Here is a 102,742-nt window from a genome sequence, read left to right as displayed (position 1 = left end):
GATACATAGCCTATCACCTTCCTCGATAAATGGGCTATCTAACAGCGAAAGAATTTTTCAAATCGGATCAGTAGTTCCCGATATTAGCGCGTTCAAACAAACAAACAAACTCTTCAGCTTTATAATATTAGTAAAGATTTATTTTATTTAAACGTACAAAAATATTAAATAATTTTTGTTTTGTAAGTTTTCGCTTATCTTATAAGATCTATAAATAGACCATCTAACAAATGAATGAAATAATTTTTCAAATCCGACCCGTGGTTCCTGAATCCTGATATTAGCGCGTTCAACATAGCAAACAAACAAGCAAATTCTTCAGTTTTATTATATTACCTAGTATAGCTAGTAGTGTCACTACTATAATATAGACTATGTATAATAACATCACATAGCGTGGCGACGCGGCCACGATTTAAAAAAAAAAAGCTTCGTTACAACTTTTGGCCTTTATTTTTTCTGTCTAGCCCATGTCTAGCCCCCTTTCGCAACGCGCGATATGGAACATACTTGTTCCAAAAATATTACAAAATAAATATTAGGTGGTGTAGGTAGTACTTTAAGAAGACATTGATTGCTCACATATTTATTTATCATAATCATCATAAAGAAAGTTATTTGAAGTACGGTCTACCTATGCATTTTAAAATATTAAAAAAATGAAATAATGTATTTTATTGTGATTTTAATACATTTAAAATGCTTTTTTGATTTGAATTATAAAACACAATAAAATACATTGCATTTACTGTATGCGTTCATGTAAAATTTCTTATTTGCACGCCGCCCTTAGCAACTGTCCCCTCGCCTGTCATGGTCTTATGCTGTTCAAAACCGCCTGGCATTGTACATACTTACTCTGAGACGTTTATTTGAAGACATATAAAAATTTCGAGTATACAGGATAAAGTTTATTTTACCCCATCAACTGTGCGTTTTCTAATTGATCTGTCATATACTTCTGCTTATTGTAATCGCCTGTCAATTTTTTTTTAAGATGTACAATAAATAAACTTTGTCCTATTAAATTTTCAAATTTACAGAAACAAGTTTAGAAAACCAATTCTTTTAACAGTTTAAAAAATAAAGGGGCTGATGACGTGCAGGGCTGACGCCTGCCAGGTCATGGCTATTGCTCTTAGAATGCCATAAATCGTAAGTATACAAATTTCTAGCCTTACAGGGAGACCGTTACTCCCAGGGTTCACTGGCTCTTGGACCATAAACAGTGTCTTAGTCTAAACATTTTTTATGTATATACCTATAATCTATATGTTTTTACATCTCACTTTTTTATAATTTTATTATGTTCCTTGCGTCGTTTAAATAGTGAACGATTAAGTTCTTAAAATATATAAACTGAAAAAGAACTAATCGTTATAAATGCAGGAAAATGACGCAATGAATAGTAAGAAATAGCTTTTATTTATTGTAAGTACGTTGTCAGCAATTTATAAAAAGTTCACCTTACGATAATTTTATAATTGTCACGTTAATCCATATTGATGTAAGATCCTAACATATAACAAACGGACTTGGCGGTTTTTGTAGGTTCCATTTCTTATAATGGTTTAGTTTTGTTTCAAATGACTTTTCCTGTTTAGTGTTCTCTAAAATCTCTACAAGTATGAGTTTTACAATGATGTAATGAATTAATAAAACATATTTTTGTATTAATTTGTTTTATTTTAAAGCCTAGTGTGAAATTTATTTCTTTACATATAAAATTAATTAATTTATATCAGGTTAACTTAAAAAAAATCCTAAGTAAGTATTTAAAATTCAATACATTGAACCTGCAAAGCATTGCACTTGTTGGTAATGAGGGTCCCCTCAGAGTGAGAAGCCTCGCGAAGCAATTGCTTGTGAAATTGAAAATCAACGTGCGTTGTCATTTGCAACGGCTGAGCCAAGCCACGTATACAAAGACAGAATTGCTTCGCAGCGTTTGCTTCGCGAGGCTGCTCGCTTTGTGGCCCCCCATCCCGTCTGTCATCGATTATAACAATGACGTCTAATCTATACTAAAATCGTCATTGAATATATTTCGTAAATAATACATACTAGGGGCGTAATCTACAATCGAAATAGAAGCCAAAAATATAGTCACGCCGGTGCAGGTCGACCTATATTCGGATCTTAGACCATTATGTTTAGAATGGTTTATCAGTAAAATAAAACCTTAAAATTACTTGTATCGTTCATTATTATTATAAAAATGTAATCGTAATTGAAAAAGTTAAACAAATGTGCAGTTCTAACAAAACGAAATATCATGTTATTCTATATCGTCGTTACTAAGTTACGTTGTTGAATTTTGTTGAACTGTCAAATGTTGCCTATTAAAATGGCTCTATTATAATTATTAACATATTTATTTTAGTGTTCTAACGTTTAATGCTCTAAGGTTCTAGCAGACGAACGGCAAGTTGCGAACGGCAGAGGCTACTTCAGCCGTCGCCACATGTAGTCCGGGATACATCGCCCATTTTTGCAAGTGATTACTATCAAGCTAATTTTTCGTGGGTAGCTTTATTTTGATGAGATGCCCAATAATTTCATGTTCAAAACTCTCGATTGTGGTAGCTACCAGAGGAAACAAGGATAAAATATTTTGATTTGATGGTTCTCAAATATTAATTACTAACTGAATCTTTTTTTTTTGTTCAATCTCAAGATAATTATCTAAATTATTCGAAAAAATATTTGTCCTACAAAATCTATGGTTTGATCAAAGAGTCCCCCTTTCCAATGTGTATCGATAACGAAGTCATCATAAATGATTACTAACCAGCTGATTTTTTTATTTTCACTTATTTAATACTTATATAATTCAACTGACATATTGTCCTACAAATTGCGTAGTAAATATTTGAGAACCGTCAAATCAAAAATTTTCATCCTTGTTACCTCTGTAAGCTACCACAATCGAGAGTTTCGTACATGAAATTATTGGGCATCTCATCAAAATAAAGCTACTCACGAAAAATTAGCTTGATAGTAATCACTTGCAAAAATGGGCGATGTATCCCGGACTAATGGAAGAACGAATGTCGAAAGTCGAAACTAACCATTAAACTAACGGATAAGTATTAATAATGTACCTACCTATGTTAGTTTTACTGAACTGCTAAAACAGATTAGCTGGTATTTGCTTCTTTAAAATATTAGCAAATTAGGAAATAGGATTGAAAATGGGATATATTTAAACAATTATTACATAACTGATCGAAATTAAGAAGAAAATTTCAAAATACAAATCTTACAAAGATAACAATAGAAAATTCTTTATCCCAAAAATAGCCTTTTCACTATTGTAAAGTAACTAATTGTTTAATAACCTGGCTTGACAACGTGACCTTAACCAATGTGACTTATTGTGAAAACAATTTTATAGAGCTTCCTTGATTTGTTGAAGAAAAGCTCTGTATTTTTCCCCTCTGATTTAATTGCCAGGAAGTTTATCGAATTTTGGGAACGTAATTCGTATTAATTTGTGAGAACAACAGGAAATTGTCCTACTACCTATTTATAAATTTATCTTTTACCTGTCGCTAATTAAAGTAAATACCTAGACATAATATTATATTTGTTATGTTACGACCTGTGGTTACGACTTATGACTCATGGTAGCTTAGAGCATTAAACCAACTTTAATGCTCTAAGCATAGGGTAGAGGTAGGGTTGAAATAATTAAGTAATAATCATAATCATAATCATTTATTCACTAGAAAAAAAAAACTAAATAAAATACATAACTAGTATCAATAGATTAATTAATTAAACATTCAAAATACAAGGACATTATATAATATACATTGACCCCACAGGATAATATGAACTGCAGGCCTACACTAAGGTAGCTTGTATCGTAGGCCTGCAACCCTTCCTGAATCCTGATATCATAATATAAGGTAAGTACTCATTATATAATATTAAATATTGTATGGTCTTAATTCTATTCTCATTACGGATCTTATGGATTATCGTCAGTTGTTATTACGATTCCACAGTTAATGCCATTCGAAGTGTATAATTTTGGGAATAGTTATGGTATCATCGAGATAAATTCTTTGAGTCGTGCATGAACAATAGCGGGTCCGTTAAGAGAGCGCTCGCCGTCACGAAGAGGCATCACAGCATCGCTCTAGAACGGTCGACAAGTCGTGAACCGACGGCACGGATTGGAGCACGCGGGCCGCGGCGCATCGCGTAGTACGTATCGATCGGCGCGGTCGCCGCCGACGGTGGCGCCTCGGAGCGGCTACCGATCCAAGCTGCCCTCGTGTCTCAGCTCGCAACTGTCAAAACTGCGTGACGTAACGGCTAGGGCGGCGCACACACGGCCGCCGCCGTTCGCTCAGTACGTTCGTGTTGCAGACTGCGCACTATATTGCATTCATTGCTTTCGTCCGCGCTTCAGTTCACCGTATACTCACGTCGTCGTTTATTCATTATTGTAGTGAAGCTGGGGCCTACTATGCGGTACCCGGTGGTTCAGAGCGCGCTCTACACGGTATTGATCGCATCCCGTCCTGTATGACTGTTTCAATGTTTATAAACAGCCGGTCGCATCTATTTCAACTCCCTCGTTTTTGATACGTTTGTTCGACTGAGAACGATCTGGATGGTTGATCCTGACTGTGACACCTGTACCGGCTTGCTGATAGGATAGAACTCAGTGCACGTACGTATGCACTTAAAGTTTACATCACTTTTATTTCGTTTACGCAGCGCTATAGTGACGACAGTAGCACGTTTACGTAGGTGCGATGTTATCTAAAAATAAAATAAATGTCATTTGTTTTATTTATATTAAGGTGAACTTTAATTTGTTTGTTTATAAATTATGAGGTGTAAAATAAGCGAAGATTTTCTTGTAACGCGTACCTACATAGTTCTGTGACTGCACCACTATACCGCGTGCAACAGAGCAAGGCAGTTACGTAGGCGTAATTTTGCACCGGCGAAGCCTGCGACAAATGACAATTACGCAATTGCCTTCGATTATATTTATTATTTTATTGATTTTATATTATTTATCTTATAAAACTCCTATATATCTGCTTTTGCACTGTTTTTCTCACATAATTTACCCATTACCTTAGCCCATTACTATTAGTATTGCTGTAGGTCGTGAAAAAAAATTTAAAATATGTACTTATTTATTCGTAGGTAAATGAAGTATGTATTTCAATTCAACACAACATATGGATTATTAATTATTAATTGCCTATTTATTGTGTATTCCAACTAAATAAAAAAATGTTATATTACCAAATAACAATATGTAAGCCTAAAATGTAAGCTTTATAATAATTCATCTCATTTATAAGTCTATTTAATTACTTCAAAATTGTATTAAAAATACTAGCAACTTATAAGATAGGAAGTGCTTGTTATTAAAAAAAACAACTGTCTGCGTAGTTTCCTCGACTAGACCGTAGAGCACAATTAGCGGCAGTGCGCACGTAGCGAGGCTTCATCCCTTTATTTTGGGGTGATATTCTTTTGTACCCCACGATCGCAACTCAGGTGACTGAGGGGTGCAGGCGGGGAACGTCTGAGAATTTATAGTGAACTCTCAAGTGTGGATAGGTCATAGTTAGGTAAAATATGGTTAAAATCATAGAAGTATAACGCGGAATAGGGGAAATGCAGTTCCTAGATTTATTGTAGTAACGAGGAGTATGGCGGATGCTTTTATACAATAAGTTGTGCGCAGTAGATATTTTTTAATTAAATAATAATAGGTAACTACTTTTGGTGATAATTTTGCTTGAGATATTTTTTGACCTTTATGAGTTTAATTACTTACCTATAGCTTAGATTTCAAAATTATAGGTAATAATAATTTCGGTTTATATAACGGGTTTATTTCCGCTGCGTAAGTTTAAATACCTTTACAGAAGAAATAAAAAAAATCATTTTAGGCGAGGTCACGGCTAGCTCCGCCGCGGCCGGCGCGGCTCCAAACAGGAAGCCTGCATTTTCTTACGTTACCGTTTGAAATACTAGACTAGTTTAAACGTAATCATCCTGTTTGTGAAAGATCTATTGCGGAAGCGTACAGATGAAAGTACAGCGACAAGGCCTTCTATTTAGAGTAACAAATCTTTTCGATTGGTCACGCTATAAAAAGGCGCATCAATAAATGTAAGCTTTCGTACATGAGTTCAAGGTTGTCATGCTCTTTATTCGAGGCTATCTTTAAATAACATATTCTATTTAATATAAGATATTCAAATATTTACTGTTACAATTATTCATATTATGTAGGTATTTGGTTGGGTAGGAGAGAAATAATACTTGTTCAAAAAAATAAATGATATCATAAAATTATACATTTCAACATTTTTATTAGTCATGCACATAAGTGGGTTACACCAATTTTGTCGCGTAAACAAAATGTAGAAGAATGATACCAACACTAAATGAAATTAAATATGTAGGTATGCATGCTGTAATAGCTATTTATTATTGGTACTCAAATTTCTATAATATATCTACCAATTCAAGAGTTTCGTTTTGGTTATGACTCATAGAAAACACCTCTGTTCCTACTTAAATTGGCATAATATTATTCGTGATTTTGCCCACGGTTTTTTGTGTCGATAGGTAAGTATAAATTCACGAATTTTGTAAAATCGATGTCATGAACTCTATCGGAACAAAGAATATTTTTTCCACTAATGCTATAAGTTTTAACTCACTGGATCTGGTTTTTACTTTTTATCAATTACCAATCGGTTAAAATCTAGTTAGACCTGATGATAAAATAGAAAATATTATATAAAACACATTGCTTATAATATATTGTAAACTTGATTTATATAAAGATCCGGAGTCCGGACTATATAAGTTCAACTTTCAGCGGAAATAAACTTAAAGAAAACTTTTATGCCTCTAGTTTTAACAAGAAAGCTTTTTAATTTTTTATAGTTAAAACTAGGTAATTTTACTCTTATTATAAAATAGAATGATTTTTGTAACCATTAATTCATCTTTACTATATACATACTTCACTACATAGTATAAAACAAAGTCGCTTTCTCATGTCCCTATGTCCCAGCTATGTCCCTTTGTATGCTTAAATCTTTAAAACTACGCAACTGATTTGGATGCGGTTTTTTTTAATAGAGAGAGTGATTCCAGAGGAAGGTTTTAGTATATAATTTATTAGGTTTTAGACAAAGCGGGCGAAGCCGCGGGTGGTAAGCTAGTACTCTATAAATTTGACACAATAGAAAATACAAAATAGGAAAATGAGTCTAAAAGTGAACTCCTACCGGACAATATGTCGCAGGTAATTCCAAAGCAATTTCATTGTAAGTTGATAGCACATTAGTTTGTACTTTCTTTTATTTAATTATCGCTCGCGACAATATAATACTTCCTTAGAACATGATACATTCTAGTTAGTAGTTTCTATAAAGGGTTGTAAGATTCCTTACAGGAAATTTTTACTTTGATCAATTTCTTTACGTTGCATTTTAAAATCCATACTAATATATTATTATGGATTTTAAAATGCAACGTATATAATATATTAATGCGAAAGTAACTCTGTCTGTCTGTTACTCAATCACGCCTAAACTACTGAACCAATTTGCATGAAATTTGGTATGGAGATATTTTGATACCCGAGAAAGGACATAGGCTACCTTTTATTGCGAAATATGTATTACGGGCGAAGCCGGGGCGGACCTCTAGTATCTTATAAGTCAATCTTGGTTTTAGCTATGTTCGAAGTGTTTAGTGTTAATAGGTATGCACCTTGATAAGATTGGTATAACATATCGAGAAAAGCGTATTGCATCGGCAAATACGTTTCAATCTTTTTTACGTAACATTTTAAATTCACTACATAGTATAAAACAAAGTCGCTTTCTCTGTCCCTATGTCCCTTTGTATGCTTAAATCTATCAAACTACGTAACGGATTTTGATGCGGTTATTTTTAATAAATAAAGTGATTTAAGAGGAAGGTTTTAGTAGGTACCTAAGTATATAATTTATTAGGATTTAGACAAAGCTGGCGAAGCCGCGGGCGGAAAGCTAGTATCTTATATTAGTCAATGTTGTTTTTAGCAACAGTTCAGTTCGAAGTGAAGTATGCACCTGGATCTGATTGCAATTGGCGTAACATATCGAGAAAAGTGTATTGCATCGGCAAATGCGTAACAAAGCAATTTAAAAGAGAATGACAATGTTTTTATGGAGCCCCGCTCCAATATTGCTCGATCATTGTGAGAAAGTATTAATAGTAGTTGCTCCGAGTGCATTGCGTTCTGTCCTTGTAGGTGATGTCATACGGGTGAATACAACAAACGATGGAAGTCCGACAATAGACCCTGCCCACCACGTCACCTGGGTGCGCCCGATCCACTTACATTTTATACTGTGATGAACTTGATGACCAACATAGGTGAGGTAGCAGTTTTATGCATTGTTCATGTCATAATGCTAACTGGGCGCACCGACAGTGATGCATTTCTGAAATAAATATTTTATCGGAGGTGATAGGCAATAATTAAATTAACCCTTTTAGGGTTTATGATAATTGGCGAATGCACTTTAACAAGGTGATTGGAAGTTTGAAAAAAACTATATGAGAATTGAGAACTCCCTTTATTAATTTACCGTGATAAAAAGCTCTTCTATTGAACTTAATTCAACCCAATATATTTTAATGCCTACGTTGTTTATGTGCAATTTTATATGTAGGTATGTAGTTTGAAAATAATATCAAAATTTATGTTATACTTTGTCAAAATATTTTCGATAATTTTTCATATGAATCAAGTAAAATATTAGTTATATTAATGTATAAAATCTAAACAACCTAAATCTGGGGCGAGATATATCAAGGAGAAGAAAACATAAATATGAATACCCTGAAATACAAAGGTGATCTTTTCAGTGAGTCACGGGGTCGGTCCTCGGCGGTAAATCGAGTTTCGAATGTAAACTTTGTTACCGTACAAATGTGAAGGACAGAATCTTGTCGCATTTGCATATTATGTTTTGATCATTTGGATGTAGCAAACTTATTTTATTTTCTGTTATTTAAATAAGTCATAATATATAATTTTATAGAAGCTTAGAAGTAACAATATCATATGTAGGTATCTGTATATTTGACTTTTAACAAAAAAAGAATTCTTTGCATCTTTTGATTTTAATAAATTATGCGGTGTAGGACTGGTAACGGTAAGCTATTAGCTATAATTATTGTTATCATTTAATATTGTTCTTTAAATACCATGTCGTACAACCTCATTACGGAATTATGATGCTACGCTATTACTATTAGATGTAATTAGGTAATTGTAGTTACATTTTTCCTTGGACGTTTTGTATAGATGACACGGTCTAGAAAATATGCAGAAGAACTCAATTATAATTCGTAATGTATTAATAATAAATACAGAGTTGGCGGCAATCCATCCATCTTATTATGACTACTTCTATGTGCATATATTAACAATATCAACAACAGAATTAGATCGTCTAAATATCTATCTATATCTATACGTAATTCAAATAGGTACAATGTACATATTAAATTGTATATAAAACATTTCAACTTTCATGCTTATGTGGAATGTTCACGGAAATAAAAAGAAATACAAACACATGAACCCTCCGGAAACAAAGAAAAATGAAGCCATCAACGTCTTTTTCCGTCATAATATTGATGTAATGGGACCGCGATACATCAATAATCACCGTTCCGCCTCTTCACTCTTGGCTTGAAAGTTGAAGGTCTCATAATATGGAACGAATTTTCTAATTACTTTGTTAAAAAATAAAATTATTATATACTTACTAGCGGCCCGCCCCGGCTTCGCCCGTGGTACATATGAAAAATAGATGTTGGCCGATTCTCAGACTTACCCGATATGCACAGAAAATTTCATGAGAATCGGTCCACCCGTTTCGGAGGAGTAAGTATGCAGACTAACATTGTGACACGAGAATTTTATATATAAGAAGATATACCGCATAATAAGGAAAATTATATTTCAGAGATAATCATAACTTCAATTTCATTGTAAAATTAAATTGTGTAACTGTGTGAACTATTAAACAGAAGCTTCAAAGAACTAGGATATAAATCACTAAAACTTTTTTATTTCTTTGGTTTGCTCCAATTTTCGCTCTGTTGTTAGGTAATTATTGTTGTCCAATAGCCAATTCAAATGGTCCATGCGTACGTCACCACTCACTTATACGTACATCACCTACGTGTAATTTAATTAACATAACGTCTCATTCAAATAACATATAATTTTTTCTATATTCCTTTCAAATGCTGACCCTTCATGGCTCTCACGGACGTCTCAATATAGGTCATGGATAATAGCATTTAGAATGGTTTCTGGGCTATAGCCGGTATCAACTAAAATGTTTTTACAGTGCACAAAGGCGTCCATTTTTGGCTATTCGAAGATTAACTTTGTGCTAAGAACTATTTAAGAAAGCCTCTATCTTCGCTTTTTAAATGAGAATTATAAAATGCGAATAATGCGATACTCAGTATAAAATTTAAATAAAAGTTTTGAATATCCATACTAATATTATTATCTATAAATGCGAAAGTCTCTGTCTGTCTGTCTGTTACTCAATGACGCCTAAACTACTGAACCAATTTTCATGAAATTTGGTATGGAGATATTTTGATACCCGAGAAAGGACATAGGCTACTTTTTATCCCGGGAAAATGACGCAATCCCGGAAATCCAACGGGATCGGGAACTATGCGGGTTTTTCTTTGACTGCGCGGGCGAAGCCGCGGGCGGAAACCTAGTTAATTAATAAATCGAGAGGAGTCATATTTTGTACAATAATTAATATTTAATTTAAATTTAGCATCTTCCTTCTAACGTGATCAAAACAATACCTGTCACATATAACTATGGAAGCTTACCTCATAAACAATTAACATTGCCAGACTATAATTCCATGCATGTATTTAGAACATCTTTCAAAGTGGGACCTAAATGGATGTTGCAGTTGTACTAAGCGTTATAATTTTACGGAGCTATTAACATTTTTATGTTCTATGAAAAATTACGTACATGTTAGGAATAATTTAAAACATCGTGCGTTTCGAGAATTTAATCATGTTCAATCTATTCCTTTTGTTGTATAGATAATTGAATACTATATCTAATTGCATTTATTTAAACTATGTATCAACTTTCTCAAAAGCAATCAAGATTTATCTTAACTGTGTTTGTAGAGTTAACGATGCCGTTTTAAATACCTAGAGAGATATTTGAGGAAGGTATTAAAATAAATAAACAGACCAAACATTTCCTTTAATATTAGCATTGATTAGTTGACAAAATTATCTCTTATTAATTAAAAGTTTAAGATTAAGATTGGAAACCTAGTTACTCAAATCCAACGATCTTAATTCGGAATATTCCAAACAACTTCTTTCTTTTATTAGACTTTTTATATACCTAAGTTTTCACTATTTTACAGTTTTTATCGTTATTTGTCTCCGCTTATACAACATACCCAAAAATCATTGAAATCTGCTAAGCCGTTAATTAGCCGTTTATAATAATTTGTATATAAATAACTTGACTTTCTGTTATACAAATGTTTATGTAAATCTTTACAAAAGAGTTTTTAAAGTTTTTTAAACGGCCGGTAGGATGTCTTTTATCGGAAAATTTATTTTCAACTCTGCGTAAAAAGTTTCAACATTGTACTAATAATAATTATCTTTGAAATTATCACTCCTATTGAAGCAAGATCTATTTATAAAGACGAAATCTAGAAGGACCTCTACACAAGTGAAGAGAATCTGTCGCAGTCTAGATGTCCTTTATAGTTTGCACAGTTTCATGTTTTTCTCTTAGTATTTATTGAGGGAGGATTTTCATTTTTGAAGCATCATATCGACGCATCTGAATGATGCGTAACATAAATTAAAGCAAGTGCACTGCACTCGCAATTCTATGGCGCGAACAGAATACTTCCATCTGACGTTCAGACTTGAGTGCTTGTTTAAAGAGAGTACATTATGCGACTAATTACACAGTTCAGGTAGTTCGTTAGGTTCACTGCAGGCGAGTGACCTTTCCGCTAAGAAATGCTATTATATTGTCATTCCCACACGATGCTGTCTATATCGAACACTTTCCATGCAATGCCTTGTAACGGTTCCACATGTATACCATGAGAGTGATAACATTCAACTGCGCTGCATTCAATGCAATTCTATTTTATAACTAGCCAATACGCATAAAACTAACGAGCATGTAGACCTTTGTTGATAAGAAATTAATTGATTATAAAAATAAAATGGATTTTGCACCTTTATTTTGCGTGGGTATGTTTCTTGAAAATCGATAGATGAATTTAGAATATTATACTTTTCTAGCCCGATGCAAGTGGAATGCAACGGGTCGTAACTCGTATGTTTACCTCAACGTCTCACTGTAATTCCATTGATATACCTACATATTTTGCTTTTAGATATTTTTTATTTCTTTAAAAATAAATATTGAGCCTAAGCAGGAACGATTTAGATTTTTAAATATGATTAGGAAAAATACTAGTTCACCTTTAGTCCACCATGTAATCAATCGCCTCGTGACAGGGTTAATTATACAGGAGAATTAGTTCACTGGTAAGGGGACCGTATATAATTATATCTATCAGATAACTTCGCCAGTAGGACTGCTAATTTACCCCTCGTGGCCGTGTTACATATTATGTCCCGAGAGCCAGTTATATAACTCATATAAAAGTGTTCTCTACCTCATTGAACTTATATATAAACTAGGTCGTTATTAAACTTTGCTCTAGTCTTTTGTAGAAAATTTAATTACTGCATCAAAGGCAGAGGGAACTTTGCAATTTTCTTTTTTTAAAACACGGAGAGATTTTTTGTTGTTTTTTTTGTGAGCGTGTGTCTGCGGGCTACAGATAAGCTCCGCTTATAACGGCAGTATAAGGATCATATTTATTTCTTAGGTAATGTAAACAATAAACACATAGTACGCTTATACTGAACATAGGTGTATATATATACCTGATTATATAATGTTTAACCTTGAGGTTGCTACGGAACTATATTTATGAACACGAATAGTGCATGTCCGCTGCATGTACAATAATTTGTTGGGATTCCTGAAGTGAACATAACTTACGAAGATATGTTTTTTCTCTTGAACTTAATATTTCTAATAATGTTTTTAAATAAAAAAAAAAATTAAATAGAGGTTGCTATGTCATAATTTTCATGGTCACAAAAAGTAGTTACGTCTAGTAAATGTAATTTCTCATAATTCTTTCAATGCAAAGGTTGCATGTAATGCGAAACCTTTGAAAACCACTACGTAGGTACTTTCTTCATCTTCTCAGCGTTGCGGCGCCAGTGACTGAGAGTTAAATAGCCTATGTCTAAGCCGTCTTTCTCAAAATTATAATTGACTTTACAGTCTCGCTTTGATATTACGAAGTTAAAACCCGCTGCATGTAATAATTATTCGAGATTAATTTTGTGATAAGATCGTGAAATTAGGTATGCAATTAATGAATTAAAGAATACATTTTGTGCTAATATATTGCTTATGAATAGAGGGTAGACAGGTAAGTAATTGTAGATTCTAAATAAAAAAAATTTGACAATATAGGTAGGTACGTTCTATTTTCGTAAAAATGTTATGATTACACGGGGATAATACCATGTATGGTTTTAAATTAAATGAGTACCTATAGGTCAACCGCGTGTATCGAATGTTTGATCGTGGGCGGCGATGAGGTATTCACTATTTAAGACATCGTAACGAAGCTAAGCAACGGAGATAAACAATAATTTTAGATGTCGGTGACTCGATTTTCCCATCCGAATATTTATCTAGATATTTATATACCTACTTACATACAATATCAAATTTAGTTAGCACCACGCTATACTGTTATTCAATATTTGGTAAACATTCTTATATGTTTATCATACATCATACGAGGTAATAGTAAAATAAATCCATATTTACATGAACTTAACATTCTAATGGACACGCCACGGACCTTGACCTAAAGCAATGTTAATAAGTAGTGGGCAATAAAGATAATACATGACAGATTTAATTCTATTTACAAACGCGAAAATCATTTTGATACTGATAATCAAAGTATAAACACGCTTATTATCTTTCATACTTTCAGATTTCGATAGTGTGCGTCAAGATATCATCGATCCTGGCCCATAATTGACGTTGTGTAGTGACTGAAACTAATATGGACAATACGAAGCGAGAGTATTTTGTACATATTTACGCTCAAACCTAGTTTGAGAGGATAAATGTTGTAAAGGAAAGGCGATAGTGAGCAGGCATGTTATCGTATATGGTGCCTGTGGAGGAGAAGCCGCCGCCGGTCCCCGGTAAGGGTCGACTGGCACTGGAGCTGGCCGCCAGCCCGGGCAGTCCAGAGTCTACAGCGAGACGAGCGCGAACGAACATTTCGAAGGAGTCCTCTTCCAGTTCTTTTGCGAGCGACCTCACTATATCGTCCTCTACTCCCTCGGGGATGTTGGACAAACCGAAACATAAACTGCTCAGCAATGGCAGTAAGCACACATCTTTGAAAAGGTCAGTATTTTATGTAACATAAAACAAAGAAACCATTTTCATTAAATATACATATTATTATTGATTTGATAAATTTACATTTATATAATATAAGATACTTTATATGGTCCTGTAGCACCTAGCAGTAGCACTCTTGACTCTATTTTTCTCCATAGTCCAGAATAATTTAAAAAAATAATTAAAATTTTCATTTTTTTAAATATTGATGTAAATATTTCGTTAACTGATAATTTTCAGTTAACTCGTTACTAATTTGATACCTATAGAAATATTACCAAGCGTTATTTGAAATTAATAGCCATTCAAAGACATTGTTTAAAAGAATAAAAGAGAACTCGTGCTAGATACAATGTATAACAACTGAATCGACACATTGGTGTTACAAGAAACAATAAACATTTGTGTTTGCTAGTAGAACACGTCATTAACTTGTAATGTGAACGCACATCAACGATCTATTTACATTCAGGATGAAAAAAGAGGTTTAAATTAGTACAACACATAAATCACATTACAATTTAATTGCATATCATCTAGGAATTCAAAGTAGTGTTTATTAAAATTACCTTAAAGAATTTAATAATTATAATGCATATAATAATACGATAATTTCATAAAATAAATTTCAATCAAAACCTTGTAAATTGACATTATAGAGCGGGCGCTAATAGAGATATATTTATTAGTAAAAAGGAAACAGTAAATTAAGATATTATAATGTCAATGTCGTAATATGAAACGGTTTAATAATTCTAGCCGAGGTAGTTCTTGTCATCCCACGTGTCTGGGAGTCGAATCGGTATCTTGGCGATCCAGGAAGTGTAAATTTCTAATTGACAATCTGGTCTGCGGATATAATTAAATGTATTTAAAACAATAGAAATATATAAAATATAACTATATTATGCATACTGTATAAAGGAAATAATATTGTAAATTGTAATACTGTGGTATAAACGAGTATAAGTGTTTATAAACAAGGAATATGATATGAAAATGCGCTCCCAGACGGTAGTTATTCGTTTATTAATATTATTTTATAACCACTTTCTGAAGTGAGTTTTTAATGAGATGCTTTCTCCATTGCTATCTAGATAATATATGATGCTACCCTTCAAACGAGAGATAGACGATGGATGAGATACGTAACGTACATTTTATATCATGATTAAAGTACTATATGAAGTATTCTTGAATAGTGATGTATTGATAACTTGGATAATTAGAACCTATTTAAATCCAGTCTTTTAGAATGATGATGACATGAAAGTAGGTATACCTACTTTCAAGCAAATGTTACTGGAATTGTTTCCCTGAAGTAAGTAATATGAAGCAATGACGCATTTAGTAATTTACTCCCAGATACGATTATAATTTTTATTCATTACGACCAATCAAGTAAATTTTAGTAGAAGTCATAACCTAATTAAAACATTGCACGCAGATAAATTTAAAGCTATGGAATTTGAATTTAATTCAGAGCGATATTTGATTAAGCAAAAAGTGATTACAAACTTGGCAGCGAGCCATCCGATAACGCCAGTTGATGTGATAGGTACAGGTTTTAATGACTTTGTAGTTTCAGCTTTGGCCATCACATGTGGTAGAGCGTCGGCGGCCTCCTGCCGAATGGCATCCGATTCCTGTAATGCTTGTCTGAAATTATAAATACATGCGAATATGAAGCGTATATGATTCCATATAAACACCAAGACACATTGTTGTTTAAATATAGTGATTCATGACTTCAAAATTATAGCTTCCATTTGTCCCCTTATTTTCTCCGAGTTCCGACGTTTCCCAGTAGAGATGCATCGTTATTCCGATTACACGTAAAATCTATAATCCGATTCAAATAGACTTTCGAACTGTTTATGTATATTTATAGCAATGTTCGTATTTCGTGGTCAAAACGTTATGCAAACTACAACACAGGTCGTGGGTACATTAAATTCGTTGTTGGTGATTAATTTAATATCCGTGGTGAATGTTTCTACTTTGATGGAGCTCCGGCAATGCGATAAACCGCTGCAACTCAATGTAAAGAAGACTTATTCAACAACTAGTAATGTAATTTACTAGGATTAAACGGTACAAAATGGTTAGAAGTACGTGACAAGGCTATACAATAATGCCTACATAATATTACATATATGAAAGAAGAGCCGGAGAGATTTAATAATATTAATTATAATTTGTTATATCATTACATTTAATATGGAACAATTGATAGGAAATATAAAATATAATAAACTTTCAGAAAAAATCTTAGTGCTTTTAATTTTATAAAAGTCCTAGCTGCTCCGCGCGGACCCCGTGGCTCCACTCCACTCCTGTTGTTCGTAGCATGATGATATTAATTAAATATAGCCTATAGCCTTCCTCAATAAATGAGCTATCTAACACCGAAAGAATTATTCAAATCGGACCAGTAGTTCCCGAGACTAGGGCGTTCAAACAAACAAACAAACTCTTCAGCTTTATAATATTAGTATCTAGATAGCATGTTAGGTAGGTAACTGGACTTGTTTTTACTTTTTGTTACGAAACGAATAGGTACGCTATTTGCTTTTTAAGTTCTTAACACAGTATTACAATATTATTTCCTACAGTAAGGAATCGCCTTTGATGTCGCGCGATGCCGCCGCCAGCGTAGGTACTTACGCTGCCACACGAAAATACGCTAGGGTTGCAACAAATGGGAAATAAAACAATTGTGATTATTAATATTATGATGAAATCATTTATTCATATGTACATTAAAAATAATTGCGATTATTAAATCTGATGTAATTATTTGTTCATAAATATATAATTACAGATATTACACTGCTAAATATTTACGTGGTCACTATTTTTGGATGTTCTTAATTGTATATTATAACATTTAACTAAGTAATGCGTTCGCATTGGGATGTACAATCTGATTAGAAAATAATGAGGACAACATATACATAGCTTTGATTTTAATTCAACAGATACAATTAATACAATCTTTCTGAAATATTATTTCCTTCTGGGATTTCAATGTAGATTTACATCCGTAAACGGAACAGTTTTTGCGCGCCATAATAGAATATGTAAGTACCTATGTATAATAAAATTATTACACAAAAAATACGACTGTGTCGTCCTTTCGCGATAGTTAATGCAAACTCAGCGTGATTGCATTAAGCGGCCCGCGTCGCCCGACCCCCCGCCAGTTCCCCTCCGTTTCTCTGCACAAGTACATTCGTCGCCATACTGTAGGAAATATGGTAATACTGTGGTTCTTAAGTTTTATAACGTCTATAAAACCTGCATGACCTATAGATGTGTTGCATAACGTTTCTGGAAGCTGTATTATGTGTAAATACAATGAATAGTAAATATTAACGGGAGTAAATTTATTAGGTTAATTCTATCAAGGTAATGTATGTTATATAATGCTACTTCCAAATATGTTCTATCAATCATCGTACACGCCATTATTGCTTTAAAATCGGTTGCTTAGGCAATGAAAGTGAAACAAACAAAGCGAGATTGCATTGGCCAATAGTAGGTAAGTTTGTGATAATAAAGAGGATACTTATGGCCTAGTACTGGTAGGTATAGCAATATTGCACAAACTTTCGCTCGTCTAGGAGCCAGCTCCATCGGTCGAACCACTGCTTGCGACATATATCAACCTTTTTCCATTGGGCTCGCATCTGGAACGCCTCCGTGTTGGGATCATATTTCACTTCGCCTAGCTCTTTCGCCATTTTCTAAATTTAAAGAAATTTAGTAAAATAATCGAGCGATGCAAATATTTACTTTCAACTAATATAAAACTTATATTAATTAACATAACATATGCCTTCGTTACTTTATACATTTTCATGGAATTTGTAAAATTAATTTAAGATGGCTGACTAAGTAGCACTTACTTACTAGTAGTAAAAACCTACCACCTGTGGTAGTAAATACCTAATTTTTAGCGCGCTGAGAAAATAAATGATGTAGTACAATTTTGATGCAAAACCTTAAACACTGACCACAGACTACTGTGAAAAAATTTCATAGAGCAGTTTTGAGAATACAGTGTAGAGATTCTTAAAAGTATCATTTGTCTTACTAATAGGACTAGCGTTGGAAGTGGAGTGTGCCAAGCCCAACTAAGAACATTAAGCAGATTCTTACCGAATCGGAAATACAATAAGAGCACGAGTTTAGGAGCATGCTCTACCTTAAAAAGCTACAAGTGGGTCGATTAGAAAGTCCATTCAACTGCGATTCAACAAATAAGAATGATGCATTTGTTACTTAGTTTACGTTGTTATTGACGAGAATAGATTATTACTTTTGATAATGATTTTGTGGCACAAGAATTTTATTAAATTAAAGGTAACAGTATCTCTATTTGCACCATTGCACCACTCTACCACATGAACGTGGTCGTTTTACTTTCAAGATTGATTTTTACTTTTTAGTTTATACAAAGGTAAAAAAGGTAAAATTGATCTAATTCCTAAAATAATAATATATTCCCACGAATAAAATATAAATAAAACGATACCTTATTATTTTACTTCAAATTAAAACACTTATGGACGCGACATTGACAGTGAATTGTAATAATTGTCCTTTAACCTACAGATATAGAAACGCATCGATCGACTTTGTTGCAAAAAGTACACATGCAATCACGCTATACAGCCATCATGACGCTTATCATTATGAAATGTTTTAACGGTAGTTGATGGACTAGAACCACACTAGAACCATACAGTCGGCTTCAATAATCATCAGTATGGATAACAGGATAGGATTAAATTTAAAAGTAAGGTAGGCAAATAATTCGGAATAATCCGCGTACTTTGTTTGATAATGATATGACAAAGGTTAAAACTTAAAACTATCGATTTATTTCGATGTGAATGTCTGCAGTTTTAACTTTTAATCATTAATATTGAATTACAACAATCCTAGTGAAATCCGAAACTTTTTAAACCAACGCAACGGTCCTAAAATGACAGATGGTTTTCAATACTTGGCGTACCTACCTATTTTTGTGCTTATTGCACGCCTCATAAGCGAAGCGTTGAGGTGGGTACTACTGTCACTTCGCGCAAAACATCTGATTTTTCAAACTTAAAATGTCTTTATGTATCATACATTGCACTTGTAAGATAATACATACACACACATATTAAGAAAAAACACTATTTTTAACGTTCATGATATTTTTGATGTCATTTTTGTTATTTAAACTAGTTAAAAAACAGTTTAAAAAAGTTCTGTCTTGGACGTCCGTGTGTCTGTATGTGCGGATCCTTTTTCTTGTTAACACGATAGCAACCGAAATACTTTACTAATCGAGTCTTTTTTTTTCTCTTACGCTTGAGTATGCTCAGGAATAGAACCCTTTCATTTTTCAGGGTCTGATTCGATGTGGTTTAATTGTTATTAAATAAACAAAAATAATAATTAATAAATATTTATTAAAAAAAAATTATGAGGCGTGCACTTTTGGATTTTCCAAATTATTTTTATATACTGTGATTTTTATTTTAGACTTGTTCGCAGGGTATCTTTTGGCAGTTCTAAAGGATCAATGGTGGAGACTCTAATCTACGAAAGTCCTCTGCAAGAGGAGCCGGAGAGCAGTCCCCCGCCTAAAGTACAAGAGACTGCGTTCCTCTATACGCCCGTTGAAGACGAGTACGTTTTATTATTTTAATGAGTATGTTTTATTCATCTGTTTATCGCATGGGCGATTGTATGGGTGATAAAAATGTTACAGATACATATTTTTAGATTTTTAGTTTAGCTTTTTTGCTTTTAATTATTTTTATGGATTTATTAGTTACTAGCGGTCCGCCCCGGCTTCGCCCGTGGTACATATTTACGTTTTCTCTACATAAAAACCATCCTCGTACTTCAAGGAATATAATAAAAAAAGAATTATCGAAATCGGTTCAGCCGTTCTCGAGTTATGCGCTTACCAACACATTTTGCGATTCATTTTTATATATAAGACTAGCGGTCCGCCCCGGCTTCGCCCGTGGTCATGTTTACGTTTTCTCTACATAAAAACCATCCTCGTACTTCAAGGAATATAATAAAAAAAGAATTATCGAAATCGGTTCAGCCGTTCTCGAGTTATGCGCTTACCAACACATTTTGCGATTCATTTTTATATATAAGATTTATGCGAGAGGCCCCCTGTAATATTTTGGTTATCCCATTGATTTATACAAAAGTAGAAATATTTATTTAAAATAATTAAGTATAAACTACAGAGGATAGATTGGTCCAAGCACGGAATACATAATAAATGCAAAGAGACATCGAATATAATTTGCACGTTTATTAGAGAAGACATGAAAGTATGTAGTTGAACTCAGTAGCACAGAGCAAGTAATATAGGTACTCAGTAGTTTTACAAGTGAACTCTCGGTGAACTAGTGAGCGGTGAACACAAAACTTACGAAAAAACCCTACTATACAGTATTGTCCCGTGAACGTGTGACCGGTATATATAATATACCTACCAGATTTGTAGTTTATGGATATAATTTATTTATATGCAAAATTTTGTCTTTCCCCACATTGTTATTCATTTAAAAAGAATATAAATAGTATCTTTATATGAACACATATAAACTCAAAACAAAAACACATATAAATATAAACACAGACCTATGATTGTTACAAATTGGTCGTTCTTAACAAGGCTATACCTACTACTCCAATAGGTACAGTCACACAGTGCCTACCTTTAGACTTATTGCAACTATTAAATTAATTGAGATAACTGACTATTTTAATGTCAGCCATTACGTAAGTAAAATGTTAGATTGATTCTCATTAAAAAGCATTTTGCATACTGAGTTTTTTAAAGTATGAACTACACTAAAGAACTAGTTACATAACATAATAATTATTAAGCCGTAGTACAGTTTTGTTTGTCATACAACTTTAAATATATAGGTATATATATCTATAATATAAAAATGAATCCCAAAATGTGTTGGTAAGCGCATAACTTGAGAACGGCTGAACCGATTTCGATAATTATTTTTTTATTATATTCCTTGAAGTACGAGGATGGTTCTTATGTAGAGAAAACGTAAATATGTACCACGGGCGAAGCCGGGGCGGACCGCTAGTATATAATATATATTATAATGCACATAAGTCATAATGTCTCTAAAACACGGTTAAATCGTTTGCTTAAAACATAGCAGATTTCGCGATACCGTAATTCACGAGAAACTAACATTTTTTCCGTGTTATTTATAAACCAACACGTGACGAGTTCAAGATTTCTGGCAGCTATCAAGATCAAGTTCACGGTTATTACTAAGCCTTCGTCTCTACTATTCTAGTAGGTACAGTTAGTTTTTAGACCAAAAACAAACTTATTTGTATCTAAATACGATTATCTATTTTTTACAGTAAACAATAATTAACTTGTTGTACCTAATTCCTTGGATAGATTTCTAGGAATTTTGTGTTGAAGCGTGTAACTTTTGGATCGTTATTATTTAAGTAGACTTTACGATATTTTAAAAAATAATTTAATTCCATAATATCATTCCCTAGAAATTTTAATGATAGAAATTATAGTTATATATTAGTTTACTTCCCTTGAAGGAAAGTTTTTAATTATGTTTATGTTAAATCTGCATATAAACTAGCCTATATGTGTAACTTCATCAAAATCGCTTCAGCCGTTCTTGCGTGATTGTGCAGCACACATTCAATCATGACAATACATATTATCATTAAGCACGTAGGTATAGATACCTAGGTATTGTCCTGTCAGACTTGAGTGCGTTTACATGCCATTCTCTTTAAATTCATCTTTGTTTCAGGCTCCAAGTTGTAGGTAAATGTTGCATTGAAAGGTATTTGGTTTCGTCCTAGTACCTAGTCTTTAAGATAAGGTTTTTTTAGGAACATGAAATTATTAGGTACCTACTTAGGTAGGTACCTTTACACTATACAGTCTTTAATGAATATAATGAAATTATTTTGTATCATTTTCAATCACCTAAGCAAGTAAGTGCAAGTGTTTTAATGCTTTCTTCTATAAATGGAAAGGTTTGATAGCTATGATGAAACTTAATAATAATTATGGAAATTAAAAATAATCTTCCTCTATGGGCGGCCGTACAAAGTAACTATGGAGAACCTGGAGTGTAGCTAATGTGTAGAATACAGATAACTTTTTTCTTTCTTTCTTTCTTGATGGCAAGATATTATAACTATTTACCAGTGTCGAGTACGTTACAGATACCTAGGTTATATATTTTGTCTATGCAGATACTTATCTACCGAGTATGAATTTCATTCAGGAACAGGGAAAGAACCTATCTGTAATAACCCTGATGACGCAATATGATACTTCCATAGACATCCTATAAATCGTAAATATTAAAAACAAAAAAATAAAAAAAGACATTTAATTATATTTTTTTAATTTCAATGTTTCATTGATTCCTGTGATTCCATCGTTATAATTACAAATTTACAATGATTACCTACCTGACTCGTGTTCTTTAGGCCTACGTAAATAAATAAAAAATTGCAAATTCAAATACCAATTATTAAAAATACGTGTTATTATCGAGTCTACTTTGCGGATTAGGAATATAACTATTTTATTAAAGTTTAAATTTAACATAAGTTTAAAATTCGTGATCGTGAACAGTTCCTAGCGATGGAAATATCACGATTCACGAACGTCGAACATGAAGTAAAAACGAAATGACAAGCGCACAGTGCTGCGCATTTTCGTTCAGCAGCGAGATTCGTTTTGGTTCATTCGCCACGGACCGCGCGCGACCGCTTCTAGCATCCGAGATCGATGTTTTGAACAAAGTGAAACACTGTCGAGTGCCGAGTCGAGAGTCGAGACGCGCCAACGGCTAAACGATTCCAGCTCTATAGGTCTGAAGTCGCAGTAGCGCTGATGTGTTCGATTTGTTTAAGTTTCTATAAAATATAGTGAAATAGTGAAAAAGATTACGCGCACTTTTACGTAAAGTGACTACCGGTTGTAATTAGCAAGTGTTTTTACTATAAAGGTACGTAGATTTTTGACATGGTTCACGTCATTTATGTGCTGCGCAATGGGTATTCACTAACAAAACTAATCTGGAAACTTAAAATGAATTAAGAACAAGTTAGTACTATAAAGGTACTATAATTATATTTTGATTTGTAATTATTGTTGTCATAAACCGGGCGTGTTCAATTTATTCATGTTTCGCCTTGTGACTTTTGTGTTGGGAGCTCGAACATGACGTCATGATAACTGATTTATAAACATAAAACAGCATTCAGTTCCATCTTGATGTCTGTATTACAAGGTCATTAGTAGCCATGTACACCAAATAAATATATAATGGCGAATGATTAAGCGCTATTTATAAATTCACTATCACCGATCGTAACCCTAAAAATGAGGACCCGCCCTGCGCGGTAGCCCGGTGCAAGGCCGCGGCGCTTAACGTCATTTCCATTTTTATGCCAAATCTTGCATGCATATAAAAGGCTATAGCGATAAACAATGACAATCAAGAAAACTAAGCAAGAAATTATCCAAAAACAATTATGAATTTATGGCAAAAATATATTTGGTTGATTTACTTTAGTATCTAACATGTATTTTTAAGAAATATAAATAATAATTACAGCTTTGCTTTTCTGTTTTGGTAATCGGCAGTAAAAGTTTTACTTTAAAATCATTATTAGAGTACTTGCAGTTAGAGAAAGAACTCAAAGAGAGTAAAGCATGCATCGTTCAGGCATCTACGATGCTCATAATCATAAGAAGAAGGACAAGAACATGAATGTTGTTTTCACATCATAATTAGGTATTCCTTTCCAAAAATAATAAGACTATTTTAAATAGGTAAATAATAATATTATAAATTGTCTTTGAATCATTTAAAGAAAAATATAGAAACTTTTCAAATATAGCTAAAAGAAGTGATTATCGCAATACCTAGTTAACAAAGATATATAGAAATAATAATATGAGAGCCAAATTAAATGTTGGTAAAACTTATGATTTGAAAGTATAATTAGCTTTTCTTGAATGTGAACATTTTATTGGATGCAATTTACTATGATTTAATTTTTTATTTTTGGCCCTATTGAATACAAGCACACTTCAATGAAAATTAATTGTGTGATTCTAGAATTATGTCTGATAAAATACTATCAAATAATCAATGACACCAACAATTTATTTTCAAAATTGGAAAAGAAACAGTATTTTATTTTAATCTTAATTTATAAATTGATCTGTTTTGTCTCAGTTCCTTTAAAATTACACTAAGAAAGAGAGAAAAAGATGAAACTCAAAGATCATTTAGTAATATTAGCGTGCTTCAGGTCTCCGTCGCAGACTACTCTGTGCATATAAAAATTATGTCAGAAGCACATTAGGTTAAGAGATGTTTTATATTGAAGTTAATAAACATGTGGGTGGTAACGTGGTCATCAGCTAATAAAAGAACTGGGGCTGTCATTGAATTACCTTCAATGTTAATATGCATGTGAGTTTGTGCGGACGATGCTAATGTATGATTGCTAAGCGAATGTTACATAACTGTTTTATACTGATTTACAATCTGGAAGGCATTAAAGAATGCATTGTACAAAATCCTTTTCATATATTTTCCATTTTATAGATACTTTGCCTATAACTATTGCAGTTTACAGTAAATTATTTTGTATCTTAATTATAATTAATTTAATTATCATGTTATGATCATGTTATGATTGGCATCGGCAATAAATTCAAGTTTTAAGTTCTGTGAAATAAACTTACTGTTTTATCTATATTATAATCTGCATGAGTATTCCAGTATATTATTTGAAGAGCCCTGACACAATGGTATTTAACTTTATGTGAAGAGCTAGTAGAAGGGTTCTTGAAGTACCTATCTCTTTATTCAAAATATCTATCACAATCATGTCAATTGAATGTAATAATGCCTAATGAGACTAGATAGAGTTTAATAGAATATAAACTTAATTGCAACTATATTATGTAATGATTGATGAAAGATATATAGCTAATATCGCGATCTGTATATATTTCCATTTTCTCAACATTGTTTTAATTTTATGAGAGTATATAATGTGTACGCAGGTTAGTCATTCTCCCGTGTGGAGTTTCTGGTCTCCCATCGGGCGCGTCCCCAGGTGGCGGATAGGGGCAGGCCCCCCAGATATGGGGGGTACCGGCTGATCAGCCGGCGCGGACCAAAACCAGCTGGCCGGAGGGCTGCTAAATAATACTCCTAGGTGATGGTATGTGCGCAGCATCACCTAGTACTGGGGTTGGGGCCGATGAGGCCGCTGTGGAGCTGAAAGGGCCCAGCCCTAGGTAGCGGCTGGCGGGTTTAACCCGGCAGGCGTACTGCAAACTAGAGGAAAGAGGAGGAGATGATGGAGGTAAGTTTTAAAAATAAACTACCCCAGGAGGGTACCACCAAAAGTGGAGAATCCCTCCCTGAGTCCAACTCAGGCTGCCCCACGTATTCTGGGGGGGGCAAAAACTTACGCAAAGACACTGAGGAGGTGGGTTCCCAGGCCTCTTCGGTGCCAAAAGTTACTGGACCGACCGACGACTCTGGCAAACGGATAAAGGACAATAACGATATTATGCAAAGTGATACGGATATTGGGGAAGGGACGCGCGCTCAAATGGAGCGTATGAGAACTAGGGGGAGGAAAGCTGGACCCAGTGGACTGTCTGCGGCAACGTCTGTAGACAGCCTCATGACGGTCCAGTCATACGAGGAGGACCGACTGTGGGCGAAACGGAAGCGGTCTTCTGGAGCGAGCTGCTCGGGCTCCTCCACAGAGGGACGAACGCGCACGGCCAAGAAGAGTGCCAAGAGGGGCAAGGGACGCTCGTCAACATCGCGCACACCTACGGCTGCAAGGAAGACTCTGGCGGAAATGATTGCCGCAAGGAAAGCTCTTGAGCTTGTAGGCGGCAAGCCCGAGTCTGAGATTGAGCGAGAGACCCAGGTCTCGGGAAGCTCTCTGGTCGCGGACGCAGAAGCCGGCGGCGGGCGAACCGACGTCAACGAATCAACCGCAGCCCTACGGCGCCGCATTGAGGAGAATCTTGCGGTCATAGAGGCTAAATCCTCAAACCTGAAGGGGACGTCGAAACGGACCCTAAAGGATGCGTCGGAGGCGATCCAAGAGGCGGTAGCACTACTTGTGCAGCGCACCGCCTCCGAAGACACACGGCGGCTCCAGGCCGACAACACTCGGCTGCATGGGGAGATTGCAGCCCTCCGCAAGGAGATGGCGGAGATGAAAGCCGCGCTTGGGGGCGCACAACATGCGCAGCAGCAGCAGACGGACTCTGAACTGACCGCGAACATCATGCGGCAGGTCGGAGAAATGGTTAACGCCCGGCTGGAGGTGCTGGAGGAACGCCTACCTCTAGAAAGGCGCGTGAGGCCGCCACTGGCGGCGGATAATAGGACTGGGGGGATGGCGGTTAGCCAAGTGCTAACCGAGGACTTCCCTCAACTCCCGCCTTCAAAGGCTACTAAGAGGGCCAAGGCTGCGAATAAAAACCAGGGTGAAACGCGGGCTGTTGCACAGCCTGTGGGTACCGGTCTGCCCCCAAAGGCCAATCCAGGAAAAGAAGGAAAGAAGGCGGAGCGGCGTCCCGAAAGGGTTGCCCCGTCTACGTCATCCGCTCCCCAGCAGCAACCGCCTAAGCAAGGGTGGACTCTGGTGGAGAGGAAGAAGAAGAGGAAGAAAAGCAAGGCGGAGGCTAAAGCACGAAAAAGGGCTCCTAAACTCCGCTCTCCCTCGTCCTCGGCTGTAGTCATAACCCTGCAGCCGGGTGCGGAGGCGCGCGGGGTCACGTACGCCTCTGTAATGGCTGGGTCCCGGCAAAAGATCAACCTCACGGAGATCGGTGTCAGCGCCCTACGCTTTAAGCGTGCCGCGACTGGGGCCCGAATTTTGGAAATTCCGGGCACTACAAGTGCGAAGGAGGCGGACGCCCTTGCTAGTAGACTTCGTGAGGTGTGGGACGAGGATACCATAAAGGTATCCAGACCGGTAAAGTGCGCGGAGGTGCGGGTCACTGGTCTGGATGATTCGGTGGCTGCCGAGGAAGTTGCAGCTGCGGTCTCCCGGGTGGGTGAGTGGGGCACTCACCCACCCGGGAGACCGCAGCTGCAACCAAAGCGGACCAGGTTAAGTGCAGTGGTCTGCGCGTGGGATTGAGAGGTTCCACCACGGCGTGGGTGAGCTGCCCAGTTGCTGCTGCAAAAAAGGTGGCGCAGGTTGGGCGCATCCTTGTTGGATGGATCTCCGCGGGGGTCTCACTCGGTGCAGTGAAGCCGCAACGCTGCTTCCGGTGCCTGGAGGTGGGACACGTTAGGGCCATGTGCTCGTCGCCCACAGACCGAAGCAACGTCTGTTACCGATGTGGCGAAAATGGGCACAAGGCTGCAGGGTGTACGGCAGCTGCTCATTGTGTTCTTTGCGCCGATGCAAAACTGCCCGCGGGACACCGGCTCGGGGGCCCGGCCTGCAAAGCCCCGAAGCGGAAAAGAGGAAATCGGGGACGCGATGGTCCAGGTACCGCGCCGTGTCCTTGTCCCGCGCCCGTCGAGGCGAATGTGACGGTTAGCGAAATGGAAACGCAGTAATGGCTCTCCTCCATTTCCTCCAAGGCAATATCAACCACTGCGCCGGAGCTCAGGATCTTTTGCTCCAGAGTCTGGCGGAGTGGCGGATAGATGTGGCGGTGGTGGCTGAGCCCTATTTCGTGCCGTCCCGGGACAACTGGGCGGCCGACTTGGATGGACTGGTGACGCTAGTAACGCAGGGCGGCACAGTAATGGAAAGGGTAGTCCGGCGGCAGGGTTGTGTCTCGGCCTCGATCAATGGTAACACAGTGATCGGGGTCTACTTCTCTCCCAACCATAGCCTGGATGAATTCGAGCGGTTCCTGGCAGATCTTGGGGAACAGATTGACCTCGCTCCTTCGCAGCCCGTGCTTCTAGCCGGAGATTTCAATGCCAAATCAATGGCATGGGGATCATCGGTGAGAAATGCGCGGGGTGCGGTGCTGCAGGACTGGGCGGTCGCAGCTGATCTCTCGGTCGTAAATCGCGGGAGTGAGCTGACATGCGTGCGGCAAAGAGGGGGCTCCATCGTCGACATCACCTTCGCTAGCCCCCCCCTTGCAAGGCGAATTAGCGACTGGAGGGTTGTAACTGATGTGGAAACGCTATCGGACCACAGATACATCCGCTTCAGCGTCTCTGCGCCATCCGCGTTTCGCGGTGAGCCTTCCCTAAATGGTGGACGTCCACGTTGGTCGATTCGTAGTCTCGATAGGGAACTCCTAATTGAGGCTGCCATAGTTCAGGCATGGATCCCTGCACCGCAGATCGCAACAGTAGAGGACGATGCAGCATGGATGGCTGATGCCATGGCGCAGGTGTGTGATGCGGCCATGAGTAGAGTTCGCTCTAATCCGCGCAGAAGACCGATGTATTGGTGGTCCACCGAAATTGCCCAGCTGCGCGCATCCTGCGTGGCTGCGAGGCGGGCGTACACCAGGCACCGGCGCCGGAGTGCACGGGACGAAGTGGAGGAAGCGCAACTGTATGCCTCCTACAGGGAGTGCGTTACCTCTCTGAAGGAGGCAATCAGCAGCGCCAAGGATAGAGCATGGGAAGAGATGCTCGAGGGTCTGAACCGAGTGCCGTGGGGTCGGCCGTATAAACGGGTGAGGCAGAAGCTCCGCCCGTGGGCTCCGCCCCTGTCTCAGTCTCTCGAGCCCCGTCTGTTAGAACAGGTTGTGGTATCTCTGTTCCCGGACCGGGGAAGATATTCTCCTCCGCCGATGGCGGCGACACCTGCGTCACAGGAGGAGCCCGCAGAAGAAATCCCTGCCGTTACCCATGAGGAGTTGGAGTCGGCAGTTACGCGGCTTAAAGGGAAAAACACTGCTCCTGGACCTGACGGGGTTCCTGGCCGAGCGTGGGTGCTAGCGTTGGAAGCCCTCGGGCCCCGGGTGGAGCGGTTGTTTTCGGCTTGCCTTGAGCGGGGCCAATTTCCCCGTAGGTGGAAGACAGGGAATTTGGTCCTGTTAAGAAAGGAGGGGCGCCCGCGCGATTCGCCCTCAGCGTACAGGCCCATTGTATTGCTTGACGAGGTGAGCAAGCTTTTTGAGCGCGTTTTCGCAGCTCGCCTCGTCAACCATTTGGAGGGAGTGGGACCAGACCTCAGCGGGAACCAGTTCGGCTTTCGCCGTGGTCGGTCCACACTCGACGCAATATCTCGCGTGAGAGCCACCGCAGAAGATGCGGCCGCTAGTGGAGAAGTCCTCCTGGCGGTGTCTTTGGACATCGCAAACGCGTTTAACACCCTACCGTGGGGCAGTATCCTGCAAGCTCTCCACTATCATCGCGTGCCGGGCTACATGGTGCGACTGCTGCGGTCATACCTTTCAGATAGGACTGTTGCCTATCCAACCCGCGATGGATGGAGTGAGAGGGAAGTGTCGTGCGGTGTCCCACAGGGGTCGGTCCTCGGGCCTCTTCTGTGGAACATCGGGTACGACTGGGTCCTGCGCGCCACTAACCTCCCAGGTGTTGGCGTAACTTGTTACGCCGACGATACTCTGGTGACTGCGCGTGGGGCCACATACGAGGAGGCAGCTTTATTAGCTACCACGGGAGTTGAGCAGGTGGTGTGCCGCATCCGGCGGTTGGGACTACGGGTGGCGCTGGAGAAATCCGAAGCCATCTTCTTTCCCGGTCGCCGGAGGCTACATAGCGCAGGCGCAGAGATCCGGGTGGATGGGGTAGCAATCAGGGTCACCACCACCATGAGATACCTAGGCATCGTGTTGGATAGCCGATGGAGGTTCACGGAGCACTTCCGTCGCCTCGCCCCCCGTCTTGTAGGGGCGGCCGGAGCACTGGGAAGTTTGCTGCCAAACCTTAGAGGTGCTGGGGGTGGGTGTCGCCGGCTATACACTGGCGTAATCCGCTCCATGGCCCTCTACGGGGCCCCCATCTGGGCAGACACCCTGAGCGCCCGTACCAGACCCCTCTTGCGGAGGCCGCAGCGGGTCATGGCGCTCAGGGTAGTTAGGGCATACCGCACGGTGTCTTTTGAGGCTGCCTGCGTAATGGCCGGAACGCCGCCATGGGATCTGGACGCCGAGATGCTAGCGGACGTGTATCGCCGCGTCTCGGCGTCTAGGTCACATGGGGTGAATCCTTCCTACGAGGAAGTAGAGGAGTGGAGGGCCGAGGCTGTCGAGCGGCGGTTCCGAGAGTGGGAACGCCGGCTCGAGGAGCCCAGCGCGGGTGAGAGGACGGTTGCGGCCATACGTCCAGTCCTCCAAGAGTGGTGCGACAGGCGGCACGGGGCCATAACCTTCCGCCTTACGCAGATACTGTCCGGGCACGGCTGCTTCGGACGGTACCTGTGTAAAGTCGCGAGGAGGGAGCCCAGCATGGTCTGCCACTGGTGTGCCTGCCCGGAGGACACGGCAGATCACACTCTTGCCGTGTGCCCCGCGTGGGCCGAGCCCCGTGCTCGCCTAGTCGCGATAATCGGGCCGGATCTCTCTCTACCCTCCGTTGTTCGTGCAATGGTGGATGGCGACAGATCCTGGCGTGCGGTGATCGCATTCTCGGAGAGCGTGATCTCGCAGAAAGAGGAGGCAGAGCGGGTGCGCGAGAGGGATCCTCACGCGGACCCGATCCGGCGCAGACGTCTTATTGGGCGTCGTCGCCGTGTTGCGGCCGCTTTACACGGTCGCAACGTGCCTCCTTGACGAAGGGCACCGGGCGGTGGAACGGGGAATGTAATCCATCGTCCGGCGCGGTGAGGCGACTTGAGACGTGTTCCGCTCATGCCGCCAACGGGAGGGAAGAGCAGGCACCTTTCCTGTTCTTGGCTTGCGCCTGGCCTGGAGATGGGCTGCCGCCGAGGGGGTCGCGGAAGAATTCTAACAAATACCCGCGGCCCCATCATTAAAGCGGCTCGACGGAACACAGTGGGGTTTTAGTCGGTAAGAATCCGACATAACCCACGGCTCCTTCCCCGGGGGCCGTGGGTATCTTTGGAAGATTTCCCCACTATAAAAAAAAAAAAAAAAAAAAAAAAAAAAAAAAAGGTTAGTCATTCTGATGCTCAGCGACCGTAATTTCTGATGTGGCGATTGTGTTTACTTTGAAATATATAAATGTGCAAAATATCTCGTATTATATAAAAGCTGTCAGTGAGCTCAGTGTCACGAAAGTGCTTTTAAAGTTTCCAAATAGAATGACACATCCGACATTGGAGTAAGAAGTGCTAAAAGTTGTTTTTATTTTGGAAATTACGCATTAAATTTATGTACAGCTGAAGGGTGAGAGTGTCGTTGATTTATTAGAGTGATGGTATTTCAGATCGGAGCGTTCGAAGGTTCGCGTGTCTTTCTACCAAGGAGCGCGACCGCAGTGCCTGTCCCCACCGCCCGCGCAAGAGTCGCACGTTTTGTACGCGACACTGCTATCCGCCGCAGCGAACGCTGACATGGCAGAACACGCTATGTATAATAGACAGATAAGGTGAGTTCACCATTGTTATGCAGGTCATTGAAATTGATCTTGCAGCTATGCGCCGGCACACATAGTGTGACTGAGGTCTGAGGTTGTGGGAAAAGTACCGTAATTTGGTTTTATCACTTAGGAATTGAGATTGAAGACCGATAATGTCTAAACCCTGAATGCCTTGTTACACGTTTTTTAAGAATAAAATATTTAAACACAATGAAAATAAATGTACATATTCTGTTGCTGAACACAGAACGATCTTCTTATCGATACATTTGCTATAAGAATAATCTCTTTCACTCGATAATGTTATCTTTCGAAGGAATATTTGCGAATACCAGGTTAATCGATTTGAAATTACAAATCCGATAAGTCCCTCTTTGTGTGCGGTAATCCGTGATGTGTGTTATATGTATGTCATTTGTGGTCGATTAGTAAATTACATACATGGCGATTTATAACTAATTCGTGATAATTTTTAGTATAAAATCTCACTCTATTACTTTATCTAAAATGATATTTTTTAAATCTTTCATTGTATGTACAACATTTAAATGAAAACAGTCGTTAAATCTCGGTTATAACTACTTCCTATTGTTAATGATATCCCATATGTATTATATTTTACAATGACCGTGTATATAGGTACTCTCGTGTGTAAACTAATTTGATTGCATTGTGTGCACATGGTTGAGTTTTATATAGTCTTTACTAACGACCTGCCCTTTGTTTGTTTTCTATTTGTACTTGCAAAGAAAATGCAAGGTCTAAGGGAGAAGACAAGTGAATGCGATTAAGAGTTTTTCTATTTTAATACCTTCTTATTTATATTTCTTTTAATTTAAATACCTGCAAAAAATACACATCATTAGACTTCTGTAAAACAACCACAACAATTTTTGCGCTGGCTAGGTTCAATCTTAGTAGGTAATGTTAATTCTTAATAGGCAAATTTGGTTAAATAAGGTAATTGTCAATTCTTCTCAGTTTCCGGAATTTTTTTATTCAACGAGTCCCCAATTGATATAACGCATGACGGCATCGCCAGATTCATCATTTTACAAATGAAATCATTTACAATAGTATCCCACCCAACATTGTGTTATTTAATTTATTTTGTATTTTTGTAACAGGCAATGTGATTTAATCTAACAATACTATAGAATTAGTGCATGTATGTCATAATGGGAACTAATACATATATAAAACGGCTTTGAAATTTCACATTTTATGTACTTATTTCCCCTTTGATTTTTATTTCTTCGATTTACCGACTTATTATCAAATACTAGCTTTCCGCCTGCGGCTTCGCCCGCGTTTTCAAAAAAAAAACCCGCATAGTTCCCGTTCCCGTGGGATTTCCGGGATAAAACCTAGCCTATGTCACTCAGAAATGATGTAGCTTTCCAACAGTGAAAGAATTTTTCAAATCTGCCAAGTAGTTTCGGAGCCTATTCAATTCATACAAACAAACAAACAAACAAAAAATCAAACTTTTCCTCTTTATAATATTTGTATAGATGAAACATTCCGTAGTTTTTTTTTTATAATTTGTATCTAGTAAAACATTTAGGCTATAGCCAGGTATCTCGCGGCTTCATAAATGCTTTTGAGACTGCGATTAGTTCCACATTCATGATACACGTATTTCTTTCGTTTTAAGTATACCAAGCCATAATTTAAAGAAACCGTATTTATTTATAACATAAATTATACCTAGTACCTATTAAATAATTTTGAGAATCACAAGAAAGGAATTTTTATACTTTTCGTTAAAGTCCTAATAGTTTATTTGGATTTGGCTGTGTATCCGGCATCAGAGCAGTGTACCAGCTTTATTCAAAGTTCCCATCACCCATGTCAAAAATTTAACATACCTACAGAGTACAGACAAAGGTTATATCATTATATGTATAGAAGTTCCATGAAATGTAAATTTTTCCTCTTAACCTTGAAAACCTATTTGTATTTGAATAATTGTACTATTCTATCTGGTGAGACAGAAACATGAGATAACAAAGCCCAAATAATATAGGTACCTACGTTTATTGATCTATTAAAACGACAATCATAGTTTTCCAAATTATGTAATTCATTACATCAATGCTACATCGATGAATTGTTTTTATTAAGAGGTCAATTCCTAACATGTATCTGACCTTGTATGATTGAGTCATATGTTGCGGATGACAAGGACAACTAGAGAAATATATTTGGGCTCGTTTAACTGTTCCGCGAGTTTTCGTAATGACGTCCGTGTGATGCATTTAATAGATTTTTATCGCGAGACACGACTGCTTGTTTATTCCGAGAAAAAAAAAGTAATGCGAAAGATAAAATCTTTCGAAAGATACCAGAGTACATTTGTGAACATTATATAAAACATTGTAGTTACGGGAACCGCATGATTGTGTCACTAATTGGTGGCAGAATCTAATTAATGGTATAGTTATTACGAAAGTAGACGGAGCACGCGCTCGTACCTTAAAAGTGTTAATTAAAACGGTCCGTATCATGTGAGATGTGAACCGATTGTTACAATTTCATTTGAATATTAAATCATGAAACATTACAACTGTTAACGCTTAATTGATTCCTATTTTAATTTTTATACATCTAAGTGTAGTTTGAAATAGCGTAGGTAATTTTATTAAATCGACTATAGCTAAAAAATTAAAAACAATTTTATCAAGATTTTGTTTTTAACTATCAGCTTGATCTATTTCTATTTAGAAAATAAATGATAAATGGGAAGCAGGGAATCAAGGCTGTTGGACTCGTTATAAATTAGCCTATATTTTTGTCGCTCGCTGCATCGTAAATTGTTTTCATAGAATTACTATTATTACGTAAGGCGACATCATCCCAATAATTTATTATGGTCAAGGTCTACCACTTTGTTTAAAAAGTTGCGACTGGCAATTCGATGGACAATCGTAAAATATTAACAACTCTTGACTTCTGGTCGGATTACGTAATTCTGTCCAAGGTTTATTATACAATGGTCCTTACCTACATGTGTTCTCATTTTTAATAAAATTTTAAAAAGCAATAACCAGTATATTGAAGTCAACTGAGAAAGTCAATTGAGTTTATGTATAATAAATACGTACTTACGTGCAACAGTTTCCGAAAAAATATTATTTTTTCTCGATATTTAAACCTCATGGTCTATCTATAAACGTGGTTACAACTCTGTAAAGATTAAGCAGTTTTTTAGTAAGAATTTGCAGTTAAGATTCTGTATGAAATTAGCACACAGGACAGTAAAATGGAATTTACATTATTAATTTTCACAAATAGACAACTATTTTGCCCTGGCCGGATTTGTCCACTTCCAGATCGTTATTCGCAGTGTTTTATTGTAATCAATCACAATATTTCAGCACGGAGAGTGGGTGGGACAATCCGTTCAGGCCGGACGGTGACCTGAGTCGGGAGGCGGACGAGATCGTCTCCCTGATCAAAGGCGGCAAGCCGATCACTCCAACACCCCCCGCGGGCGCCCCTCTGCTCTCTAATGAAGACGAGAAAGAAGAGAAGACGGTCGCTAATAATGTGCACGTAAGTATTTTAATGTTAATACGACTGAAGTTCGTAACACAACTGCTAGATCGTAAACTTTACCGAATGGCGATCAACCCGAGGATGAAGTTTTAAACTAACTTGAAATACAGTTCTAGTTAATGATGATTTATGTTAGTATCCTTTAAAAAAATAGTCATACCAATAAATATAGTATAATCCCAGAATTTCATTACCATATCCATAGATTGATTGTCTATTTTTCATACTATGTCCTTATGCAATTCCATTTTTATTTAATAAAAGTACACAGTAATTAAGCAACACAGAGTATTTTAATGAAAATAAATTATCAGTTAATTTGAAACGTTATTAAATACAAATTAATTGCATATTAATTGGATGTCGAAATAACGATTCGTCCCCACAGTTGTTGCATAATCAATTCAAATACAAATTACCTTCCCAGAAACGGCTAATCTATCGTTTGTCAATTGAAGTAATTGGCTTTATGGGTCAAACATTATAATAGTTAATTAAACACACAGAATTTGCCGATTATCGTTAGTGGAGGTTGACGTATGGATTTGGAGTGTTTAAATTGCGTCATATTTGTTCAATCGTTGATCAGTAAAATTCCGCGTTATGATGTTCTTTGCTGTTCTAAGCACCTACTCATAAACCACTTAACTTGTTAAATACATGCGTTGTTAGTAGATTTTTGAAATAATAAGGCAAACCAAATTAAACATTTTAAACGTCACGATAAAATACAATGAAAGCATACTGAACGAGGCTGTTGTTTATTAAATTTAACACCGGATACAGCAAGACGGTCGCTTACTTTCTATTCGGGAACCTTACTCTATATGGTCCTCATAAGGGCCGGTGCCTAGAATATAAAATGCGATAGCATCGCGTCGCGAATCGATGGACAGTTAAATGTTAAATATAGAGTATAGACTATAAGCATTTAACTATTTCCGCTATATGAATTCATTGTCGTCTACAAAGTAAAAACATGGGTTGCTAGGTATTAAAATTACATTGTAGTTGATTTATTTGTTTGCGTAACGCTCATGATTTATATAGTATTTGCATTAATATAAACACACAATGACAAATGCAATATAAGATGCTAGAAATAAATATTGAAAATGTCCAAAAACTTGCTGAATTTATTTTAAAATAATTGCGTTATCAAGTCAACTTGTTTTCCGCGATGCTATTATTCTTTTTCACAATAAAATATTTGAAATTTGTCATATTTGGATTAAATGTAAAATGGTATATTTAGTTGCCGGCACGTAACTCGGCTACTTTTAAGCGTAGTGGGGCAAGCTCGCGCATATAAAAAAAAGACGGTTGCACTCCGGGAGTGCCGGCAGAAGTGAAAACTTGATTATTAACGTTTCATATTTTGGAATGGTATCCGTCTTACGCTTTTTCGATCAGGTCACGTGTCCTGACGCGAGTTTAAGATTTTATACCCATTACAGAAAAAGTGCTCAACGCCGCTAAAGTAGTTTTCACTTCAAAAATTACTGAAACTTGATGCGAAAACTTCCTCCACTATGCCATTTTTCACGCACTATACTAATGCAGCAGTACAATTTGCAGGCTAGTCCACCGGCCTCCCCGCAGACGAAAGCGGCGAGCCCCGTGCAGAGCACGCCCAAGGCCATGAACGGCACCAAGAACGGGTCGGCGGTGGGCGAGGCGCGGCCCGGCCCCGTGGAGGTGCAGCGCTCGCCGCCGCAGGAGCCACTGCAGCCCGAGCACGTCACGCTCAAGAAAAAGCCCAAGTGCAAGTGCTGCGTCGTCCAGTAGGCGCCCGCCGGTAACACTCCGCTTACGATCTACCGCCACCCTCCGGTGTTTACTCGGTGCTATCACCCCCGCCCCCGCCCCCCGCCCCGCGTGTCTATGTGTTCATCCACTCGGAACTGGCGCCAGCCGCTCGCCCGCTCCCCGCTTCACTTCTTCGTCAGTGCTCGTGAGCGTACAAACTTATTATTACGACTAGTCTCGCCGGTAACACGATTTATACTTTAGATTATGGCTGTCTATTTAATACTAAATTATCGAACATATTTTAGAGCGTGTAATCGTAAACTATATTTATATTTATGTTATGTGAATCTCAACAAAATTTTCAGATATCGAACCGGAGTTAGTGAAATAAATGAAAGTATTAAAAGAGAAAATAACCTATATTTAAATAAATTTACAATATAATAAAGAAAATTTTAAAATCCCGATCGTTTGGAATATAATGTGAGATGTTTAAATATCGTGATTTGAATACACATTTATTTATTTTTAAACTGTTAATAAGTTAAATCTGTGTTGAATAATATTTAAATACATAATTTAAATGTATATTTTTATATGTTTATTTATAAAAAAAGTATTAACAGGAAAAATAGTATGATTACATAGTGATTGGACGGTATCAGTGACTGTACTAGATTATTGAAACTTAAAATTATGTGTCATTTTAATAGCTGTTTTGTATCCATGGCTATAAAGGTCGTACAGGAGATGACGCGTTGCAAGAGCGATGAGATATGAGCGATGTAAGGAGTACATTGGTCAATTTTTATAGAAAGTACAGATAAAAGACTGTTTATGATTATTTACGAAGACTTACCGCCTTTATAGCGTGTGGAAGTCGCTTATGAGAATTAATCTTACGCTATGATCGTTAGACATCACATTACCGTAGACCCGTTTAAGTGGAATCACGCTTGCGTCCAGTAGTACCTACATTCAGCTAATATTCGACGTGCGAACACCGTCACTGATCAGTTTACTGTATGTGTACATTATTAGCATTCTATATACTTACTTATAACTGTTTTTTATTCATTTCTTTTGTTGTAATCGAAGTGGCAAAGTAATGGTGCTTGAATTACTTGGTGGTGACATTGTCTAAATAACAAGGTGTGTTTGCATTTCACGGAAATATTGCATATTTTTTGACATACAATATCGATAACGTAATACTTTTCTAGAAAATAATAAATAGCTCATAAAAAATACAATCTATTTTTAACGTATTTCACTGTATCTATACACATACATGGTGTGCATACTAGACAATGAAACCAGCACTTTGCTACGAGTGACTGCGAGCTACTTTCGTTATTTTCTATCATCAGTTATTATTAATGTAATCACGATATATTATTCTTTCAAAGCAAATATCCAATAGTGCTATAGTAGTGTTTATTTGATATCTTGATAGATGTGATCGAAACAGAGGTGAAATGCGAAAATTGAGATTAGACATGTCCCTCGAACGGATTAGTTCCCTTAAGTAGATAGGTAAATAGAATGGTAAATTAAGATATAATTATCCAGGTTATTTGTTATTGATGGTTATTTAAAAATAAATTATTTTGATTTTTATCAATAGGTTTTGTTTTTAGGTATAAGCGCAATGAAAGCAGAGCATATTTCTTTTTAGATTCGGTACTGATTAGATTGTTTGTATTCGGATAGACCTATACTTGAATGAGTAAAAGTGATACGAATAGGAGTATTCATTTAAAGAGTATTAGTTCTTGACTGCAATGCTGCTTGATGTTTCCATGTAGCATTTACATAAAATATTAAACATTTTCAATGGTACTAAAGTTAATATTTACATAAAAACCTGTTCAATCATAGGTCTTCACTTGTAATATCTCTGTGTTAGGTTTAAGGAAAATATTTAACAGATTGGCTACATAATAAGATTCATATCACATTCTAAGATCATGACTTCAGGGATCAAGCAAGCTTACCGCTACTTCATCCTGATTAAATAATAAATACTTCGGCTTTATTTAAATTGAAATATTATTTAATTTTTATAAATATTATTTGCTTGTCAAATTCTTTTCAGTAACTGAACAACTGTTGTAACCATGTTTTGGGTGCATCTACTTTGGCACAAACTTTGATTGTAACACTTATTGTAGTTTCTTGATATGGTTAATGGGAGTTTTAATTTTTTATATATTCTGCCTTAAATCAAGATTTTTAATTTGTAAAAAGTATTTACGAACATAATAATTATGTGATATTTTTTATCCCTCATATTTTAAGATGTTTGACTCCCATTGATTTAAATGTTATTTTAATTTATGCTAATCAAAAAATGTTGAACATTATCAAACAATGGGTTCTCTTAGTTCAATAAATAAATTTAGTTTTCGAAAAGAAACTGTCATACAAAAAAATACTTTTCTAAAAGATCAGATTGTACCTATTCGGCTTGAAAGAATATTTTTTTAATACATTTAAGGCGAACCCAACGTTAATATGTTCCTTAATAAAGTTTTTTATTTGCAGGTAAAATACTGTCATTAAGGTTCTATATTATATTCAGATACGTTCTTCATTTGCTACAGTAGTTTACTTTGAATGAGTAATTAATTTTTCACTTTAGTAATAAGAGCAAGTATATTCTTGTTTCCAATTTAAAATAGTTGTATGTATGTATGGAAAATATAAAATGACATTATATTTGTATAAAATATTTACTTTCTATTATGATTGTCTATCAATGAATATGTACAAATCGATTAATTGTAATTTTTATTTATATTAAATCTTTAAAGCCGTAGTACATTTGTTTTATTACTTATTTGACCCTTTTAAATTTTACTTGTATATTTCAGGTGAACTGAATATATATTTGTGGAATAAAAAAACATATTTTAACAAGATTTTATTAAATTCAAGTATTATTACAAAATCTTATTCTATTATTCACAATATAAATTCGTTATTAAGTAAAATGTAAATAGTAGATAAAGTATACAATAGACATTCCTGAAAAATGTTATTGTCGAAATTTACGAATTAATTATTATTATATAAGTAGTTCCTATCTCTATTACTCAGTACAAATCATGTTTCATTATGTATACTAAAATGGGAAAATAATATTGCTTTGGAGTGTTTCCTCAATACTTCTAAATTATACTACAAAATAATCATACATCTATAAATCTATTCACCTTCAAAACTGTCAATTTCAGCAGTTATTAGTAGCTGAAGACCTTCTAACAAAATATAATTATACCACAGTTATCTTAAAAATTATTTTAAATATTTACTTGTCAATAAACAAACCTAAATTTAAATCATATACAAAATTGAAAGGCCTGTGCTAAGAATGATCAATTATAATCGTAAAAAAATAATCGTAAATGCCTTGTTGTTGTTGGCTACACTTAATTGACATTTTTAACGCTAACTACTCTAAAATTATAAGGTAATTTATAGAAAGTATGTATAAAATTAATAGATTTTTCGTTATTACATCATCACATCGTTTTCTTTTTTAGGCTCTGTAAAGTTGTTGAATAAATATAATACATTATACGGAGTGAGTAATGCATGGTGTGACATTTTTGGTACAAATTTACAAATTGTTAGCTATTTATGGCACAAAAATATTTGAATTGCATCTCTGGTGTGAGAATTAGAATTAGAGTTACTTTAAACCTAGGTGGATTGTTATCAACAAACAAATCATAAGGAATATTAATTCTAATTGATTCTAAGAACTCATAATTCTTGCGTGAAACATGAATATTCCGAGATTCAGTGGCTTATGGTACATATAGAAAAATAACATCCTCTGACGTAAATTATACAAAAAATAAACAACATAATAAAATATAAATCAAATATAACACTCAAATTTTTAAAAATGTAATATCAAAATATAAACTTCAAATAAAAATAAGGCTTTAACATATTTTAGGTAACTTTGAATAGATAAATATAATTTTAATAAATGTTTGTTTTTCAATAATACAATGGCACGTAACTATAATTTGTATATAAAATATAAATCCAATGTTGTACACCTATTAGGGCAGTATAATAATAATAAAATTCGTTCAATAAATTATGTACAAGCAATTGAATATATATTAAGAAATGCATAATTTGTTAAACAAAGCTACTCAAAATATGTTAAAATAGTTATCTAAGTATTATATTAAGCTGACCTTAGTTTAATGAACAATGATTCAGTCATTTAAGAATAGTGTCGAGTTTTATAAAAGCTCTATGAGTAAAATGTATCTAAAAATAATCCTACAACAACTAATATCAATATTGGATATGCAGACATTCACAAATATAATAAAAAAATAAATTTTAATAATAAATATGTTTTTGATACTGGAAATTTAAATTCATGTAATGTCTGAGATCAATTTTTTATTTTTGTGACATCGAATTTAATTTGAAATGCAGCTTGGTTTTGAACATAAAATTGTAAGTATTTAAAATCGTAGCTATATCTGTTAGAAATAATTTTCTTTTATATATGCTTGGAATACTTTACTTAATAATACAAGAACACGAAAATATCTACTGTACAATAATCTAACTTACTCTGTCTTTAACCTGAACAATTATAAAAATTAATCATTAGCAATTTGGACGGCCTTGTTCAATATGAGACTGACGTCCATTGGCGGGAAATTTTGTAGTAGTTGGACGTTTGAACCAAAATCGCCGGTAAGTAGATCATCTCTAATTAATCTGGAAAAAAGAAAAAAAAAGCTTTAGTTACAACTAACACTATTTCATTGTTAAATAACTGCTTATATAGAATATGTAAAACTTTATGATTGTCTTAATTTAAAAATATAAAAAGACCTGTGGCACTCGGGTACTGCCGCGGTAATCGCATAGCATTCCTTCAAGCCACGTCTCCGTGTCTGTCGGAGTGGGGAGCGTGAGGTTTTTTCGTTACGGAATTTCTCGATTCGGTCCCCACGCTCAAGGCCCGCGATAGAAGCTATGCAATAGCTTAAAAAACTTACATAATCATGGCACAGGCAACGTTAATGAGGAAATCAAATCGATTTGTGTCGGCAAAGAGTGAGTCCCAAATGCGTTCCACATCGGGTAGAGAGAACTCGCGACACAGGAGAAGAGAAAGCCATCTGTGGAATGAATAAAGTGATTTAAAAATAAGTAATAATAATAGCGAATGTTTAAAACGCTTTAATATATAAGTTATAGTAATTGTGTTACGTGGGAAATAACGAAATTGTAAAAATCAATTGCCGTTCGTTTGTTCTGCTAAAACTAGTGTGGCTGAACCGATTTGGCTAATTTGGTCAATAATTTGGTACATATTATAATATGTGTTGTTATGAGATGTTGGGTTTTTAACGTTGATAAATATAAAATATAATAAGTATCTACCTAACGGAAAATATTCTTCACAAATACAATTTGTAGGTCTTTTAACTGAATAACATTTTATAAGCAATCTAAAGACACTTAAGTACGTACGTATACACACACAACAGACATGAAAAAATTATGAGACTTCAAAATTCATTAATTTTGGACAAGAATACTTATTACCTACCTCCTCCAAATTAATCTATAATGATACATCACCAACCGCTGGTTGGAATTGCCACGACTACATTTCAATAATACCAAGAAGCTTAGATCTAATACACTGGAGATTTCAGTATGAACATTAATTAACTTGTAACAAGAAAATATGACGTTGAATGACGCCTGTATGTTTTTTATCCCTTTCACACCTAACTTGGCAAGTGGGTGTGAAAGGGTTAAAAAAACATACAGGCGTCATTCAAGGTCATATTTTCTTGTTACAAATTAATGGTCATACTGAAATCTCCAGTGTATTAGATATAAGCTTCTTGGTATTATTGAAATTTCATTTTTGTGTAAAACAGAGATAAATGATTCTTTCAGATGACCTAACAGTGTGCACTTTCAAAAAGAAATTATCATTATTGTAATAATAAAAATAAAAAAAAACAAATCCTCTTAATTATCCGTATTAGTTCATTCACAGATTAAATAAGGATTTGTGAAAAATTTATTTGTCAATAGTAAGTCGTGACCGTGGCTAGTAAATTACGATACATTATACAATTTTCTCTATAATTATGACCATTTTCTGGCCGTTCACCTGTTGCGAAAAATGTAGTTTCCAGTTTTTTTTAGCCATGGAGATAAATTTGTAAACAATATTATATGGTTAGTTACACTCTAGTACATATATCTTTTCATTAATATTTAATAATTATTTTTATGATGAATAATATATAAAATTTTTTTTATATAAATTAGTGAAAGAAAAACAATGAATACTAAATTACCGTCTATCACTTGAGTACATACATCTTATACCTACTACGTAGAAAATTTTGCATAAAAATATGGGGCTAAGTCAAAGGGTTTCTTAGTTGCATTATGTGTATTCTCACCTAAAGCTATAGTATTGCGGGCGTAATTCCTGTTTCTCGAGACGGTCCCAAACTGCTCTGTCGTTGCGTTTCAAGCAATCGTTTAATTTCGCCATCATATAGTTAATACCGCTCTCTGTCTCATCAAGTGCTCGTATGAAAAAGTCCCGAATTTCCGCCATTAAATTCGTGAAACAGAAGAAACAGTCTGCCTCCGCGTGCTCTGGAATATATATTTAATTAAATCTATCAAAATTCATATTTGACGTTGAATTTCTATAATATTTTAAACAAATACGTAATTCTTGTACGTAGGTAATCATTTAAAATTATCTATAGGAAATGAAAAGCATTAATGAATTAAAATTAAATTTAAAAATAACAACCGAACCCTATTTTGTGTTGTCGGCCATCTTGGATTTGTTTAACTCATTCACTTGAAAAGTTGTGAAAAAAAAAGTCTGTATCGTAAAAAAACATCCTATTGTACGTACTTCGAAATTCCTCATCCGGGTCCATAGCGAACGTGTGATATATGGGTCCGATGATTTCGTTCATGCCCTGCACGTACCCTTGTCCCGGGTTCAGTTTAGCGTACAGGAACATCATCCGCTCCACCACCTCCCAATGCGCTTCGCAGCCCTCGTTCAGCGGCGCGTAATCCCCGCTCGTTAAACTTTCCGATCTACGGATCTCATTGCTCAACTGAAATTAATGTGATCGAATTTCGCTGACGAAAAGTATTCGGCGCTTTTCGAGCAAAATGTATGATCGAATTTCGCTGACGAAAAGTATTCGGCGCTTTTCTAGCAAAATGTACATGTGCGTTTAGCAAAAAAGCAGGGCGCGGATGACTGATAAATAATAAATATCAGTGAAGTATTGAGATGTTGCAGGAAACTAAGACAAAGCGTTTTTACACGCAAGCAGTAAATGAAAGTGGGATGGTTCAATTTTTTGTGCAAGGATGGGTATTTAAAACAACATGGTATTAAATAGCATATTATATAATATATTGTTATTGTCAAATCTCGAAGCTCCGGCTCTTAAATTTGACTAGTCAATACTCGGGTCTGGCTTAAGGTTTTATTCAAAGCTAAAATAAAAAATATTTTTAAGCCTTTGACTTTCATAAAACCTTAAAGGGGCTAGTTCGTTCAGCCAAACGTCGAAAATCAATTGAATGAATTCCAATATGTCATGATCTTCCATGACCATCAAAAATATCATAAATAATTGACTATAACATAATATTATATAATAATATAACTCAACAATAAAACAAGCTTCCGATAAACATTTAGTAAGCACTTTAATTTCATGTCACCATCAACCTGTTACCTTCGCTACTCCAAGACCTCTTCGTTCCACAGTAGAATAGTTCAATACAGACTGTTGAACTCTTTTATGTAATCGCTTCACTCCGTTACTGTTAACTATCTATAAGTAAAGTAAAAATCGATACACATAGCTAATTATCCTATGATATTATATCTATACTAAAGCTGAAGAGTTTGTTTGTTTGAACGCGATAATCTCAGGAAGTACTGGTCCGATTTGAAAAATTATTTCGGTGTTAGGTAGCCCGTTTATAGAGGAAGGCTATATATCATCAAGCTAAGACCAACAGGAGCGGAGCACTGCGGGTAAAACCGCGAGGGACAGCTAGTTTATTATTAAAGTAGCTGTTGTTTAAAGTTTTTTTATTAACTCTGGTTTAAAAAAGCAAAATTCGTTGCACTTACTACTAAACAAGGGAATTCGGTGGCTGTTTGGAAGAAGGATATATCTGGACATAGTCTTCTCACATCTTTATCAATCTGCAGCAAAACATCATTGTCTTTGAAGTATTCGCTCCAAGAGCTTCCAGGGCTTATGCTTAGCGGATGATCTGTAGGGCCTCCGGGAGACACAATGATCTCATCTAAAATATTGTTTCTACATTAAAATACATTTAATAATCAACTCCCAGTAATGTCACACAACATAAAAAAATTGGGATCTCTAGTTACACATACACATACTTTGTTATGCTTTATTTTTACTTTCTTAGCTTGTTTCAACGTTTTTTAGAACATGTTATATACTCAATGGATATTGAAGGTATTAAGGATCTCCCGATACCTTCAATATCTATTGTCTTGCTAACGTTGAGTTTATCCCATATATAAAGAATAGTGCTGACAATGTGAGTTTATATTTCATTTAGGTGTAAGATTGCAATAACATCATCAGTTTACTAGTTTATAGGAAAATAAGTTATTTTTTTCATTGCAGTTACTGGACTACTTGAATATGTATTATGTATAGATGAAAATACACATATTATGTGCCAATGTTTATGTTATGCCTATAAATAACTTTTATACTGATATTATAATGGTGAAATATTTGTGTTTTTGTATAAATTATGTTTTCACAAATAAACTTATGCACTACATTTTTTCTGCATGACAAAGACTAACTATATTTTATTCGATTTTTATAAAGTTAAGTGGGTAGCCTCGTACAAATTGTATACGCGAAAGTTTGTAAGAAAGAATAGATGATTGCTTGCTCTAACCTAACATAAAAAAAAAAAATCAGATATGTGTGAAAAGCAAATGACAGAAAAGCACCTTTTTATTTTCAGGCGGCCATTGATCAAACCTAGTTTTTTTTTATACAAAATAATGCAATTAACCAAGCTTACTGTTACATGCGTACCCCTAAACTCAGTTATAGTCCTTTGGTAGATTTGGTAGATTTTTAAGAAGAAATAACTTACCAATTAATTGTTTATATAGCTGTCGCTTTTTTTGCAGGTATGACTCCCAAGAGTTCTTCTCAGGTGGAATGTAGTGCAGCAAAATTTTCCATACTAAAGAGCGGAGGCCCTTTTTGTCTGGCACCCCTAAATAAATTAATTCAAACAAAAATTTATATTCTGTGTTTTCAACATAAGATAATCATTTGTTCACTACATTTGAATTATTGAAATTACATTCCATAAGAACACTTTTTGTTACAATTAAACGGAAAAAAATCTAGACCAATTTAAATTTTCATACATATTACATATTATACATTATTCCTGCATTACATATTGTGATCATTTTATTTGAATCTCGGGTATACCCAGGTGGAGCCAGGACAAGCAGTGAGTATAATAGAAATTAAAATGACTATTACCCTTAAATGCTAATTTTTGAAGAGCTTTAATATCCACTTCATCTTTATCAAGAAGATCTTTAAATGCTTGAATTCTGTAATAGAAAAACAATTACACTATTTAATACAATTAAATTACTTCTGATCTTAAATTTACTGCAAAATCAATGTATATTTTTATGTATTGTATAATTTTTACTGACTTCAAAAAAAGGAAGAAGTTATCAATTTGGCACGTATGTCTTTTTATGTATGTATACCAATAACTCTCAGGATTCTGAACCGATTTACGTGATTCTTTTTTTGTTTGATGTGGAATGGTGTCAAATGGGTCCCATAAAAATTTAATTTGGGTAGGCCCGTTAGTTTTTGTTTTATGAGAATTTTTGTCTGATCTCGATGACTTAATTGATGAGTTTGGGCTTGTTTGATTTGTGTTGAAAAATACACTAAAAAGTATTAAATAAAAATAACTATGTTAAAATAATATGTTTTTTACTTTTCTGTTTTTGAAGTCGGTTGTTTTTTACATACCTAGTTATTTTTTATCTTATTATGTGTTCATAAGTAAGTAACCTATAAATGTTTCTTGGTATAATTACAATTTTATAAGCTAAATGTAGATTTGCAGACTGTCTAGAAAATAGACAGAGAAAGAATACAGCAAATACTTTTTGTTATTCAGACAATGTTAAACATTGGGTTCAAGGATATTATCAGCAGTTAACCAGTTTAAACCATATTTTAAATTTAAAATATTTTTTAACTACCTACTATTTTGAATATTGATTTAACGGAAATTATTTTAATAAGAATAATGAAGGGTGTCTACCCTTCATTTTGTATGTCTATACAAACAGAAAAAAAAACTATTTTATAAAAATAAAAATAAAATAAAATAAAAAACACTTTATTTGCACACACAAAACATAACAAAATCAAACAATAATAATATACACTGGAGCGGTACAAATAGGCGGCCTTATCGCTAAAGAGCGATATCTTCCAGGCAACCTTAGGATATAGGAAAAGTTAAAAGAAGAAAATGAACAATTGGATAGTAGAAGGAGCATAGCGAAGCATTATAAAAAGTGCAAATAAAAGTAGGAAATAGTTACATAAATACAAATATTAATACATATAATATATTATATATATAGCGAATAAAGAAAAATAAAGAAAATAACAGGATATAAGTAAGTAAGATAGATAAGAATGTATGAAACATTTAAACGTTAGTTGTGAAGGTAATGCTGTTTGACCAGATACTTGAAAGAGCTGATAGATTGAGCTTTCCTGATGTTTAACGGGAGCGAGTTCCACAACCTTACAGCTTGCACGGTAAAGGAAGCATCGTAAAAACGAGTTTTGTGAGCGGGCATGCGAAGCGTAAGGTTGTCCAAGGAGCGTAGATCGAGTTCATGGGAAGAGCCCAAGAACACGAATCTATTTTTAAGGTAGGATGGGGATCTAGGATCAAAAAGGATATTGTACAGGAGGGAAAGGATGTGAGTATTTTATCATAAGAATGGTGTTAATGATTTTACTTAAAATAATTTGATATTCAATCAGCAATACGATTTAAAATTTTCTTTTCGGACAGCTATTAAAAAAATATTTACATATACTAAATTAGCATAAATTAGTTGGCAAACATACTTTAAAGTTTTCCTATTGAATAACTAAAAGTGCTGATAGAGTAACATAAAATAATATGCCGCCCTCTTTTGCAATTATTAATCAAAATATGGGCATTCAGAGTGTTGAATTACAGGTCATAACATTATTTAATAATATAATATTGTTAATACCTTGCTCTGTATAAGCTCATGGTAGTTGTAAAGCACGACAAATAATTAATTTTCTCTCGATGATCTTCTTAAATTAACAGTTGCACTAACAATATTTTATTTTCGTGTAGCTATTTACGAAAAATCGAAAGCAAATAGCCACAAAAGTAATAAATACCTCCAAGTTCCAACTTTAAAGACTGTCAAGTGTCAGTTGCAAATTGTAGTGTTGCCAACTCGAACTTTGAAAAATAACAATAAACATATTGTTAGAATTAGAACAAAAGGTTTTTTTTCATCGAAAGTTGTTTTCTATATTTTAGCCACCTTAGATCAGATGGAGCATGATAATCGTCCATCGTCCGTGTCAAAGAAAATACAAAAACAAAAGCAACTACAAACCTCCGCCAGTGCTATAGCCGTATAGCCCTAAGCCAGTGCGTATAGCGCATCTAATCGCAAAAATTCATTCTTGTTGCAGTAAAACACTGTAAAATTTATTCCCAAAAACAAAAAAAAAGGTATAATAAGTTTTCTGTAGATTACTTATTTGGCTTACAATTATTTTGTCCACATATAACTTTAGTTAAGGTAGGTAAGTACTTTATGTAACAAAATATTTTTTACAATATTATAAAAAGTTATATTAGTTACACAAGAATTTTATATAGAACTAGCGGTCCGCCCCGGCTTCGCCCGTGGTACATATTTACGTTTTCTCTACATAAAAAAAAGAATTATCGAAATCGGTTCAGCCGTTCTCGAGTTATGCGCTTACCAACATATTTTGCGATTCATTTTTATATATAAGATAAAAATAAAAACCTGACTGCTAATTTATGTAGCCTACGTCACTACCATAATAATTCAGATGGTTGCATTGACACCTCATAAATCAAAATCGGTCCAGCGGTTTATGCTGCAGTGCGTGCCAAAGAAATATTATACATAGATACGCTCGCAAAACTTAACCCTCTTTCTTCCGCAGTCGGGCAAAATTTGGGAAACATTTTAAATATGTGGTAACATAACGCGCACACAGGACTCCTGTGTGCACGTTCTGTGATAGAAGCACCGTGTATTGTACGCACAGTGAGGCATAGTCACATAGTGCAGCGGCGAAATGACAGCACACAATATAGCTGTAAGGAAATGATGTTAGAGCATTCGCTTTCAGCAACGCTCCATCTGCCTATAATAACTTTACGATTCATAAGAAGCCACATATTAATTAGCATTCGCTCTTAAGCTTGATTAGTTTATGAAATTAAAATCTCTGTGTCAAATTTATTTATACTGTTTTATAAAGACAATAAACAATAAACATAGAATAAGTCTTGCCACGAAAGGAGTCCCGCAGATATGGCGCTGCCGCGGCCGGCGTTAAAATAATGTTGCCAATATATTATCACTAGAATTGGGGAAATTCTGCTATATTGTTTGTGCAGAGCATAGCATATATTTATTTATTTATTATTAATTTAAACTTTACTCTACTGATACTTTTAGAAGCCATAATTAAAAAAAATATCATTGTTATAGCCATAGTAATTTCAGTGTGCGAAATGTTAATTGTCTACACATTTAAATATATTTTAATGAAATCCTGCGATTCGTTAGAGCCCATATTTTTCTATAGAGATCAATTATTGATCATAGGGTGGCAACTAGTGACCTTTTTCCACAACATGACTGAACTGTCAAATTTTGTTCACACGAAAGATGTCGCCAGAAGCTTATATCTAATACACTGGAGATTTCAGTATGAACATTAACTTGTAACAAGAAAATATGACGTTGAATGACGCCTGTATGTTTTTCTGTTCATACTGAAATCTCCAGTGTATTAGATATAAGATCATATAAGCTTCTTGGATGTCGCTAAAGGTAATTTTGCCAATTTTATCTAATTAATATACCTTCAGAGTTCGATTTGAGATCAGAGGTAGATTTGAAAAGGGTTACACAACATTCCGGTTCATAGTTTGTCTTGAGTATGGATGTTAAATTAATTACCAATGCATACATTTCTTTTGTTTGAGGGAATTTGGGATTGGAAATAAGATTATAGAAATTTTTTATAAAAAATTATATAAAGTTTTAAGCATTTTATACCTGTACATAACTTTTTTTAATTGCATAGTGAATTTATAAGTATAAACACTATAATTATAATATGTAGTAGTATCAATAACAAATACTTAATAAACGGGATATTGTAATAAGTAAAATTATTGTAAATGGGGAAACATCTTAGCCGCATCAAGCAACACACTGGAAGATCTGTCATCAAAATATGCCGTTTTACAAGATGTCGGTGTTAGTTCCCAATTTCGCCACGCGCTAAAAGTTTTTAGTTAAAAGAATGTTCGATAGAGGGCAGAGGCAGCACCACAGGGCAGCACTGTATTGAAATTTGCTTTGCGATGATGGCTTTGTTTTAGTGGTTGCGATTTTGTACAATTATTATGGCTATAGAATAACACATTCTGACGAATCCATTCATTTCCAGAGTAACGCACATCCTTATTGTCCATCCATTCATCTGTATTGTTTGTTAGCAACTGCTAGTTTTCCCCGGTAAAAGGAACACTTCGATTACGATTTACGGTGCATATAATTATAGCTATTTTGATGGAAAAAAAGGAAAGTAATTGCGTTGAATTTGAATTACTTACAACAAAAATCGTTGTCATGTAATATATTTTGAATACCTAGCAAAAGATAGAGAATTTAGTATGTATTTAGTAATGTGATTTTATAATACCTATCTTCTTTAAACAGGTATCAGGTACCCACCGAATTCCTATAAAAGTGTACAGTCTATATTATGCGTAACTACTAGGTAGTTGAAAAGTTTTAATAAAATAATAGGTATCGTTTGTAAGACTTGACTTGTAAAGATAAAAAAAAGAATGAAATGTGAAATTTTTAAAAAAGAAGGACCGGGATTCGAAAACTGCCTCATTGTCTTTTCTATTCTTTACAATATTCACATATAGAAAGCATTTAAATGCTACAAAACTAAATATGAAAAAAAAAAACAAAATTATTTTAATATTGTATTTAACTAAGTAGGTAGCTTAGATTACAAAATAAAAGACAGATGGAGCGTTGCCGAACTAAACCGAATAATTTATCGTCATTTCCATAAAGCTATGTGTGCTGTCATTTCGCCGTTGCACTGTACGTACACGGTGCTTCTGTGTGGGTGTTATGTTACCAGATATTGAAAATTTTCCCAAAATTTTCCCCGACTACGGAAGAAAGAGGGTAATTGTTTTTCGAGTGTAGGTATGTATGTATAATATTTCTTTGACACGCCCTGCACTATAAACTGATGGATCGATTTTGAGTTGTGACTTATGAGGTGTCATTGCAATCATCTGAATTATGAAGGTAGCTGTGGTGGTAGTGACGTAGGCTACATAAATTATTAGCAGTCATGTTTTAATTTTTTTTTAATATAAAATTTATAATATTATTGCACGCCTCATAAGCGAAGCGTTGAGGTGGGTACTACTGTCACTTCGCGCAAAACATCTGATTTTTCAAACTTAAAATGTCTTTATGTATCATACATTGCACTTGTAAGATAATACATACACACACATATTAAGAAAAAACACTATTTTTAACGTTCATGATATTTTTGATGTCATTTTTGTTATTTAAACTAGTTAAAAAACAGTTTAAAAAAGTTCTGTCTTGGACGTCCGTGTGTCTGTATGTGCGGATCCTTTTTCTTGTTAACACGATAGCGACCGAAATACTTTACTAATCGAGTCTTTTTTTTTCTCTTACGCTTGAGTATGCTCAGGAATAGAACCCTTTCATTTTTCAGGGTCTGATTCGATGTGGTTTAATTGTTATTAAATAAACAAAAATAATAATTAATAAATATTTATTAAAAAAAAAATTATGAGGCGTGCACTTTTGGATTTTCCAAATTATTTTATAATATTGTAAAAATTATTTTATCACCTATCTACTAAAGTTATACATGGACAAAATAATTTTATTCAATTTTTATTAAATAAATTACATTAAAAAAAGTTTTTATTTTTCAAAACATATGAATGCAAATAGCGGTAGTTTTTAGTCGAGAATGCGGGACATTTTATTTTCATCATATCCATCATGTGTTCACATGAATTAAATCGCAAGCGAAAACGACGCTTTTTATAAAAGTAACAAAAAAATGTATAATGCTTAAAATAATCTAATAATGACCATGAACTTTTATTGCACTATACAAATAATCACATTCACGATCGAAAAATCCAACAGCACTACCCCGAATATCTTTAAACCATTTTACCCCTAAAAATGGCAAATTCATTTTCAAAATACTGGCAGCATACGTTGAAGTTTTGAATTCCTTCGTATTTGTAAAATTATTATTTGTATACAAAATTAAATAAGCCAAATAATCTACAGAAAATCTGTAAAACGATGTTTTATCTTTTTGTTTGTTTTCGGGAACAAGTTTTACAGCGTTTTAATATCACAAGACAGCATTTTTTTACTAAAATATCAAACCCCTTTTGACGTATTGCATGACACTAGAATCGCTATAGCACTAGCGGAGGAACGTATTCGTTTTTGATTTCGTATTTTCTTTGACAAGGGCGATGAATGATTGACATGCTCCATCTGTATTTTATTTTGTAATCTAAGGTAGGTAGTAACTGCATAAATAAAAAAAAAAACTAAAATATAAATCAATCGAAATTTGCCAGTCCAATATCAGCCATAAAAATGATTATACTTAACGAAGAAAGCAAAGTCATGTTCATACTTTGATTCTTTTTGAAATCATACTCGTTATAAAAGTCTATGATAGATAATACAACACATAGGAGATTTAAAACGATTCCCACTGTAAGAAATGATGATTCAATGAATTTATTGGATGGAATATTTAATCCAGCTTCCAATAACAAGCCCATTATAATTACACTGTAGCTTCCATATACACCCAAGGTTATAAAATGGCCAGTGGATGTTAAATCGTTGCATTCGGAATTGAAGAAAAATCCGAGCACCATCAGCAATAAAACAATGCTTCTTAATGACATCTGAACTAATCTGTACGACATTTTATAAATCATAAAAATGGCTATAAATAAATCAAAACGAACGTACTGTGAATAATTCTCTTCAATTTATAAGCCGAGCCAAACTTCAATTCTATGACGGTTTATTCCTGTGGTTTATTCTGAATTGTCTATTGGTGAAAGAAGGATCGAGAGATTAGTTCGAACTGCAATGATATTTTTGGCCAAAAACTTACTTATATACTCGCTTATATTGTGCTTATATACAATATTATGTGATAAATCATTCTGTGACTTTTTCTTTCAAATTCTACGATATCATATTTTATATCTATCAGAATTATCTTAATTAGCCTACAATTTAAAATACTTTCTTAATTTAATGTGTGCAGTTAATGACGAATCCATACTAATATGATACTAATATTATAAATGCGAAAGTAACTCTGTCTGCCTGTCTGTTACTCAATCACGCCTTAACTAATAACTACTGAACCAATTTGCATGAAATTTGGTATGGAGATATTTCGATACCCGAGAAAGGACATAGGCTACTTTTTACCCCGGGACATAGGATAGGTTTTATCCCGGAAATCCCCCGGGAACGGGAACTATGCGGGTTTTTCTTTGACTGCGCGGGCGAAGCCGCGGGTGGAAAGCTAATAGTTAATAAAATAATAATATCACAACAATATTCATGTCGTTCATGTCCTATAAATAGCTATAATAGTCCGGGATACATCGCCCATTTTTGCAAGTGATTACTATCAAGCTAATTTTTCGTGAGTAGCTTTATTTTGATGAGATGCCCAATATTTTCATGTACGCAACTCTCGATTGTGGTAGCTTACAGAGGTAACAAGGATAAAAAATTTTGATTTGACGGTTCTCAAATATTTATTACGCAATTTGTAGGACAATATGTCTGTTGAATTATATAAGTATTAAATAAGTGAAAATAAAAAAATCAGCTGGTTAGTAATCATTTATGATGACTTCGTTATCGATACACATTGGAAAGGGGGACTCTTTGATCAAACCATAGATTTTGTAGGACAAATATTTTTTCGAATAATTTAGATAATTATCTTGAGATAGAACAAAAAAAAAAACATTCAGTTAGTAATTAATATTTGAGAACCAACAAATCAAAATATTTTATCCTTATTTCCTCTGGTAACTACCACAATCGAGAGTTATGTACATGAAATTATTGGGCATCTCATCAAAATAAAGCTACTCACGAAAAATTAGCTTGATAGTAATCACTTGCAAAAATGGGCGATGTATCCCGGACTATAAAATTTAGTTGTCCATTCAGGCTGTGATGTGTAAATAATATAAGCACAGGAGATTGGCACGTCCATGGCTATCGATTTTGGTTTGGTTTTCGTTTGACAGCTCGAATATTTGGCTAGACACTGAATATAATATGCTCACAATAGGCTACAGGACATTGGCAAAATTGTGGCAGCACAGTACTGCCATAAATTAAAATATTGAATTGAATATAATATGAACCCATCCGGCATTTCGCCGTTAAAAAAAATAACTCGCTATAATGAGTTTTTACCAAAAAATAGTGTGGTTAGGGAGCCAGGTGCAAATTTGGTTAACTATTTCCTCTCAAGAGATAATTCGTCAGACGCATGAGAGTATAGTATTATAAAGCCTCGTGAACGTCAGCTGGCGCTCTGTTGGGGGGGTGAGCGGTTGTAGCCTCCCACGCACATAGGAAAAAAAATACATTCATTCATTCATTTCCTCTCAGCTAAAAATTTGTCAAATTGTAGCTAACCCAATATCTCAACGAAAAAAAATAGTCAGCTGGTTACAACATGGTGTATTTATTATACGTCAGCTGGTGTCTCGAACATGAAAGTTAAATTTAAAGAAACATTTATTTTCCGTTATTTCCTCTCAAACAAAAATTTACCTGATGATAGCTTATATGTAACTGTGGATAAATATATATGTCAGCTGGCTGTATCTTGGTGGAAAAACTGTCAGCTGATACGGGAGGCTACAACCGCTCTTCCCTCCAACCGAGCTCCAGCTGACGTTCACGAGGCTTCATAATACTATACTTTGATGCATTTTACTAATTACCGCTTGAGAGGAACTTGGTCATAAAATCTGCTGCTGGCTCCCGGACCAGTGGTTTATTCGGTTTTTCTTGCTTTTGAAAAAGAAAACTTGCCAAGTGAGTAATTGGTATTTCCTTAGTAGTAGTTTTCATTTTTGTCGATAATCATTGTAGGTTTTTCATAGTGATTGGAATTCAGTTCTTCCTAAAAGCTATAAAAAGATATGTTACGCACATAGGTACCTACATTAACATTTTTGGCACATCACACTAGAAGCCTTTCTGGTTGTAATGAATGACATTCATTACCTAACTACAAAAAGGCTTCCACTCGGCGGCATTGTATACGAAATTCGTGCCAATTCAACCACAAGCTTTTCAGCAGTCTATTTCAAAATGACTAGCGTTTGTTCCATAGGTTTGTTCAAAAATTTCAAAAGCATTGACCGGATCCGACGCTGTAAGTCTGTAACAGTAATTATAATACATACCTATAACTACGGGGAGTGTTCCGTATACAATTACCTATATGAAGATTATTATGTATCGTTCCGTTTTCTACAAGTTATTAAAATTTATCTTGACTGTATCTTATAAAAACTAGCTATTGATTGATTCAGCTTACGAAATCGAATTGAACTTACAATATTATTATAGAGGGCTCATTTTATTGGTGACTAGCTGTGCCGCGCGGTTTCACTCGCGTGCCTCCGCTCCTAAGACCAACGTCTTAGCGTGATGATATATAGCCTTTCTCGATAAATGGGCTATCTAATACTGAAATAATTTTTCAAATCAGACCAGTAGTTCCCGAGATAAGCGCGTTCAAACAAACAAACAAACAAACTCTTCAGCTTTATAATATTAGTATAGATTATTTTTAATTATGTAGATAATAATTAATAATCTTCTGTTTTTTTTTTTAAATTGAAACTTTTATTACATCGTCTCAAACTTTTTGGTCTGTGTAGCGCATGTCGCGTGACGGTCGAACCGTACGATAATAATTATCGTACAAATACGATAACTTTGTTTCACTTTTACCGTGGTTTCATAAAACCACACAACATTTTTCTTTCTTCTCCTTTGAACACACAGAAATATAGGTAATATAACAATTATAGGTTACAAAAGAAGTTTCTTCATACCATCCGCATTTATGGAGCCTATACCTACAAGCCTATATTTTTTTACCGACTTCATTTTAGTAGCTGTTGTTTTGAGATACAGTTTTAACTATTTTCAAAAGATCTCTGCGTCTCTCATTGAAAATAAGTCTCCCATAAAACAATACGGATTAAACTTATATTACCTAGACCCTTTGTAATAGAATATCAACAAAGGTAAGAAATAACCTAAATACCTTAGTAGGACGGTATAGAAATGATAATAACAGGTTCTCATTAGCAACAAACTAACACATACCTACTTATTAAGATAAGATTAAAACGTACCTAGCCAAGCGTTAGTTTTAACTTACGAAGAATCCATACTAATTATATTATAAAAATGCGAAAGTAACTTTGTCTGTCTGTTACTCAATCACGCCTAAACTACTGATGAAATTTGGTATGGAGATATTTTGATACCCGAGAAAGAACATAGGCTACTTTATTTTTTTATCCCGCGAAAATGACGCAATCCCGGAAATCCCACGGCAACGGGAACTATGCGGGTTTTTTTTTACTACGCGGGCGAAGCCGCGGGCGGAAACCTACTATTACATATTAATTTTGCATGGGAATATCCATAGATTATGCTGTGGACTATTCTATCATAGATTATTTACAGTTTTACACCCTGTGTCAACCCTGTGTTATACCATTGACGCTTTAATATTTCTGATTGACGTATACTATTTTCGTAAACTTTTATGCTTATTTGTAATATTATTACATAATGCGTATTGCATTAGCAATTTCGAGTATTTTTATTTGGAGTTTAATTACTTGCGATTCTAACAATGTAACAATGAAATTGCAAGACTATTGTAACCATCCCGATTGTTCGTTGAAAAACCAGCACACCATGTGCGTAGCTAAAAACAAACACAGTTCAAGGTTGTTCGCTTCTGGCATGACAATGTGGACAAGATACCAATTGCTGTTATTGCATAATAGACATAGGGACAATATAGCAATGGGGCTGGAACCGGGACAACCTCCAGCCGCGAATATGCGAAAAATGTATTGGGATTATGAGCTAGAAGAATTGGCAGAGACTTGGGCACAGCAGTGTCAGAAGCGACATGATGAGTGTAGGAATACTATAAGATTCAATGTTCTACAAAATTTAGATGTTAGGCCAGTGGTACCTCGAGTAACGGAAGCGCAATTATTGGCTGATGCGGTAGGGGCATGGTTTTCTGGATCTAGAGCATTGCATCCTGACTATGTGTGGTCATTTAGACTCAGTAATTGTAGTGCTCCAGGCGGCTGTAATGCGCACTGGTATTCCGCGGCAGCGTGGGCGTCTACGTGGAGATTAGGATGTTCACAAGCTCTTTGCACAGCCAAAACAAGATCTTGTGTCTACTTTAGGAAACGGAGAACATTGTCGACTCCTACAGACGGCGGATACGTCACGCAAACGTCTACTTCAAGTGAAAACATACTCCGTAGAACCAAGTTCACGCCGGGTAGATCTACAAAGTTTCAGGATTTTAATGTTTCGAATAATATCGATGAAAAAGAATCTCCGTTACACAGAGGAATGTTTGAAGTAGATGGGAAACAGAAAAAACGTGAAGAACCACAAATACTCGCTTTTACTGTTTGCAATTATGGTCCAGCTGGCAATATAGAGGGGTTTCCTATTTACGAAGCCGGAACGACTTGTAGCAATTGTCCGCAAGGTACACTTTGTGGCGATCGAATGCATAGAGGTTTGTGCATTGTGTCTGGCGATCCTGAGGGTAAAAAAAATAAAAACCTAGCTTAGAATTTATTAATCTGCATACTGATTCCTAGTCTTTGTTTATAGTGTGATGATTTTGAATTGAAGTCATTGTTATATTTCCTCTAAGTTATTGTATCAACAAAATAGTTTAATTAATTAAATTGGGTATAATTGAAATTCTTCGCCGTTTTAATTAATTGTATAATCAAGTAGGCAGTAATAATGCTATTTAATATGAACATTCCCTATTTAATATATTTTATATTAATAATTTTAACTTGGAATCTTTGTAATTGCTACCTACTTTTGTTATGGAAGAGGTAGAGAAAACTCCAAAGTAGGTGTTTTAGAACTAGTTTTTCTCGCAGTTTATCTGTATAAGGATGTCAATTTACATTATTTATTTTTAACTATATGTTCGCCACGGATATGAATTATATTTAACTCTTTATATTTAACTTATATTAAACTTTCCAACGAATGAAAAACCGTTGAAATCGGTTCGTGCGTTCTGGAGTTATATAGCGTCAGGAAGGAAATCCGACTTATTTTTATATAGTAGATTATATGTATAAAAAAATGAACACACTTTTACATACATTTTTAAAAATAACCAAGTCCATTAAAGTTAATAGATATTTATTTTAAGTAAGGACGACATTCTTGCAAACGATGTGATTACAAATACAGGCGTCGTTTCTAGGAAAATTTACGGAAAATATGTTATTTCAACGCTTAGAAAACACGTCCTTTACACGAAATTTTATATTTCTAACACCGAAAATCTGAGACGCGGGCATCTGTATGCGAGGTAGCTTAGATGCTTGCTGCTTCATAGCCGCTGCATCATAAAACTATTTGCAATATGCATTCAAAGCAGGTGACAAAATATTGATTTTACAATATACATACTGTAGACGCGAGTATGAGGAGAATGTGTGGAATTCGTAGAGCTTAGACTTTTTATATTGATTTATATGCAGTATTTTATACACATTCATTTAAAGCTATAGGCAGAAATTTTACTAGAGAGACTGGAGAGAAAGACTATCATTTAGCTAGTATTTTGGCCTGTGTAGTGGCCGCTGATGGGGTCTCGGACGAATTCTACCATACCCAATTACCCATGGCCCCGTCGTTGCTTTACGGAACACAGTGGGGTTTTGGTCGGTAACCCACGGCCCCTTTCCCGGAGGCCGTGGATCTTTGCAAGATTTCCCCACGTGAAAAAAGATATTTTCCCTTCAATAATATTTAATATAAAGAAAGGCTCGTAAGGAGGGAATTTGTGTGTTTGTATGCTTAGCTCATAATATTATTGTAAACTAGATTTCCGCCCGTGGTTTCGCCCGCGTTTTCAAAGGAAAACCCGCATAGTTCCCGTTCCCGTGGGATTTCCGGGATAAAACCTATCCTATGTGTTAATCCAAGTTACCCTCTATATGTTTGCTAAATTTCATTGTAATCGGTTCTGTAGTTTTTACGTGAAAGAGTAACAAACATCCATCCATCCATAAATCCATACATCCATACTCACAAACTTTCGCCTTTATAATAGTAAAAAAAACTATCAAATAAATACTTTTTGCAACTAATCCAATATCACATCCAATATCCACGTCTTAAAAAAATATATTAATGTCACTTATGTTTATATTATGTTTACAAAACTCATAAAGGTAGAAATATATCTATTTTAGTAATCTGGTGTTATTGCGGAGAATACGATACATTTTATATTATTATTATAAAGCTATTTGGCTCGGAAAATGTTGTCTGCGGCCAAAGTTCGCATCCATGGGATGCAGGATGAGAATTGGGTTATAAAGGACAAGATCAATCAATACAGGGGCCTCATCAAATTATATGGTAAGTGTTGTTCCCCATAACAATTACAGCGCATCTGCACACTCCATATAAACAGACTGATTTAATTACTGCTAGCGGAGACTGCCTGCTTCCACAATGCATTTAGTTGGTGCGTATTTGTGTGAGCGGCAATCCGTATACAACAGGGCCTACTAACAAAGAGATGTAAATTCGGTATGGTATACCGTTTTAGAATGCCAATGTAGGTAACATAGCTACATAACAAATGCTCATAGCATTTCTACTTATAACTTCTAATTGCATACATATTTCCTATATGCCGATTGAAAACTAGAGTATTATATTCCTACTTACCTTTACATTTTTTTAGTTTTTCATGTCTTGTCATGAGTTGCTTTCAACATGTAGCTGGCAGCAACTCAACGCAACGTGTTGCACAGTTCACAAAGATTGTTGGAATGTTCTCGCCTGAGGAGCATCAACAATAAAAGAAAGTTTCCTGCAACTGTTGCTCAATTTATCTATTCGTATTGAATTATATAACTATCTAATTGTATTAAATATTTTCCAAAAACAATAAAAATAAACTTTAAACTAGGTACATAGTATGAAAATGTAACAAAATGCTGTCGATAGTGATAAAGAGCTAACAGTTTATTATGAAGCTGTGATTAAAGTACATAACAAAAATCTTGAGCGCTCGGCGCAACGAATTTACCCTGAGCGGATTTCACAGATTTGATTAAGATATGTTCCGCGCAATATTTTATATTATTAAGTTTGAGTCACTTCTCACTTGATATTAAAATTAAATCCGGAACAATGCAATGTGCAAGTTTCTTGTTGTTATGCAGAACGTGACCGTAAGATACATGAAGGCGATTTGGCAAAGCAGAAGAAGCGATATTGCCGCGATATTCGACAACTGCGCAAGGATATCAATACAAAGCGGGAGGAACTAGGTGTAGCCGTGTATGGTGATAAGCAGTTTTTGAGAAATGCATTTCAAGAACACAAGCGCTTACAACTCACCTATATGAATAGTCAAGCTGATGTAAGTAGATATTTTTTTTAATTCTATCGGTACTTAATCTATTTATGAATACATGAAACAAAAACTTCTTGTACCTATTATAGTTAGGTACGACCTTTTACGAGAATTTCATGGGTGCAGAATGCTAATCTTTTTGTTTATCAAATTTATAAAAAAATACATTAAATAATAAATATATACATATATATAGACCACCCACTTCCATGCAATTGAGACACACAAGCCTTAGAATTGAAATCAAATTATTTAATCGCACAGGACAGTTTCAGTTTGTATATAATCAAATGAACAAATCCAATATCGTATACATACATACTAAAACGATCATTCAAATCAAATGCTAGCACGTTGCCTACATCAAATAAAGGTGGTCTACGGCTTTCGCACTTTGGATTATACGTACCTAAGCGCTCAGAGCTTACAGCTGCTACAGGTTTAGACGAGACAGGCGGCTTCCCCATTGACGTTACTGCATCACTCGTATATAATTGATAAATCCTTGTAGCACTTGGCTATATTCGGGAGCTCTTTGAATTAATTGTATTGTTACTTATAATTCCATTCTTCCTTTTTTCCGTTTTAAGTTAAAAAATACAAAATATTTTAAACAAGAAATAAAGACTTTCTGACTTCTACAATAATTATTAATGATATTAATTTACCATAATATGAGTTTGAGTACTTTAAATTTTATTACCTAGGTACCACTATTAAAATTGTAAATTAAAGTGTCATAGTTAGGTGCGTTTATCCTTGTCAATTTATTGAGAGTGGTGGTAGAGTAAACAACAATTTGTTAGAGAAACCTGCTTTAAGCTCCTATCTGTTGTAACAACATGACTTCAATTGCATTATTTTTCATAATACGATAATAATGAAAAGTTCTGGCGGTTGTTTTATAACTAACCTTAAATACCATATAGTTGGTTGTTGTTTATACAATTCCTTTGGAGTTGCAATGAAGTCTTAGCGAGTTTCTTAAGATGTGTTTGTAATAAGTTCAATAAAGAAATATTTCTTTTCATTGTTACATGGAGGTCAACCTTATTATGTAAAGAGATTTTTATATGAGAATGCACAGTCTGTCTTTGTAAGTTATTTACACTTTGAACGAGGCAGCCGGTAACAAAATCTAGTTTATTGATTCAGGCTCTGGACTGGATATTGTGGCTATCGGATTGTGAATAGATTTTTAGGACGAAAATATTTTGAATGGAACCATATAAACAGAAGGTTACTGCGGTTTTATATCGTAGAAACCTCTGTACGTTTTCATAAGTGCTGTCAATAGGATTAATTAAAGCGAGGGCGAAATAACGGACACCCACTATTAGTTTCCCTAAGCATTGTATGTTCCTGTCGATTTCAGATAAGGCTAAGGGCCGGTGTTTTAGATTCTCCCAGCAGTTCAGCATCTACTGGGAGTAATATTCAAACAGTAGATACTTCTTTAGTTATTGCGTTATCTATTTGAAATTGTTAAAACATAATAATATAGTTACTTGATTTTTTACTTAAATGTCAATTTCGCCAAATAGTCCATTGAAATGTTACATTTTTTAGGCCTGACCTTGCGTTTTTTAGAGGACGCAATTTTATTTTTTTATGTGTAGGGGGGGTCAGTGTGAAGCTAAAACCAAGTTTGTGGGGTCGCCACCCTTGTCCCATGGCCGCCATCTTGAAAATAGCGGTTGTAATGGTTTTAACGATATATCTCTTAAACTATTTATCTGATATGAATAAAACAATGTTAACATTATAATATGTTGCAAATTAAATTCTCTACAACTTTGATTCAGTAACTTTTTGTCGTAGAACTATAAATAAAAAAGTTATATAAGCGAAAATGTTCAGAAAGTAGAGCTATTTATATTTTTCAATAAAACTTTTTTTTTAAGTTTACGAAGAAATTATTTTTCAATGGAGTAAAAAAATAACAGATCCTACGAACCATTTACATAAAACTGAAATTAATCCTTATATTAATTACGTACTCACCAATAATAAGAACATCAATCGTATGTTATTGGTCATATTTAAATGCGATTTATAAAGTACGGTTTACGTGTTTATTTATTTATGTTTGCATCACAAACAAAACCAATACCTGAGATCAAATTATTATCCCTAGATACAGTATTATATGTCTCGGTCAAGCTTCCAGCTTACGCAAGATTAGAGTCTATTTACTCGGGTCTCGGAATTCGGATACAATGGGTAATACTAAACTATGAATTTTAGTCAAAAATACCAATATTGATAGAGCATAGTTTATAGTAACAAAACTTTTGCTAAAATTTCATGTGTTTGGTTTTACGCTAATAATGGTCAATAAATAATATAAAATGAAGAAATCAAAACAATTGGAAAAAGAAAGAAAGAAAATGCATTCAATTCCTAAGAAAATATTTCATTACAAAGTCGAGGTTCATTTCTAATCAACAATTTTTATTTTAATATCAAAGTTCATCTAAAAGCTCCATTTCTCGATTTAAAATATGCTACGAGCTAAATCTGTAACTGATACTTTGTAATTTAATCTAGGAAGCTGAAATAAAAACTCCAATGCAGGATTTAAGGGCCGATTTTTCAATGCTTGGATAAAACTTATTCGTAGAATAATGTATATAAAACTACATTTTAAAAAAGTATTCTAATTGCCCGTATTTGAGAGTTTACGTGACATTTTATTATTATCGTGTAATACTTTAATAGACGGATAAGTTTTATCCAAGCATTGAAAAATCGGCCCTTAATTGAAGGGAAGGAAGATTATTCGATATTTTATTTATGAATAGTTCTGTTAATTTAATTCAAGCTTCGAATGTAGGTATTCATTTTCCGAAAATCTGTTTGCGCCTAGGTAATTGATTTTATCTGAGGAGTAGAAGATATTGGAGAGGCGTTCCGGTTGAGATGTAATTAGTTTATGTAAATGCACTATCATTGGAAAATAAAAAGATTTGATATTCTATCTCGTGGTGGTAAAAATTGTTTAAAATTTAGAAGCGCTTTTAGCTACTTTCGTATTTTTCAAGTGTAGTAGGTACCACATAATATTTATCAAAACTAGGGACGTGTGCTTTGTGCTTTAGTATGTTCCTGTGTAATAATGCAGTAATTAAAGGCCGTTGAACGAAATTAATTATTAATATTTGTTAATAGTTTTGCTATTGAGGAATTTTGAAGCATCATTATTAATAAATTATATGTTGGTTTATTTAGATTTTTATGATAGAAAATATTAATTTATAACATATATATATATATATATAAATAAATATATATTATTAAATTTTATTAAATCATTTAATTTAATGTCGGTATTTATGCCACCTTTATTTATAATAACATATTAAAAGAATTAAATTTTGATTTCAGAAAGTATTAGAAAGTATTCATCAAGAAAATTTCAATAAGAGAAAGCAGCTTGATCGAATTCGCTACACGAAAAAGAAAAAAATGGAAATGTTTCGGCTTACGCAGGTTTGTCAATGCCCATCTATAATTAAATCTTGTCCGCTAATACAGTATATTCTACCATCCATACTAATATTATAAATGCGAAAGTAACTCTGTCTGTCTGTCTGTTACTCAATCACGCCTAAACTACTGAACCAATTTGCATGAAATTTGGTATGGAGATATTTTGATACCCGAGAAAGGACATAGGCTACCTTTTATTGCGAAATATGTACCACGGGCGAAGCTGGGGCGGACCTCTAGTATTTTATATGCCACAACGTAACTCAAATTTGCGCCTAGTTTTATACTTTTATGACAATTTCCTTATAGTAAATATATTTATTACGAGAGAGTAGGTTCGTGTATATTAAACAGTACTTAAAATTGAACTCGTTTCATTCAGAAATCCATTGTACATTTTCTTACTTATTAAATTTGTGATTACCTACTTAGGCAATTTTAAACGAGTTGTGCCTAGGTAGCCGTATATGTGTCTGTACAATCTGTACAAGCAATATTAAAACAGTTAAAAAAGTTAATAAAGGAATGTTAAATTGAAAGAGAAAAAGTATACAAATAGAGTTAAAAGACTATTGCAATAGCTAATACCTTGATTAACACGCGGATTTACCAGTCCATACCATTAACAGAAGAGGATTTAAATAAGTTTTAATTAGTTGTATAGGCAGCGTAGTGGAATATTATGCGAAAGCTGTTATAGCAAGGGTTTTAATGTAAGTAGCTTGAGAGCTAATTAATTTATAATTCTCAGTATTCTCTCCGTTTAAATGATTTCAGCGAATGTTCAGACAGTTTCATAATTTTTAAGGTCAGACGAGTTTCCGCTTCGCCGTTTTCAAAATCCAGGATTCATAATCACTTTTCAGCATTTAGGATTTAAATTCTACATTCATTTTAAATACTTTAGTTAAGCCATTTTTATGCTGCCTTAATGAAGTGTGCGTGCTTTGTTTTATTTAAACTACTTTATGATCATAGTTATAGCGAAATGTTCCTGTAATATTTTTGTACCTACAGCTTGAGTCGGCGGAATTAAGAGATCGTCTCCTGTATGAAGTGGGTGGTAAATTGCCAGCCGAGAAGAAGGAACAAGCGGTAGCTAACTACGTACAACGCGCTAATATAAAAAAGAATGCGGCTTTAGCCATAAAAGTCATGTACAAGAAGATTCTAGATATTCTTAAAAAGGTGACGGTGATCTTATAATTCGTACATTTCAAGTTAAGAAATTCATTGTACATTGGTAATTTATTTTGAATATTTGTGAGCCTAATAGTGGCAATGTTTAATAAAAAACACTAATTATAGGACTCATCGTACTTCACGGTAGTTTTGGAAGCGCTGAAACTCGACTGCAGAGCTCAAGGGAAATGCTTAATGGGCGCGACGGAAATGGGACAGCTTGCGATGGAGTATCTTGACGATAGGAAATTTGAATTTAGCAAACTGGAGAAGGAGATTAAAACAAATATGAAAGAAAGAGAAAGGACATTGAAATTGGTCCGGCGCGAAGTAGCTTATTTAACGGATTCCTTCCCTAACCTAATTCGAAAGGAGGTTAGTGATAGCATCAATAATTATTACATCCTTTTTTTCTTTCATCTTTCATCACAAATTTGTTTACTCGTTTACTAGCCTGATACGTTTTAATTGAATTTGTATATAACTGCGGTTAAAATAGTTTCCTTTGAATGAGTTCGTTAGAATGATAGAAAAGGCTACGAGCAAATATATATTTTTTTTAATTTGACTGTTACATTAGATTCTTAATTTTTTTATTTAATAATAAAAAAATCCTGCCAAAAGGTATTGATAAGTAAATATACTTTAGTATCTACGACTAAACATCGATTTGATTTAACAATTTGATTTGACTAGGCTTAGAAAACTATTTGTATCGAATTATTAATTTATATTTTATACTAATAATTCCTAATACACCAAGTCTATGTTGGACAGCGGCGATTAAGACTGATTATGTCTATTGCAATATTATGTGATAACATTTTAAGATTAACATTCCCCAATTGCCAATAGCCGAGAGCGTACAAACCTTAGGGCTTAGATCATTAATGATACAAACAAACGTTCATCACTTGTTTACTCTATGTATGCGCACTGTAACGGACAAACATTCATATGGAGACGGTTTATGATTTTTACTTTTTAAATGAAAGCAATATTTACGCAAACAATTTTTATTTTTACAAAAATATCGACGCAAAAAACCAAATAGAAATCGGATATGAAACGAATATGCTTTTCCATAGTGCATTGAAAATTGTTTCAGCTCCAAACTATTCAAAGGGTTTGCGGAAAAGCTTTATTGACTTTATATTGAAATATTATATTGTTCATGAAAAAAAATATGTTGTTTTATCCAGTTACACCTTTGTATGAATGGTAAACAAAAATATTTACTCATAGAAATAATTGCGAGAACAGAAATTTACGTGTGCATTTTGGCTGGTTAAAGGCTATGCTATCACAGTATTACCATATTTCCTAAATATTGTAATACTGTGATGCTATGCTATAGGGTTTCACAAAGTCTAATGTGGCGCCCTCTAGCGGACAAAACATACAGAGTAAAAAAATAAAGGAAAGGCGTAGTCACACGTTACATATACCTATCTACCGTAGCACCTTGACAACGTGTGACTGCGGTTTTACATACTATAGCTATATATTGTATACTTCAGAATAGTATTGTATGACATCATCGTAAATTTACAACGAAGGCATCTTGGTAGTAATGCAAGTAAATGGAAACAGTAGACTTACTGTGTCCATCCCAGCAAGCACATAAATTGTATATTAACCAAAAATATATACAGAATTATGACTTGAAGTTATATAAATTATTTAAATCGTCACTATCCAAATATAAGTACTTTATAAAGGCATTTGCTTCATCAAATAATGCTAACTGTTATATTATGGTTACCAAAAAATTGTTACAATGTCAAAAATCTTAAATAAACGTAGGATAATTCTAAATTACAGCTTCTAAAACAGCTTTCAAACTTATAGTAATACTATTATCTTATATTGGTAATTTTAATAACGTTACGCTCTAAATAAGCATAAATAAATTATTTTATAGTGCCTTTGAACGTATGTTGGTTTTTTAAAGAATAAAAGCTTTATAATAGTCCATTATTGTGTTAATTTAATACTAATCCTATATTAACATTGAATTTATAACAATTATTGCTTTTGCTCCGTTTTCTTTCAAATCTATTCATCTCTACAGTATATAGCTATATATTGATCGAAATAAAAGTATTGTTAGAACTATGAGTAATAATAACATCGTAATTTGAATTTGGTTAATGGATAAAAAGGCTTTCAATAAAACTACAAAACAGGCGGATTCAAATGAAAACTTAAAAAGGAGTATACTGATTTTATTAATAATTGTAGTAAACAAAAAAAGATTCTTCATCGGCATCTTCATATTATGTTGGGAAACGCTTTACTTTGCAGGGCATGTTGGTTCTGAAAAGAACAAGCAAGTTTGTTTTTTAAATGGCTTAATTAAAAATCTTGGCTTATTTATTTTATACCAAGTACCTTACTAATTACGGTTCCCTGATAAGCTCGATAAAAATCAGTCACTAATACGTATAATGAGTTTAAGCATCATAACATATTTCCGAAGTGCTGTTATATGGCTGAACATAATAAGTGTCTTGTATTACACTATATGCGAGCTCTAATTTTTGTGACAAACCATATTAAAATTAACAGCACTATTATGCTATCGTGAAATGCCTAAAGCTTTAATTTCATTTGTCGCCATTTGCTTTCCTTTTCCTATCTTACAAAAATAATACAAGTTACTAAGATCTGACTAGAAAGGGAATGAAATCATTTGTATTTTGTACCAATATCTTTATAAGGTACTTTAATTGTTAAAACTATTACTATAATCTAAATTTTGTGATATTTTTTAAAAATAGGTTATGTTTTATAAAAAAAAATATACTAATAAAGTATATTAGCGAGGGCGCGTGTATTCTTTCTCAATAACATGTATATTTCACCCGACAAACTGATGCGCGCAGCTAATTTCACTCAAAACATTCAGAAATACAGGCGGTACTTACCCATCATTCAATATTAATTGTCACATTTAAATATTTCAAGTCCACATAACGTTGCACGATCAAAAACAGATCAATATATTTTTAAAATCAATAAGATTTTCTTTTTTACAAAGGAATTACAACAGTTAGCATTGTTATGAAATTTTAATAACAGATTGTAATTTTAAAAGCTATATATTAACTGTAATGAAGTCGCAAAAAATGTCATTTGTTTATTCATGTGCTCATAACTGACTTAATTAATGATTTAATACGATAATTATAATGCTATTAAATTGCCTTTATATAGCTCAACGCTGTCTAAAGGGGGGGCCCAAATTTTACTTATAAGAGTCGTATAAAAGAAATACAGCCGATATACGATTTGGTTATAATGCTTTGTACATGAACTCGTGCTATCATAAGTTTGTTATAATGGTGTTTTGTGCTTGCTGGGATTAACTTGCAACTATTGTCGAGCCAATTTAATAGGCAACATTTGACGTCTATCAATTTTATCTTCGAAGAGAGGTAACCTGCTTAAAAACATCGATTAAAGTGAATTAATCGATATGGATTTGAAACATTTGTCAATCGAATTTATTAATTTATGATGATTTTTATTCACAAGTAATCAATGCATTCGATTCAAGATGTCAGATTTCGATTTTTAGAGTAACGTCTCTGGTATTTAAAAAGAAAAAAGGTTTATTGACACAAAATTGTAGTGACGTCAGTTCTTCAATTCAGAAATTGTTTATTATGTTTAGAACGGTTTATCAGTAAAATGAAATCTTAAAATTACTTGTATCGGTCATTATTATTATAAATATGTAGTCGTAATTGAAAAAAGTTCAGCAAATGTGCAGTTCTAACAAAACGAAATATCATGTTATTCTATGTCGTCGTTACTAGGTTACGTTCTTGAATTTTGTTGAACTGTCAAATGTTGCCTAAATGGCTCTACTATACATTAGCAATTTTGGTCAGTTCAGTATTCTGATAATCTTGTTTTATACTTTTTCAGCGCCTTTTTTGTCGTAGGTAGTTGGGTTTTAGTTTTTTTACTTTTTATTATTTTTATTTTATTTTTACATACATCCTTACAGCTATTTGTATTACAATATTTATAATTAACTTTAACAAAACAATACGCCAATAAAAAGGAATACCAATAATAAGACAGTTAATGTGACAGTAGTTTTACATTAATTATAACAATATCTAGTTATTTCTTATATTTTTTTTTATTAAGAAATGAGTTTTAATCCTGGTTTACATGATATGCTTATCTAACATGAATATTTAATTGGTATTTTTATCGCCAGGAAGCGACTAATTTAGACGACCTCTACGAAGACGAAGACGCTGGAAGCAAACACTCAGTGCATTGGGAATTGGAGGAGGTTATGGGAATTTGCAAACGTTTACAAAAAGCTACCCTTGTCCCGTCCTTTGACAAAATTCTACTAAGGTTCCACTTATTGATGTATAACTATCTCGGTTACGAGTCAAATGAGTCCAGAAATGTACTTATAATTTCAGAGCTCAATCGAGGTCGAATTTTTAAAAATTAATTTTTAAATTTAAATTTCCTTCGCTTAATAGCTTTATAGAATTTTAAACTCTCTGTAGTTTCGAACTAAACCCGTGTAAAACGTTCGGAAATTCAATCACTTAGTATGCCTTTGAGAAATTAAGGTGCATTCACTTTTTAATTTTTCTAGATGGCAAGGTACCTTTTTGATACTTTTAATAGCTCTTTTTCGAGCATCAATTTTTAACATCAATTAAAAAAGGCCTCACCGTTGTCATTCTTTAAACAATTTAATATGAAAATTTTACGCCGTCAATCTGATAGTACCTAGTGTACCTAGGTATCTTTTTTAATAGTAAAGTCAATTTAACTTTCGAATTTTGCGTATCTCGCAATAGCCTGCGGATAGCAATGTTTTCAAACACGTCTTTTTGTAAGCATACAATTCGTCCCGAATTCGTTTGAGAGCTTTAAAGCTGAGCAGACAGAGGACTTTAAAAAAATCCACCCTCTTGTATATTAAAAAAAAATGCTTCGCTAAAACGATACGTACGCTTTGTTCATATAGACGTAAAGTACGAGTATATCCCAAAATAAATATTTCTTTACTGATTCTTACGTAGTCACGATATAAAATATATACATAATCCCATTTTAAACTATTTTTTTAGACGTTTGATGGAAATAATTATGAAATAATATTCAGAGCGAGCGCCCACGAGCAACTTAGTTGCCCGGCAACTATTTTGTCTCTGTCGCTGTCTCCTCGCAAAGTTTTGAACGATGTGCACACGAAAGCGACAGCAACGCAACTTTTTCTTTAAAATTTTCTGCATTTATCAACATGAATTTCGAAGAGACGTTGTGGTCTGTGCTCTTGTCCCGCATAGTTCCCATTCCCGTGGGATTTCCGGGATAAAACCTATCCTATGTGCTAATCCAAGTTACCCTCTATATGTGTGCTAAATTTCATTGTAATCGATTCAGTAGTTTATGCGTGAAAACTGAAAACCATACATACATTTCCTCTTTATACATATAATATTAGTATAGATATGTAATCGTAATTGAAAAAAGTTAAGTAAAACGAAATAACATATTTTTCTATGGCGTCGTTACTAGATTACGTTGCTGAATTTTGTTGAACTGTCTATGATGCCTATTAAAATGGCTCTACTATAGACAGAAAAACTACTAATAATAAAAATAACTTCATTAAAAACAATATTATTTAGATGTGTTATTTATTAAATAGGTTTGAAGTTGGTGCCAAGCACTAAGCACTTAGTATTAAGCCCGTGCACCGACATCAAACCTTATTAGTAAATAACACATCTAAATAATATGTAGTAATGATTAATATCAAACCTTTTTTATTTTTTACTTTTCCGTTTTTGAAGTAGGTTGTTTTTAACGAAGTTATTTTTATTTAATACTTTTTAGTTTATTTTTCAACACGAATCAAACGAGCCCAAACTCGATAAAGTTGAGTCAATATATTACTAAGTTCCTATGGCCACCTTCCGATTCCATCATCAAATCAGCGCTATGTCATAATAATGTTTCATCGCTATCCAATTTACATACGTATACAAAATTTCAGCTCAATCGGTTACCTGGAAATGAATCAAAGTTACTTGCTACATTTCAATTAAGTCATCGAGACCAGACGAAAATGCTCATAAAATAAAAACTACTGGGCTTATCCGAATAAAATTTATGGGACCAATTCCACACCATTCCGCATCAAAAAAAAAAGAATCACGTAAACCGGTTCAGAAACCTCGGAGTAATCGGTGTCCATACATAAAAAAATATACCGGCCGAATTGATAACCTCCTCCTTTTTTTTAAGTCGGTTAAAACTACAGTGTACGAGAATAAATACGTTGACATAAATAGGTATTATCGCTACGCCGGTTACGCGGCAACTGGCCGGCGGCCGTCGCCTGGCAACATTTTTGTCGCCGTGCGCGCACTTGCATTGAAACCAATAGATAGGGCGACAGTTGCGTCGCGGGCTTGTCTCCGAACCCGCGGACAAAAAAGTCTCCCGGGAGTTGCGTCGCTACGTACGCGCACTTTCATACTAGCCCATGGCTGGAGAGACAAAATAGTTGCGGAGACAAAATTGTTGCGGAGACAAAATTGTTGCGGAGACAAAGTTGCTCGTGGGCGCTCGCTCTTAGATAATATGTAAAGTGATGTGTTTGTCAAATACGGTATACGTTTTTTAATTTTAATTTAGAGGGGAAAATGTTTTGCCAATAATAATATTATGTAAGTATTTCGTTTTCGTCAAACTTTTAATATGAATTGGAAATTCCGTATGTAGTTAGAAGGCATAAAGCTTAAATTGGAAGTTAGGTATTGTAGAAACTTTGCAGTGGAGTACCAATTGAAAGATTTTTAGTAGATATAAATGTAAATAACTTTTTTGTAAGTTCTGTGAAACTTTTGATGAGACGTTTCTATACAAAAGACTCCGTGTAGAGCATAGCTAGGGAATGCAATCCCGACTCGAGATTGCAAATTCGGGATCCTGCGGGATTAGAAATATCAATCCCGCGGGATCCCGGAATTTTCGGGATCCCGTCTAATTAAAAAAAAAATGTTGAGTTCAGATGACTGAAAAGGCTAATAACTACTTGTTTGTGATTTGTAAGGTTAACTCAAATAACATATTACTCGAAAGAAAATAAAAACCTTTATTCTTTGATCTTACCAACTAAATAATAATCAGGTTGTAAGGAAATTAACGAAGTTAAATTAGGTAATCAAAACAATAAGCTTATTTCAAGGGAATTAGGAAAAAGAGTGATTTTGAAAATGTTAAATGACTACTTAAAAAACAAAGGGTATCTATTAATAACTATTCTCATCTGCTAAACGGCATCTAATGTCCGTTGCAATGTACCCCGCTGATGAGAATGCCCTCTCCGACTCAACGCTGGTTGGCAACAGCGTGGCGATTCGCCACTGGCGAAGCAATTATACAGGGTGTAATCGTTAAGTGTGCACAGGCGATTATTCCGTAACTATTGCAGATATCAAAAAACTTTAAACTGATATCGAAAGCCCTTTACCTAACGAGTAAAATGAAATTATTAACTTTTTATAAATAAAACGAGAAATATCCAAAAATGTCACTTGAAACGCTCCCATATATTTAGTATGAAATATGACTATTTCATACATTTAATATGAAAGGTTTTGCTTTTTTATTTGATTTTGTGCTTTAATTACTTCGCTAACTTTAATGAAAGTTCATTCAGAAACTGTAAATAGAGCTCGATGTGGAATACAATGGTATTCCATATCGAGGATGCCATTTCGAACATTTGCTTTAAATACAACATGTATGGGAAATCAAATGTATGGGAGCGTTTCATGTAACATTTTTGGATATTTCTCGTTTTACTTTAAAAAAGTTCTTATTGTCATTTTACTCATTAGGTATAGTACTTTCAATATCAGTTTAAAGTTTTTTGATATCTATAATAGTTACGGAATAATCGCCTGTGTACACTTAACGATTACACCCTGTATGCAAACTGCAAAAATCGCCCCCTTGTTCCTCCACACTCAAACAAATCCATTTCTTTTTTAATGGTAGATTCTAATTTGTCTAAGCTCGTGGACGTGGATATACGTGCAAAAGGACTTTTAGAAGCCGCTTGCGCCCCGAGTGGTTGTGTGCACTGCCGCCCAATCCCGTCAATCTCGAACGGGATCTCGTCATATAATGCGTCGGGATTGATCCCGAAAAATTACACGAGATCTCGCGAGATCGGGATCCCGCGGGATCGGGATTGCATTCCCTAAGCATAGCCTTGTACAATGTACATGTTTGTTTTGATAATTTATTTGTACGGACGGATACAGGAGTTAAAAGCGTACATATACATTATATTTACTATAATACTACAAGAGTGATTTAAATTTTATGACAATACAAGATTTATATGCTAACTAGAGAAAATGCATCACCTTACATTACGAAGAAATCCTAATGATTAGCGTCTACTTCTTTCGGCGTATGAAACCTTACACAGTACATAGTCACAGGTCATCTGATAGAATAGATTTAGTGCTATGCACAAAGACGTGCTTCATTCTTTATCTTATTTAAAATACTGCATGTTCTTGTGCAAAAATCAGTGTAATACCTAATAGAGTTAATTTTACAATTGCATAAAATGGAATAAAATTTAAATATTTATTTGCATTTACGAATCTGAAAACTATTTTCTTGGGATTGCAAATATCTTCGAAGCTTTCCTGGTAAAGTATATGTAGGCATTAGGTCGGATTAATATTAGAGTGAAAATATACTCGCCATCTTTGAACGCTCCCCCCACTCCCCCATGCAACTATTTCACTGTACGAACTATTGAATCGTAAACAATGGACTATTGTTAATTATTTAAAATAATAATTTAAAAAATATATTCATGAGTTTTCAAACTATAGTGGTTTAAAGTTAACTCAAAAATGGAGCATTTTCGTAAATTTTCTAAAAAATCTTAGAGAAAGTGTAAGAAATGTTATAGTATGCTATATATTCGTGATCTACTCAATAAGTTCTTTCATTTGATACCCCACACGGCATGTTTTGGAAATTTTTATTTTTTTCTTTGTAAGTATGCCATATTTAATTACCGTGGTGGGGGGAGGGGGACCACAAAACTGGTTGGCAACATCTGTCTATAGGATGTCTGGGATCTATACAATATATATCAGAAGTCCGATTTAGGTCCGCTATTTTTGCAAACGAACATCTCCTTGGAGCCTGCTCTATATAGTAAATTATTTTTTGAAAAATAAGGTCATAAAGAAGTTTCACTTCTTACGTGTGTACACTATAGTACACGCACACATTTTTTTATACAGGGTGTCCTACTATCGGTATACTAAGCGCGAAGGGATTTGTAGTTTTGCATACACTGATCACGTAAAAAATATTTAAACAACAAAATTACGTCAAAATTTTTTTGCTAAATTTTTCCTTAAAATCCATGTTTTCTTCTCTAACTTCGCGCAGTCGGCATATACCGCTTCGCTAATGTGAGTATTTTCTCTATGAAAACATAATTTTAAAAGAAAGCTCACGTGTGGGTGTCATAGTTAGGCGGGTTGCTTGTTAGGGGTGTACACATAGAGTTTTAAGAATTCATCTATTTAAAAAAAAAATCCGGTGTGACCCACTCATCTATGCGAAACGCTAAAAAAGCTTTACGCCGGTTTCCCGTGGGTTAGTACTTAGTGGTACCGCCCCGGACGGACTACAGGCCAATTCATGCTGCATACGATTTTCAAAAGAGAATATCTTACGCGGCTGTAGTCCTACCACTCTAAGTAATAACTATAGTTATACTGAATATATTCAGTGATCCTTAATAATAATAATTTTCAGATGTACTTGGTATATCTACATTTTATTACGTATCATTATTTCTATATATAAGTTAAATCTAACAGTCTGTTATAGAAAATTGTACATAATATGATTACCGTTATTCCCGCTACAGCCAGGGCTCGAGTCGCGCAGCCGGCCGCATGTGATTATCCATTGTATGGAGTGCCATATCGTATTTATTCCGCTCCTTACGCGCTCTTTTTGATTCGTTGTAGCACAATCCGTTGTGTTTTCATCGCTCTACGGGGCGCTTAAACTGTACTACACTGGTATACATTTTAGCCGTTGTTAGAATGGAATAGTACCTATACATCCAGAAAATGTATTCATGACTTTGTAAGCGTTTCTTTGAAGAGCTATATTATGCGTATTTCTTTAACTGCGTTGTGTTCGAGATGGGCAATTCCATAAATATTTTAAATTGTGAATAGATTTTCGTAAGCGGACCGCAGGCATATATTAATATTTTATTATCTACTAGCTTTCCGCCCGCGGCTTCGCCCGCGTTTTCAAGGAAAAACCCGTTCCCGTAGGATTTCCGGGATAAAACCTATCCTATGTCCTTTCTCGGGTATCAAAATATCTCTATACCAAATTTCATGCAAATTGGTTCAGTAGTTAAGGCGTGATTGAGTAACAGACAGACAGACAGACAGAGTTACTTTCGCATAATTATAATATTAGTATGGATTTAGACTAGAGTAGATAATTTTTGAAACAAAAAAAAATCGCAGTCGGATGAAACCCATTAGAAAAGGAGGGGAATATGATGAAAATAAAAGGAAAAATAAATTACGGTCAATCAATTGGTAAGTCAATTGGTATTAATTCAAAATAAGGCGAAAAAATAAATATTTTCAATCAAATAAATTACAGTGTATTTGGGACATAATAAAGCAAGTTTCCACCAAATTTCGTTCAAAAATTGTAGATCTTTTTATTACCTACAACTTTGCCATTGAACTTTTTTCCGTAGGACTTGTAGTTTTGTCGGAAATCGAGAGAAACCATTTTTTTCTCTTAAAAGCTCCCCCTCCCACGTCCCGAACTCGGATTGACCGTAATTTATATTTCCTTTTATTTTCATCATATTCCCCTCCTTTTCTAATGGGTTTCATCCGACTGCGATTTTTTTGCACTTTTTATTATTTTTAAAGGGATCTACCCCAGCCTAATTATAGATTTGACTGTCTCGATTGCTACGTATACTGGATATTTTTTAAGACTTTCCATACGGCAAAAAGCACGCCGTCGCGTGCGCTTCGTTTGTGTTTTGAGCAAATTGAATTTATAAAGTCACTGTCGGAAACTTATGTCTTATGATCAATTGAATTGGCTATTTAGCAGCCGATCTTTTAACCATAGTATGTATATACTATTGTTTAAACGCTTGTGCACGACCAATAAGTTTAAATTTTTTACAGTGTAAGCTTTATTTCATATCAGATGCAATCATATCTCACGACTAACGTCTTAGTAAATGAAAACATTCATAAAAATATAAGAATCTCTCTGCATATAATATTCTCTTTAAATTGATAGGAATCACGTGTACACTTAAAAAAGGATTGATATACAATAGTATTTGATATAGGTACTCACATGCGCCTGTGTAATAATAACAATACCTCTTGAGAAAACTAGAAAATTCTATTCTTTTCTTACAATAAGGTTCTTTAGTATTGCAAATATCTTAGAGCTTGCAATAAGTTTGTTTTATAAGACGGCTTGAAAGATATGCACATATTGCATTGATCTATATCATATATGTAAGTATATGAGAACGTAGGTTATTATCTGTTATTCTCTATAAGGAATACAATAATATCAATTTGTCATCTATTTTCATATTATATTTTCTTGCTTTAGCTAGTAGGGTATTCAATATAACTTACAATATGTTTATGTTTTTCAACAAATTATATTTGCTATTTGATTTTGACAAAACTCCGTTTAGCAAACTTGATGAATTTTACATTTTGCACTCACTCTAAAAAATAAATATTGTTAGATTGAAAGAGCAGCACTATCAGACCGAGCGGCTAATGATGCAGTTGACTTTGAATGGAACGAAGAGGGACGCCCTCATTGAAGACCGAAAACACGCCGTGCTGATGCTTGACTCCTTGAAGAATGTGGGACAGGAGAAAACCGCAATGTAAGTCGTATTACGCGTACTAACTGACACACTTTCAATAGCGATTTAAATGGAAACACTTTAAGTTATATTGATGTAATGAAAACATATGCATGCGATTTAAATTTATGCCCTAAATACACACATATTGCAAATTGTTATATTAACACGTTCACTGCGGCACCTAAAATGAAAAACTTACCGTTGTTGCGGCATGTCTTCCATACTTCACATCGGCAAGTTCACCACTGTGCGTCATGAGCCATTTTTATCACATCGCACCTTCTGACTTTGGAGGTTAATAATTTCATGAAATTTCAAGATATTTCAAAATTTTTTTTTTCAGATAATAGTATATATAGTCTAGTATATAGCGCATAAATAGCTTTTAGTTTGACCCAATAGTTTAAAAGATATGAGGGAAAATGTAAACCCCTGATTTTGTGAAAAATTATTTGCCATCCCGCACTGCGTTGATACGGCATGTTTACAGTAATAGCGATGGGAAACACTGTAAAATAAAACATCGATATCGATATAAATCAATTTTGTATATTTCAGTCTGTTTGTTAACAGATACCGAGATCGTCGATACAAAAAAAAAAACACATTTAAAACAAGGTACTTGATAGAGTACTATCAGGAAATTGTTCAGTAACTTTTGTTTTAATTTGTTCAGTAACTTTTGTTTAAATGTTTTATGTTATTTTCACAACTGTCATCACATTTTTGCATTTATGCTACGAAATAAAAGAAAGTAAAAAAACTTAAGCCTCTAAGGTATCATTGTCATTTAAAAAAACTCAAAAGAAAAGTGCGTGCAGTCCTGGTGCATCACTATGCGAGACTGACACGCGGCGTGCTCACAGTACAGTGCGGCATGAGGTTCTTGTCCATGGCAAAATATTTGACATGCCGCACACAAAAGAAACGGTTTCTTTTCTATGCGTTGTGTCCAATATTTTGCCATACGATTTTTAAACGAAATTGAGTCCTACTTCAAACTGTGATCACAAAAATATATTTGTCTCTTTTCAAGTCATTAATTAACATATAAAAAACCTCGCCGCACCACGGTGAAAACTGCGATTTTGGGCGCCGCACTGTGGTGTAGTCGCTGATGGCGCGATACTGGACATGCCGCAGTGAACGTGTTAATTAAAATTAACCCAAAAATTTATGATTAGAGTGAAACAACGGATTAAAATTATATGTTACTGTCATTCAATTTGTAGTCCATTTTCATTTCATCATCATGCCCTCATATACATGCCACCTACGTATAGTCAAAATATCTGGGTGTATGCATTTAACGTTTGACGTAGGTAACTATGAAATATCAGATCTATAAAAGGTATAGTTGCAGTGCTCCATAGTCCGGAAAATACAATTATACTTAACGCTGCCGTGCAAATCGATTGTTGGATTACAAACGTTTCACTCAAGGGTGCCTTTTGACTGCGAGTACTTTCAGATTTACTTCATTATATTTTAAAGGTGACCTTTTTCGATTCCTGAAAGTGACTCGTGTGTAGTACATATATCCGTACTAAACTGTCGCACTAACTCTGTTAAGTTGATGACATTTTCCAGAATTTCGAACTATACCTACTATTTTTAGATAACCCGTTTATTGGTGTGATCTAGTTTACCTATGATATTTTGACGTTCAGTTTATCGTAGCGTTTCGTGTAAAATGAACTTTAAAGTGCCGACACGTGTAAAGGTACAAAGTGGACTATCGGAAATTTAGCAAAATTAGTGTAAAATGATATGGTGCAGCTACAGCCTTATATACTACGAGTGTACCTAACCTCACGTTTTATACCTTAATATTAAACAATACATATAAAGCTGAGTCGACATAATTAGAACTTAAGGTTGTAAGTAATTGTGGAAAAATATTGTACCGCTTCGGGCTGTATGATCTCAGCCTTCATGGCTTCACTATTGTGATCGCTTTATCGTGGATATTATTGAACTTATTTCATTCTCTCGTAATCGGTTATTCCTATCCATAACTATATTGATATTGTTGAGTTTTCATTTATTTTAATACTAGGTTTCCGCCCGCGGCTTCGCCCGCGTAGTCAAAGAAAAACCCGCATAGTTCCCGTTCCCGTGGGATTTCCGGGATTACATCATTTTCCCGGGATAAAAAGTAGCCTATGTCCTTTCTCGGGTATCAAAATATCTCCATACCAAATTTCATGAAAATTGGTTCAGTAGTTTAGGCGTGATTGAGTAACAGACAGACAGACAGAGTTACTTTCGCATTTATAATATTAGTATGGATTGTAAGAATGGATGGATCCCACATTTAACTTACAAAAAATTATTGAATTATTGAAATACAATAAATTCAAAACATAGACTACAGTTTAGTTTGCGACGGCAAAATTTCAATATTAATTATAATACGAGGTGTAATTTAGAAATATTATTATAACCAATGTTAAATGGAATGTAGAGTTTTTTATGAAAGTTAATTGCATTGAGAAAACGCAAACCTTCGAAAGGTGGTTTTAATGATTTTCAAAACCGTAATTTTAATTATGAAAGGTAAAATATATCAAAATCCAGAGTGTCGGCTCGGGTAGAATGAGTTGTTATGGCGTCCATGCACGCAACGATTAACCCTACAGCAGTCGCGTGGTCTACACGTGTAATCCAGTGATACAAATTTGCAAAATTCAAAAAATTTAATAGCTACAGTTATTTCATCCTTCGTGTACTCTAAGTTGAATAACTGCCGCATACATTAAATGCAGTGCGGAGAGTCAGATGCGCGTGGTTGTGCAACAGGAGCTCTGCGAAATTCGCGGTCTACGTACGATGCCGCGCGAACAACTACGTAAGTTTTTTGTTGTGACTGTTTCATTTATTTTTTACAATTAAAATATTATATTGTTATTTTGAAAATAATGTTACAGAGTTATACATTATTAATTTTATAATGTATTTATTTATATTTGCAGGTAAAAATAGAGTTATTTAGATAATTATGGACAACAGACGAAAGAGACTGATCGAGGCTTGGTTGGTCGAAAACCGTTGTCGTGATGATCTTGATGGCGACTAGTCAAGTTCAGATATAGACTACAGGCCCGTGTTGAAAAAAATATGGGTCATTTGAACCACCAGGAGACCTATCTAGAACGATATAACAGCATAAAATAATAAGATTCAGCACTATGCCGTCACTTGTAAGCTGTCCAACTGAGTGCCGATGAGAATTCGAAAGTACAGGTAGACTCGGTAAATTTTGGTCACATATTTTTGTACGGCATTCTTTACCACCGATAGATCCATTAAAATAATAAGAAAACTTACGTTCTTATTATTTTTATTATTTTATGCTCTTATATCGTTCTAGATAGGTCACCTGGTGGGTCAAATGACCCATAACTTTTTCAACATGGGCCTGTAGTCTTTATATAACAATGAAGATTCATAAATAAATAAACAGACTTTTTAATTTATTTGTGTACTTTTTCTTGTTTTAAAAATGACCCTTGTAGACCACGCGACCTCACACGTCACTTTTAGATACGCGACTACTATAGGGTTAACCTGAAAGTTATTTGTACTGATAGCCTTATAGCATGTAGCCAAGAAGCTCTCCTATATGTACTGTTATTCTCAACGTTTATCATTTTACATTCAATACTGCATACTTTTATTTAATTTTTTACTTGTAAATTGTAAAATACATCAACTTTAATATACGGTTATAAGAATATATGCATAAGTGTCATGTAGCTTGTCCATAATAACAAAAATACAGATTTCATGGAAAAAATTCTGGGAGTGAAAAAAAAATAATATACCTAGATTTTTAGAAAAATATGAATTTTGGTTTCCGTTTACTCCGCCATAATTGAAACCAATTTTGTGACTTTATCTTGTTCCGAGTCATTTCAAACTATTCAGGCAAAACATCTAGAATAGGCTATACTTTAAATGAAAATATAGGAAAATTAAGATCAAATTAATATCATAAAGAATTATTGCAAAATAAATCATTGACATGTATTTCAAAATGCAATGTGGTAACAAATATAAAGCATTTGTTGCTACTTGTATACTAATTTGTACTGTTATGTTTATATTATTTTTTCAGTTATTGCTTAATTATTTCAGTCTTCAGTTCACAAAAATTCTATAAAAAAATATTTTTTCAGTTATTGCTTAATTATTTCAGTCTTCAGTTCACAAAAATTCTATAAAAAAAAGCGGTCTAAATTCAAACTTCTCATCCCCATCTGCTGATATTTTCCTCATCTAATTAAATAAATAATAGTAATACAAACATAAATGTACGTTTGGTGGCAACACATTAACTAAATAGACTAGACCTGCACCTGAATATAAAATGGATTGCTACATTTCCGTGAATTTTCATCTGAAATCATATTTTAAAATTGAATTTACGCTTTTCAGAATACATTAAAATTTTCGTAACTTTTTGATATTTCGTTAAAATATTAAATTACTAGCGGTCCGCCCCGGCTTCGCCCGTGGTACATGTTTACGTTTTCTCTACATAAAAACCATCCTCGTACTTCAAGGAATATAATAAAAAAAGAATTATCGAAATCGGTCCACCCGTTCTCGAGTTATGCGCTTACCAACACATTTTGCGATTCATTTTTATATATAAGAAGATAAGCTTTTGTCATGGTCACTCGCATTTAATTATTTTAAAAATTTAATCAATTTTCATTTGAAATTCGCTTTACGTTGCCATTAATTTAACCGAAACATGTTGCGTCCAAAATCCTCTCTTTATTCAATATTCGTATAGTAGAAACTTAGTAATCGGATTTCCTAGTGAATATTGCAACTGCTCTCTTTGTTTTCGATACTGTTTGTATTTTATGTTTACATACACAGTAAATATGATTTGCAACATGCTGTCAAACGATTCGGGGAATTTGAAATCATGATGTGCAGGTAAAACTGTTGATCATAGTTTGATTTCGTATGTTGCTATGATTTTTAAAGGAAATAAGGAATACTAACAATAGTTCTAAAGTAGCAAAACAAGAGTTCGTTAAATGCATTGATTACTTTTGATATAATAAAAAATAAAAAAACTAAAACCCAACTACGACAAAAAACGGCGCTGAAAAAGTTTATTACAAGATTTTGAGAATACTGAACTGAACAAAGTTGCTAATGTAGTTGCAAGTAAATGGACTGTAGACTAGTAGGATGGAGCTGTAGGCTCTACCAAGATGCCTTCGTTGTAAGTTATTGACAATAATGTAAGTTATTGACATACAATGCTATTCTGAAGTATTCAATATTCCACTATGTAGAGATAAATATTCATGTTTGGAAAACCGAAGTGTGCGTCCACACTGAATGCGCGGTGGCGGCGGCCTAGGCGGGCGCGACGAGCGGGCGCTCGCGGTGGCCACACCGACGCGCGAGCTCAAGTAGCGGTTCGACGTTTTTCGGGTGTTGCAAACTTTTGGACGATTTGCTATTTTTACTGGACAGTCCGATTTTGAGATGAGATCATTATAGAAGTTGTACACGAAATAAATAAAACAGAGGAATAATGGGTGAATCTTATATGAAGAATTGAGATTATACCCTACAAAATTACTGTGGTGTATATAAGTGTTTTAGATTGAATCGCACTTATAAATAAAGAAGTTTCACTTCAACAGTTAAGTATTTATGCTATTTTACGAAAAACAATAAAGAATATAATATAAGAAGTCGAGCGACAAGACCGAACTGGTTTGATACCCCCGCCGTCCGCGCATTGGGTCGCTTGCTGACTAGGCCCGTAGTGTGGCCAGAACGCGCGGATAGGAGAGTTTGAAAACTACGCGCGCTGGCTCGCTCATTACCGTCGCACTAGGCTTCCGCCATAGTCATTTCAATGTGGACGCAAAGGCGCGTTTCATACGTTTGATATTTCGCACCCGCCGTCGCAACCGCGCTAGGCTCGCAGTGTGGACTTGCACTAAGTCACACGTTGTCAAAGTGCTACGGTAGATAGGTACACAAGGTACAGTACTCCAAAAGAATACGCATAGAAATCTTCGTCACTGTTCGGCAACTGTCATATTCCCGGAGCGTCCGAAGATAATATGTATATAGAGTGGTTAAATACATTTTCTTCATTAATTATTTAGTAAAATTATGTTGTGCTAAGGGCCGATTTTCAATGCTTGGATAAAACTTATCCGTCCAATAAAGTGTTACACGATAATATTAAAATGTCACGTAAACTGTCAAATACGGGCAATTAGAATACTTTTTTAAAATGGTAGTTTTATACATTATTCGACGAATAAGTTTTAACCAAGGATTGAAAAATCAGCCCTTAAAGAGATTAATATTGATTTTCTAAGTAACGATTTTGTTTCGATAATTTTTTAAAATTTGGATAATTCCCTATAAGTAAATAGCGAGGATAATCCCACGATTGCGAATATATCTTTGTTGGATTGATTTACTTGGAAAATTTTATAGTACTTTTAGAGTGTCTTACTGAAAGGTTAAATATCATAACATTTATATTGTAAAAAATATGGTTTTGAAACACAGGTTTACATTTAAATCATAGAAATCTAATCATTAAAATCTCAGTTCAAAAGTATTTACTAGCTAGTTCACAAGTACTGATCATTCCACAATATTTTTACAATCACAAAAAAAAAACAATCAAAATCAGGGATTATGGTTAGGGAGCCAGGTGCAAATTTGGTTAACTATTTCCTCTCAAGAGATAATTCGTCAGACGCATGAGAGTATAGTATTATAAAGCCTCGTGAACGTCAGCTGGCGCTCGGTTGGGGGGGTGAGCGGTTGTAGCCTCCCACGCACATAGGAAAAAAAATACATTCATTCATTCATTTCCTCTCAGCTAAAAATTTGTCAAATTGTAGCTAACCCAATATCTCAACGAAAAAAATAGTCAGCTGGTTACAACATGGTGTATTATACGTCAGCTGGTGTCTCGAACATGAAAGTTAAATTTAAAGAAAAATTTATTTTCCGTTATTTCCTCTCAAACAAAAATTTACCTGATGATAGCTTATATGTAACTGTGGATAAATATATATGTCAGCTGGCTGTATCTTGGTGGAAAAACCGTCAGCTGATATGGGAGGCTACAACCGCTCTTCCCCCCAACCGAGCTCCAGCTGACGTTCACGAGGCTTCATAATACTATACTTTGATGAATTTTACTAATTACCGCTTGAGAGGAACTTGGTCATAAAATCTGCTGCTGGCTCCCGGACCATTATCTATATTTCTGACATTGTAGATACATAAGAACTTTCATTATGCTCTTCTTCATTTTCATTTTCACCCGTGTAAAATATAATCGCTTCATTGATTAATTCACCTATAAAAAAAACCAAGAAGGGTATGCAGCTCTATATAATTCCACACACAGAGAACACTTGCAGTCTCCACCAATATTTAAAGACGACTGACGGATTTTTGAGTTTTTTGACTGACAGGCCATCGTCACCTACCGCCCGTATTGTTTTCGATTGTGTTTGACCGTGAATTGACTTGTATTTCTTTTGAACAAGGTGTAAAATTCAAGTGCATTGTAGGGCGCTTAATTCGAGTGTTTCTGGAAATACGACAATTAGCGAAGATTTGCATGCGCATTATTAATTTTGGAGTACTTTATACATATGTAACGTGACTACGCCTTTCCAAACATGAAAATTTATCTCTCAACACTGCTGCGAGCTTATTTCGCAACATATATGTTTCGGATTTATAAAAGGATTTGAAAATTCAGGTGAAAGGCAGGGATTTAAAATATGGTATTGGGAGTTTATAACGAAAAGTGCCAGGGGCAGTTCGGAGTAATAGTTGGGGGTGTTCTTTGAAATGTTGTCATACCCACGTAAAGCTTTCACTCTGATTTTCCGGCTATTTATTTATTTTACACTTTATTGCGCTATCACTACTGTATCAACAACAAACTAAATACAAAGCTAACATCCAATTTAAAACGATCTGTTGCGTTCACGCGATAATTTTTCAACTGCAATAAATAAAATTACTTGTTAATAGCAAATTATCTGCAGTAGTTACTCATTTTAAATTTATTTATTTATTTATTTATTAGAAAACAAAAATTCACATTTATTTAAAACAATTTTGCGATGCGAAACCTTACGAGGTTTGTAGCAACGCTCACAGTCGCATAAACACCGTTTGTTATTCGCAAGGAAGACAAAAGATGTGACTACATAAACCGGTTCCTTATCTATTCATGACATACAAATACAGGGTGTTCATTACAATGTTGTTTTTTATGTTTATTTTATTGTTTTAATTAATTCGAGAAAATATCTTTTGTATATTATTTTGTAGTTTTTAATATTAACATCCTTCTTGACTTTTTGTGGCATAGAATTAAGTATAGTGGGTAATAAGAAATTAGCCGTACGCTTCCCATAAAGATTGTGTACTTTAGGAATAATTAATTTATTATTAGTTATTTGTCTGGTAGCAAACTGATGCGAAATGGGATTTTGAAAGTTTATGTTATGAAATTGTTCTATGAGAAAAATCTTTTGAAACATTTGTCTTATTGGCAGTACATTACAATAGCTAAATAGTTCGAGAGGTTTATCTTTAAACTTGTTTTTAATATTAATAGGTACAATTTTTTTTATTAGTCTTAGTTGTAAATTTGTGATTCTATCAATGTAAGTATTAAATGTACGTCCATAACTTGTGATACCGTATTGTATTATTGATTCTGCCAATGATCTATAGATACCGAGAAGAATTTTGTATGGTACTTTATTTCTGATGATATATAATTTTGAGAGTATGGCCCTAAGTTTATCACACAGATAGTCTATATGATGGTTCCAATTAAATCTGTTATCAACAATCAGTCCTAAGTAAGTATAATAAGGCACTTGGTCCACACATTCACACGAGCAGTCCGGGTTATAATATGTACCTTTGTGAAGACATACGTGATTGTGTGCCGTGATTTTAAAATTATTAAAGTTTTTCAAATGACTCGAGTGTACATGTACTATTTTTGTTTTCTTAACATTTATGACAAGACCCGCATCGTGCGACCACATTAGGATACGCGTAAAATCTTATATAAATTAGAATACGTTTAGTCTACATTTTCGTTTAGATTGTACCTAATTTTCTCAGTCCCGAACACAGTTTGGTAAAATCAAAACCGTAAGTAATGAGAGATTCAATCCGTTAATAATCTTAATCGAATGCAGTAGTCTTTCCAACTAGAAAATAGTTCCGTAACAAATCCGTCGATAGAGTCCAGTGCGGCAAAGTTAACAGATAAGCAGGCGGGCTGTGAACTCAGAACGAGACTTAACGGATAACTTGAACCATACATTCTTTTCAATTTCAATTTCAATTAAATGTTAGTTAAAAGGAGCGCTAAATGAGTTTTCGCAGAAGCATGATATAAACGAACTATTACTGCATGAATTTATGAACATTAAATAAACCTCAATTGCGTATGTCGTAGGAATAATAAGATAAAAATTGTGATATTATTTGAGAATTATCCAACTGGAATTACAAAATACTTCACTATCATTTCTGTCTCATGCTACGAGCTACGACTCTGTAGGTACTCGAATATCACTAGTTTACGCACATTTTCAACACAGAATATGATTCCGTGGGACATCCCTATCGTTGTGATTGTCGTTACATAGACGAGTTTCGATTAAATTATTATATTCAAGTTCAGTTTCACAGAGCTGTCGATGTGAAATATTATGTGATATGCTTTAATGCAGCCCAATGACATTTCGTTTCTAGGAATTGAGCTACGAAGGGCACTGAAAATTGTATATTAGAGCGTGGCCGGCGTTCGCTCCGTATTTCTGTTTTCGTTTTGAAATGCGCATGATGACAGCTCTTATTAACTCTACTGGGAAATTGACGGACGGGTTGTGCCCGAGCAATCCGCGTAGCGTATGAAATTCGTAGAAATATGGTATTCAATAAATATGGTAGTAATCGGGATGAAATGAATTTCTAGAAATATGATGTAGAGATGGCATATTAGTATTAAATCTTGGTAATAAATAATAATATTTCAAAGCTAGTTCGTGACATTATTATATAAAACAGTATGTATGTCCCACGATTTGTTTAAAAATAATTATATGAAGTCGGAAACAAAAAGGAAGCGGGAACTCTTGAATATTTGGGGTCAGGCTAAAATTCCCGGAAGAGGGTATAATTTTAGAGGAAAAAATTATGTCTTTAGCGCACCGTTATTACGATCACCAGCTTCATTACAAAGATTTTTAATCACATGATTAATATGTCATTTAAGTATAAGGAGCTTATTTAAAAAAAAATAATGCAATTTTAGTTTAAAGTTATAACAATTTTAGGATTAATTATTTAATAAGTAGGAAAGTGAATTTTAAATTTTTTTCATTAACTATTTTATGTCAATATTGAATTACGACCTATTCTCTCTCATATCGAGAATATAATATTCAGAGCGAAGCTAGCCTATCGATCGCCGTTGCACATATAGGTATGGAATCCCGAATACATGTATTGCCTTGCAATTTGAAATACAACATATTGTAATACTGGTTCTGCAGAGATATCCATACAAGACACACATTGAAAGGTGAAGAAAATTGAATCTGCAAAATGTAATGAATTTATGTTTTTTTTTAATAGCTTCGACACAGATTATAAACCGTATTTTTTAATCCTTGTTATTGTAATTTGTAACATTAGGATTCAGTAAAAAACAATATTTATTTTACTTAAAACAGGTATATCAATGAGAAAAAACAGCTTAAGGCAGAGTTCGAAGCCGAAGATAGAGAGGGGCGTAATTTGACGAAGGCTTTAAACGAGAAAGGTCAGCTGATAATCGAAATGAAGACATCGTTACAGCAAATTAATCAACTTTTATCAAGCGTGGGTATGTGCTTTTAATTTTGTTTAAAAATAAATAAATGAAAAGGTCAATTATTCTAGGCGTGACAGTGACACCCGTACTGTTGACAAGTACCAATCGTTGTTCATCCGCGACATATTGTACTCGCGGAGGTGTCTTCCGAGCGAGATTACATTGTAAGGAATTGTTCATCATGGTTATTTATTCATACCGAAAGATTTATGCGTTTCCCCTGGTACCAAGAAAAGTGTGCGCGAGATAACTCGATTGTTGAAGCACAGCAGAAAAGTAGATTTTATATCATTTTACTCCAATATTTCATTTCCAATTTTCATTAGTGCTTCTCTATTTCTAATTATATCTGTAGTCGTAAGATATATTACACGACATCCGCGCTCCGTACTTCTCGCGGAAATCAAACTTCCGATGAAGTAAGAGTTTGTCAACGCTGGCGTCTCGGCGCGAATAATTTTCCGTTGCAAGTTCGCAACGAGCAGGAATTGCAGATTAACGTGTTTAAGTCACGCTGCCGCACATTAACGCGTGGATACAATCTGATTAACTGTTCCGATCGCAGTGACTTAATACCTAAAACCCGATTTGGCTCCAGCGGAATTTAGCCGCAGGCAAGTAGTATTTTGAGAAAATTGCGTTATCGCTGGGAAGGTTTACTGCACATTTAGTGACACAGCTACACACGGCCTTCAATTAAATTTATCTACGATTATTGTCTGTTAGTAAGAGTTTAACAAAATCGATTTATTAATCAAATCTTGTGTATTGTGATTCGTCACGATTAAGGATATAAATTTTGAACCTATTATTTAAAAGATATATATATATATATATATATATATATATATATATATATATATATATATATATATATATATATATATATATATATATTTGTATAGACTACAGAGAAACAATAACTTTTCATGTTATTTTCAGTATTTCTCTCTTCAATTGCAATTTAGTTCTAATTCCTGCACTTGAAATATAAAGTATTTAAAATGATTGTTAGAATAACGTGGAAAATAAGGTAGCAATCTGTTCTATGCTTTACATAGAGATGGAGCATACTTATATGTGCTGCGATTGCAATTTATTTCGTAGAACGTAGTAACAAATACTTGTACTGTGCAGTGTACATATACGTTAGACAAGGTGACACAAAATGAGAGCAAATAATACTCACTCAAAATGCTTGTATAACATTTTTAAATAAAGCCGCTTAAGCCACGTGTCCATTTGATGACTTTGGAAATCAAAAAGGTATGGATTAGCGATCACTTCCATTAGCTAACGGGATTCACGTTGTTACAATTCTATTACACGTTTATTTTTACGGTTCGTATTAGTCTACGGTGTTAATTATTCGATTACACCTACTGCATAATAGAGTTCAAATCCAAAACTGGAAAAGTGTAGATTAGCTAAATCAGAATTAAAAATGTAAGATAAATTTATTTTCAACAACGTTTGAAACGCGTTGTACAATGTACATGTTCAGATACAAATAAAGGGATGTGCCTCAGACTATTAGCAATTAGAAATCCTAGAGAGGATGAAGATACAACGGAGATACGGTTACTGCAGCTCACATCCGTCTTCTAACACTTAATGCCTGAGGACAGGAAGCTAGGAAGAGTTCATTTAATTAGTACTTACATCGTTACATTCGATACCTACAATAAATATTGTATTACAGTTTCTCGTTGATGCTTTTAATTACAAAAGTAGTTAAGAAGTATACATTTTTAGTCGGATGAGTTAAATAATTGCTATTATGTACTTATACATTTATTTTCATTATTCTTTTATATGAACCGAAAGTTTATGTTATAACAGTTTATTTATTTTCTGAAGATTATCAAAAAACAGTTATTTCTGTAGACCGTTAGATCTGTATAACGTTAGAGCTGGTTGGTATTTGGGAGCGGTTTAATCACGCCGAATACGCATCGGATGCGCGATTATTCGCAAATGTTTTGTCACTTTCAAGAGGCCTCTCAGCGCGAGATTGAATGCCGTTTTACAGAATAGCAAAATGTCGTCCACTATTGCCCGAACGTTCAAATTATCGACATAGCGTAATGACGATTGCTTTAACACTGTTTCCAATTTGAAAGCAAATTAAACGGACGATAACGATCGAATGATGCCGACATTTCAAATATCCTTAGGTCAAACCAAAACAATAAGTGAAAATTATTCATTAGCTTCATTAGGGAAAAACAAGTTTTAATACAGGTTTCACAATAATTAAATAAAAACTTTGACGAGTGAGTACATTTTACATTCCATTTAACATGTACCCGTAGTCTGGACATTTGACGGTATTTATTGATAAACTTATTCATATGTCATACGTCTTCAGCAATGAAAATGGTGTCGCTTAATACCTCTCCCTAATTTGATAAACGATTTATATAAAAAAAGACGTGTGGCACTCGAGGTCTGCCGCGGTAAAGTTATATGCCTTCAAGCCACACCTCCGTGCCCGTCGGAGTGGGGAGCGTGAGGCTTTTTCGATACGGAATTTCTGGATTCGGTCCCCGCGCTCAAGGCCCGCGATAGTAGCTATGCAATAGCTTAATATCGAATTTGATTAAAATTAAATTAACTGCCATGTTTTTTGTGCATAACATGTGCTTTTTTCATATGCATTTGTAATTGTAATAATGCGAAAAATGTATATAACTAATTTTATTTTACTATATATTCCATAATATCAAGGTAAATTTCTTGGAAAAATACACATAGGTCCATACTGAAAATCGTTAAAAAAATCGTTAGTTACCGACCGATTTCGGTCGAGATCGATGTCGAGACTAGCGCTTCTGAATGGATTACTGAAGTTTGTAGTTGTGAATGTAACTGAAGACTCAGCGCTAGTGCTTAGCAAAGCTAAAATTTATCTCTAAAGGCAAGACCCGACTATTACCAAGAGATCCGTATTCAAATCGCTTTTTTCCTTTGAGAGTAACGACTTTACATAAATGCTACTAGAAGTAAGTAGTACCTACTAGAAGAAAGTTTTTCGTGTTAATTAATTGATCCGATTGGTTTTGGTGTGTAAGAAAGACTATAATTACCCACAATCAAGTGAAATATGAAAGTTGCTGTACCTATGACACAAGGTTACAATTTAGCGTAAAACTCATTAATGTACTATTTAATTACTTCTGTAACCTATATCATTGTTGAAAGCAACCTGCATGAAAATGTTTGAAAATTGCTTACGAGTAAAAATCTGATATTAAAAAAAAACTAAAAGATATTTCGTTGCAGGTGCTCCAAACGCTCCTCGACCATTCGGCGACGTGCCACCAGCCATTCAATATGCTTTCGACGACATGGTGCAACCCGTCCCAGAGGTTGAGGCTGATTGTTAGTGGATTAGTCATTTACTTAATAGATAATATCATATACAGGATATATATCGAGGTTAATGCCGCAAGCGCATATTGCCCAGATATTATATTGTGTGCAAATGCACGTGCAAACATAAGTACCTACATAATCCTAATTCTAAGGAAGCAATAATATCATTTGCAATTGGCAATTCCTCGTATAGAGATAAGATCTCGTGTTCTCCCAAGCGCCAATTATATCTTACCTCTTACTGTTATAATGCGCTTATTATAATATCTACATATCTACCTATTTAATTATAATTTTTATGAATGTCATGTGGTAAAGAAGTCGACCTGTTGCTATGATAAAAAAACAAGTGCTAAAAACATCGAAACTAACAAAATACATAATTCCTACGTAACATTTCCAGTCGACAAACTAATACTGACCGCTCGCCAGAAGCTCAACGTGCTCATACAAGCTATTTCTAAAATGGAGGTCACGAGTGAAGTTCGAGCTAATGCCAACTTGTTCTACCACAACATACTCGCTAGGACCATGCGAGATAATTACAAAGAAGAAGTTATTGCCGAAGGAGGTTGGTTTATTTACTTTCCAAAAGTTTTTAAAGCAACTGCTCACAACACTTTTTACAATTTTCATGGGTTAACCGTAAAAAACATAGCAAGTAATTATATAGCTTGCCACTGGTTAACGAACTTCAAACACTTTTAATGAGTTTTTCCGTTAATAATAACTGAAACTTAAAATTAGTAACATTTTCCCTACAGTAGTTGTGGTATTGATGACAAACATTAGAAACATGCCATGAAGTCATAGTGAAATATTGTACAAGACCCAACAATGACATAATATTATGATACCTATTATGAAAGAAATGTCCTATGCACGGGCAAGTTACAAAATCTATATTCACAATACAAGTAGTTACACGTTTTTCTAAGAATATTAGTTAGTTAATTGCTATTTAAGAAAAACAACACTATATTATCAGTAATTATGCTCTTTTCTTTGTACAAACGATAAATTTTGCTGAACAGGAGGAACAAAAATAATGGCACAAAATAAAGAAAAATCTTATTTCGTTCGCTAAAGTTAGATTTAACCGTGAACTTATGAATATCTAGTGCGTGAATATATCCTTCGTGGTGTCATAAATTATTTTCCTAGGTTTTTTAACGTCTGTATTTTCCTATATTCCTTCCGGTTGACATTTTCCATTTTTTTGAACTGGTACACCTCGATTTTAATGAGATGTATTTATAGACTATACAGCCTTCAACGGCAGTATTTTATAAAATCCAAATACTCGTTATTTAAAAGTCTCGTTATTTAAACATTAAATACGTATACTTTTTATGTTACATTTAAAGCAAATTCTATCAAAACAATTACAGCCTGAATACATATAACACAAACCGATGCATTTATAATAATAGTACCTACTTACATTCGAAATATATTTTTCTCACTGTGTAGTGAAAATTGTAAACTTTATGTTCAGAATTTAATCTAAAAGTCTAAGTTATAATACTGATACTTATCCATACTTCCATACTAATATTATAAATGCGAAAGTAACTCTGTCTGTCTGTCTGTCTGTTACTCAATCACGCCTAAACTACTGAACCAATTTGCATGAAATTTGGTATGGAGATATTTTGATACCCAAGAAAGGACATAGGCTACCTTTTATTGCGGGCATGTACCACGGGCGAAGCCGGGGCGGACCACTAGTCTTAATATAATATATAAATCTCGTGTCACAATGTTTGTCCTCAATGGACTCCTAAACCACTTAACCGATTATAATAAAATTCGCACACCATGTGCAGTTCGATCCAACTTGAGAAATAGGATAGGTTTTATCCCGGAAATCCCTCGGGAAAGGGAAATATGCGGGGTTTTCTCGCGGGCGAAGCCACGGGCGGAAAGCTTACTATAAAATATACTAATTAATAGTTTTATTTCTATTATATAGGTAACAGTCATTAAAATTATGTGTTAAGAGAATTGTATGTAAATTAAAAACAATGTAAAAATAAACTTAGATTTTTTACTTATACCGCCTACGCCTTCTTTTTTAAGTAGGTAAATTTCAAGGAAAAACAACATAAATAAGTAAAAATATCTATAAGATCAAGGTTGCGTGATCTAAATGTTTTATTTTTAATTAAAAATGTAATTATAAAAGGACGCGTAGTTAAGGGGCGAGCGAGTGCAGAAGATATTTATAGCAAGTCGCCTTAGCTAAGCCGGACACATACAGTTTCGTGAAGTGCGCCTTTTGAAATATTTTTAAAGTGAAACTTCTGTAGGCGCGATGAGAGTAAAATTTCAAGGTCGCTTCATGGCGATACTGTCACATCATGGATGATGGAGTTAGGCGACGATTTTACTATCTTCAATCGTACCAAAGAAGTTTAACTTCTGACACGTGTGCTCGGCACACACGCTTTTTTACATACAAAATAAAAAGCGCATGTATCATTCTTATCATACTGAACGGAAATACACCTGACGTTTGGTTCGGTTTATTGGGTTTAAATATCGTTTTTATTTAAACGTGAGCGCTAGCCCCACGGAACTCAGAATCTGAATTCTTTATCAGGAAACCTGATTCGGAAAGCGAACGTGTGCGCCCGGGCTTAAAGTAATATAAAACAACGTCTATTTTCAGTCGTCATTTATTAATTAATATTTTTTTTGTTTATTGGATTTGTCTCCGCTTGGATTACAATAACATTGGAAATCTACAACAAAAACACGAATACCCCGGGCCATGGAGTGGAGGCGTCCAAAAAGTTAAATTTATTTTTAGATTATGTAAAGTAAAACATTGTGGTGGCATTCTCGGACTTTCGGGACATTTTAAGTTTTAAGATATTATTGAAACTACTCTTGTTTCAGTTCTATCTTTAGGTCTCTTAAATAAAATCTATTTAAATGTGGTTCTTACATTTAGTAGATAAGTATTTGAAATGCGAAATTTGAATCGCAAATTTAATTTCGTATAATATAATATGTATATTGTATATGTACATATATATTTTTAGGTGTTGTGGGGAGCTAGAGCAAATACAGGAAATTGAACTACATAATATTTCTATTTGACTATTTGTTATTCGTAGTATTGAAACTAGAACGCGTAGAATGTGTTCGATAACAGACAAACCTAACCATTCTTATTAGGAAATGCAAGTTGTATGTGAATGTTGAATAATATGTAATCTTATTATTGTCATCTCTTATTAGAATTGAGATATTTCGAAGAAATAAAATACAATACATAAAATTCGTCCCACACGGACTTTCATGGACCTTAATATTCTAGAACCTTTGGATATTTCTGCACTGCTGTCGTCTTCATTTCAATAAAATGACCTTTAACTTATAAATGTCAGCTCTATGTATGTAGGTAGATGTATCAGTATTATTCAGAACTGATTAAGATTAAAATGTTTCAATATTTTGCTTCCATCTTGTTGAATTCGTGACCCGCATACAAATGCATACTGAAGCATTTATTACAGGCTTGATACGAATAAATCGTTATTGTTTTCAGGCTTAATTGAGTTCGAAATGGAAGACCCGAACGTTCCGAGCCACGCCGTTATTAAGCTGAGAAGTAAGCAACTGGTGGAAGCTCAAGTGAGCGAGTTTGATGTACCCGATGTACCGGCCAAGAAGTGAATGGGGCCAGGGAACCAATAGTGTATCTTTATTAGAAATCATCCTACATGATATCATGTTGCATTTGTATAACGTTGTTTAAATTATGCGTTCTGTATTTGAAAAAAAGTATGTACATATTGTGTGATGCAATAAATGAGTACTCTGAATTACTCGATTTTTATTTAAAAGTCTATTTATAGTGTATAGATAGTATAGGTACGTATACGGCTGTTGAGCTGACTATTACTTCTTTCGGTCAATTTGATACTATCTGAAGAAGTCTCACTAGATTTTTTTTATATAAATTTCCCTTTCAATTTTAAATGTTGACGGTACTTTATCACATCTGATAGCAGTAAGAGGCATTTTCTTAGAATATTTTTTTTACATACAAGAAAAATTAAAATAATCGATTCAACTAGAAACATAAAATAGAATAAGTACCTCGTTATAAGAGAAAACAAAGATGGTATGTAGAAAATTGCATCGGGATGGAGACAATGATTATACAATTAGTGATCTCTTACAAAGCCGAGATGTGTGGGGAGGGGGGCGCTACTCGCTACTCCATAATAATGACATCCGCACAAAGGATGCATGTCACGTACTCCAAGAAGTGCTGAGAGTGGTGTATAATGTCAATTACCACCTACACCTGGTTTAAAAGGCACAATGGATACACGCCAGGCCGTGTCACGGTCATGGCTGTGTTGTGACGGGAATGCTATTTATTACAAAAATTACTTACGCCCTGTTGAGTGCCTGTTAATGAACCTAATGGATACTCTTTGTCAGGCTTTGTTTAAATTTCAAAGATTTCAACAACAATGGGAGACAGGTTGTTTTGTCTTTTAAGTAAACAAAGCCGTTTTTACGCCCTTAACTTGTGTTTTTCTTTGGAGTTCATTATGCAACTGCATACAAGCTTACGGTCTATATTTTAATATAAAATCTTGAATGGAATCCGAGGTGAGATGTCTTTTAAAAAATTTCGAATCCTCTCTCATTAAATATTTTCTGAATAATGATAAGTATTTGAAAAACGGTTATTCGGTTGGTTATTAGAAATTTCTAAGTAGTCAGTAGTCAATAGTAGCTAAATTCAGGAAAAGGTTTTAAATATTTTGATAGACAATCGAGCACTAGGCCAACATTTCTATTATTAAAAAAAAACAGGCCTTCGAATTTTCTAAATTCTAAGTACAAACTGCAAGTGTAAATGTAGATATGATATATTTGAAGTGAACTGAATATTCTGCTAAATAATATTTCATCTTAAATAGCTTGCAGGTGCATCACAGTCTATACCGACAACTTCGTATTGTTCTCGATATAATCAAACGATCGTTCTTGCAGCTATAGCTACACCCGTTAACAAAGTTTACGGAACACTATATTATATTATATAAATTTTAGACTATTTGAGAAACTGTGAGTAAAACAATGGTAACAAAGTTATGAGAACCAAAAATGGTGTTTAATTATTTGTTTAAATAAGTTTGTATCAAATATTTCATCCCACAATAATACAACGCTACTTAGGGGCTTAAATCGATCATATAAATCCTGCACATTTCAATTGTATTAGGTACAGAGATAAGGAGCTTATCTATCATCAAGGTACCTTCCTAAATTCCAGTTCACTATAGTCTAATCGCTTTGGTACAGGTGAATTTCATGAGTGCGTTACAGGCGCTGCAATTACATACATATACTACTATATGTAGTACTTTAGGCACTCCAAGGTAATCTCGTCAAAAATTAAAGGTTTTGATTAATAATAAGGACCCTTATTATTGTAATCGTTTGCATCTCTGTCGCCTTTATAGTCAGTACAGCAAGGATAGTTAAATAAAATCACAGAATACATAATAGTAGCTAAACGCTACAGAACGGACACTCTCCGCCCCCCGCCAAAATTAAACACTTACCTCAACCCGCACGATCAGTCTTAAAAATGGTCCATATTTTTCTTTAAGGACGATACGCAACGAAGATTGACAACATTAATCAAATCGACTTAAAGTAATTTTATTATTTTGGATTTGTGATTATCGTTTTTCGTAGAAAATGGTTAGATATTGTGCTGTTTACGGATGTATTTCATCAGAAAAACGCGAATTTTTTTTACGCTAGTCACAAATGTGCCAACCATAAAGCGTTAACACACACATTTGCAGTCTCTATAGTGTGACTGTCAAAACGATAATTTTGTATGGAGTGTCCGGGGTGTGATAAAATGTAAGTCGATTGCTTGGCTTTGAACTCCGCGGCTGCATCATATATAGGATGTCCCACTATTGGTGTACTAAGCGCGAAGGGAGTGTAGTTTGACATACACTGATCACGTAAAAAATACTTAAATAACAAAATTACACCAAAAATGTTTTGCTTAATTTTTCCTTAAAATCCATGTTTTCATCTCTAGCTTCGCTAATGTGAGCATTTTGTCTATGAAAATATAATCTTAAACGATAGCTCACGTGTGGGTGGCAAAGTTGAGAGGGTTACTTGTTAGGGGTGTACCACATAGAGTTTTAAGAATTCATCTATTTGTCAAAATAATTCGTCTGGAATTCAGAGTATTTTTTACGTACTCACTACTCAGAGTATGCAAAACTATTACCTCCTTGGTAGTATACTCTCCGTCACCTCTCCGTCTATCCGTTGCTGGGACACCCTGTATTTACAACGGAATTTATTCTTATATTATTTTGTTTTTATTGCATGATTTCATGTAACTATTTTAAAGCTTCAGTTTGCAGAGCATAAAAAGAGTTATCCGGAGTTATGGCGGTTCTACGGAGATTTTCAGTTACTTAGAATGTAATTTGGTGGGAAATCTTATTTTATCTACAAACACTTATTGACAACGGTTAATCGTGAAAAAATAAAATAAACGTAGTTTATCGTAGTCTTCACAAATCCTCGAAGGAAAAAATATTTCCGCTTTATAATATTAGTCTGTATAGATTAATTATATGTTTGATATTGTTCCTTTAGAATTGTCCTACAGTGTATAATATTATTGCATTCACATAACATATACCTATTACTCAGATATATTATATAATTCTGTGATTGCATTCATCAGTTCGTAATTAGTCAACTAAAATTTATTTTCTGAAGCGTGCCTAATATTTAATAGCAAGACACAGAGAGCTTGTTATTAAAGCTTCCATATTGGATTTTAGAATTAACATTTAATAATATGTATAATATACCTAGTCTAATATGTAATTAGATATGTTTGAAAATGAATACTTACATAGTATATAATACTTGCTTATATTGTATTTTAATAAAATAATTAAGTTACATCACAAGGTATACCTCATACATGACAAAACAAAGCAAGCAGATTCTCACAGATATGAAACAATAAAAAAATAATAAATATGAAGTTACCCACCGTAAACAGAAAAAACGTACATGCTTTTAAAATATTAGGCGCTGTAGGTGAACGTTGTATGTAATCTTGTAATATTTTTAATATTTAGTATCAAATTATTAAAAGCGTATTGCATTTACAAGAACATTGTAGTGTTCCTCTCACTCGACTGTGATTGTGCAGTGAACGTAAACATCAATCGATACGGTACATGCAATATTCACGCCGTACTTACAACCACGACGCACTCGAAATCTCGCCCGAAACGAATAAAGCAAACTTGTCGTTTAATATTATATTTACTTTTACACACACGAAAATCAAGCGAAAATCTGTTGCGCAGCTTTTTGATTCACAGTGTAAAAGCATAGCTTGGAAGTTTGTATGGATTTTTAAAATAATGTTCCTATTTTTTATGACAATAGATCGGTTTTGGTGTCTGACACACAGTAGAAAGTTAATGGCTCTGGAATAACCTATATCCGGCTACCCATGTAAAGTATGAAAAATTTCACAAGATTTCTGTTCCTCGAGTTACGTATCGAGCCTTTCATAATAATCAGATGTTATGAAAAATGTCTGACGACGATCCTTAGTACATGCATCTTTTTTACTTTATGAAGAACGAACGAAGCGGCTAAACTTAATAATCGCGTAACATTTTTGCAGTAAGGCCATTCTCCCATTGCGATACGCACAGGCGATTCAAGTATCCTGCAAGTCTCGGAGACTAGTCGCCGCGGAATATCTCACATACATTGTACCGGTAGCGTAGTGTGCGAGCCTACATACAAATGTATGTGAGATACTCCGCGGCGACTAGTCTCCGAGAACTTGCAGGATACTTGAATCTCCTGTGCGTATCGTAATGGGAGAATGGGCTAATCGTCATTGACAATGACTTAATATACATTAACCAAAGTGTCCGCAAGCGCCACAATGATTAAAGAACAATTTTCAACAAATAACCTTCTAATAACTATTAACCGGCTAATTATCCATTCAGATTGTTAGGCCCTTCGCTCATGGAGCTACTCAAAAATGACTGAACTAATCAGTAATTACGATTACAAACCAGTTACAAATTGTATCTCGCATACAACGCTACTCAAGTTATAAGGTTTCAGTCACTTGTCAATGTTTGCTCGTTCATTTTTATCATAAAAAACAGAGAAATTCGGGAAACCAGTAGCGTGGAGACCGACACGACGCGTCGCGCGTGATTTGTTGCTAACGCGTTACTCACCAGTTAGTAACTAGTCGCGTCGTGTGCGAATCTCCATAGAACATGTATGGGCTGTGACGCTCAGGCAACTCGTTAGTAATTTGAGTTTGTGACTAGTTCTTTTTGAGTAGCTCCATGAGCGAAGGGCCTAAAACGTATTGATTTCTATTGCGTTAAAGCTTTCAATACGCATTATGACTTTCTGTAATTGTAGTAGTATGGATTTTTTTTTATTACAGTGTTACTAGTGCACAGGAGTCATAATTTATAGCGCTAGCTTATTTGTATATTCCCTGATCACATTTACATCTATATCGATATCGGACTGACCTTGCGCGTCCCAAATCATCCAAATCCAAATCTAAACTTTATCTACCTTATTTTGGTATGTTCCCATTGTTCACAAGCTTTAGTTAATAAAATATAAAGTTATAACCACTCTTATAACATAATTTAAGTCGTTTATAAACACAATATTAATTACAAATAAATAGAATAGTCCTCAATATTTTTTCGGTTCTGTAATATGTAATATTTTGGAACATTAAAAAATAGCGCCTTATAATTTTCCACGCCTAAAACTCCGCTAGGCCCATAATAATAAATGCTGTGATGCGCAGGCTACGTCTACAAAGCGAAAAGATAATAAATAATATGCTTTTTAATCTATTTAATATTTGTTCCCTCCATATAGGAGCAAATACCGCGGCTTCGCTCGCGTGCTCTACGGGTTATCACTTCGCAGTCCTGTAAACGAATTTTCATCTCTATATTACAATCTCATTTAGTTTTGTCATCTTGATAAAAAATAATTCCTTTACTCATGATAAGTTTATTTCTTTAGTAGCATTTATAATATTATAATTAATCAACTACAATTGACACCGTAAGCAGACGGCTGATTTCCATTTTTAGCTAAGATGTTTGTAGGTAGCTTATAAATATACTTTTTAATTACGTAACGTACGTACGAAATCTACAGTAAATATGATAATCATGCAGATTATATTTCGTTAATAGTGAGTTAATATAAAAACCATTTCAATGAGATTTCTTCTTATTCAGAAGTTGGTTGAAAACATGTGGCTTGCCGCCGCTGCGGTTAACAGTATTGTTTCATTCATTTCTATTGTCACTTTTATCACAATGTTAATTGTACAATAATTACACATTATCGATTGTGGTTGCCGTAAATAATCGCAACTAACTAGGTACTTTTTTCAGTAAAATGTGTTTACAAAGTACGGCTTGTCTCGTTAGAGCGACACTTCATCATAATTAAACACATCATAAACAATCTTAAAGTCAATATTTGATAGTGATGAAAATATATGAAGCGACGGTGTGCCGCGACCGAATAATCGCGCTATTATAGTGGAAACATCTGTGTTTTAAGCCTTGGGTTATTAAATACTTAAACATTTCAAAACCAATATCAATAACTATAGATAAGAAGAAACGAGCGAAGATATATTATCAATGATAATATCAAGAGTATAATATAATATGTACGTCGCTGATGAAATATAACGTTATTAAGAAATATAGATTGTACGCACTCGTCGATATATTTTTTTAATACTTGGAATAGATAATTACTGCTACCATGTATATT

The 102,742-nt window shown here is 34.6% G+C and overlaps 5 protein-coding genes across 5 annotated transcripts; 3 read left to right on the top strand and 2 right to left on the bottom strand.

Annotated features, from left to right (window-relative positions):
• The first annotated feature begins 14,188 nt into the window (after positions 1-14,188).
• On the top strand, positions 14,189-40,351 carry LOC149911229 (uncharacterized). The gene is made up of 5 exons (XM_090104374.1): positions 14,189-14,620; positions 20,168-20,302; positions 32,065-32,226; positions 35,598-35,775; positions 37,357-40,351. The coding sequence occupies exons 1-5, from the start codon at positions 14,364-14,366 to the stop codon at positions 37,564-37,566; spliced, it is 942 nt and encodes a 313-aa protein (XP_089960500.1). The 5' UTR covers positions 14,189-14,363; the 3' UTR covers positions 37,567-40,351.
• Positions 15,286-19,448, bottom strand: LOC149911230 (uncharacterized). Its single transcript, XM_090112944.1, has 3 exons — positions 18,230-19,448; positions 16,136-16,276; positions 15,286-15,466 (listed from the first exon to the last, which is right to left on the bottom strand). Exons 1-3 carry the CDS (start codon positions 18,361-18,363, stop codon positions 15,373-15,375), a joined length of 369 nt encoding a protein of 122 aa, XP_089969070.1. The 5' UTR covers positions 18,364-19,448; the 3' UTR covers positions 15,286-15,372.
• A 98-nt stretch (positions 40,352-40,449) lies between the features above and the next one.
• Positions 40,450-49,136, bottom strand: LOC149911228 (TBC1 domain family member 13). The gene is made up of 9 exons (XM_090104364.1): positions 48,950-49,136; positions 47,160-47,233; positions 46,756-46,881; positions 45,734-45,912; positions 45,330-45,428; positions 44,483-44,693; positions 44,010-44,211; positions 42,576-42,698; positions 40,450-42,291 (listed from the first exon to the last, which is right to left on the bottom strand). The coding sequence occupies exons 1-9, from the start codon at positions 48,967-48,969 to the stop codon at positions 42,171-42,173; spliced, it is 1,155 nt and encodes a 384-aa protein (XP_089960490.1). The 5' UTR covers positions 48,970-49,136; the 3' UTR covers positions 40,450-42,170.
• Positions 49,137-57,973: 8,837 nt separating this feature from the next.
• LOC149911227 (venom allergen 5-like) lies at positions 57,974-59,014 on the top strand. The gene has a single exon (XM_090118274.1). It carries the CDS (start codon positions 57,974-57,976, stop codon positions 59,012-59,014), a length of 1,041 nt encoding a protein of 346 aa, XP_089974400.1.
• A 1,727-nt stretch (positions 59,015-60,741) lies between these two features.
• Positions 60,742-96,529, top strand: LOC149911226 (uncharacterized). Its single transcript, XM_090112830.1, has 11 exons — positions 60,742-60,841; positions 61,657-61,856; positions 65,238-65,342; positions 66,360-66,530; positions 66,651-66,899; positions 70,762-70,907; positions 78,400-78,546; positions 89,325-89,476; positions 92,750-92,848; positions 93,246-93,413; positions 96,402-96,529. The coding sequence occupies exons 1-11, from the start codon at positions 60,742-60,744 to the stop codon at positions 96,527-96,529; spliced, it is 1,665 nt and encodes a 554-aa protein (XP_089968956.1).
• The last annotated feature ends 6,213 nt before the right edge of the window (positions 96,530-102,742 follow it).

This window comes from Colias eurytheme, chromosome 1 (assembly GCF_061535395.1).
Source record: "Colias eurytheme isolate Ceu_HAF_F1 chromosome 1, ilColEury1 Martin Lab GWU primary, whole genome shotgun sequence".
Taxonomy (NCBI): Eukaryota; Metazoa; Arthropoda; class Insecta; order Lepidoptera; family Pieridae; genus Colias; species Colias eurytheme.
This window is presented reverse-complemented; position numbering and strand designations above follow the sequence as displayed.

Bases quoted from the DNA above. Each gene is read 5' to 3' on its own strand.
- LOC149911229 (XM_090104374.1), top strand. From the start codon at position 14,364: ATGTTATCGTATATGGTGCCTGTGGAGGAGAAGCCGCCGCCGGTCCCC. The intron at 20,303-32,064 runs GTACGTTTTATT...ATGGTATTTCAG, and splicing joins TATACGCCCGTTGAAGACGA to ATCGGAGCGTTCGAAGGTTC. The intron at 35,776-37,356 runs GTAAGTATTTTA...TACAATTTGCAG, and splicing joins CGGTCGCTAATAATGTGCAC to GCTAGTCCACCGGCCTCCCC.
- LOC149911230 (XM_090112944.1), bottom strand. From the start codon at position 18,363: ATGGCGAAAGAGCTAGGCGAAGTGAAATATGATCCCAACACGGAGGCG. The intron at 16,277-18,229 runs GTTTGTGCAATA...TTATAATTTCAG, and splicing joins TGGCTCCTAGACGAGCGAAA to ACAAGCATTACAGGAATCGG. The intron at 15,467-16,135 runs GTTTGTAATCAC...TTATATCCGCAG, and splicing joins ATCGGATGGCTCGCTGCCAA to ACCAGATTGTCAATTAGAAA.
- LOC149911228 (XM_090104364.1), bottom strand. From the start codon at position 48,969: ATGAGCTTATACAGAGCAAG. The intron at 45,913-46,755 runs GTAAGTTATTTC...ACAATATTTTAG, and splicing joins GCTATATAAACAATTAATTG to ATGAGATCATTGTGTCTCCC. The intron at 42,292-42,575 runs GTAAGTTTTTTA...TCTTTTTTCCAG, and splicing joins GTTGCCTGTGCCATGATTAT to ATTAATTAGAGATGATCTAC.
- LOC149911227 (XM_090118274.1), top strand. From the start codon at position 57,974: ATGCGTATTGCATTAGCAATTTCGAGTATTTTTATTTGGAGTTTAATT.
- LOC149911226 (XM_090112830.1), top strand. From the start codon at position 60,742: ATGTTGTCTGCGGCCAAAGTTCGCATCCATGGGATGCAGGATGAGAAT. The intron at 65,343-66,359 runs GTTTGTCAATGC...TTGTACCTACAG, and splicing joins AAATGTTTCGGCTTACGCAG to CTTGAGTCGGCGGAATTAAG. The intron at 89,477-92,749 runs GTATGTGCTTTT...ATTTCGTTGCAG, and splicing joins TCAACTTTTATCAAGCGTGG to GTGCTCCAAACGCTCCTCGA.